This window comes from Phalacrocorax aristotelis, chromosome 2 (genome assembly GCF_949628215.1).
Source record: "Phalacrocorax aristotelis chromosome 2, bGulAri2.1, whole genome shotgun sequence".
Taxonomy (NCBI): Eukaryota; Metazoa; Chordata; class Aves; order Suliformes; family Phalacrocoracidae; genus Phalacrocorax; species Phalacrocorax aristotelis.
The window spans coordinates 133,894,017-134,038,195 of NC_134277.1; the positions used below are offsets into that span (position 1 = coordinate 133,894,017).

The 144,179-nt window shown below is 38.2% G+C and overlaps 1 protein-coding gene across 3 annotated transcripts; it reads left to right on the forward strand.

The window, feature by feature from the left end:
- The first annotated feature begins 3,624 nt into the window (after positions 1 to 3,624).
- On the forward strand, positions 3,625 to 67,572 carry HNF4G (hepatocyte nuclear factor 4 gamma). Of its 3 annotated transcripts, XM_075085275.1 has the most exons (11): positions 3,625 to 3,831; positions 30,780 to 30,885; positions 48,241 to 48,409; positions 50,007 to 50,101; positions 53,708 to 53,814; positions 57,836 to 57,991; positions 60,182 to 60,269; positions 62,926 to 63,078; positions 63,260 to 63,496; positions 63,965 to 64,087; positions 64,479 to 67,572. In XM_075085275.1, exons 3-11 carry the CDS (start codon positions 48,264 to 48,266, stop codon positions 64,595 to 64,597), a joined length of 1,224 nt encoding a protein of 407 aa, XP_074941376.1. In that variant the 5' UTR covers positions 3,625 to 3,831; positions 30,780 to 30,885; positions 48,241 to 48,263; the 3' UTR covers positions 64,598 to 67,572. The 3 variants fall into 3 exon arrangements, with proteins under 3 accessions (XP_074941376.1, XP_074941377.1, XP_074941375.1); XM_075085276.1 differs by lacking the exon at positions 30,780 to 30,885; XM_075085274.1 differs by lacking the exons at positions 3,625 to 3,831; positions 30,780 to 30,885 and adding an exon at positions 45,093 to 45,264.
- Positions 67,573 to 144,179: the final 76,607 nt, after the last annotated feature.

The window sequence follows — 144,179 nt, forward strand, 5'->3', positions numbered from 1 at the left end:
GCGTAATCTCGCGATTCAGAGTTTTAAGAGGTTTACAGCTTTTCTTTTTCTGTCGAACAATGCACTTTCTCTCTCACTCTGTTTTTCAAGGCAGGAAAACCCAGGAACATTAGTTAGTACCAGAATGCCAGGTGCTCTCTGATCAGGAGGAGGGGGAAAGGGCTCTGCAGAAGCCAGCCTGAACGCTCGACACCAGAACCTGTAAAATCAGACCGCGCTTCCCATTTATGGTTTCAGGTAACCACATAACACTAGCTGCTTCTTTAAACCGGTTTGGTCCTGATCGTTTCCTGTGCTGCGCTTTTAAAGCCAGGAGCACCCCGTGACCCTAAGTGACTGTAGTTCCCGGCAGCCGTTTGCATGGTTTTCGAAGGCACGTTGGGGTCCTTTATCAACTCTTCGTGCTAACAAAGAAAAGGCGCTTGCCTGAAGATGGGAAAGTTTTTCAAGGGAAGCTCCTGCGAGGAGAGAAGTGCCCAGTTTCCCATAAATGATTTACAAGGGACGGATCAGTGACAGGGAAAAAGCAGCCTAGGGGCGGGAGAGAGGGCACGCAAACAGTCGCTTCACCCGCAGGTTAATGATACCGGAACGAAGCGAGCGGGGAGCGGGCGGGTGGCCGCGACGGGCGGCCGCCCCCTCCCCCCCGCCCCCCGCCCCGAGCCTGCCCCCAGCCCCAGCCCTTGCCCCCCGCCCGCAGAGGCAGCTCCGGCAGCTCCCTTTTCTCCCCAGATAAACTGCCTGGTGAGGGGTAGCCAAACGCTGCTCCGAAGGAGACGCTGGCAAAGGTGGCCGGCAGCGTCCTGCGGGATCGCGCCGGGGCGCGGGTCCCTCGCCCGGCGGGGACGACGGAGCTGAGCCGGCGGCCGCAACCCGGCCAGCAGCCGCCCGGCAGGTGTCTTAGAGGGGCTTCTGTAAATTGGCACGGAAACTCTACTGTCTGGGACTTCCCCCGCGAGGTCAACGCCTAGAAATATTCGTTGTCTCCGCTGCAAAGGGCTACCTGGATTTCCTCCCCTCCCTCACCCTCAGTACCGTCTCCCAGCCCTGCCTCCCGGGATGTAGTTAGGGGGTAGAGGTGGTGAGCAAAGGGGCATCTCCTGCCCGCGATGGCCCAGCTGGTGCTTTCAGGGGTCCCGGGCACAGGGTCCCCGCCGCTGCCCTAGTGCTCAATCCTCAACGGGGTGGGGGTCGGGGGAGGGCAGGACTGGAGGTGGCGGGAGCCCCCAGCCTTGGGGGAAGCGGGAAGGGCTCCCGGCCAGGGGCGCCGGGGCAATTCACAGCTATTGCGGCTCTTTGGGCGGTCGCATGATTTCATCGTGGAGGTGACACGTGAAAATGCTGCTTCAGAGGTAGCACTGGCGGCGAGGTGACCGTCAAGGGACTCTATGCTGCCCCCCACCCTGCCTCAAAAACGTTGTTGATAACTAAAAGAGGCAACCACTTCATAAAAACCCTTTAAGGAAAAGCTGAACTCGAAATGAAAACCACTAGTTACATTAAGGTTAAATCAAACGTGGCCTTATGTGATGAGAAATAGGCGCGAATATTCCCCGCACAGGAAAGAAATTCCATTTGCTATTCTGCAAGCTATTTGCTTTTGGCACGAAGCCGTACCTTTCCTGCAGAAAGAATAATAATAACGTTTGTACAGGCTGAAGTGACTGGAATCAAAACGTCCTGAGCCCACTCTCGCCATCAAATCCGCCCGCATCTGTGTTTACGATCCAGATGCAAGTGTGGCAATATAGTCGCTACAGATGCCCACATGGCTTTAGTATGTTAACTTTACTGTAATTAAGACAGCGGAGAAAGGACGACCAATCCTCTTTATTCCTATAAGGAAACTGGTTATTAGCCCAGGACATATGGCTGAGATTCTCAGGAGAAACGTGAAAAACAACCCTCATGTAAGTGACAGTCACTTTTCAAACCGGCTATTTGCGCCTGCGGACTGCTCCGAGGCGCGCTGCAGCCGGCAGCAGTAACGTTTATTTCATTGTCAGTGCTGCCCTTGCCTGCAGTATTTTATCTGCGGCAGGAGATGGGCAAGAACTCCTCAGGAACAAGTCTTCCTCGGCGACTTTTATTGGCCTTTTAAAAACCACCTTTGAAATAACACCGGAGGACTTGGGATGTATTTACACCTTCCTTGTGGCTATCTGGGCAATTATTTCCAGTGATTATTAATGTTTCGTAATGGGGGGGAATTGTCAAGCTAAATTCCTTTTGTTCCCTCCAAGGGACAATCGAAAGCCCCTAGAAATTGGATCCAGAGTTTCCACGGGCAGACTCTGGAAATGAGGAATTGGCCATCTTAACGAGATACAGCAGCATGGCAAGGTACCACCGGTAAGAAAGTAGAGGAAACTCGCTGATCTCCTCGCTGGGGAAACCAATCAATCACCGGCCGCTTTCAGAGGCTGGAGGAAGAGAACATTTTTCATATTTTTTTTCCCCCAGTCTCCTTCCTGTGCAGAGCCCGCGCAGCCCCTCTCCTGCGCGAGTGTCGTTAAATCACTGACACGGGTGTGCAGTTATGGGAGTCAGGCGTGTTCACGCATCCACGGCAAGGCGACCCCTTTCCTGCGGGGTCTTTCTTCTGTCTTGCACGGGAACTTCTGCCAAATATCCTCCTGTCTCGCCGCCAGGGAGGCCCCCTCCGACGGTATTTAGAGTGACAAGACACCACCTTCCCTGCCTTGAATTATTTCCTTTCTTCCTGATGCCTCTGAGGGTGTGAGCTGGTGGTATCATAGGCAAGGCGTTAATTATTGTTTCGTGCCTGTGAACGTTCAATGTCGGCGGGCAATGACAATTATTATTTTATAAATAGTTCCTTGTGTCACGTCCTTCCCGACGGTAAGAGGCCGACGAGGGGTCTCTAGTGCAGGGAACCCACAGTTTGCAGCGGATCCCCGTATTTCGTCCCGTTTCTTTATATAACCAGGCGCCTAACTAAAAAGAGGGGGAGCTTCCTCGCCCCCCACCCCCTTCGTGACAGCTTCAGTGGAGCAAAGGGAGAGACACCCGCTGGGGAACCCTTGAGGTCTGGGCTCTCGCAAATCTGTGGCTACCAAAGACGGCGGAGAGCTGAGGACTGCGGGCCGGGGGAGCGGCGGGAGCAGCCCAGCGGCCGGGGGTCACCGGTCGCTCGGGCCCTGCGGAGGGGCTGGGCTGGCCGCCGGGGGCAGAGCGGGGTTATTCCGCCCCTCCCCGCCCCGCGGCAGGGGAGCAGCCCGGCGTGGGGCGGCGGCGCGGTGCAGCCGAGGAAGCGGGGGACCGGCCGCTGCCTGGCCCGGCGGCCGGGGGCGCTGCCGCGGAGCCAGCAGGGGGGCACCGCCGTGCAAAGCCCCGCCGCCACACCGCGGCTGCCGCCCGCCGCGGCCCAGCGGGGCCGGGCCCAGGCGAGCCGGGCCGGGGCGGGAGCACCGGGCCCGCCCGGCGGCGGGGCGCGGGCGGCGCGCAGGGCCAGCCGCGCTCGGCGGCTGCAGCAGCTTTCAGTTTTCATTGAGGCTGCTGGTTACTGTTTAACATCCCCACCCACGTTTCAGTTTGTTTAGTAAATCGATCTGATGCTTGGGCTGAGGCTGCTGCCCTGTCGCCATTGCGCAAAGTTAATCCCCCCTCTCCCGCTCCACACACTCTCCTCCTCCTCCTCCCGCCGCCACAGCATATGGTAACGGCGGTGCCAGCCACACCAAACAAGTCACGCAGCCGGGACGCCCGCGGGGAGCCGGGGTGTGCGGGGGAGGCCGGCGGCCCGGGGGATGCCGCCGCCCTGAGCCGCGACCGCGCCGCCGGAGGCCGAGGGACGGGGCGGCCCCGCCGGTAAGTTCCCGGGGGGTGGCGGCGCCGGCGGCCGCCCTGTGACAGAGCCCCGCTCACCCCGCCGTGACGGCCTCGACGTGCACCGCGGGGGAAGCTGACCCGGCTCCCGGCAAAACGGGCGGCAGCCGGTCTGGGGCGGGGGGCGAGGGGGTGTATTTCAGTTTATACATTTTTTTGGGGGGGGTGGAGGGGGATACGCCTGGTCACGTGCCCCTGCTGTCGGCCCCCGGGGCGCTGCGGAGGAATGCGCGGCGCAGGGCGCAACCCCGGGCCCCCGGGCAGGGAGGGGGGGTGGTACGGGGGTGCCTTGGCCGCACGACGGGGCAGCGGGAGCCCGGGGCAGCCCAGCCCCGCCCTGCGCCCTCCTGAGCCCCCGCCGGACGGTCGCGCAGCTGCCTGGGGCTGTGCCGGCATGTGTGAGTCCTTAGCAGTCGAAGTCCCGGCTTTGCGTCCGGTTTAGGAAGATTTTCTACAGGCTTTTGGTTTTGCCTCCCTTATTTATTTCTCCGCCCCCGCCCTCATGATCACCTGTACAGCAGGTGGATTTGTTGTTGTAGGGCTGCTCCTAGCAATAGCACTTGGCCATTGCTTGGATGCCTTGGTGGAGAATCCCAAAATACCCCCTTTAGGGGAAAAATAAAAGAGGAAACTTCAAAATTCGTGTTTGCACAGGCAAAGCAAGCTAAGGAGGAGTTTTGCAAGCAGTTCCAGCAGTGTTTCCAGTGCTTTTACAGTGTTGCACGTGCACTGTTTACAGGGTACCTTTGATGAAAGCCAACTTTCAGATGTCACACCTGTGAGTTGAACATCTGTTCCTGTACACTGAAATGGGAGAAATAGTCAAGCATTTTGCAAAATAGACAGTAGGCTGCAATAGCAGTATTTTAAAGCGTCTTTTCACATTTGCCATAGTGAACACTATGCCACAGTAAGCTATGGTTATGTTAAATTGGACCTTCCTTTGTGTAGGCCTGTTCTGTACAGTGCTGCACATACTTTGATTTAATGTGATTTCTCATCCATATTACAAAGACAGTAGAGTAGTTTAAGGTGACATCTCCTTTGTTACAGGTGCTGAGTTTGTTAAAACTGAGTTAGTGAATAAGGCTGATTATGCTACACAGTTTTCAAAGGCCCTGAGTCTCTTATGTGCTGAGAAAATTACAAAGTGCTATGTAATTCCCCATATCCCTTAACAACAGAAGTTCTTACAACGTATATAAGAGGTATATGAAACATTTATATACATGCAGGTGATTTTCAAATATTATGAACGCTATTTTGGTAATTTCTTTCTTTTCCCTTTTCCTTTTTCTAGTAATATAAGGGGGAAAGGAACAAAATTCTTAAAATGCTCTGTTGTAACTCAGTTCACACTTCTCATTATCCTTCAGTCTCTGAAGTGTTGAGAGGAAATAATAATTTTAAAAGTGGTATTTCCATTGCCCTGTACTCAGCTCCCTGTCCCTATCTCTCTTACTGAAGTGCACCAGGCTGCCTAAGGCTCACGTCATACATGTATTTTAAAAAATAAAGAATCAGGTGTAGGGTACGACCAGGATGCTGTTATCTTGTTCATGACATTATCTTTGATTTTAGCAGCTCACGCATTTGGAGCCATTTCCCAGAACACAAAGTTTTGTGTTTCCTTAACACAAAGCATAACTTTCTCTGCACCTTATCTCACATAACTAGAGGAATGTCTCTATTCCAAAATTTTGTACTCAGTAACAGTAGTGTAAAACCAGAGCAATGCAGAGGTCCAGTTTGCATTTCCAAGATGGTTATTGTAAGTATCCTTCGGCAGCGTATTGGGAAAAGCTTCAGGTGTCACTGAGCTACCACTTCCCTCTGTCCTGCCTCCCACCAGGGAAGAACATGGCAGGTACAGGCAAGGAAAATGGGATTCCTGTGGCCTGGCTGTAATAGCCAGTTCTTTGGATGGCCAAGTGATGTTTACTGCTAATTTGTGCACATCATTAAATCATCACTGGGCCAATTTTCTGCCCTGGTTTTAGCTGGGGTAGAGTTAATTTTCTTTCTAGTAGCTGATACAGTGCTGCGTTTTGCATTTAGGATGAGAATAATGCTGATCACACACTGATGTTTTAGTCACTGCTGAGCAGTGCTCACACAGAGTCAAGGCCTTTTCTGCATCTACCCCAGCCCACCAGCGAGGAGGCTGGGGGTGCACAAGAGATTGGGAGGGGACTGACCGAAGGGATATTCCACACCATACGACATCATGCTCAGTAGCTAGCCGGGGGTCTGCTGCTCAGGAACTGGCTGAGCATCGATCAGTGATGAGGAATTGCATTGTGCGTCACTTCTTTTGTATATTCTTTTATCATTATTATTGTTATTATTCTTTTCCCTTTCTTCTCAGTCCTATTAAATTGTCTTTATCTCATCCCATGAGTTTTACCTTTTTTTTACCTCCCACTGAGGGGGAGTGAGCAAATGGCTGTGTGGTGTTCAGCTGCCTGCTGGGTTAAACCACAACACTCCCTAACAAAAGTGTTCTAGTATAAACACATTTCTGCTACTCCTGTTCCTCAAGATATGGCCTAGTATTGCTTTGCCAAATTTGAATCTCTGAATCAAATCCTATTTAATTCCTCTGAGTTTACCAAACAACCACAGTAGTGCAAGAACAGAACTTGGTTGTTATGCTTGACATGGCTCCTGATTCAAACTTTGTGGCAGAATTTATATAATGTGCATATGGACTCAATACTATGAGAGGTTGGTCCCTGTTGTCTCTTCAAGCTCTTTATGGCTGGGGTGGAAAAATAGGCTCCATCACATGTCATCAGTGTTACCTGCAAATCTGTATCATGTACATAAATGCCCACTGGCTACAAGAAACAAAATATCACTTTAAACCACACTAATTCTTCTTAGCAGGTCATTAATTGAAAGAGGCCTCCTGAAAAAAATTCCAAACTAGTAATATGGTAACCCCGATGATGGAAAAAAACATCAAGTTTTTGTTTGTTTTTGTTTATTTGGGAATTGAGTCTATTATAACAAAATAATAATTTACAAGTGATTTCAGACTGCATCGTTGGTATAATGTGGTTCTGAGCTGAGGAGGTTGTGCTTTTACATCTGTCAAGTAGCAGGGGCAATGTACTCCATTTATTAATTGATAAACGGACTCTTTCAATGCGGGGATCTCTCTGCCTCACTTCTCAACGATTTCAAAGTTCTGTCTCTTGCTTGTGAGCTTTGAAATATACTCTGATTTATTTATTTTCATTTTTTATTTAACAAAGTGGTTCAGCTTTTTGGAAGCCTTTCTTTTGCTCTCTTTCTGCACTTAAAAATGGATGAAACAATCTACACTGTTTAATATCAAGCCTGAAAATTAGTTTGATTTGCCTATGTTGTGTCATGTCATGAGAGATGAAATATTAGATAATTGCATTATTCTGGTAATACAGACTGGTTTAAAATATAAAGAAAGGCTTTATTTCTGTGGCGAATACTTACCTCTTGCGTATGTTAATATGTTCTGTGGTAGAATTTAAATTCTCTGCGAAATTATTGCTGCAACATAAAATAACATAAGGTTGCAGGAAGGCGTGGCTCTTAGGTTTTAACATGTTTTAATGAATGATGCATTATATAACACACCGTGATGAGAAAATACGGAAAAATGCCTTTCTAATGGATTAAGACGTTTTAATGTCTTGCAACAGCTTTGATTGAATCAAATATTTTTCTTTTCAAATTTTCAATTTTAAAACAGCACACCCTAAAAATCAGGTCAGAATGCTGTGTGTAATGCCAGAGCTGAGATCTATCAAACTGAAAGGCTCCAACAACATTTTCAAACCTTTCTCAATTGTCAATTTAAGTTAATTGAAATTGAAAGGTCTCGCTTTCAGGATTGGGCCATTTAAATAGAAGCCTGCTGCTTTCATTTTGTAGAAAGGCAATCTCCCTCCACATACGTGTTTTTAAAAGGTTCATTCATAATTCTCCCTTCACACTTCTATTGGAAATGACAGAATTCATTATTTTGAGTTCTTGGACTATTTTTCTGCAACTTGGGTGATGAATTGTATGAGATCTAGCTCGTAACGTGGCATGGCAACCCACAAGATTTAACATTCTCAACACTCGATCTGTCTCTTTCTGGCATTTGGCTGGCACAGGTGCAGGAAGCCTCCATGTGCATCTTCTGCCTCTTACGGAGGAGTAGGTTGGGATTTTTTTTATTTAATACTGAGTAGGAAAAAGACTTGCACCCTTGCTCAGTAATTCACTAGAGGTATCCAGGCAACAAGGACATACATTACAGTCAGCAGTATACAAAGTGCTGTGTGAATTTTCCTTGCCTCCTGTTTATCTAGGAATCCAACTGCAATAGACCTATACAAATAGCGCACTGCTTCCGCTATCTATTCCCAGCATGGTAAAGTTTGTGCCTAGGCTTCTTTTTTTTTTTTAACTTGAATTTAGTTCTCTGATGGAAGAGGATTTCTTGGTGTGTGTGTATGACAGTACCTGCCCAAACCTGGTGATTAGGCTCAGGTGGGAGTGAGGGATCGAGCCTCCATGAAATGGCAAATGCGGTTCAGCTTGCAATTGACAGTGCATCTATGGCAATGGTGCAACGAGAATCCCCTTTTTGAGAATCATTTTTGTATGGGGTTGCTAGGCTACACCAGCCTGGTTTGTACTTGTCTTAGACAATAGCAATGTCCATCAGTAACCAGCTACTTGCTAACCAAAATAGGCCTCCCTGGCAGAAAGTTATGCAGATTGAATTTCCCTTTTTCTTTGTTAAACAAGATGTTTTTTCATTAACTGCTGACATGTGAAGTATCAACACTGGGCACTTGGCGGGACCAGTTTGTATGCTCAGAGCTGGTCCAGATGCTTGATGATTGCTCACCACACTGATCGTGTTGCCTCATGTCTCTCAGGCACTGTTTGTGTCTCCCACAGCTGCGCAGTTTCTTTTTTTTTTTTTTATAATTTATAACCGCAGTGAGAAAGATGGTTCATTTCGAAACCACTTGTTTCAGAATCACACCTCAAACTGTCTTGCAGACAGTGTCTTTTGCTATATCCTTGAAGATAATAATATTTATTCCTTTTGCGTGGAAATGTCAGACATTAGTGGACGAAATTCCCTCAGTAGAGGTCTGGACACTACTCAGAGAAGTGAGATAGTGACCACGCTGTGATTGCGTATTAATACACACTCACTGTCCGCTCTCTGCACCTGATAGGTATAGTGAGGTGTTGGCTTGTACGTGCTGTTATAGTTCCAAGGTAAAATTATGATTTTGGAAATGCGTAGGATTTTGTTCACCAAACTGCTAAATACTTCACCTATTTGCTACTCCCCTGCTCCCAACTGCTCAACAAGTCGAGAACAGTCTTTTCTGCTGGACCGTGTGGTAGCCACGCACTGACCCTGTTAGGCAGGATAGCGATCCCGTACGTTGTTGGCTGCGTGTGTAGTTTTATATGGTTTCTGGGTGGTTACCCTTCAATCCATATTTCTTCTTTTGTCCTCACAAAAATGGAAGTAGGCTTTTTACTTACGAACAATGAAAACAATGCATAGCTTTTGCTGCTAGTTCTGATTTGGGTTGTAGACGCTGTCTACATAATAGGTATGTATTGTTCTTATTTAATACCCTTCTTGCCTTTTGGGAGAACAGTGATATCCCTGGCTTTAATGTCCAAATCCAAAACATTTCAAAAAGATTTACATTTTTAAAGAGCCTTTAATGTCTTCCGAGCCTCTTGTCTCAGTTCACGTTTTACAGTGTCTTACCCGATATTATTGCTTTTACCTTTCTTTTTTTTTTCCTTTTATCTGACTCTCTGAGCGTCAGTGACTTTTTATATTAATATTAAACAAGTAATTTTAACGAGCGGTGTAGGGAGACTTAGAGACAATGCTTTTTAATTTATTTCAGTTTTGAAGTGCCAGAACTTGGTCTGACATAAGATTAAGGCAGAAATTTAGATTTGATCATAGCAATATGAATAACTTTGGCCATGATAGTAAGAGGGAAAAAAATACAAAGAAAGGCATTCAGTTTTAATATTAAATTTATCTTTCTGTGTTTCATTTCAGAATCTTCTAGATAAATTACAGGAATACAAACTAGTCCATTTACGAGTTTGGTGTTGACACTGAAGCTTCCATGGAAAACTGCATCATTGTATCAAAGACAAAACACTATCTGCAAAAATAGGAAAAAAAAAATAAAAGGAAGCCTTACTGGAATTTCCCGAAAGAGCAAAAAGTAGCCTTTGGATTAGGGGGAAGAAGTTTTACTTGTAAAAATGTAAAATGCATTAAGCTAATTGCAGGTGTGTTAGGTTAACTTTGTGAGTGGTTTTTGTTTGTTTGTTGGTTATGGCTTTTTTTTTTGTTTAAAGCGAGTCAAGATGAAAAGAACTTATCTCAGATAAAAAGTACTTTATAGGGTCTGTATCTCCTTAACTACTGTTATAAAGCATTGAGAGTAAAACACAAATGGGATGAACCAGAGCCCCAGCTCCCACGAACTGAAAATCTATACTACATTTAAAAATGTAGGTGCATTCTATACTTCACAGAACAGAAGTCTGGTCTGAGCTTTTGGGTTGATCTGGGATCCATCTCCTCAGCCAAATTTTTCAGGCTTCATTCAGATGCCCCTGTTTGCAGATAAGTAAGAGCAGAGAAGAAACAGTACAAGTTCCCTGAAGCAGGCTGGTGCATTTCACTTCCATTTTCTGGCTCAGCCAAAACAACTGAGGCAGCTTAAAGCACTGGCACCGCTTGCTTGTCCACTTCAACTCCCACCTCTCCTGAAGGTCATTGTCCCCATAACAAGGGTGCCAGGATAAATACATATCCTTGTCCGCAGTTGAGATAGTTGCTTAAATTGCTGGGTACAGGGATGTTTGCATTGGCCTAGTGGATGTTGAACTTCCATGGCTGAGATCCAGGCGCATACCTACCTCTGCTGTCCCCATTGAAAGGAATGGTCAGCTCTGAAGAGAGCCACTGAGGCTGAAGTTTTAGAATATTGCAGCCAGACCTCAACAAATTGTTCTGTCAACAAAATCAGTCATTTTATTTCTTGCCAGAAAGAGTAAGCTGACTGCTGGGTATATAATGGTAGGGGTATTTGCCTGCTCGAAAATTGACAGAGGGCAACTCATTTCTCATTTTTAACATCATGTTGATGAGTGGTAAAAAGGAGAGCAAGCAACTCCACTATAGTAATCTTTCCAATAGCAAGTCTATAAAGACCTTTTTATAATGGAGCAAGACCAGGAAACTTTAAATGAATAGGCTTACATTTCAAGTGCAAGGAAATGTTTAGCAGTTTGCAGGCTCTGCCTGAGAAAGGGATTAAAATTTTAACAGAAATTTTACCATTAATTTTGTTAGTAAAAAACTTAATAGTGAAGTTTTTATCTTATTTTAGTCCAATAGGCCAAGTAATTTATTTCCCAAGACGTATTTGAAGCTGAAAGAGGGCAGAAAATGAAAAACACTCCCAATGATCATTCCCAAGTTTCTGTGGTACCAGAGAGCATAAATGAGCATTCTGAAATTAAGATACATGTATGAATTGCAAAAACCTTGGCAGGTAGAAAATGAGCACAGCTTTGAATGGCCTGAAGAAATATCTGTGAGATTGCAACAAACTTCTTAACCCTTTATGATCTCCTTTTGCATCTGTCAGCCTTGAATTTGTAAGGCTGGTCTCTTGCTTTCCATAAGAAGATGAAAAGCAGCATTGTAGAGCAGTTAAAGCCAACAAGATGCTTGTTAAACCTCAGCTGTATAAGGAAGGTCGCAAAGGAAAAACTCTCCTGGTGCAGAAGTATTTCATTAGTTGGGCAAGGTAACATAGTTAAATAGTTGTAGGGAACCTGCTGTTTAAAACTAAACACATTATCAAACCCAGAAAGACAATAGGAAGTCACTATGAAAACAGCTTCTTTGTCTGCCTTGTCTGGTATGTTTAGGTGGTCAGAGTAATAAATTTCTATTTTTCAGCTTAAGAGCTCTATTCTACCTCACATCAGTACAACTGGAAGTAGAAACTTTGAGGAGCCCTGGCATCAACCCACTAATAGTTTAGAAATTGTAAAACAGATTGTGTCGTGCAATTGTCTGCAAAGGATCCATCTGCCCACCACAAGTGCAGCTTGTGATCCCGGAAAATTGAAGATGATCCTTTGCTCTTAGCTAAATTTAGAATTCAACATGTCCTGTAATCCTTGATAAGTCCAGATATATTTTTTCAGATATCAAGAAAAATCTGTGGCTTGCTAGTGGCTGCTGTTTGCAGGAACCCCTTTCTTTTGGCTGAGGTGCTTTCCATACACAGTTTGGATTAGGTGTGCCATAGAACACAAAGATCCTCATCTTTGCCCTTCTGCATCCCAATCCTAATGCCACTGAATTCAAAATTCTAACTCATTTTGGGTCAGACCCAATGTTGGTTATCTGAGATGACCCTGACCATAGAGTTGGTATAGTTATATTAGAATTGCAAGAAGAGCTTGTGTACGTACAAGGGTATCTTCCAGCTGGGAACACTGGGAACTACTTATTATATCTATATCTATATCTATATCTATATCTATATCTATATCTATATCTATATCTATATCTATATCTATATCTATATCTATATCTATATCTATATCTATATCTATATCTATATCTATATATCTATATCTCAAGGTTTAGATACAACATTTGGATGAATGTGTATTTTCTATGGCTGGGGAGTAAATCCATGAATCATGTGAGTCTGCATCTTGCTTACCTTCTTGCCCTGATACAAAACATTTAATGCTGTTGTTAGTATGTGACATAGTTAGATTCCTGTTGAAAATCAATAACCTTCCCATAAAGCAAGCTTTACATCCTTCCCTAAATTAATTTAAAATCATTTTGTATGCCTCATTAGCCTTGTAATTTAAGAAAGAATAAAAGAAAAAGAAAACAAACCAGCCACCTATTATTAAACAGTGTGTAATTTAATTTTTCCAACCAAAGGGTATGTTTATGACACTAAATATATCTGATAGTCTATAAATACCTGTGTTTATAGTTGAACAAAGCAATGACTCTCAAACTGTGGCCTGTCAAACACTTAGTGATGATACACAGTGTGCTGAAGGTAGTATGATGCCACTGCTACCTTTCTTCCCTCTTTCATTTGCTACATTGCTTTCATGGGAACGAAATGTACCACATTAAATGCATTCCTAAAGATTCTGTGCAACTGCCCATTAGAAGTCAGATGGTCACTGTGAATAGATACAGACATTGTGTTATGTACAGGACCTATACTTAAGCACAGTCAACACTTAAAGCAAAAGATATTGAGTTCCTGAGAGGAAAGACACTATATGACATAGAAGAATGTTGTTGACTTTAATATAATACTTCCAGTGAGTGTTTTGGAAGTTCTTTGAGCAGATTACAGTGTGAGAAAGGGTCACTTACTTTTATGCATAGTTGGCAACCTTATATGATACTGAATCTCTAAAATTCCTTGCAGTAACCCTGTGGGAATTACGCCAAATGAACTAAATGGGATGGGGTTGATGATGACCTACAGAAAAAACTGAAGATAGGCATTATTTGAGTTAGAACGATATTGAATGTCATATGTAATGAATGTGTGAAGAAATTATTTGCTATGCTTATAAGAACAGTGACACCTACTCTTTCGTGTAGTAAAATGTGCAGCAATACCAAAGCAGATGCAGATATACTAGACTTAGTTGTAAGAAAAAGCAAAGCCTTTAATAGCTGCTTTATTAAACAGTTCTTACTTTTTATAATTATTTTTCACTACCTTTATATTTATTTCCAACATACAGTCAATGTTTAGGAATTTTAAATTAAGCAAACTCATTGCTTATTTAAATTTATTTTTTAAGAATAATCTCCACCAAAACAATGCTAAAAGCAATAAATATTTCAGTGGTTTTTTAAATAGATCCATAAAATAATATTTAAAATGAAAACATACAATATAAAATAAAATTGAAATAACTGATTGAGTAGTCTAGGTCTTGGCCAACATATTTTTCAGTTTCTAGGAATGTCAGTTAGAACACCCTAGAATGATGTCCCACATGTAAGGACTTTTCTGTAGACTGGTCTTTAAATAAAAAATTAAGATTTAGTAAGCTATGTTAAGAAATTACTTTGGTTGCAATGAAGGAAAGAATCCCAAACATTTTAAATTCCTTAAGCAATTTAAGCAATTTCTTGATGCCCATTGTCCAAGCAGCTCATTTCAAACTTTCTTCATGTGTCTCTAAAGAGGAACAACTGTGCACATTTTTATTAAAGCAAAATTGCAAATTGTTTAACCCATATGAAGGTAAAACTTGTCTTTTCCTGTTTTCTCTCAGTTTTAGTACATATCTCTGGCTCTGACAGAATTGCCTTTCCCTAGCTGAATGAACATGAGTGCGTGCAAGTTATTTATAGACTTGAGTACTCATAAACAAGAATAGTGTGCAAAGATAATTTTTTCTGTACAAATGCTGATCAAATATGCCTGGGGTTTTTTGTGTATGTGCATTTGGGAGTCTGTGTGGCTTTTTTGTTTGTTTGCTTTCTTTTGGTTTTGTTTACTTTTGAGTACTCCAAGTTTTGCTAAAGACACAAGAAGAACAGCCAGCTGTATATTAGATGTAGCTGGTTGGTGGGCAGCTGCAGCATGATAAAATGTGGCATACCACGTTCTTGTTTCATCACTGTAAATTTCTTCCAATCAAATACTTTGGAGAGGGAGGGGGTTATTCTTGGAGGAAATTTATTCTTTTTTTATAACTTACTCTTGGGCGAGGAGCAGGAGCATCATTCTGTGTGTGAGAGGATGGATTACAGTCTGTACATCTGTAGGGCTGGAGAGCTTGGCTTTAGGGCAGAAGGAGATGTAGCTGAATTGAAAACAGATGAAAGTCAAGATGAGGAATTTGGTGAAGATGTGTGTAGGGCATATATCCAAAGGCTCTGCTCTCCCACCTAGTGTTTAGAAGGGATGAAATGAAGTGACTGGCCTCCAGCACCTGGAATCAGAATGGCCAGGAAGATCACAATTCAGACACCATTTGTAGTAACTACTGAACAGGGTTGGATTTCTAGGTGGAGGTATCTTGAAAAGGGACAAAGTCTGCAAAACATTCCATTTCTAGGTCTGGAATTTTGACCAAACTGTTGCCCTCACTCTTTTTTTGCAGGAAAAAAGCACACTCCGGCTGTGTGCCAAGGAAATTTTTATATAGAGTGTTTCAGGAATCAGCAGGCAGTTTGTGAGCAGATGAGATGCAGGAGGAGGAGAACCAGATTGATGCTGAAATTATTAAATATGGAAGCCGTTGAGAAGGAGCAGGGGGAAGGAGTAAATAATGAAAGAGATGCTTTGTTTGGGCTTTGGTGGTGTAAGCCTAGAACTTACTTGAACAGCAGGGACAAAGGAGAAGGAGATATGTTAACAGGCATTAAAGTGTCTACAGATAAGCATCACTGAAGCTGGTGTGGTGGTTAAGATTATAGGTGACTGATGACCTCAGGTTCGATGCTTAGGAAGTAGTAAGGTGATGACCTGGGAGGGAGCAGAAAAGAGGGCTCAGAACTGAGCCTGCAGGAGTCCACACAGGAAAGATTCTTTGCTTAGAAGAAAAAAAAAAAAGGTTGAGACATGAAAAATGAACATTTTCCAGATAAAGTAGCAGCAATAGATTGATGTTACAAAACAGTAACGGGAAGTTGAAAGAATTAGAGAAATGTGTATGTATTACAAGGTGTGTATACATACGCACATTAGAGGCTTACTTTAATATATTGCAGCTTGTCGAGTCCATTAATGTCTCAGTCTATACCATATGCACACTTATAGAATCACACCAGGCTAGACCTGATAAGAAATAGGAACTACCCTGAAAAGTCACGGAGAAACGGTAGCAATTTTTCACTGCAACCTAACTTTTTAAAAGTGCAGCTGAAGAAGTAAAACATAACTTTATTAATAACATTTCCTATTTGCAGCTGAATAAAGAATTCTAAGTACAGCTTTTCAGCAAAATGAAACTGTTCTAATAGTCACGGACATTCAAGGAATATCAGCATCAATGTGCTATTATTAGTATGTCACTGCTATCATGTGGCATGTGGGAATATTCACACCAGTTCTGCACACTCTCTCTGATTCCTCCGCTGACCAAACTTCACTTAATTGACTTACACCAGTTTAAAAACACTGTGATAGCAGCAGAAGTTAGTGTCATCATTTTCATTAAAATGCACTATCACTGTGTGAAACTAATTTTTTAATTCACTGCTAACTTCCTTTTCATGTACTTCCGCTAAAGCAATTGTATGGGCTTGCCTGGCTTGTACCTCAGCAATGGCGCAATATGGATACAGACAATTACTAATTCTTGTTTGCAAGATTACTTACAGCCATCATTATATAACAAAATATTTTCTAACTGTAAAAAACCTTAATAGATTCTTTGCTCAGTCCTTTTAACTCTCAGGTTCACATTCCACCATTTATAAGTGTTTGCTATGTAAATGCTTTAGTTTTGGTGTTTTCCAGACTTTAATTTGAAGGAAAAGCTTCATAACCCAGTGCTATGAGTTACAGCTATTTGTGCTTTCTTGGAGAGGCTTTAGCAGGTGGGGTTCTGTACAAGTTATTAATATAGCTATTCATATAGGGAAAAAAAATGCATGCAGAGGGTTGTAGACAGTAATTACAAAACTTTGAAAAGGCGGTATAAGAAAGTGCAATAAATATCCTAAATTTTGAAACAAAAAGAAATTTGTCCCTATCTAAAAGTTCTGTAAACTGTGAGATTCTCTGCAGCTCAGTGCTTTGCGCAGAGGTACAGATGGCATGAATGTAAAGGTTTTTCTTGTCTTCCTGGTTATTAGGGCTGTTGCATATCTTAGAGAAGACTCAGTTGAGCACAAAGGATTTCTAGGTGTTACCATTACAGTAAATAATTACTGTTTATAACAATCATAGTTTAGCAGCAGTAATTCCACCAGATGCGTGACAGTCTGCATCCCCATTTATTTAAACAATAACATTTCAGCTGTTTGTATTTCATGTGGAAATCACTTTTAAGATCAAGAAGTGTATTTCAGCCAAATCAGGGATTAACATTGACACTTCAATGTCCCTGGAAGGAGGTCTTGTTTTTATTAACACTTTCTCATTCAGCAACGAGAGAGGTGATAGCAGCTTCCCATAGTTCAGGTGTACTTGATGAAGCAAAATAACTTGCAGACCTTGTGAGAATGGGACCCATAGGATTGGTTGTGGTCCACTTTCTCATTTGTGATTTTCTCTTTTTCATTTTGTTTGAGATTGAATTTGAGAGAGAGCTTTGTTCCGGACAGTAGTTTATGGCAGTGGACTGAAGAGATGAGATTTCACTGAATCATAGAACTAATACACAAAGAGAAAATATGTGAAAATTGAAATGACAAGGTAGAGTAGCTTGGTTGTTGAAGTAGATAAAATAACTAGGTTCTCAGGGAAATGAGGTTGGGATTTTCTTCCTGAACTAGATTTAGTTTGAATGAGAACAGTGGAGATGGAAAACCTAGACACGATAAAAACCTGATAAAAACAGAAAAAAATATTTGTCCCACTTTTTCTTGTAACTTTGTGTTGAAGGGTCTGTAATGGTATGATCCCACAGCCCAAAGAAAGCAAACCAGGGCCCATCTTTGTCAATGTAACACAGCTAAAGGAATCATAAATAGATTTGATTAGAGTGGATTTCTTTTTACTTTCTTTACTATGCAGCATTGCTGTCAGAGCACCTTGAGATATTGGAATGCACAGGAAAATCAGTAACACTCAAATCTGTGTGTTCTGCCAGTTGGTTGTGTTTTTTTTTTTTAATCTAGAATTATAGTATATTTATTTTTCTTCCTTTTTCCTTTAGAATAACTGGGGCAAGTTGTGACTGATCTAAGACATGTGAAGTACCCCTTTGTGAACAGAAGAATAAATTCAGCTTGATGCAATCGTGCTGCAGCACTGACAGAGATGGACTGTTTTGAGCTAAAAAAGCCAGGAGTGCTGCCAGGGCTCTCCAATTTCCAAATAATTGTCCTTTCTTCTCTCATGTGTCTGGAGGAGAGAGGATTATTTTGCTTTTGATTAATAAGGAGTTAATTTCAGTAAAGCTTCCTTTAACTCTTTTACAAACGCTCAGGGAGAAAGCAGAGCGCAGAAGCCTTGGTGGCACACAAGGGAGTGTGCGGCGCCCTAGGGAACGCGGAGCTTTGTAGCAAGTGGAACAAGCTTGGGCTGAGCCAGGCAGAACAGTACTTCCAGCTTTTTTACCTGCTTGCTTTTAGTACCTGGAAAAAAGGTCCATTACAGTCAAATCTCATTGACTTTGAACTTACGAGGACTGTAACAAATTTGTCAGGTTTTGTCAGTATGCTAAGGTTTTCTGCAGAAGTGTGCTTTTTCATATCTGTTTGTTTGCTTTTAAATGTCTCTGTTACTTCCACTAGATTCCCATGCAGTACTGTTTACTACTACCCTAGGTAATTTTTTTCACTCTCCAAAATTATCAATCTGGCACAAAATAACTGCATTCTCGTCTTGGGACTTTCAGCTACCAATTACTTCACCAGTGAGGAACACTTGACCTAATGTGGTCTCTTACTTCCTCCCATAAGCAAGTGGTGACAACTTACACTATAGTATCACTCTTCTTTTTTGCTGCTGAAGTCTTATGTTGACAGCTATCTTAATTTAGAAGTATCTATGGAACTATACAAAAATATATGATGGGAAAGTTCAAAAGCCAGTAATTTAATGTGCTGACTTCTAACTTACCTTACATCCGAGGTTCAGAGAAGACCCTAAACTGGTCTGAACCATTTCTATGTTTTTCATATATTACAGTGATGCTTGTTGGCCTCATGAGGCTGAATGCTGTTTGCTGCCATAATAAAAAGGTAGCCTTTGCTCTAGGATCTTTAGTGCTTGCTAAAGTATTATCAGTAAAGTTAATATTTCTACTGCAGACCTGACTTTCACAGCCCCTTCCTTTCTTTATTTGCCAAAATAAATCAAATTAGCCTCATTTTCCATCTGCGGAGTTTTCTAGCAAAACTGGGTTAGATTTTGAAAAACAGAGTTTACTCAATCTGCGTGTTTGCCAGGGTGACAATTTGCAAAAGAGGGACAACTTTTACCTTTTTGAAAGTATTGTAATTTATTATTGTTTGCAACATACCACAGTCTTTTTCTTGTGTGTGTGTGTATGTGTGTGTAAAATTAATTAGCTTGTCCTCTTTTGAAAGCACCAGTGCCTCTGTTTTGGGAGAGCTGATGGCTGGATGTTTGGAGGTGTTAAGCAAATGTACTACAGGAGGCTAATGCATAAATTTGATGACCCATATGATATAATCAAGACCTTCCATGTCCACTGTAACCATCACAGTCTCTACAATAAATTGACTGAACATTGCAAAATGATGTAGAAGTCATATTTTTTTATTTGCTGATGACATTTTTCAATCCTGCCCCCCTACGCTTCTTGCTGCCACCTGCTGAGGTAGATTTTGTTTGATGTTTATACCTGGCCCAAAGAAACTTTGCTGGGAGCGACTCCTTTGAGTCCTCTGGGGACAGCTGGTTATTTGTTAAACAACTGAGCGGGACTGCCAGGTTCCTTCCTTAAAAACCATGAAGTTAATTAGTCACCACAGTTAGAGCAAGAGGGTGATGAGGCATATTTAATATGAGTGAGAAGAATGATTGTGATAAGAGATAGGTAAGTTGACTAGGGTAGTATCTTCATTAAGTTCACTCTCTCATTCTTTTGCAGTACAAACATCACAGATACAAACAGCTCTGGTAACTCCTCTGTCTTCCTGCCTTTATGAGAACACTGCTGTAGTTCAGGTTGCACTGCAGAGGCTAGAAGTATCTCTCTCAAGTACCTTGAGAGACAGACCATATATGATCACTGGGAGGTACTGATGAAGAAGCATGACACTCCTGGCAAAGCTGCTCTTGTTTTTGCCCCAGATAGTAGGTAATAAACCAGACCAGAATGGTATTTTGAGGCCTCATCCACTCCAGTTTCATATCAACTACTTTTTATTAAGTACCTTTTGTTGTGTTTGACAATTAAACCTTTTGAAAGTAGATTTTTACTCCTTGGTTCAATAAGATGTCTCTCCAATATTTTAACTTAATTTTATATGTATATATACACACATACAAGTATACCTATGCGTAGACCTGTATTTCATGTATGCATGGATGTAAATTTTACTTATATATATACACATTTCAGTAGGATTGAAAATGCAGTGGACATTGTCCAGTAATGGAGAAGGACACAGCCCTTGCCCACAAAACACTTGGTGAATGTTTTCAACTGACTTTAAGAAATGAAGTTGTTTTCTACAGTTAGCTTGTCTTTATTCTTATCAAAACTGTGGGGCTTTCCAATGTCAGGACACTTGGTGGGTGGATACTTCTCAGAAGAATAGAGGACTTATCAGTGTTTGCTTTGGATCTATTGCATTCTCAGCCATAAAAGTAGCTATGCTGTCTATAGCTCTCATAAATCTTCACCTAGTCAAGGCTACTGTCTCTACATGCAAGTTTGCATTTAAAAAAATGAGCATAAACCAATTGCATGAAGTAATTATAATCTCAAAACGCCTAACTTCTTCATTGCTGATTCTGAAAAGTGGTACCATAATTCAGTTTGCAAAATTGTCCAAATTATCTATCATCCCTGCCACAAAAATCTCTCTTTACCCTTATAATGAAAGCGTATTGCTTGGGCACATACTCACCAGAGGGCACTGTTACACATATTCTTGCAGATAATTTTTCTTTTGGTGAAAATAATGTCTGGCCTTGGAAGAAATGGTGTGTTGGTGTTAGATTTTGATGCACACTTTTCTTAGGGGATTTGTTGTTAATAAGATAGTTTGAAATGTTTTATTCTCTTTATCTAGATAAAGTGTTGAGGAGTGGCCCGTGCTACCAAAGCTGACATTTCAGTAGAGGGCCCATCTTTATGCATGTAATTTAAGTAACTTATGTCAAACTCCATGCAATTTATAAAAAGTGAGTCTAAAAAGTCCTGAATCTTTAGTTTTCCACTGAAACAGTAGCAGAAGGGCAAAGACATTTCTGTTGTTCCTATTTATTTTTGTTGAAGAGAATGGACACTTAATATCAAGTAAAACCAGTAATTCAGCTTTATAGAATTGTCTGCTGTTTATCAATTAAAAGCATATACTTCAGCAATATGATTACACAAGAGGTCTCTGCGTCTACAAAGTTACACAGATTTCTATTATTAAGTGAATCAAGAGAGTTGAGCAAACTAAATAACGGTAACATTTATGCTTTAGGCTATATTTCATTTTGGAAATAAGCCAGTTTTGCCAGATATCTTAAGCCAAAACTTACTCCAGTGTCTTTTCTGCCTGATTATGTGTTTCCTGAATTTTTATTTATATTTTTTTCATAACAGAAGGTGTTTCAGGTTCTCTGGTATCTGTTTGGGCTTTTGCATGTGTGTTTTTACTTCACTTTGGTTTAGTATTTCCCAAGCATCCCCAAACCACAAAAATGAAATAACATGCACCATATAAAAAATGGACCTTCAACCACAAATGAATGCAGACATTTGTTAATGATCAGACGTGTTTCTACTGTCTGTGCTCCAGCATCTACTATTTATGGACTCCTATGGCTTTTCGATCACAGAGTGGGTTTTTTGCTTTTAGGTGAGTCCATTATCAGTGGTCTGTTTGGCAGTGGCTGCAGTGAAAGAGCTGCCATCTAGGGCCCAAGGAGGGTGGGCTGCATTGGGGTGACCAGCAGCGAGGTGATGGTTTCATGTGGCGGTGTGGAAACCATCTGCAGCGTGGCAGGAGACAATGAATCAGGATTCTTCTTGATCTACCTTTAATGGTTTCTGTCTCACGTGTTCAACTTTTCCATATGAGGTTCTTGCACATAGTACTGGTAAAACAGGCATTACTTTCACACTGTTCACAAGTGGAAAGGTATTTGAAAGTATTATTGCTTCAACTATCTTGTTACAGAACAATTCATATTTACTAATTTGTCTCACTAGTTTGTGTCTGTTATGTCACCCTATACCCCTGTACCAAAAGACCAGAATGTCATGGAAAAAGGTAAATGCCATGCAATGTTTTTTTAAAGCGCTGCAGATGAAATCTAAGGAAGTACAGTGTAGGCTCAATGCACAAAAAAATTAAATCTCTAATACAAAGAAGTTTTGCAGCAGGAGTGAACACTGCATAGGCTTGCAGTTCTTTCAAGGAATCACTAGGTATGGGGAAAAGTATATGTACTGACTTAGGTGTGCTTGAGTGGAGCTCCTGGTGTTGTGTTCTCTCTGTGTCCTGCCTGGTCCCTGATTGTCCTGCCCTGAGAGAGCAAGAAAATGCCATAGTTCCTCTCCTGCTGATGAGGCCAGTGAGAGTGAAGCAAGGGAGCTGGTGCCCTTCCAGACCTCATCCCAATTCAATATGTAGAAAAGCTGGGGTATGTCATGCTTAGGAGCTTTGAAGTGCATTCTGGCTATGTTTTCAGATGTTGCCACAGTATAGTTAATTTTCCAAAAAACCTTTGGCAAATTTCTTTGAAAAGGTACTTAAAGAAACAAAACTATCATGGGTTAAGATGGAAGGATTTTTCCTGGATTAATGATTGTTTAATAGATAGAAAACAAAGGGTAGGGCTAGGATTAGGTTTAAGGTTAGCTTTCGTAATGAAAGGAAATTGCTAACGAAGTCACACATAGACCTGTCCAGATAAACAGTTATTCCTGGACTTCTGTTGTTCAATGTTTTCATCAGGGCTTCTTGAAAAGAGTTGCTTCATGAGGTTGCAAAGTTTGTTGATGCTGCAGAACTACAGCCACAGGGTACATCTAGTGTGCATGCATATCTTGAATATTGGATGTGGACGTGGTAACCCACTTAGGAAGATGAAAGAGAGTTTGCAAAGATACCCTTTACATGTTTTAGTGTCAGTCAAGATAGCAGCCATCAAAGTGATAGTGGACAGGTTTTTGTAACTATTCCAACAGTTTTCGGTAAGCGGTAGGGTACTAGTGAGCATTGACATTTTAATTCTTTTCTCTACCAAATCTGCTCTGGAAATCCTAGTAAAACAGATGTGCTAAAACAGTTGAACAGCACTGAGTTCATGGGAGTTCTAACCATGTCACTTTATTAAGTGTTTTGTAATTTCTGCTGATTTTTCTGCAAGCCCATTTGATTATACTTAGGCAAGCCTTGATGCAACGTGCTTGAATTGCTGTATTGGTGAGATTTGCTAAAATAAGTCACACATGAATTGTAGGCCATTATCTATCATTAAGTCATCTAGAATTTCATGAAGAACTAAGTGCTATGCGTAATGTGTTTCTCAATTGCTACTGGCTGTGTTGTCTTAGCATAGAATGTGGCTGATAGTACAGTCCCATGCAGTTCAGATACATGGAAACAAATTTTTGGGGAAAATGGGTTTTGTTAATATTTGAAATTATTTTAAATTATTTCAGTTATTTCAATTAATTTAAAGGCATTGAAATTTATTTTGTATTTATTTTGTATTTATTTTAGACTTGTTGCATACACTGCCAATGAAATAATCTGCATCCATGCAGAATAAAAAAAAAACAAAACCAAAACCAAATGGGCTCTTTTTCCAGGATAAGTCTACTACAAAAAAAGACATTTTCAAGTTAATCGGTTGATGTTTATAATCTCCAAGACTTTGTTTCATAAAACAGATTTCATGTTCACCTGGAACTGAACTCTAAGAATTGGCTGCTAGCGTTTATGATCACCTTAATCATTTACAGTTAATTGACAACTGATGAGCTCAACACAAAAAAAGGTCTAGCAAATACAAACTCTTATCATCACACTTCTCTACGGAATACTTAGGACTCGGGTTACATTTTCAAAGGGTTTCATGCATCAAAAGATGCAAGTAGACATCTAGTAAAATACAGCCTACCTATCCTATGCATTGTCTGTAAACTCATTATCTTGTCTGCCACCAAAAAGGAAGAGGGCAATCAAAACCATCAGGAATAGCTGCAGTTGCTGGTTCTCTTTCTTGTTGAGAATGGTGGTACAGTGAATACTGTGGCTGTGCATGTTTGTGTGTGAGAGAAGGGAATCCTCGTTGGTTTGGACAAGTCTCTGTACAAGGTACCTGCTCTTACTCAGCCTATTCTGGATGCCAGTGATCCTGTCCTTCCCTCTTTTACTCTTTCAGTGGAGAATCTTGCTTTTCAGCATGCTGGTTCCCAACAGGATGAAGCCAGCCATTACCAAAAGCCGTGGGTTCTCTTACAGTGTGTATTTGCCTCTTAAGGTGCCTGAATACTTCTGAAAAATCTCTGCAGTTCGTTTTTGTGGGGGGACTTGATCTTCTGCTGGTCTGTCGTTTGTGTGTGCTTCTCATTTCAGTTTGTCCACTGATGTTTTGTTGAGGAGCTGTAAGCAGGTCTAAGATCTCTCTGCTTACTGCCTTCTTCAGTGTTCATAACCGGTGGGGACAGAACATTCTTTATCAAAAGAACATCAGTAGGCTGGTATATCTTGCTGTTACTTCTTATTTCTTTTTGTTTTATCTCATCTCATCTCATCTCATAGTTTTATTTTATTTCCTGGAGACTACCTACTGCTTTGCACAATGTTTTCTATACCATGTGTTCCAATAATTAATGGAATGCTTCAACCAAAATCAATGGCAGCCCATAAATGCATTAGTAAATATTTTTATGGCATAGAACAATTGCAGAGTTTCCCTTTTATGGCATAAAACAAGTGTAAAATTTATTTTCTTCATCTGACTAAAATTTGATAATCTTTTATCAGACTTGCCATCAAGCCATCGTCTGATTCTATTTCTAGATTTACTACTATTTCTAGCCTCAAATATCTCTTCCAGTTCTACATATTACTAAAAGTTTTAGATAGCTTTCCTCACAGGCTTGTTTGGAGGAAATAACCTGAATAATATACCTTTTTTTAAGACAAATTGATTGTGTCCTTTGTCCCCTAGTGCCCTCTAGGAGAAAGTGCATGTTGCTATTGTTTCAGATGTAGTGCTGCTTTGTAATAATTTGCACATTTTGTGTGTGAATTTGGTTACTAAGTGGTATACTTTATGACTACATTCAGTTAAATATTGGGAGTTTATTGTGTGTTAATATTTGTTTAGCTTAATGCAGATATGTTGAAAAATCAAGAGGAGTGGCTTGATAAAGGAACAATCTACTAACACTTCTGGTACAATTAATGTAATTTGCCTCCAATGAGCAATGGTTTCACTGATGAACTTGTGAGACTGAGTGGTAAAAGTCTATGTTCATTAACATAGGAAAATAAAAGGCTAATAAGACTGAAGAGGGTAGGGAACAAGAGGACTGATATGAAAGGGTAACAGAATGAAAAATTTCAGGGCTATCAATGACTTGTAAGGTGAGACATGACTAATCTCATCCAGAGGCTGTAAAAAAGCTGGTTGATCATTCTACTCCTCACTGGTCATAAGTTCCCAAAGAGAAAAAAATTAATCTTGTTGGATAGCTGGGCAGGTGGACTGCACTGTGCTGCAACTCTGGGCCTAATATTTTATTTTGTAAAGAGGTAAAGAATTGACAGAAAGGGATATAAACACGAACCTGTGTTTAGTGTTGCATCTAACTGTTGTTAGAGCTAGGTAGAAAATTTTTTAATTTGCAAAAGTTTTAAAGGACTTTTTAAAACTCCAATTAAGAATTTTTCATATTTGGATTAAACAACATTTTGTTGAATTTGAAAACCAGCTTGCTCCTTCTTTTTTTCATTTTTCAGTGCCATTATTTTGTGGATGATTTTTCAGAAAAAAATGTGTATATTAACCAAATTTTTGTCTTAGCCTAGTAGTTATCATTCCTGTCAGGCATCTTTGATGATGTGACTCTAATGACCAAAGAATTAGTATGGTCAATGTCTATGGAATTCTGGAAGTTTTATTCTTAGAGAAACCAGACTTAAAACTGTTATATTTATATAAACGCATATTTCTCAACTCATTTACTGTTTATTGTTTAACTTATCAGCGCATTTCCTTAAAGATAATCATATTGCATTTAAACATGACTCTGTCATAAAATTGTGCCCAAGCCGAACAGCATAGCCTTCCCTTTCTATCTATTTATATATACAAACCCACACTATATATGTGTGATGGAAATATAATTTTAATATAAATCTGTAGACATTATTTTTTCCATATATTTTGTAAATTTATTTACAGTCTCCAGGTAAATTGGCATTGACTTTCATTCTGGAAACTAAAATTGTAACTATTAATGTGAATATATTTGCTTATCCAAGACTTCAGTGCCAGCTTTTGCTATTAAGATTAGGTAAAGTACATGTTGGCCACATTTTAACTATGAGTTCTTACAATAGCTTAAACATGTAAGTAAACAAGCCACAGTATATATAGGGGGTGTGATATTTTAAAAAGGTCATGTGTGTAAGTTAGCTACAGATCACTTCATTTCATTGCCAGTCAAGTCTTTTTGCCACTATTTGTTATGAAATTTCTATTTAAATTTATTAAAAATGTTTTCAGGTTTTTTATTGCTGGATAATTCAGACCCCATTATTGACAATGTTTCCTGATTTACTTTTAGTTTCCTTATTCAGAAAAGTCTTCTAAATTTAGGGAGGCATAAAGTTGACAAAAAGCTGCATATGTTTCTCCAACCCTCTTTCAATTGCCCGACACTCTGTCAAGAGGGTAAAATTATGTAGCAGAGAGTAAAATATGGATTAAACAAAATTCAGTCATCCTGAAAGGGGCACTGTTTTGTTTTGGTTTTCTCCCATGATTTTCTTCATAGTTTTTTTTTCCTCTATCTGTCCATGTTTTGTTCTCCCCTGCTTTTAAGCAAAATGATGTGATTTATACACAGTGCTTTACTTTGGATCCTGGCTCAATGAAATAATTCAACACATAGCTCTTTTTTATTGTGTTTTTATTTCAGAAAGCCATTCTTTGCACAATACCATACTGTTTGGACACTAGAAAATTCAAATTAAAAGGGGATTTTTTCCTCAGTGTAGTTTTTGACCAACTTTTTCACTTACAGCATGCTATTTGAAGAATGTTGCCAAGCTATATGTTTTCTATATATCGTGTGCACTTGCTTGTGCAAACACAACCTGTTGTATGTTTTGCTTACAATATTAATGCAACATATGACAAGTTATCTGGGCCACGTAATTTATTTGTTCTGAGTAGTTGCTAGTTTATGGCTGGGCTTCCACATTTGTGCAGCTCACCCCAATTTGAAGGAGGATGGGTTCCCAGGGCTTACAGAACAGGAACAAACTACTGCTGAAATCTGTAGTAAAAATAATCTCTCTGACAAAAGGCTAAGTAAGAAAGGGAATATCTCTGGAAAAGTCTAGAGAAGATGGAGCAAGCAAGAGAAGAACAAGCAATGCAACAGGTGTATCATACAGCAGGGGAAATGCAGTTTAACGCCCTCCTCCCCACACACCAATTAAGAGAAAACTCCAGATCTTTCTATCAGACTAAAAGGGAAGGGAGTCAAAGACCAATTCTTTTCAAGTTACCACAGAAATGCGTAACAGCACTCACAGACATTTTATAAACGTATCTTACGAAGGTTTTAAAGGAGAAAAAGTAAAATCTGCTGACATTTTAGTACAATGTAATTGTAATACGAAATCCAACAGCAGCTTCTTCCAGGGTCAGAAATGTTATGATTTTTTGATCTGAAAAATGGTTCCATGAAACAATTTGTGTAATTTCAATATTAGTCTAAAGACCCACTTGCTTAACAATATATATTTTTTTATTATGTAGAAGTTATTTTTATACATAGGAATCTAATAAAACAAAATGGCAAAATCAAAAAGAGGAGACTGACTGAAAAGGAGCCAGTGGGACAGGAAAAAAAGAAAGAGAGAAATGTTGGGAAGGAAAGACTGGAACATACACAGCACAGGGGTGAGGTGAAAGTAAAGTGACTCTGCAGACATTTTACATGACATAAAGAGACAACCCTAAAAAACCAATATTTATTAATTTTCACAAATAGGAAAAATCAGCCAGCCAACCAGGGATGTTTGAAAGGTGAACCTAGAAATACTCAAACTGAAAGTAAGTTACTGTGTTTTGGCTCTGACCTGTGTTTTGGTCTGTGACTGTGACCAATCACTGGGCTGTGACTGGTCCCTAGATTTTTTCAGTAGATTGTTATTGGTAATTTTTAAATCAGAATGGGTTCTTCTGAAGGACAGGCATGCGTTCTTGGGCCCCATTAGGAATAACTGGATCAAAATGCACTTTTCCGTGTTATTCAGAAGTCAGCGTAGGTTATCGGGGTGTCCCTGTATGGGAATTATGTTTCTTAAATCTTCTTAGAGGATAATATAAATGGTGAAGTAAAGATAGAGGAAACTCAAATAGTTAATAGATAACTATAGCTCTTTAAATTGAAGAGATATGGTATTTTAAAGGAACAGAGTTTAGATCGACATAGAAGTGATTGTAAAAATAATCACAATATGCTATAGTTAGTACAGCTTAATGTTGACTGCTTGTAAAGTATTTAGAGGAAAGTCTGATTTGCCATCAGATTCACAAGTACATAGTTAGATTTTAAATGCCTTTCTAACCACTAAGGATATGCCTACAGTCTAATATTAAACAACAGCCATGAAGCACTGTTTGGTGTTTCATCTGTTTTATGTACCTGATTTAGACAGTGCACTCAAAGGCTAAGGCACACATTAACAGGTTTGAGCACAACCTCAGCCATGCAAATTTTGCATTGCATCTAATTCACATCCAGCTGGGTCAGAGTATGGGCAGCAGAAGTGCAGCCTGTACCCATGTGATAAGGCAGACCTGATGTCCACTTCTTCCACCTTTCTGTCTCCCCTCGCTCAACTCTTTTGGTATTGCTCTAAAAGAAAATGGATTTGGGCTGTATTTGTAAAGATTTTTGTTTTAATAAAACTAATCTTTATTTCTATGAGGGTTTTTTTTTTTTTTTTGCACAGTTTGTGTGAAGGGGGCTTTAAAACATTAGGCATAAGTCTGAGAGTAATGATAACCAGGGATTTGAGACAGAGGAGAATTAGTAGCAGCTCCACATATCACTGGGTACGAAGGTCTCTGCCATTAAGGACCTCGACTAAATAAACATGCTGGGATATGATTGCTTTATTGCTCTTTGCTCATTTTATGTCATTTTATTGCCTTACTAACGGCTATAGGATTAGGTGTGTAAGGGAGTTCTGAAAATGTAGAACTGAAAGAGGTATGTAAAAAAGTGTGTGCTTCCCATAGAGAGTCCAACTTTTCCTCATCATGGATGATGGAGAGACTAATTTACCTTGCATAGATAAACGAAGGTAGGGAGAGAGGCACAGAGGGACGTAAGGAACAGATCCATTTCGAGGCTTCATCCTCACTTTAGTACAGCTGATGATTTTTATGTGCCTTTATAGTGGCCCCAGTGGGAAAGGCTGTGTCATTACAAGCAGTGCTTTTTTCCTCCACAATTAGCCAAAAGTTATGTTTCTGATCCAGGGTCTACATGTGAAAAGATGCAGATAAAAAATTAATTTTATAGATGTTTAACTATTAAATAGAACACTTCCATTTCTGATATTGCCAGAATCAATCTGGTATACTGGTGTAGCAGTATCACTTCTGAGGACAGAAAGTACTGATGGGCTAATAATTTTACTGCTTTCTATTTTGCATGCACTGCAGTTTACAAGATCAATAAAGAATGTAGTGCCTCAGCAGACCTACAATTTAGACTATAAGAATCTCTGTTCTTGACTAAAGTCCTGTTGTATCTAAATAAGGGGAGCTAGTTTCATCCCTGGTGTCTAGAAGTGATTTTCTGTGTTGTCAGTTTCTTCCAAGGGAAAGAATGATGTATGACCCATAAGGTTTCTAGTAAAGTAAAAAGCAGAGCAAAGAATTCTGTCTTAGCTGAAGCCAGTATTTTGTTTTTTTTTTTAAATAGGAAAATCTAAAAATGACATGCTCATGTTTGGATCTTAATAGCAGGGAGTTAGATTTGGGATGCAGGAGAAAAATTGTCTTTCAGAACTTTATGAGTGGCTAGTGTATATTTTGTCTGTGCTTACAAATGTACAGACTACACATGTATAAGAATGTATAGAATTAATAGGTAGCATTGACTTAAATATGCACAAACAAAAAAAAGATAGTGACTGCCCAGCAAAAGCTTAGCATTTAAATGTGCAGTTGACCCAAGAAAAGTCAGTGAGGCTGACTGCAAGAGTTGTAAAGTAGTTCTCAAGGTTACTACAAAATGTCCCTTTGTTTCCTTCATGCCTTTATCCTCTTGAAACCCTCTTCACACACTCAAATTAAACTTATTTTTCTTTCAGGCTTTTCTACTACAAATCCTGTTTTATTATGTAGTTTACCCAGTACCTAAACATTAGAGTCATCCAAAGAGCAGGGAATCTTTTATTCATATGCTTCTATGTCAACAGTTCCACAGTCTTAAAAACCATTTTGTCTCTTATTCCCTCTATGTAATCCTTCCAGATAGTATTTCAAGGCATTGTATAAATTCTATGCTTTTTTATTCTACAAGTGGAAGAAAATCTGGCATCAACATTGTCTGACGACTTAAGCATTTTCTTGAAGTTTCTTTAATCTTCAGAAATGCCTTTGTACCTTGAATGAAAGCACTGTATTCTCAACCTTTATAATCCAAATAAGAATTTTCTTTAGGAGCATAGTTGGTTTGCATTGCAGGTAGCTTAGCATTTATTTTACTCTTATTGGCTGCAGGTATTACCTAGAGGTGAGGATGGAAATTCAGCCTAGGAAATCATCCTTCCTTCATCTGTATTCGGAGATCTGAGGCTTCTATACTCTGCTGGTTTCTTTTTTGAATGTAAGTAAAGTTTTGCTGCATGCTTCAATAACCTCCCTCCTTGCTAGAGACTATGTCATTAGCTGTCCTATTTCAACACACTGCTCTCAGAAAATGATGACCTTTTGGAGACGCATCTGTTGGAAAGGTCCAGCATTTCATGTGCTCCTGAAAGCCACATAAATACCTATGAAATTGGAGAAATTGCTGGTAGGTTGGTGGAAGGTGTGAGCACCCTAAAGATTTTTGCCAAACGGTATCATTATGTTGTTCACCCAAGGCCATGTGTGCTCCTTATAAGGCAACTGCTCCCTTATCATATCTTATTACTTTCTCCAGTTGTCCAAATTTTCCAGTAACTTTCTGGGAAAGACGAACAGAGCACCTGTGAACCACTAGTTTCTTCTTCCTTTTTCTGATTGGTGTGTGTTAATCAGCTCAGCTAATTAAGGACTTTGCAACTCCAACATATATTGACCTTGAAGACCCAGTCCTTGAAATGTGATGATTTTTTCTACTGATTTCATTAGGCTTTGAATGATCAGATATTCTTCAGTTCTGGCCTTTAAATATACCACACTCCAAAAAATATTATTCCCCTTTCCACTTTTTGAAGTGAATTCTACTGTGAACGTTTCCTTCTGTCTCCAGTGAACTCCATGATTCCTGTTTCTTCCCACTCAGCAGCAACTCACGTGTTTTGAATTCAGTCCCACTTGGTTCATCAAGATGATTTTTTGCACATTTTCCCTGTTTAATTATATAAGCCACTTTGGCTCAATTTGTGTAAACATCCTTTGGACTTGTTACAATTTGATTTTCTGTCAAAGGTAGTTCCAAAGAAAAGAAAATGATGGGCAGAGGAAATGATGCTGGTGTACATCTTATTTGCAATTCTAATAACAGCTTTGTGAATTTGAACACGTTAGTAAAGAGCACTTCATTGAAGTGCACATTACCGCAGAACTTGGTAAACATGCTGAAGAATAATGTTACTCCAATCTGTGCAAATTAGATGGATAACATCATTTGCAGCAGTTGTTAATTATGTATCAGCTGCAGTCACAGCAAAATTCTGTTAATTGCTTATCACACTAAGGTTAACTTTCTGTCATTTATATTTGTTTAATTCATAATTAGAATAACACACTTGATATTGTTCATTGACCACTTAAAAAAATATTCATGTTGCAAATGTTCAGCAGCATAAGACTAGAAGAGATCTCCTGAGTCATCAACTTGGCTGATATCACAAACTCATATAATACCTTTCATAAATTTCTCTCCATGTCTTAAAACCAGTTATGTTCCTTGCCTCTGCTACCTATATGGTGGTTTGTTACAGTGCCCTAACCCTGCCATGTTTAGAAGCTTTCTATTTGCCAGCTTCAAATTTATGCCATTGTTCTTATGGGAGCACTGTTTTAGTGTCTAAAAAATTTTCCCCCTACGATGTTTACGGTGCATGATTTATTTCAGAGGGATTAGTAGTCCCGCTCACTTTTCACTTCCCTGAGATGGGCAAACCCAACTCCTTTTAGTCTCCTTCTGTAAGATGTACATTCTCATGCCCTGAACACGGCTGGCAGGCCATTAGTGCTCCTTAATTCCAGCTGTAATGGCAGCTTTTAACCCCCTCCTGGTGCAGATAGAAGCAGAAATGCCATTGACTGTCAGATGAAAGACAGATAGCAGGAGGTATAGATGAGTTCTGCAAAGTGTGTCCAGAAGTACTGGTGGAAGTGACTCGCTGACTTCTTATTCTGGCTAAGTGAACAGATATGGGAGCATTTTAATTAAAACTACTTGACACAGCTAAGTCAATCTTTTCAAAACAATTCCATCATGGTAACTTAATTTATGTATACATCTAAAAAATAGAGAATGCTCTAGTAATTTAGCCAGGGGAGGCTACAAAGGTGGTGTGATTCTTAGAGAATAAAAATTCAATTGAGAATTGAGAAACTGGGGGACACTTGGGTAACAACCCTGTGGTGGGGGGAGAATTAGTGGACTGGCTGGAGAGAAGCTCTGCTGAGAAGAACCAAGGGGTCTTGGTAGACAGTGAGAGATCATGAGCCAGCAGTGTGTCCCCGGAGCAGAGGACCAACAGCATCCTGGGCTGTATTAGCAGGATGGAGGGAACGGATTATCTCCCTTTACTCAGCAGTTGTTAGAAAGCATCTAAACTAGTGCATCCAGTTTTGCCTCCTCCCTTCTCCACCACCCCACCCCTTTTTTCCTTCCATGAAAGACATGGATAAACTGGAGGAAGATTGGTGGAGGACCACCAAGGTGGTCAGGGGCTGGAACACCTGCCTGGCTGAGGAGAAGCTGAGAGATCAGAGTTGTTTCAGCCTGGAAATGAGATAGCTTTGGGGGAGGGGACCTCAGAACAGCCTCTGGTACCTCAAGGCAGTTTGTGAGAAGACAGAGCCAAGCTTTTCACTGTGGTGCAGGTTGGAGGAGAGGAGACTATGGATGTAAATTGAAACATCAGACTGGATGTAAGGAGAAAAATCCCCCTGTTGAGAGTCGGGGTGGCCAGGTCCAGCAGAGGAACAGGTGCCCAGAGAGGTCAGGCAGTCTCCATCCATCAAAGTATTTCAAGATATAACTGGATAAAGACCTTAGCAACCTGGTCTGACCTGCATTGAGAGGAAAGTTGAACTAGATGATCTCCTGAGGTCCTTGAAATTAAGGATTAAGAATGTATTCAGGATTCCTCATGTCCACAGTGGTATTTCATATAGTTCCTCCTTTTTGGCTCATACAACTCATTATCAGGTGTTATACAAATGCCCAGCCTTTTAGTTCACTTCTGTACCTCTTCTTTCTTGAATGAATTTTATATTCAGGTCCCCTTCAGGAAATAACATCAAGACAGCATTTTTTAAAAATTACTTTTATTTTTATTATTTTTATTTATATTCCATCTTCTCTTCAAAACAACATAGCACAGCAATCTGCTACAGTACTACTTTAGTCATTTTAATTCTCTTCAGTCTCAGAAATTAGCAAAGAACCCTGTTTCCTGCTTCAGGTCTGAGTCTTCTCTCCTAACAAATGAAACATGTTACTGCTTATATCAAACATGAAACTGCTTATATCAAACATGAAACATGAAACTGCTTTTATCAAAGACTGTGTCATCATTTCTTTTTAAGATTCTATAATTCTGAAGACTTTAGGGTCCCAAAGTATTCATTTCTGCCACACTTCCTAGGAATGGTTGGATTTCAGATTTTTTTTTTAACTGTTCCTTCCAACACAACCGTAGAAAACAGTGCTGTAGTTTTCTTTCTTTTTTTTTTTTCCCCAAGAATGCTATGCAGATCAGATGAAATATCAGATCAACCTTCAGTTAGAAAGTATTTATCATGTTTCCTATCCCTAACATTTATTATATGTCAGAAAAAAAAAAAGTGTAACAAAGAAGCTTCAGTGTTTTAGTCATGCTTATTCAAATGCCCAGGCAAGGCTAAGTTTTAGAAAGAAGTTGAATTTTTGTTAGACCAAGCAGGACACCCGCTTCAAACAGCCAACTTTGATACTCTCTTTAGTGCAGCGATTGTGTTGTCGCTGTAGGTGTAACAGTCAGCCTACAACAACAGCACCTCCAACCCTTGACGTTACATCACCGAAAAAAGAAAATCCTGTTACCCCTATTTTTTACACTATGAAAGTTTGAAAATTACTATTTTGATGTATCTGTAATAAATCCTTAACATAAATGGTTAGGATACACCCACCAGTGACATTTTCATCACCTAAGTGAAGTCATCTTTGTTTCCTTGCACACCACCACTACTGACTCAGTCTTCCTGATTCCTTGACAAATTTGTTCTGCAGTTCTTTCTGATTAGGACATTCTTTTCTACCATGATTTTGTTTCTTTTTGGAAGGTGAAAGGCTAACTTCTCACAAGAAGTTACTTTTGCCATTCTCACAAATCTTCTAAGGGTATTCAAATACTAATGTGTTTTAAATGCTGATTTATTTACAGAACTTACTGATCAAAAGTGGGCTGTCACCTTAGATATTTTCTCACATGTCTAATTAAAGCAATGTTATCTGGAAGACGAATCAGTTTTAGGTGTTTTCAGGGCATTTAATCAGTAGAGAGTACAGTTTACAACTGCTTTTTCTCCTTAATCAGATGAAAAAGTGTATATCTTCACTGCATTGTTTTGAAAAATCACCAAAACCTTGGAGTGCAACAACTTTTGTGTGTCCTCTGAGATAAATTTAGCAGATTAGTCCTGATTTCTCCTTTTGCCCCACATAGAGTGTAGCTTTGATAAGGCAGTCTAACTTCAAGTGGAAAGCTGTTCATGTGGCTCTATCTACACTGTGGGATAAGTGCATCACAGTCTTGGCCCCAGGGTATGCACTTGAATAGCGTCTCAGCAGGGTGGGGAAGTGGCCTGTGTCCACCAAGTGCCTTGTATTTCTGATTCCCCAGGCAACAGGGGGTATCAGCTAGGCTCTAAGCCTGTGTGCGTGCTTGGTGTACCTTCCAGAAGAAATTGTAGAGGCCTGTCCTCCAGGGATTTTGGATACATAGTCACAAACTGGGACTGCAGGCAAGACTATGCAGGACAGCTGTCCTATGTTTAGATACGATAACTTAATATTTGCTTTGTCACTTTCTGTTATGAGGAATGTTCTTCACCTAGCTTATTTTTCAATTGTATTACATTTTCAATTATAATACATTTTTATCAAATGCAGAGATACTTCATTAACAGAATCAGATCCTTACTTGGTATAGTGTCCATCATTTTATGATTGCACACATATTAGGTTGGCTGACTCTTCTTCTGAAGCTCAGGCCCTCTGAAATGTGTCTTAAGCTGGAGCAAACATCCATTATGTGAACTAGGAGTATAACAATATTTTGAATTTGTTTTAAAGTGTGATAAAGGATGGTTGTTTTTTCTGAAATTCATAATCTGTAACAGGTGGGCTGTATGATATACTTTCAGTTTGGAGAAAGTGCTCAGGTGGATAGTGCAGGAAGGTCATCTCCATCTAGGGTCTCCACTTTGAGCTCTCATCTCTGATTTTGGGGAGTCATTTCCACAGATTCACTCCGCCTAATTCTAGGGGTCTGTTGTGTTTATGTGAGCACTTTGGTTAGACAACCAGTGGGACGAAATGAGTGTTTAGAGAGGTGATTCAGTTCAACATACTATCAAAGGTAGGTTTGATGAATCTGTTTAGAAATGCCTGTTTCTAATCATGGCATACAAAGGGAGTCAGGCATCTAGTTTGCATGCAGATGACTATATTGTAGACATGTGGACTCATGTGTCATAAACACTATCTTTAGTTGTCCTTTGCCTCAGTTCTCTGTTCATAAAAAGAGAAATATAGTTTGGCCCTCTCTTACAAGTATGGAGATAATGTTACTAACTGCAAGGTTCTCAGATAAAATGATGGAGCCTACCTACATGAATACATTAAAAACAAGGAATATAGTCACATGAATAGTGCTGATGTTCAGAAAACCCACCCAGACACAGCTGTTATGTATAATATTTAAGGTAGAACTGATCATGTAACCTACATTATTGCAGCTACACATAACTTTTCCGATTGGATCTTGATGATTTGCATTGTGTTTTTTACTCATATCTGCACATATGACCATTTCCCAAAGTTTCTTCTTACTGCCTCTTAAAACAGAGACTAAGTACATCTTTTGCAGGACTGCTTCTCTCATAGTTTCCATGCCAGTGATTTTTTTTTCCTGCTTAGCGTGATCGGTGTTTTCTTGATCATCTTGATCAGCTTTATTAATCAGAGAGATGCAGCCCACTTTATTTTTTCTAGTATTTATCATCAACTTTTAAAAGGGACTTTTACTGATTTTGAGCTTATTAAAATCACCGTTGAAAATCCGTTGGGAGCAGATATATCTTTATTTCTTGGAAGTTGCAGTAGTTAATGTTTTATTCCTGAGAACACACCTAGCATGTGTTAAAATTCAGAGATAACCACTGGCCAATAGCAGAGCAGATCTGTATGTGTACAGCAAAGAATAGACTTAAGCTTCTTCTCCAGAAGATTCTGATTTATATGCACTGAGATCTGAATTGACTGCACTTACAATGCAGATGCCTCTGCCCATAAAGATATCAGGTGTCAGGACCTCCGCAGTTCTTAGGACAGCCCTGTTGTTTGCATTTTCAAGAAGATGCTGTTGTCATTTCATGTTTGCTGAAACCAAGAATGACTTTGTTCTCTTAATGAAAATAATGTGAGAATTTTAACGTGAAATTTCTTGGTTTATGACCTAGTATAATGGTTTCCTTGGCCCAATTTAGTATTTTTAGAAGCTTTGGCTTGTTGGTTTTGATACGCTTTACAAGCTAGATTTTCATCAGTACTCAGTCCCATCATATATTATTGTTCTCAGAGGGAAAAGTTTCCCTTTGAAAACCACGGTATTTTACATGCATGCTTCCCCAGGAGATGAGTTGTTCTAAAAATCTGCACATTTATTTGATGCATAAAATTGAGTTATTTTGATACCTTAAAGAGCTGATCCAAAATACCATTGAAAGAGAATATATGGCTTTATGCTTTCATATTGTTCCTTTATTTGGGTGGTAGTTTGAATTTTCTGTCCCTTTGCCATCTTTTTACTTTAAAGTCATAGTCTTTAACATGCTCCAAAATTCTCATTGATTTTTATAACGATAAAAATGAGAGAAGTTGTCAAGCTAAGCATAACCATGCCAGTGTCTTGGAAGAGTTAAGCCAAGTGTGTTGACACAACGTTCTTTCTGCAGGAATGTGATGAGTCAGTTCACACTGTAGTTAAAAATTTTAATTTTAGACAGACTAACTGAAAGTAATGGGACTTGTCTGACAATTCAGTTATTTAATTAGCCTTTTACGTAGGACCAAGAGTTATATAGTCACTAGCATGGGCGGAAGTGTACTGAGTTTGTTTTGAAACATTATGTAGAATATATAACTCATTTAGCAAGGGATAGAATATAGAAAGTAGAAGCCTTGCTGCAATTAATTAATCATGCAGAAAAGATTCTAGGCAAGCTGAAAAAAAATCCCAAACAAACCTTGCCTTGGTACTGGTTAACCTTTTTTTGAACTCTTTTATGGTGTGTGACAAAGGCAAGGGTGTTTATCTGTGAAAAAAAAAAAACCCAAACCAAACCTCATTATATGGTATTTCTCAAGATAAATGTGGATAAAATGTAAGTAAAATTTATCTAACTGGCTATATAAAACATTGTTTATGAGCAAGTTTGCATAAAAACCTGCCAAGGAGGCTTATTAAGAAATACTAATCACCTGGGCATGACTGAACAAGAGTGTTTAGCTTTGCTTATCAATATCGCGATGACTTGGTTTTATCTTACACCTGAACTTTTTCCTCTTTTCTTCTCATTTCATTCTGCTCTCCAGGACAAGTCTCTGATTAATTTTCCTGTGTGTATCAGAAAATAATAAGTTAACCAATTTAAGCAAATAATTAACAAGTGACTCCAGTCATTTAACTGTAACTCAGCAAATCTCGCCACAAAACTCCACGCTACAGAAATCCTTTAAGCCCTCTAAACTGGCAACACTTCACTGCTATTGTGAGTTTTCAAGAATAAAATGAACTGAAGAATATTAAGTTAAAATATAAATATTAAATACTGAAGTCTACCTAATAATAATTCTCATACCTAACAGTAAACCTTATCTGTTGCTATGTAAAAAGCAAAAGTATCCTATTTTTATCCTTCCTCCCCATGAAAATACACAATTTTCTAATAGTGCCTGCTAACCCCTGATAGGGTTGGCAAATTTACTGTTAATCTGGATACAAAGCAAGCACAGGAATGTATTGAAGTGGCAAAACACAGATTTACTACTAGCTCATGGAGACAATCTGCACATGGACAATACAACATCAAGAATTACTCGGATCCAGTACGTTGGAGGGAGAGCTTCCCCCTGTCAAATCCCTTTTTGTAATGGTAATTCAGGAGGCAAATCCAGCTGTCACAAAAACACTGAAAATAAATTCCTACATGTACATATATACACATATACATACGTATGTATATATAAGCCAGATCTTAAATCTGTGTAACATTTGATATCTACATATGTTTCAGTCTGCTGTGAACAGCCTCCTGGAAGAGCTCAATAAAGGAATGTAACTATTCTGTGTCCTCAGTCTTTACCTCCTAACCCCTGTACCTGGCATACTGTGTTCTGACTGTCATCAGGCTTTCACGTCACCATTAGAAATGTGCTGCTTCAACAGACATCATCATGGCCTTGACTCTTCCATCACCCAGACACGCTGCTCTCCATCAGAGCGGTTGCACAGCTACTAGTTGACATTTCATGGTGGCCTATATGCAGTGGTCCCTATGTGAGCTCTTGGCCATGAGGTGGCTTTTCCTGGACTATTTCCTACTCTTCAGCAGTGCTATTATTTTGTGAAAGGCTGTCCAAAACCCCTATGCTAAGTTGAAGGCTGAGAAATCTCAGAAGAAAGTTTTTAAGTATTAGCTGCTGACATACAACTATTATAGGTGTAATCCAGCTCTCCTCAGTTAAGAAATTCACTGCAACGTGAGAATAATAAAGAAGCAAAATAATAACAATAGCAAAAATCTTTCTGATTTTTCTTCTCCTGGAAGATCACCTTCTGATCTAGGTGATCAAGGGCTGGAGAGTGCAGCTGCAGGACCACCACACACAGATGCACCTCTGGTTTCACAGAACCGTTGACAGAAAGTAGCACAGCACATCTGGAAAATTGAGAAGATACTACCTTAATAATTTTGATCTGTGTGGGTGAATGCAATATGAGAATCACCCTCAAAACACACCTTTCTGTTAAAGAGAGAGAGGAACTAAGTGTTTGTGAACTAGAATGTGTCTTGGACTTTGTGAGATGCTGCCCAAGGCACTCACTGATGTATGTGCGCATGCGTAAGTGATAAATAAAATCAGACAAATCAGATAGCTTTGTTTACCTTGACCTTAAGTAGTGGATGTAGCATCTTCCATTTGCATACGGCACCATTATATTACTGTTGCTATGCTAATAGCATATCCCCTTAATGACTGTGTGGTATATACAATGAATAAATCATTTATCCATTTAGAATAAGCTGCATGGAATGATATTTGGAATAAGGAGGGAGGATCTGAAAGTGGGCTATATCCTCAGCCATTGTAAATTATTTTCAAAATTGTCCTGCAGCAACTATTCTTCAGGTTCAAAATATTTTAGAGCTTTCATATTCTTCTCAAGTACAGACAGGGCAAAGACCCTAGTGGATATGAGATTAAAATTGTAAATTGCGCTTCATAGAATTTGGAGTGTTAAATCTCCTACTCATCTTTGAAACTCTGATGTAGACTAGACATTGACATCCTCATAACTATTTTGGCAATATTTACAGCTTGCAGAACATGCTAAATAGGGTGGGTCCATAGAGTTTGACAAGTCAGAAGCCAGGCGTGTTCTTTATTTTCTGTGTTTATTCATATTCATGGCTGTTGAAGTTGTAGCCTGATGTTTCACAAAGCAGATACTTTCTGAAGCCAAAAGCATAAATTCAAAGACAATTCAGAGCTCACAGTAATGGTCTGTTCCCTGTTACACCAAAATGGAAAAAAAAAAAAAAAAAAAACCAACCCTCATCATAACTTATTAAAGAAAGCTATGTATTTTTGCCGTATGATACAGTGGAGCTCAACATAATGAATCACCAATTCAAATGAAAAAAGAGGCAGATTCAATATGTGCAAGGATCTAGTTTTTATAGAATGCCTGGGGTGGTCTAAGTGCCTAAAAATGTGTGTAATGGAAACAGGCTTAGCCTAGATTTCCCACAAAGATTTGTACATATGTTTCACCTGGCATGATTTGTTGCAGCTAATCTTACCACCTTGCCTAATAAGTGTGCCGTGAAAACCGGTTATTTAGTTCTGGTACTGGCTTTGCTTTTCTAGTGTTTTATTTAACCACTATATTTTTAGGACAAAGTCAAAAGGAAGATGCCAAATGAAAAGGCACAGAAGTATCTAAGTGCCATAAATTTACTTGGTAAAGCTGAGAGTTGATGCTGGATTTGAGAAGTGTGTGTGAGATGGTGCCTTTGATCATCTTACTGGAAGCAGTTGTGCTGTGCGTTTACTCTCATGATTCACAAATTGTTCTGAAAAATCCTTTAACATTAACCAGCTCAAAGGCAACTTTGTCCTTGTTTGGCTCTGAACTGGTTTGTTTTTTTTTTTCCTGGGGAGGGAGGCATGACAATGTTAAGAGCCTTGCTGTAATGTTTTAGAGTTGTAAAGGACTGTAGCTATATTTCCATCATGGTATTTAGGTGTTAAGCACAAAAGGCTATTTATTTTCTAAGAAGTCTAATAAGTTTGGTAATACACATTTCAACCAACCTTAACATTTTTATGTAAAAAATAAAAAGCCAGCAACCTCTATCAAATAAAGTAATACTATCGTGCTAGAAATCTTTTTGGTTCAAACACGTCATAATTTTATAAGTTTTAGAATACAAGCAAAGGTTTCTCAGTTGTTACTCATGGACCATTTATGAAATACTTGGAGGTGGGTGGCAGTGTTCTTCCTGGCGCTGCGGATGTGTTACAGGAGAGGGGCACTCAGTCTCTGGTATTACATGGGCGTGTGTCTTTGTAAGCCAGAGATGAAATTCCCTGCTGGCATGCGGAAATTTGCACACCACTTCCTGGGTAGCAAGCTTTTGACAAGTAAACTCTCTAACTTGGAGAACTTTGGCTGAATTTACTGTAGTAAGGTGACTTTATGGCTCAGCTCATATGGCTGCATTAGGCTTGGTTAGTACAGGCTCCCTGCATACCCTGTCTCACAAGTGTGCCAGCAAATGGGAGGAGAGACATATCAAAATGTGTGTTTTATCAACATACTGCATAAATATGCCAGCTTATTGACAAAAATAGGATGCCTTCCAAGTGTGTCCACCACAATTCACTGTACTTGCAAAACAAGAAATACCATGAAGATATACTCCTTACATAGAACACATGGGAAACACACACACACACAAAAAAAACCAAAACCAAAACCCAAAACCTTTTAATAAAGACTTTCTTATACGGACCTACATTTCTTACTAAGCTGGAATAATAAAAGAACATGCTGCTACGTATGAAAAAAAAAAACAACAACAACCCCAAACCAGAAAAACCCAACAACAACAACAAAACCCCAAACAAAACTGTTTTCAGTAGTGATAGTTGTTTAAGATTTGTTTTTATTTTCAGGAAGACTTTTATGGAAAGAACCTTGATTTTATTAGCTTGTGTTCTATTTTATACCACACTAAGAAAGAATGATTACATTTAATATGGAGAGCTGAGCAATTAACAGAGTTGATAGTCTTAAAGATAAGATAGGAATGTTTTCTATATGTGATTGTGAGACCATCAGATTTAAAGAAAAAAACTTAACTAAACCACATGAACAAAACCATTATTGTGTAGCCTTCCCTTCACAATTACTGCAAAATTTATTTTGAAAAATCAAATTTACAGTATCACTTGTCTGAAAGGAGTGTTTTGCTGTTTGACTAATTATACAATTTTAAAACTTCTGCTTACCTAAGGCTAATATTTCTTGGCTGTCAGTAGTGGATGACTTGACTTAGAATTTGAATGAACATCTCATACTACAAGCTGCAAGGTCATTTAGAATTTGAAAAACAGTGCAGGTATCCAATATGAAGAGAAATCTGCTGTGTGTGGGTCTGAATACTAGTGAACATTTTAAAGCTTGGGCTGACAAAGGACCAAAAGCTGTTCATCATTACCTTCTTTTCTCAGCTGCTCTACTTTCAGGACTGCATTCTGATCTACCTAAGGCAGAAAGAAAACATATTAATATTTTACAGTAGTTATTTAGTGTACATCAATTGTTCATCATTTACTTCAAGATGCCAAAAATTCCCCAGAAAGCAAATTTTTATGAATGCATGCTTTGACTGTAAGAAGTTTCCTTAGCAAAACATGAAAAAATAGTATAAAAAATGGCTTTCCTATAGTACATTTTTCCATATTTAAAAATCAATTGAAATGAGTTTTCATATGACAGAAGTATGAAGGGTCAATTCATTCCCTCTCTTTAGTAGTCACTGAGGGGCCTGTTTTGGCAGCACTGAAGAAGTTCTGTTAACAGCAGTGGGAATAGCAGGATTTGATCTTGTCATACATGATATCTTCTATCTTACTTTCATTCCCTTATTTTAAAGTTGCTCATATGCCAGAGTGTTTTGGGGACAGGATTTTTGAAATAAAACTCAGCTAGTCTTAGATATGTTTGTATTTGTGCAGCATACTATTTTGGTACGAAAAAGACAGAGATTATTTATAGAAAATCTTACCAAAATTTATGGACTAAGGAACAAAAGATAGATCTAGTTAATATGTAAACCATTGTATATTATTTTAAATAGCATATTTAATGCAATGAGTCATTTGTCATGTAACTAGTAACTAGTTTTGTAGCACACACTATACAAATACAACAAATTGTTGTAGCAAATACAACAAATTCTGCTACTGAAGAAACTTTTCAAAATGAACCATCAGAGAGTATAAAATGATTCCATCTTGTGATGAAACTACTATGTTTTCCTAAACAAATACAGGCTTTCAACAAATAGCTTTTCATGAGTCTTAATTTGCAAAGATACTTAGTGCGCTTCTTCAAGAAAAAGAAAAAAATATTAGCTATGGTGAAAGACAATGAAGCTTTGTACTCTTCCAGCACTGTGTAATGATACTTTGAGTAGAATTTCTTCCATTATTACATGCATGAAATATTCTGACATTTCAGTCATAATTAGGCTGTTGGACTTCACTGGGGCCAGGAGAACTGGCCTGAGACTGCATCCATGTGTCCACAAGGAGACTGGATGATTTGTGCATCTCAGGTAGTCCTGGGGACTTGGAAATTAGAAGGATGAATTCTGAAATGTTTTTTTTTCTACGTTTTTTCCTGTAAATTTTCCTTTTTCATCAGTAGCTTGTCTGTCACCAATTGCTTTTCTTTTTCTTTTTTTTTTATCAAGGAGTTTTTTATGGTGCCATTTTGCACCTACTTTTACTGAACGGCAACTGCAGGCACTCTTTCCATTCAAATAAGCATTTCAGTGGTATATATACAGTTATTGGCTCTTGTTAATTAATTGTAAATTGGACAGTTTTCCTATACATATATAATCTTTAATGTAACTGTTGGTCAGCTGTGTGAAGAGTAGTCTTCTGTAAAGAATTTTTTGAGAAGTAATAACATTTGAAATTCTGCTATCCAGCATTTAAAAACACCTGATTAGCAAGTGAAAATCAGCTATCTTTTGCACAGATTCAAGTAGCTTTACAGGAAGGTTTTTAATGGAGTTTGTACAAGCCATGTGTACCAACCGATGAGCAGTGGACCTACCCAGAGATTCTTGTTTTCAGAAAGGGTGAATTATTATTTTTCCCCGTGCATTTGAATGGTGATTGAAAACAACATGCTGCCGTCACATCTTGTGTGAAGAGTTGGAGGAGGAAGCCATCTTCTGAGAGTGTGCAAGGTCTACTGCCTGGAGCCATCATAGCAACACAGTATGTGATGGAGGAGATCTATAAATTGGCCTTTCCTGCTGCAGAGCTTGTGTTGCTTGAGGCCTTGGTTAAGCACACCTACGCAGCCAGCTCATTGCCGCTGTTAAAGAACACTAACAGTTGTAAAAATGGGAGGTTTTTCAGCTGTCTTTTAAAATATGTTGATGGATGTTTTGGGTATGAGGATAGTCCATAATCGTATCACACTTCCTTATAGTTCTGAAGAGAGAGCAAAATGGCATATGAACCTACAGTCTCTTTACACAGAACAACCAGAGTGGTTTGTTTAGGACAGTTTATACTATACATTGAGAACAAAATGCATGGCAGGGCATAGGAGATAGGAAGCTTCCTGCATGTCCTTGGGTTCACTCAAGAACTGGAACCAGTATAACTCCTGATAAGGTTATTCCATAAAGCATTCCAAGATTATCGGAAGGGTTGCACTGTATCATAAAAGAAAAAAAAAAAAAGACCAGGTAGAATATAGCATGCAGAAGCAGTTTTCCAGCTCCTCCCATTGCATCACGTAAGTGACACAGTTATAGTTAACTTTGGATTATCAATCACTGTGAAACAGAATGAGGAGGTTGTGCATTTGAGCAGCTTTTTCACTGGTTTTGAATTCAATGATGAGGCTCTCGGAACCAATATTAGACATGGAAATGGCAAACTACAGTGAAGTTTTAGATCCGATGTATACAGCGCTGGAGTTTGAAACTATGCAGATTCTATATAATGGCAATGGTGAGTTCTGTTCTGTGGTGCAAAATCAAGTCAGTTAACAGAAAAAGTGAAGTTTAGTAATGCTATAAGGTGTTAGCTAAATGTTTTATAAATGGAGCATTTGGGGGTTGTTTTCAAACTACAAATCTGCTCTTTTACACTTCATCACTAACTCTAAGTTAATAACATTATAATTCTTTAACATTAAGGAAAATAAAAGAGAGGTTATATGTAATAAAGTAACTGAACTGTACTGTCATCAGTCAGTTAATCAAAGGAAGAAAATGGTGTATTCAGCAGTTGTTTTATTTACTGTAACACAAATGAATAACTAGTATTGACAGTTTGGACATGAAAGTATATTTTGTATATAACATTCAGAAAGACAGGACAAAATTATCCAGAGGCTTGTGAAAAAAATTAGCTACTGTCTCTTGATGCCAAGTTTCTAATTGTTGGACTAATATTTCATTTATTTAAATGTTAATCTAGTCTTTCTAGGTATTTGTATACATGAACTAGAGTGATTTTTCTTAAAAATCACATTGGCTTTCTAGAAGCTAATATTTAGGTGAGGAAAAACTATTTGCACTTGGCTAATGTAACACACTAACTTTAGGTGGAAATTCTAATGCAATAAATTTTTGAGAAATTGGAACAATAAATTATACTTGAAATGAGAAGCACACAGTTTCATTCTACCACCATTGACTACTGACCAAAAAAAAAAAAGGAAATGTCAGTCTATTAAAGTGAAGAAAAGAATCAGGCAAATTAAACTACTCTAAAATGGCTTTCCAAATCTTCTAATATACTTAGAATTTGTTTTACTCTATCTTAAAGTATAATTCATAGATCTATTGTAGTATGTACTTTTAAAAGGCAGAACAAATATTTAGTGATTTGCAGGAAAAATACTTAGCACCTGCATTTCCACATATTCCTGCCGTATAGAAACTAAGTTAGTTTTTATTGTTGGGCTGGAAGTTTTATCTGAATTTCTGATGTTACTTTACAGCAAGCTTAGTAAACAGAAAGGTAAATCTCGTTATTGATTTAGGAAGAAAAAACAGACCTTTATGCCCTAAGTGATTTTGAAGCTATCAACAATGATTAGGTAACTTTTAGATGATTTCTCTGCTTTTTGTTCTGATATGGGTGATTTCATTGGTCATTCATTTGTTTTTTGCTGAATAGCACCTTTGAAGATCTGTTAATGTTACATAAAATGGGAAAGCAGAATAAGGTTATGCTGCATTGCATTATGTGTTGGTGATAGAGCTTGTTATATAATTCCCTGAAAGTTATTAGTTCACTAATTATTTGTTATTAGATGTAACCTTTTTCTGTTTAGCGTTTGCTTTGAGTTTAGGCTAAGTATTTTTTTATAGAATTTATAAAAACATTTTCTTGTAGCTACAGTACTAGTCTGGAACTGAAAGCTGCCTCATATGAAACTTCCTATGTGTCTTTTCTAGCTGTCTGAATTAATTAGAAACATTCAGAGAAGTTTAACAAGCCATATTCAGGCAGATTGTGCAGTTCTGTTGAAATCAAAGAATTTTGCAAAATCAGGTCAATTTCTCAGACATTTTGTTTCAGAAAAATACCAAGAGAAATATATTCTTACACACATACACAACTTATATTGCTGTGAAATAGTTGACCATTAAATTTAAATATTGTATTTTTAACTATTTTGCCATATCATTATGATGCAAAATTACAAAACTCCAAAAGAAAGGTTTTATATTTTTCTAGCTAAAGTAATTCTGCAACTTTAAAAAAATATTTTTCCAGGCATGGCAAACTTAGCTTTAAAATAAATTCTTTACAAAACTGAATTCTTTACTACCTTTAAGATTTCATTTTTATTTAATTGATTTTAAATATAACTCCTATCAATTATGTCTCTACAAAACAGAAAAAAAAATGCTGCTTCTTCTCTATTTGTCTGAAGAACTCTGTTTAAGCTGTAAGCTCTTTGGGACACAATGAAAATTTTGTAAGATATTTGTGTAATACATTTCAGTTGGATCTACTACAATATGTGTTGTACATACAGGTGAACAGTACAAATAATATGAATCAATATTAACAGTTTTACTTTTTGATGGGTCCACTGTTCATGAACTCACGCACTTGACTTCTGAATGCATGTTTGAATACCTAATTAATGTGACACACTTTCCTCTCCCTGACTGAACAACTGCGGATGTTTAGGGCGTATTGCAAACAGTTTTCCTTTTGTAAAACCAGAAGCATAACAGAAAAAGCTTTTTGCTTATTTCATTTAACATGGCTGTTAAACACTGTGACTCAAAGAAGAATAAATATGTCTGTTTTGATTTCACGTGAATTTCCTCAGTATTGTTTACCATACTCAGTGACTAACTGTTAATCACATAGCTAGTATTCTCTTGTGCAAGTGAAGTCTGTACCAATGTTCCTTTGGAAAAATGAGTTCAAGGAAATAACACTTAGACAGTCTTCTTAGCATGCACTTTTTTTTCCATTAAGTATTATGCAAAAACGGTCTTTTTTTTTTTTTTTTTAATGTCACATATGCAGTTGTATCTTTGTATGATAGTTGCCAGTTATTGCCAGCTCCTATGAGAACTGGCATACAAAATCTTTGTCAGCTAACTAGGCAGCACTGCTTTGTGCCAAAGTTCTTCTTCATGTTAGTAAGGCTGTATATGTAATTATGCATGCAGAGTTACACATTAGTTTTTAACCCCTTTCAGCCAGAAAGAGTTTAGAATAAACCTATTTGTTGTTGCAAGCTTCATAAATTCTGTTAACATCTCTATAACTTTGAAAACGCTCATCTGAGTAAGAACCAGACGTAAACAGATACTCTGTCCTATATAAATAGTAAGTGGCAATTAAAAGAGAAAAGGCCAGAAAAAGCCTCCATTTAAGTACAAATTGTTTGTGAGGTGGTTCTTGGAAGACTTGTCCATAACTATGTATGTTGTTCTTGTCTCTCCTCAGACAGTTCAGGAGAAGCTGTCAACATGAATGCTGCTGACAACGGGGTCAGTAGTCTCTGTGCAATATGTGGAGACCGAGCGACTGGAAAACATTATGGCGCTTCCAGCTGTGATGGATGCAAGGGATTCTTTAGACGCAGTATACGGAAAAATCATGTCTATACCTGCAGGTATTTCAAAAGTTTGTCTAGAGGGACTAAATTAATGAATTTAAGAAAAAATACATACAGACCTTTTGAGACTTTTCAGGTATTTTCAGCTATTTCTTAAGGAATCCTAACCAGCATTTTTGATGAACATGTGGTTCATTGCATATTATGATTGGAAAAAATGTCTTTTGTTCAAGACTACTTGATATTACAAATGCAGATGCCACATTCCAGATGTCTGTTGATACTGTTGATATCATCACATCATTTAAGAGCTGTTTCACTTTTTTATTTATGATTACAAAGGTCATCTCCTGAAAAAAATAAAATAAAAGAAAAATTATCATATTTTCACTGGCAATGTGAAAAGTGTAATTCTTAACTTTTTTCTAAAAATTCTTTTCAATTTTTTTTCTTATGAAGGCAGTTTCTGAATAAAAAGTCCAAGATTTACGAGTCTTGTTTTAAGGGCTGTACAAGCACGTTTGCACATCTTCCCACTTTGTGTGACACATTGCTCTTTTGAGTGACCATTTCCCCTCCGTCAGTCTGAATGGCAATCTGCTAATTTCCAGACGTCTGGCTGCCCAAATTATCACACTGCAGGTCTGTGCACCATGTCTGACGAATTGCTCTGTGCATGCACGAGTCCATAAAATGTCAGTTTCAAGCCGTGCACAGAATATATGGAAACCTCTGTGAGTTTAGACAAATCACTAATGGAAAAAACTTTTTATAAGAATGGCTTGTTGCTGGGAATGTTGTTTGCTTTTCTCTTCCTTGGTTCCTTAATGCTCTTATATGGAAATCGGTCCCTTATAGACATACCACAGTGGTATAGCATAGACATATCCCTAAAGTGGTGTAACAAGAGCTGATATAAGTTATTTCAAGAAGAGCTCTGCAAAGCATAGATCTATTTATCTAACAAATACATGCACAGCAAAAAGGCAGAAGCACACAGTGAGAGGAGGGAATGGCTCATACACATTCCTCTTAGGCACATCTGTAGAAGTGCATGGGAGCTTGAGTAAGTCTTCTTGGAGTGTCATGATCTGTGTGTTTCCTTATGTCTTTATTTCATTATATTAGAAAATTTTGCTCCCCTTTCCTGTTTAGGTTGTCATCTGTAATGATACAACATATAGCTTGTTCATTGATATCTCCCAGGAGTAAACTTTGCCAGCCAGGGGTACTGGTTTTGCAGCTAAGGGCTCCTCCATGCCAGTGACACTTGGCATTTTCCTTGATTGTCCTTTCCTTTTTCTGTTTGTGGCTTTTTTGCTTTTTTTCCCACACCACCATTTGATGCAGCCAGTTACTGACATCTCACAAATAAACTGAGGTATAAATGATGCATATAACTCCAAAATTTTCTACACTTGCCCATTCCAATGCATATATGTGCCTGTAGACACACATGTATTCCTGGAAACCAAGCAGGTATGAAACACCTCTCGAGACTGATTAACAAAAAAGAAAAAAAAAATCCAACAGGAGAAAGTCTGTGGTTATAGGCATTGTTCTGACAGGCCAGATTAGCTGTGATTTTTGTCTTCATAATCAGGGTACCACTTTATTAATGCTTTATACATTTACCTTTTCTTGTCTCTGATAGATTCAACCGGCAATGTATTGTTGACAAGGACAAAAGAAATCAATGCAGATATTGTCGTTTAAAAAAGTGTTTTCGAGCAGGAATGAAAAAAGAAGGTGAGACAATCATTTATTATTTGATATACAAAGATAAAGAATCTGAATTAGATTTAAAATGTAATAAAAATTCTAAAAAAGCCCAGCAGAATAATTTAATGGGAAAGATGCTATAATGCCTTCATGATAGAGAAATGCTTTTATACTGAGGTGAAATATGCATCATCTAATTTTCAGGTGGGTAAGCGGTTCTAACTCTTTGAGCATTAGGAAATCTATGGGCTCCAGGTGAATTTACAGCTGTTTAATCCATGAATCCTGACACCAAAATTCATTGCTTTTTAAGTGTTGAGCCATATCCTGGAAAAGTTCAGTGTGAGATTTTAATTTCAATTTTTACCAAATTTGAGTGATAAAATCTCTATCTGGGATTTTGTTTCTACTCTACCCAAGTAATGGCAGTGCCAATTTACTGGTTCTTCCCTTAAATGTTTGAAGGATTTAAGCCAGAGGACGGAGTGTGAAGATAACCAAAAAAGTAGTGGCGAGAACAGTAGTGGTAGCTGTCAGCGGAGTGTCCACCTTAATTGAAAAAAATTCTAATTTCATTAGGGCTTAATATGGAAAGATTGTTACTTATGCATCTCACTGACAGATATGAAGAAACATGGGTGTCACAGTGATCCTCCTGTCAAGGTGGAAGGACTGGACGATCACAAGAGCAGAGCAATAGCAAAAGAAAGGCAGTGGGGATATAAGAGGTTTTTTGTATCGGGTTGTTGGGACTGTTGCTTCACTGGAAATTATGATGTAGAGGCAAAAGGCGTCCTGATCTGGTTCAAATAGGCACTTAAAAAATGTTCTTTCATCACAAACTTTGCCACCTGTTTTGTTGGGAGCATGGTGTATCTGCCTGAAGGCCAGTCTGCAATGTGAGGTGCTCAGTTCTCCTGTATGGTAACCAGTGTATAATATTTTTAGTCTACACATAGCTTTCCTAAGATAAAGGAAGCTGTTTCTTTATGCTCTTATATATCTGTACTATAGTACTGCTTCGCTAGTGATCAAGTTTTGGTAAGAGGTAAAATGAATTTTCTCCCTGAAGCTGGATAGGGATATTCTAAACAGCATTATCACTGTGTATGTATAAAATAGGTTTGCTAGTCCTCATGGATCTCCTTGAACACAGTTTAGTGTTTTGGAATTTGAGCCATTAAAATCAGTAACTTACTGTATATATATTATCAATCTGACATGAATAAAAGTGAAGACCTGTGTGTCAACAGCAGCCCTAAAAGTATTGCAAAAAACAGAGCCTCACAGACTTTCAAAACCTGGAATTAAAGAACAGTTTAGCTCAGAAGGACATCTGGAAGTCATCTAGTCCAGGCCCCCATTTAGAGCAAGGCTAACTTCTAGGTTCAGTCAGGTTGGTTGGGACCCCGTCCAGCCAGGTTTATACAGTCCCTGAAAGGGGAGATTCCACAACCTCTCTCAGCAACTTCTTCCAGTACTTGACCACCCTCATTGTGAAGGGTTCTTTCCTCATATCTAATTGGAATGTGTCTTAACTGCAGTTAGGGTAGTAACCTTGTCCTACCCCTGTGCAACTGAAGAATTTGGCTCTGTTTTCTGTAAACTACAGAAAGTAAGATCCCCACCTCTGCTTTTTTGTCTCTTTTCCACATAAACAAACGTGCCTCTCTCTGTTTTACCTTGTGTATCTTGTTGGTTACATCTCCACAGCCCTCCGCTGGACGCTGCCCAGTTTTCCAGCATCTTTCATGTACTGGGGAGCCTAAACCAGAAATAATCACTTCCATCAATGTGCTGATGCAGCCAAGTGCATGACTAGCTGACATGGCCACAAGTTACACTGCTGACTCATGTTTATGAAGTGAAGATATATCCTGCACAAAACTTTTAATCTAATTTACACTACTCTGCCTGCTCTGGTCCCACTACCTATAAAATTTCCATTTTTCATTGCGTCCAAGCCATGTTTATTCAAGGCTTCCCAGTGCTAAAATAATTCAAAACACTGAACTGTAAATTTCACTGTTTGTGTGTTGTTATATACCTCTCTACACTGTCAGGGGATGTCTCATAGTGTAAGTGCAGCATGGTCCACGTGATAGTTTCTCAGCTTGTTTCTAGCAAATCGCTTTCTTGAAGTCGAAGGTGAGAAGAGCTTTAGCTGGTACAAGCTGTACAAGCCCTCTTTGAGCAAATATTACCCCTTCCTCATGGAGTCTCTTTTTAAGGCAATTTTAGTCTGAACTGACAAAAAGGCTTTAGCGAGACAGACAAGCCAGTCTAATAATCCAAAATTATGCATATGCAGGAGAAAATTGAAGCATTTTCCTGTGATACTCAAAGCGCTCCACCAGAGACTTTCACTAGTGATTGTCTGAATAGCTTACTATTTTTCTAATACTAATCAGTGCTGACCTTATTTTAATTATCTATGTAGCACTTAAGCTTCTGAGATTCAGTGAATGTTTTTTTCTCCATTCTTTTAAAAAAGCTCATATTTTTTCTTCTGTCTACATGAACATTTAGCACTTTGTGTTTATCACTGCACAACATTTCTTACTGTGACCTTAATAAAAGGCCCATCAGTAAGTGTCCTTGGCAAAAAGTTAGTACACCTCTGGAATAAACTATGTGCATTGTTCAGATAAACCCTGAAAACTATTCAGTGTATAGAATATTTTTTTTTTTATTGAAGCCTTTGGTACTACTCCTAAATTCTGTAATGCAGATTGTTTCCCACAAAATAGCAAACATATCTTTGGAAATAAAGCTGCTGCTCTTAAAAGATGATGAGATTCCTTGTGCAATAAAAAGATTTTGATCAGCACAATTCCTTTTTTTTTTTTTTTTCTCCTTGGCCTAACCTTGGACATGGTCTAGGTTTTAGAAAAGTCTGATTGATAGTTTTATTTTTTCTTCTTCTTTCAATTCAAAAATACATCTTGTTGCTTCATAAGCTTTACATGTCTGAATAAGGACTCCTTATCCAAAGCCCATTCAACTGCCTTTTTTTGGACCCCGTGAGACAAAACTTACTGGGCTGAAACTTTTTTGGTGCTTTTTTTTTACTCAATGTTCTGTAAACTGGCTAGGAATGCAGTGTCACTGAGGAGGAGCATGAGATTTAAGTTACAAAATTGTCTTGCTAGTGATTTAGGTTAATGATTCATTCCTGTCTCAGGGTTTCTCACAAGAGAGGAGGAGTAGGGCTTTCACACTTCCTCTGCCTGAGAAATTTTGTCAGTGGTGGTCCTTTACCTCTTCACCTGCTCAGTCCATTTCTACCATTATCATAATGCCTCACTTATTAAATTGGTTAAAATAACAAAACTACAGCATTCGTTCAAGTTCAAATGAAGAAAGATGTTTTACTGTAATAAAGCCCGTCACAAAAGTGCTGATAATTCAGTATCTATCCACAAGTAGTTATACATAGTTTTTACAGGCAAACAGTACACAGATAAGGACCATAAACATGTGTTGTCATTCTTCCTCATTACTCAGAGCTAAAAGCACAAGGTCTTTTTTGAATGTCATACCTTTTGATTCTTACAGGTATCAAGTACTTCTGAAATTATATTGTGTGGCAATGTCTACAAGTCAATAAATGAGACGATTATTCTTTTCCAGCTGTACAAAATGAACGGGACAGGATAAGTACGAGAAGAAACACTTTTGATGGCTGCAACATTCCCTCTATTAGCACATTGTCACAAGCTGAGACACTCTCCCGTCAGGTACTGAGATCTACCACAAAATTATTTGATGACTTGAAGACATTTTTTCTAAAGTTAAATACTTTTCAGTTTCTCATTGTATTAAATTATTGAGATTACTTCTTCCTGCTTCCAAAATGCCTCCAGCGTCCTCTTCCCAACCAAAGAATGAGTAATAGAATACATTCTTAAAGCAAAGTCAATAAAAAAAATTCTACTTTGTCCAGGACAATAAGTCCTAGGCACCTTTCTTAATAAAGCTTTATGGTTCTTACTGCTTTTAAATCAGTTGCTGTCTCAGGCAGCTTGTGGCATCTATCTATCCTTGAGGCTGGCTTTCCCATGAAACATTAGGGAAAAAATTGTCCAAAGACATTGCATTCAAAGGGGTGTGGACAGTCATTTCCTTACATTCTTTTGAAAATGCCATTTTTAATATCCTTAGACATTATAAATAAGGCAAACAGAAGTGTTCCAACTGCAGAGTCTATTCACATCTCGCTTTTAAATTTTCTTTGTCTCATCTGAACTTCATTTTCTTTTTTTTTCCCTCCTATCCAATCAATTGCTGAATGGAACAGTCTCCGGTCCTTTTCTGCACCTCAGATAAATCACGGTCATTGATTCTGCATTCTTGCACCTCTTACTAACTTACTTAGAATTTAACTGCCACCTTTATGATTTCATGCTGACTGATTTATACATCCCCAAATGTTTTGTAATCTCATCCTTTATCAGCATCTCTCTTAGTGTAGAACTGTCTGTAAAGAATTGATGTAGGAATTACTGGGTGATAGTCTTTGGCACATATTGCATGTCTGGGCAGACTAGATGAACATAATGGACCTTCTTAACTTTCATACCTATACAGTATGAAAAATATACCTATTTTTACCTTCTTAGTAATTCTTTGAACTTGCTTATTGTGCTTTTTTGTGTTACTCCCTTAATCATTTCCAACTGGTACATGCAATTCAGAAATAAGAGCTGTCTTAAACAGAATCACATCCTCAGACTTTTCTGCCACAAAGTTCTTTTCAGCTGGTAGATTCCTGGCCTAAAACATCACCTTGTGTGTACACACAGATTTATTCTACTTATTTTTTGGTATATTGTAGTAGGAGAGAATTGCTCCCACTATGTCAAGCATACGTGAAGATACACTCTTGGCCTTAAAGACCGAGAGGTCACATTAACATGATGGAAAAGTAGCCTTAGAAGTCCTTGTTTTTATCTTAAATAAATGGGTCTCTAGGAAGGGTTCAGTCCTGAGGAGAGACTTGAAGGAGATGTCAGTGTCACAAATCATTGGCCAAGTCCTTCAGCTTCGAAATGAGAGAGAAGGTGGCATTCATTCCATTTAAAATTTTCATATTAAAATAGGAAAATGAATTATTTTGTCCCTGAAGAGCCCTCACAGGGGAAAATTGTCCAAGTATAATGTTTCTCCTACAGACCCAGAGAGGCTTCCTGGATTGTGTAAATATGAAAGGGGCATAGTGGACTCTCACAGAAGTAAAGGCATGTGTCTCTGACGGTTCTCAGGATCATAGGGATATAGACTCATGTTCATCAAGTCATTAATGGGTACAAGTTTCATTTTGATATAAGAAAGACATTTTTTACAGTGAGAACAGTCACTGGAACAACCTTCCCAGGGACAGGGTGGAGGTTTTCAAGATGCTATTGGACAGGGTGCTAGATAATCTCATCTAGGCTCCCTTTCCCACAAAGTGTTGGATGATACGATCTTTTGAGGCCCCTTCCAACATGGTCTGGTCTATGATTCTATGAAGTCAGTGACTGAGGTGTTACACCCCAGAAATGAGAGGTGGGTTAAAGCAATAGAGAAACAGAAAGAGGAAAGTTCACAGCTTCATATCTTTGTGAAGAGATGCAACCCTAGAGGTTCATAATAAACTCCATGGGAGTCATCCCATGAATCCCCAGCCGAAACTCACCAAGCGGTTTCAGCACAGAGCCTATAGTTTGTCATATAAAATGTAATTTATAAAGATGCATAGCTTTGATTAAAATATATTAAAGGAAGGATTAAGCATTAAGTTCACAAGTCAGTACGTCTAATGGTTAAACAATCTGCCTGTTCTCTGCCATCTTGTATTAACTTCTATTAGTGGTATCTCTTTCTGGTAGGTCAGAGTGCCTCCTGCTATCAGAACTCTCTTTGTGTAGGCACTTGTGAATCATGATCAAAGCTCCTCTTCTGGAAATATGAAATAAATTTAATTTCTTTGCTCTCTCTCTATACTGAAGGTTTTCTAGACTGAATCATTCTGGTAGCTTTCGCTGGATGATATTCAGTATTTTCAACTTAGATTTTGTAGAATAGATGCCAGAAATGGACTCATGATTACATCTGTAGACAGATCACAAATACTCTGTCTGCAAAGAGGCAATATGTCTAACCTTTTTCCTACCTAATAGCCTTTGACTTATGTGTCTCAGGATTTTTTTCACCTGACTAGCTGTTGTATTTCCCCAAAAGCTAATGTTCAGCTGGTTAACTGCCATAAATATCTGATCTGTTTTCAGTGTTTTAGGCTACTGCATTATGTAGGAAGCACTGAGCTTCAATTCAGAACTGCAGCTCCTTTTGATGACCCAAGGATAATAGGGTTTCACCACAGATCTCACTGGGGGATTTAACGTGCTACAATGTCAACCTAAATAGCACCCACCATCCTGAAATTTGTAGGTACACAGTATTGGAATAACAAATAATTTTATTTTTGGGTGGGGAAAATAATAAAACTACATAATTTCCTGAGTATGCTTTCTGTGATAAAACATAAGGTGAAAGTCAGTTTCCACCTCAATATGAGAGAAAAACTTCTTTCCTGTGAGGGTGACAGAGCAGTGGCACAGGCTGCCCAGAGAGGCAGAGAGTCTTCTTCCCTGGAGACATTCAAAACCCACCTGGATGCATTCCTGTGCCCCCTGCTCTGGGTGTGCCTGCTCAAGCAGGGGGGTTGGACAAGATGATCTCCAGAGGTCCCTTCCAATACCTGACATTCTGGGATTCTGGGATTCTGTGATTCATAGGCCTTGTACAGCGGTGGGATTTTGTTGTTGTTGTGGGGGCCTCTTTCCCCTCCTTTTTTTATTTTTCCTTTTCCTTTTTCTGTTCCTTTTCCTTTTTTTTTCCTTTTTCTTCTTTTCTTTTTCTTTTTTTTCTTCTTTTTCTTCTTTTTCTTTTTTTTTTATTTTTCTTTTTTTTTTCTTTCTCTGGTATGATAGCAGCCATAAACTGACCCTGTCTTCTCAGGCTTGGTTTTATCTTAAGTTGTCTTTCCTGCCTGGCTTAAGAGCAAGCCTGGTTTTGTTCCTCTCCTTGGAAAGTCATTAAGAATTTCAGGATTTGGCTCAGTGATTATGTGAAAAGTGCCCCAGGTCCAGGCCCAGAAGGATATTGCTCTCTTCTTATTTCACAGAACACTGTTCACTGCAGGTGGTCTAATGCACACTCATATCCTTTACATTTGCTCTGAAACATCTCAGGCCTCCACCTAAACTGCTGCTTCATCATTACAAACCATTCTCCTCCAGGCACTAAAAAACCCCTGTTTTACCTTCTAAAGTTAATGATACTTATCTTTTCACTAGAAGAACATGCTAGCCCTTTATCTCTCTCTTTCTTTGCCCTTAATGTTACTGCATGCCCCTATGAGCTCTTTTTTCTTCTGAAATGAAGTAAATGTCAACCATTTTAAAGGAATAAAAAAACCCACCTCCTCCCTACAAATGATAGCGGCTCTGGTGTATTTAAATGTAGTATTTTGGAATGAGGAGATATCGTATCATAATATGAATAGTGTAATTTTTAACATACTGTAATACACGCTGGTAATAATGAGAAATACAGTTTTATAATTTATATGCAGACTAATGGTCCGTATGGTCAAGGAATTTCTCAAGAGTATGCATGATTACTGCTGCGATTTTTTCTTAAATATTCTGTTACCAGTGCAAATGCAATTATATGAAATTTAACATTGTTAATTTTTTCTCTCATTATGGCCAGATCTCAGTCTCCAGTCCTGGTGCTAGCACTGACATAAACGTTAAGAAAATTGCTGGTATTAGTGATGTCTGTGAATCTATGAAGCAACAACTCTTGGTCCTGGTGGAATGGGCTAAATATATTCCAGGCTTCTGTGAATTACCACTGGATGACCAGGTATAAGAGGAGACCAAAGAGACAACTTTAATTACTGTCCTGTTATTTCTGTGATACTTAAATGTTATGATTAAACACTAATTTTTTGTCTGATCAAATAGAGCTGGTTGCTAGACTCACCATCTTAAAATTTTGTAAAGATTTGAAATGGCACCACCACAAAAATACCCAAAGGAAATTGATAAGGCTCTAGCATGTTAACAAAAAGAAGCAGCAAACCAGTATGTCTTTCAGTGTTTTGTGCTTTCTGTAGTCTTTTGGAAGCAGAGACGCCAAACTGCATGAAAAATGAAAACAATATTGTAAAAAATGTCATGCTTTTTTTCTGACCTTGGAGAGTATTTATTTCATGTTCACCTTTCATTATAATACGTTTTAAGACACCATGGTATTTAATTTGAAGCAGGTGTTCTCTATTTGCAAAAAATAAAAGCCATTAGAATCTCAAACAAATGCCAAACATACTGATATCAATCCACAGTAAATAATCTTTCATATAATACAATGTACTAAAATTATATTTTATATAATAAGTGTGGAGGAAGAAGGCATCAAACCTTGAAAATTCTTAAGGGTTTTTATGACAGAGGTCTGGTCTATCGTCACATCTGTAATATATCCTAATATATCACTAGGTTTCAGAGTAAGTTGTGCTGGCACACTCAGAACCAGTGTCTCCATGTTGCGGTAAGCAGTTTTCTCACTGGCCGCCTGGGCAGGAGGTTAATTCACGGCTCAGGATCTCTTGATTCCAGTCCACCAAAATCTGATTCAGCTTGAAAATGAATCTGTGCAGTGGAATTGAGTAATTCCTCCTTTTTACCTTTTCAATCTTTGTTTTTAACAAAATCCTGCAAGGAGGGTTTAGATCAACCTTGGGTTTGAGATTCAAACTGAGCTCATTTCCTCTATTACTTTTCCTCAGGAATATGGAGGTGTTTCGGGCCACAGGACACCCCCCAAAATAGGAGCTTAATGATGTCTTTGCAGACCCACAGAATATGTGTGCACAGACACAATATACTGTAATAAGTTAAAAGTCTGTTCATGTGAAAGAATTTTAAATGCATTTGTTACACAAGGGCAACAAAAGCAAACAAAAATATTGCTGTTGTTATTGTTAAGGTGGCATGAAGGAAAAGACAAGAGATCAGACCCCATTAAAGAGTTCCTGTCTGTATTTAAAAACAAAAAATCAGCTCAGAAAGATAGGCTGAAAACACCTCTGCAGTGCTTGAAGAGACTAAGGAACCTTAAGTGTATTAGAAAAGTAGGGACAAAGGTATTGGGAGTTAAACAAATGACATTTGCATTTGTGATAGCCTCTTTCCAAGGGCCATTGTGCATTTAGTTATAAAACAGACCATCTGTTTTTGAACAAATGTTTCTTGATCTGGGAATCAGCCTGATTTACAGACCATGGAGCAGGCCAGAGCAGATAAGTTAACTCTACTGAGAACCTGAGAAGTCTTAATATATTAAATATTCCTATGTGCTCTGTATCTTTACATCATTCATAAAACGTTGGCTTGGATTCTTAAGAAAATAATTACTTGCTAAGAGAGGAGTTCCTTGAGGAAATAGAGGCCAGCGCTGAAATTTCAAGCAGACATTAAAAACAAAGGAAAGTAAATAAGTAACAAAGAGCAAACTAACGACCACGTCTTTAAGTGCCTTCCTTGTATGAATCAGGTTTCCTCTTTGTTGACAGTAGTAGATATTTTAGCATATTTGGCTTTGTTGGGGAAAAAGCTTTTTTAAGTGTCACATAAATTTTTGGTTCAAGGTGAGAAAAATGAAACACTGATAGTGCCAAATTTACTGTAACAGTTCATTCCAGCCCGCTGGAGTCTTTATTGTCAACTTAAAATTCCAGAGACAACTCTGTTAGGGAATAGGTACTAGGACATAAATGCAAGTATTGTATATTTTGAGAAGTATTTTGCATAGTCGTATGTTTAAAATCTAGATCACATGCCAGAAGTGATAGAGGATGACAATTTCATTATAGTGTGCCATTAGTACAGTGTTAAGGTTTTTACATTCACTTTACATCTTAAATTAGAATCTTAAGTGTCTTAAACATACTTTTAGTTGAATACACTCATGGTAATATGCATCCTCATTTCTTTTGCCCTTATTGGAACTTACTGCTTTATTTTCTAATGAATCTCCTGTTTTTTTCCTGAGGTTGCCTTGCTAAGAGCACATGCTGGGGAACACCTGTTGCTTGGAGCAGCAAAACGGTCCATGGCGTATAAGGACATTTTACTTTTAGGTAAATATTGGTTTTGTTTTAATTAATAATTATGATATTATAGTACATTAGCAACCATGTAATCACTTAAGAGGGACAACTGTTCTGGCACAGTCAAAGCAATGCTTTCTGTGAATGCTAAATAGCTATTAATGACATAAAGTCATGTGCCCTGTTCCAGCAAAAGGTGGACAGTTTCCTACGAGTTAATAAAGCTAAAGATTTATTGGATACCAGAAATCACAAAGGGAGTTCCTGGCATTTTTGTCTCCTTACATTCTCATCCTTTCTGCACCTTTGTCCCATAAAACCACAAAACAACAACAACAAAAAACCATAAAAAACCTTCACTTAAGAGAGGAGCAGCCAACATGTGGCCTATGGACTAATTTCAGTCTTCATGAAAATAATTTATCTGGAGCTTTCCCAAGAGCCCTTTAGACGTAGTCAGAGAAAACCCTACAGGCTAGAAAATTGGATAAACTGTTCCCTGTAACTCATTTTCCCAAGAACCCTCTCACAGCTGCCTTGACAGTTGCCATGTGGCCATCATGCAAACAGCATGCCTGTTGTCCCCTGCCATGTGAAAGATGGGTGCATCCATGACACAGAGAGGAGTCATGCCTGTGTAAGCATATTCTTGATCACTTGAAATGACTCCTTCACTAGGTTATATGAAGAAAGCATGGCTGTTAGGGAAGGGGATATCATCACATGGTGGAAGCGTGCCTTCCCTTCATTCACACAACAGAGAGGCACAATAATACAATGAGATGCGTGTCTGTGTGTATAGTGATGTGATGAGGCATTTGTTTGACACAGTACTCTGTCAGTCTGTCATGGTTTAACCCCAGTTGGCACAGCTGCTCGCTCACTCCCCTCCAGCGGGTGGGGGAGAGAATTGGAAGAGTAAAAATGAAAAAAAAATAATAAATTGTGGGTTGAGATAAAGACAGTTTAATAGGGAAAGCAAAAGCTGCATATGCAAGCAAAACAAAACAAGGAGTTTGTTCATACTTCCCATGGGCAGGCAGGTGTTCAGCCATCTCCAGGAAAGAAGGGCTCCATCTCGTGTAGTGGTGACTTGGGAAGACAAAATGCCATAACTGCAAACATCCCCCACTTCCCTCTTTCCCTGGCTTTATGTGCTGAGCATGATGTCATATGGTGTGGAATATTGCTTTGGTCAGTTGGGGTCACTGTCCCAGCTGTGTCCCCTCCCAGCTCTTGTGCACCCCCAGCCCGCTTCCTGGTGGGGTGGGATGAGAAGCAGAAAAGGCCTTGGCTGTGTAAGCACTGCTCAGCAGTAATGAAAACATCCCTGTATTATCAGCACTGTTTCCAGCACAAATCCAAAACACAGCCCCATACTAGCTACTATGAAGAAAATTAGCTCTATCCCAGCCAAAACCAGCACACAGTCTGAAGCGCATCCTGCCAAAAATGGTCTCATTAAACACGTGCAGCACTTGGGCCGTTTTGTGAGAAAATGTGTAAGTCTACTTGGACAGGACTTTTGATGTGAGGCAAGACTATGTGGAGTATGGACTCAAACTAGTTTCTTCTAGTACATCTAGTACCACTGGTGATGTGGTACAAGGGGGTTTTCTGCTACTTGTTCTTCCTCTTTGGGCCTGCCTTTTCATAGCTCTTATTCAGCTCATAACATTAAAGGGACAGGAAGGGCTTGCTCTGGAGATACTACTCTAACTAGCAATCCTTTCAAATTGAAAACTATACAAATTACCTTCTTAACCTATTTCTTTCTCTAGATGAAGTTCTACTGACAAAATTAACAGAAATAAAAAGGAAATATTTGCAGTTTTTATTGGAATTAGTAGTTAATAAGGACAAATAATAAAATAATAAGCAGAAAATTATAGTCATCATCACCAACATCAGCATATATACTGAATGAATAAACAATTTCAGGCTCTGGTATTTGGTGGTAGATATCTGTATGTCTTATGAGTTATTTTGTCATGGATCTCTTGTGATATAATCATCAACTTTTATTTCAAAAACTTCTTGGTGGCTTCTGGAAGCTCTGTGGCTTTCCCACTGCTCTCATCACTTATGTTAGATGATTTCTGGACAGAAGGTGAATTAAGATGCCAGGATGGAGACTTCCCCAAAATGAAAATTTGAAATGAAAAGAGCAGGGAAAAGGCACTCTTTATGGAAAATTTTAAGATGCTTCTAAATTTTATTAGGAGTAGCAGGAGCATCTGTTAGAAACATTCCTGATGCCTCCTCTGGAAGAAGGCTTCTTTGATGGACAAATCCTGATCATTCAGCTCGGGATGTATTGTTTTAAGGGGTGAGGATGAAATTTTAAGATCAGTACCATTATATTTATCTATTATGTAAAGATAAAGGCATACTTGCTCCATGTTTGGGTGTTCAAATATGGACCTCAGTCTTGTGGACTGATCAGTAACTGTACATGTTGGCATATTTACATGCACAGATTATTGACAGGGTGACAGCTGTATTTTGCACATATACTCTTCTTGCAAAGAACAGTTTTGTATGATACAAAGGAGAGTTATTGATTAAAAAAAATTAAACAGTTTGATTAAGCAAAATGAAGGGTGCTTTTGAAAATGGGCTTCATCTGCTATGTTACATCAAAGTCTTTATATCAATCCATATGTTGGTATTCTTTCTCTCCAAGGCAACAATTACATAATCCATCGCAACAGTACTGAAGTAGAGATCAGCCGAGTGGCAAATCGGATTCTAGATGAACTTGTTCGACCCTTCCAGGAAATTCAAATAGATGACAATGAGTATGCTTGCTTGAAAGCGATTGTGTTTTTTGATCCAGGTACTTTGTCAAAAATACGTCTCAGAATTATTGTGCATGTGATTATATTGAAAGTAATTCTTGTTGATGTAGCATCTGCTCATGTTATTTAGTTGAATGGAAGAGAATCAAGTGAAAAAAAGTAAGATGTTCCTCCCAAATAGTGATCCGCCTTGACTTGAAGTTTTTGTCATTTTTTAAGATGCAAAGGGCCTGAGTAATCCAATGAAGATTAAGAACATGCGGTTCCAAGTCCAAATCAGTCTAGAGGATTATATTAATGACCGTCAGTATGACTCCCGAGGAAGATTTGGAGAACTTTTGCTTCTACTGCCTACACTCCAGAGCATCACTTGGCAAATGATTGAGCAAATACAATTGGTTAAACTATTTGGAATTGTTAAAATTGACAGTTTGCTTCAGGAAATGTTATTGGGAGGTAAGCTAACAAATTTTTAAATTTACCATGTTGTATTATGTTGAATTTAGCGTACTGTTGAAGGAATCATGAAGTAAGCAAGCACTTTGACCACTGCCTTGCTGTCTGAGCTTTGAGTCATGTGATTGTTAGCTAAAGCCTTCTTGTCTTGGCTGCTCACCTTGTTACAGTCCTACAACCTCAGATTGTGCTGTGTACTTCTCAGTCATTGCTGGGTATATAGACATAAAACTCCCTAGGCAGATGGAAGAAACCTTACAAATATTTCATGAAATCCACAGTTAATGCAGTCAAAACAGTGAAAAAGAACACAGTGCTTAATATGGTTGAAGTCTGGTTGTTTAATGAATATCCAGAGGCAATTATTCAAATTGCCAATCAAAATATTTGCTCTATGGAAATTGCAGTATAAGTCTCCAGCAACAACATGCTCTTTTGAATTGATTTGTGTTCATGTTATTTTTGCAGGTACTTCTAATGATGCCAGTCATCTGCATCATCCAGTACATCCTCACTTAGCCCAAGATCCATTAACTGGCCAAACTATCCTCATAAGTTCAATGTCTGGTCCTGTACATACAGAACAGATTTGTAAGTAATTGCAGGTTAGCGTTCCGTCATAGCATTTCACCATTACAGTTAAAAATATTAATTAGAATGGTGGCCTGTCAGTGCTCATAGAGTTATTGCATCATCATTCTCAAATTAAAATAATTGTGCATTAAAAACGTATGTATATAAACAGTGTTAAGTGAGAGAGTTTGACCTGAATTTAATCTAATTTTAAAAATTCAGCACTATTCTGATGTATCATTTGTTTCACATGCACAATTTTTAATAAACTAAAAATTCTGATAAATAAAATATACTATTTACCTAGCATGCCAAATGTAATAGAACTTCTTTTGGGGGCAGTGGTAGGTATATGTGCATGCAGAGTAGGCCAGAATATAAAAATAGATAATTCTGTATTCTTTTTCAGCAACTCCAGAAACTCCGTTACCTTCCCCTCCTCAAGGATCTGGGCAAGAATACAAAATGTCTACAAATCAGGCTTCAGTCATTGCACAGCAATCTATTTTGAAACAAAAATCATTGTGATAATGTTTCTCTGTCTGTCTTGCTCTTCCTTCCTTCCTTCCTTCCTTCCTTCCTTCCTTCCTTCCTTCCTTCCTTCCTTCCTTCCTTCCTTCCTTCCTTCCTTCCTTCCTTCCTTCCTTCCTTCCTTCCTTCCTTCCTTCCTTCCTTCCTTCCTTCCTTCCTCCCTCCCTTCCCTCCTTCCCTCCTCCCTTCCTCCCTTCCCCCCTTCCTTCCTCCCTTCCCTCCTTCCTCCCTCCTTCCTTTTTATGCACTAGATAAATTGGTGGGACACTTGCACATTTAAAATCTCAGGATGATAAAGGAAATTGTTTCCTCAGCAGCCACTACTGTGGGTGTTTCTTAAAACGCCTAATGATTTGGAAAGTAACACTATTCTGACTGCCATGTACAACTGTAACTGTGGACACTGCAGTCTCACAAGTATGTGTAAAGGTTGATATTATTTTTAGATCTTTTAACTGCACAGATTAATTTTTTATTTCCTGTTTTAGTTGTCTTAATATTATTGTTTTAGGTGTGTACATAATTTTTTCATTGTGATGGAACTGGTTAGTGCTTGTTTAGGCTTGTTTAGCTGTGAATTGTAGACATGCAAAAGCAGGTTAATCAAACAGATGCCAAGATTCCTTGAATAATAAAACAGTAGGATACCAAAGAAAGCACATGTATTAAATAAAAAGGAGAAAATAATGAGCAGAAATATCCAGTTAATTAAAAAACCATCCTGATTTGAAAGAACCATCTCTTTCCAGTAAAAATTCAACAGAAGAGTTGAATCCTCCCTGCTTACCTATTTGTATGAATCAGAGGGTGTGCCACGTGCAAATATGTTTGAGGACTTTTAAAATCTGCATACGCAGTGATGTCTGTATCAGTCAATTGGACGGTGTCGAGGCATGGGTGCAGGCATTTATACTGCTGAATTGTTAGAACAGCGACTGGTATGCTTTTTGGTAAGGACTAACCAGTACTCTTCTGACAATTTCTGGCCTCATCTTGGGAATTAAGCCAGTCTAGGACACTCTTCACTAGGTGCTTTGGATCCTGCCACTTTGCTTTAGGGGCACCAAGAGTATAACTAGAATATGGCCAGACCATGCCACTTGACCTCAGGTTTGGAATATAGACTTTGTACTGTTTGATTTGCTAGTGTACATGTAGCCAGTGTGTTTATTTGCCTAACTGCTGATGAATGCATGTTTCAGCAATCGCTCTAAACTTCACCTACAGAGTAGCGGTAGTTATGTAGTAGCTCTGTTTCTGGAGAGGTATGGCTTACTAACTCAAGCAGCAGATGTGCTTTAGTCCAGCTCCAGATCTTCCTGGTTTTAGCCATGGTATTTCAAGCCGGAAGATAGCCAGTGCACCAAATACTCATTCTCCAGATTTTTAAGAGTTTTCAGAAGCTTGGGATGAATTACTGTGACGAGCTCCCTTCTGCTCTTCTTCCTCTTCCCCTTCCAGTCTGGGGGGATGCAACATTGACTAAGCTTTTTGTCTGGAGTCTATAATAACCCATCTGGATTTGGACCCTCTGCGGATTTCCACAAAGGGGACCTTATGACACATGCTGACTTGGGCATATACTCACTCAGTTACAATTTGTGAAAATGATCTATAATGATATATGAAGTGATATGTTGTTCATACAATACTGACGTCATAAGAAAATCACCACTTTGCACATTTTATTTATTCCAGACAGCAATGATTTTCCTTTAGTACTTTAAAGCAGACTTTCTTCCCAGAAGTTACGTGAGAGAGAAACAGAGGAAAAAGAGAGAATAAAATACTGCAGTTTGCTGAACTATTGTAAGGAGAAAACATAGTGGAGTCCGAAATTCTGCAAGGTGAGATGTTGATCATCCTCAACCAGACACCTACGTTAATCACAACATCAGAAGATGGTGTAGTTAAACCACTGGCTTTTAAAAGTTGCTCAAACAAACTGAGATGATTCTTCAGATACATTTTTGCAGGCAGGAAATGTAACACAGTAAATGCTGAGCTGACCTGAACATTCAAAAGGCTTTAATGAGAATACACTTACCACCAAGTAGATGCTGTGTTTCTTTATGTTATTTTAAAGTAGTTGGTTTTGTAAAGTCTGCATACACTAGCTCTTAATGTTTACCTTTTTCCTTTTCGAGTGTTTTTCTTTTTGCTGGTTACTGTTTATTTCTTATCAATGCATTGCTCTTTTTACAAGTCCCTTTTAATATGAGTTTTTATGACAGAATAAAGTACTGAAGTTTTGCCATTAAATTTAGGGGGATGCAGACTGTGTTATTTTTACAAGTCGGCCACACAAAGGTAAAGCATGCGTGAGAGATACTGAGCAGCCCATAAGTTGAATGATGGGGGTCACTTTTATGTACTTGTCATAGAAAGAGTGTTTTGCTCAAGTTGGATCTGCATGACTTTACTGGGTCAGATTAATTAAGTCAGTTGCATAAGCATGGCAGTATTGGTCTGACTAAAAACATTTAACTGGAAATAAAAAGTAGTCCCCAAGTTGGCCACGCTTGCCTTATATAAGCAATGTTCATAACAGCTTAATGGGCTTAGTTTTCACACTGTACTTTAGATATCAAGCGTACAATAAAATGTTTTCACACACTGCCAAAATGTAATGGATGAAAAATATACTTTAGTATTTTATCTGACAAAAAGTTGTTATCTATTTTGTATGATATATTACATTTTTTGAATAAGAAGAGCACCACTGTAATTTATTGGGAAAAGCTGATTTATTTTATAAATGTAACATTATTTTTGTAAACTTAATTATGAAAAATCAGAAATGATTAGCTTTGTTAAATATTAAATTATAATGAGATGTAACTTTATATGTTTGAACTCTGGTACCAAGTTTTTGTGTTGAGCATTTGGAATTGAAATGGTTGCTGGAAATATTTCAAATGGACTGTTTTTCATCAAAGCTCAATAAAGGAAAGTGAATGATCCAAATGACACACTTGCCTTTTGGTAATTTTGTGACTATTTACATAAACAATGACAATGCTTTATATTGCTTATGTTATGAATAAGTATAAAACTGAAACATGCTTTCATCTCTACAGTATTCACAGCATCACAGAGTGGCTGAGGTTGGAAGGGACCTCTGGAGGTCATCTTGTCCAACCCCCCTGCTTAAGCAGGATATTGAAATCATATGAAAGAATATGATGGCAACATTTTAGTTGATTCTACTGTAACATGGCAAAGTATTTCATAGCTATGGTTTTCAATTTTTAGTTCTGACTCAGAAAAGTATTGAAGCACATGCTTAATTCCATCTGTGTTTAAAATGAAGCATATGTTCAACAGCCCCCTTTTTTTTTTTTTTCCTGGACAGGGATAACTTAACAAATCACTCCCTTTCATTGCTTAGCGCAGTGCTATTTAAGTTAATTTAGTTGCAGCTAAACATTTATTTTGTAGATAAAGGCTTTTAAAACTTCAGAAATATTCTTTAAGATACATTTTTTTAGCTAACCAGTATCTCCTCAGTCTTGGAATGTATGTTCAGTTGCATGTCTTCTTTGAGTAGATTTTGAATAGATGTGCCATTTTGTTTTTGATTGGGGGGGTGGTAATAACACAATGAATTGGGCTGTTTGCTCTTGCTCACATGTGCTCTACTCTGGAGTGCAGAGCTGCAGGGCACAGCTGCCATGGGAGGAAGAAGAGGCTTCACTTCTGAATGCTGGAGATCAGGTGCCTTTGAGAAACTTGGGACTGTGGCTGATTACTCTAGGTGAAGGATTTCTCTGCCCTTTACTTGTAAATGCTGACTTGGATGAAGGAAGTTAATGATTTTAGGAAACAGAAGAGATTTTTTTGTCAGCGACAGTGAAGAAAACATGGAAAACCCCCTCCATCTTCAATGCCATGAAGTGCTGACAGACTCTTCTTTAAGGATTTCCATGAATCAACTTTACAAACAGCTCCAATAGGTGAATCAGGAGTGTGTATTTTACAGAGAGAGATGGATACATTAGCTTTCATTTCTAATCATTGTACAAAACTCCTCCCAACTAAGGAATTCTGAATGTGGGTGAGGGTATTTATTGAGTTCCAGGAACCTTCTGCAACATAAAATTTAATGTTCTCAGAATATAAGCAGAAAATCTGTTATAGCTCTCGGTTAATATTTGTATACTTGGCAGTTCTGTTTTCACCTGAAGGATGTCTGTCAGTCTGTGACTGACTAAAATTGTTTATGTTTTTCCAACAGACTATTTCTTGTTGTGCACCTCCAATATTTGTGTTACGTATGTGAAAATATAAAGAAAGAAAATATTTAACCCCACATTTTCCAGTAAGTCATAAATCTTCTGTATTGTTTTGCAAATTTCTATATTTTTCATGTTGTCCCTGGTGTAGAGCCACTAGCTTCCTTCTTGCCCTTTATTCTCCCTAGGAACAAAAAAAACCCCAAACCACCACCAACAAAAAACCACCCAAAATTTAAAGTCGTTAAGTCATTGCATTAACAGGTTTCTTCTTTTTCTGTCGGTTTTGTATTAGAAAAAGAAAGGGAACATAGTTGCAATCAAGGCTGGCATTGATCACTTCTTCCTTCTGGTTCCTTATTGTCTTGTGGCAAATCCAAATATTTTCATTAATTGGAAAGTTTATTTGTAAATAAAAAGCCATTTATGAAATAAAAAATATAAATTTGATTCTAGAGAAGAGTAAAAGTGCTGAACTGCAGGAAATATATTTTCAAAAATCTCTTCAATAAAAATTAAATGCATGCCTGATTTCTAATCAGAATGATAAATATTACTATGAAAGGGTAAAAAACTTAAAGATAGAAATGAAATGTAAAAACATATATAGTGAAAGAGAACTTCCATCTTCTATCACAAGACAGAAAGAGGCAACTCATTCATATTGAATGCCAGAATACCTAAAGATCCTTTAAACAAGATGGGAAAAATCTCATCAAGATAGGGGAGCGAGCATCTTACACCTAAAAAATGTTCTTGTGACAATGACTTCTATTCCTTAATGTTGTGGTGGAGCTACGATTGCTACTAACATTATCTGGTAGTTCATGTGAGTTAAGTGTCAGTCAAAGGTGCCATACCAACACTTGACTTACTGGTGGGGCTGAGAGGGTTGTCACCTCCTCACTAACAGTGCCTGATGTGACAGCTGCTCCAGGTCACACAATGGTGGTACAGCTTTGCCCCAGAACAGAGCTATTAATTGCAACTGCTGCTGAGTCTGGGCCTGACACCACTTTTCCCTTTTGCAAGGGTGAATGCCACTGATGTCTAATGTGATGAGGTGTGCTTCATGGGGTGAACAGCAGCAAGCGTTGAAGATTTTCCTTTAGCCAATCTGATCAAGAGGTGGTTTCATCTGAAGCTTAGACACTGTGCTCTGAGATTAGAGAAGAAAGCCTAGAAAGCCACCTGTTTAAAATTTCTTTGACATGGTTCTAAAGAGCACTGGCTGGTCTCTTTGGCTTTTACTGTAGCAAGAGGGCACTTTGAATGGCTGAGAACCTCGTGTCTGATTAGGCTCAGGGGTTTTGTAGGGTTTGGCCTCCAATGTAACCTCTTCTCCCATTTTGTTAGTAAGTTCACCAAACAGAGCAGTTGCCGTTTCATTTTTAGAATCCTGAATGTCTTCAAGGAAATATAGCAACAAAGATTGCCCTGGGAGTTAAATTACCTTAAGAAGTTAAAGGAGATAGCGTTAGGAGATAGGTTAGAGAAAAATATTTTAATAGCAGATATGACAAGGTGTACTGCAGTCTTCCAAGGGAGTTTAGTGAACGGAGGAAGGAAAGAAGGCCTGCACAAATGTGATAACAGTATATCACTTGTACATTGCAAACATCAGATTAAGTTGGAACAGCTGATTCATTTACAGTTTTTCTTGAGCAGTTCATTAAATGTATCCAAGCAGCTTAGCATGCCCTCAGGTACCCACAGACAGTTTGTTGGCTCTCCACAGGGCTGCAGTGCAGGGAGACCTGGGCATAATCTGCATCACTGTTCAAAGTCCCTTCCTTTAAGTGTTATTCAAACATACCCCTTAACAATGGGCAGTAATGCCATGGGACTGAAACGGGACCCATGTCGGCCATGGTAGTGCTTACTGTCACCAGTCCCCTTTTATCATCACATCTTGTTGCATGTGGCACAGCTGAACCTGCTGGTGGCATCACCTGCACTACCTGTGCACATGCAACTTTTCTTGGACCCCCATTCTGGGAACACTGTAAGACAGCAAGCACCCAGTTGATGCTATGATGCCACCAGTCAGAGTCAGCTTGCAAAGTAATCCTGGTAGCAGCTGATCCATTATGATAAGTCATACTTTATTTCATACTTCTCACAGGCCGGCTGAGATGAGATAAAAACTTGGTCAAGTTTTTAGTTGTGTACAGAGGCAAAGTTTCAATTTGATACAACTTAGGAGAAAAGAACAGCTTTGGAGCTGGTGATGTTCTCATCTGTCACCTTCACAAGTACCATCAGCCAGAGTGCTTGTGTCACCTATTAGAATGGTCCCTATTTCCTGTCTTTTTGAAATAAAACAACTAAATAGATTGAGTTACAACTTCTACCTAGCTAAAAGTATGCCAAATTCATAGAAACACAGTTCTGAGATTATATAAAACTTCCTTTCTTTTCTACTCTATGTATTTTGCTGCTTAAATAAAATGGTGCCGCTTATATTACATTTTGATCAGCAAGCAGTTTTTTCCCCTGTGTTTTTGACCCCCCTCACAATTGAATGAATTTTCATGAATATGACTGCCCAACAAAGCATCCCGTTTTTCAGATGCCTGCCTTTTGTAATTTAAATAATGCAAGCATATGAACATAGAGATTTTGCATTAAGAGGCAGAAGGCAATCTCACCAAAAGAGTTTATTCAATATATTTCCAACATCATCTATTCCAAGATATAATTAAGATTATCATGGCCCAAGACTAATTTACTGTGGTTTCCAAAAAGTGGAGCAGATAGCAATTGTAATAGAGGACAAGAATTTTCCATATAAAATTTTTCATTGTCATATTAGATTTTTTAATGAGCATTAGTCTTGATCAGAAATGTAATAAAATGGAACAATACTCTAAAATATGCAGACAGATGTATTAGAAAATAACCAACTTTATATATTTAATTTATGTACTGTGAAGTACACTTTTCTTTTGCAACATGAACATTAATATCCATTTTTTATCTCAACAGCAAAATCACAATTTAACTGTAGCATGATCTGTCCTCTATTTTAATGCGGGTTTTTTTGCAGGTTGATTAAAATTGCATCGTGTGATTAAATACATAGAGGCAGATACTCCCTCCCTGTGACACTGTGCCTGTTCAGAGATTGACAGCCTGAGGTGCTGCTCATTAACCAACAAATAATTTGAAAATGAAAATAGGGATGGAGTCCTTCTGGAGGGCAGGAGAGGAATCCACACCTCCCTGATCATGAGGAAGCCACTGTTGGATCTTTCAGCTTTTGACTTACAGAAGGAAACACCTGCTTAAGGAGAATTTTGTACTTTGAAGATAATGGGAAAATAATGGGAAAAAAAATCCCTTAAAAAAGTAAAGTGTTGTTAGTCTCAAGGGTATCCAGTCAGAGAGGATAGATTCAAGGAGGCTCGATGAGCACAGAAGAGCAGTCAGCCAAGGAGCTAACACAGCAGTATTGCCTTTTGCACAGCACTATTGCCTTTTGCAATGTCTCAGCAATGGAAGTATATGAGTATGTGAAATGGAATTTTTTTTTGTCATGGTCAGAGCAAGCTTCAAGGCATCATGGTTAACATCATGGTTAACAGAGAACCTCCTAAACAATGAAATTTATATGCAGAAAAATCAGAAGGATTATTATTTTGGTTTGGAAATAATTCAGCTTATTGATTTTTTTTTATACAAGTCAATCTTTCTGGTATTTTGAGTGCTTTTTTCAGATTTTAAATGCTTGGAATTGACCATGCTATCTCTGATATCGTCTTCATGTGCTGTCTGATGAGGGGGAGTTGGGGCAGTGGATGAAGATATTAAAAGGCCAAAAAAAGGCCAAAGCAGTGGAACTCTCAGACCCAAAGAATACACCTCCATCAGCACACTAAATAGACTCATGGGACCTACTTCAACTAAAGCATGTGAATAAAACTATTTGCTCAAATTACTGTCTTCAACCCTAATAATATCATTTGCTGGTGATAAAGGTTCTTTAGTGTAATAACCATTAATTGCATTGCTCTATCCTCTCTCACACCTGAATCTTATCTTTCCCAGAGTAAGAGTCCTTATTTATTTACAGCTTAATTTATATTGAATCCTGTGCCTAAGAATCCTTGAACCCATCAAGCTTACAGCACTTGTGTTGTCACACTGCTAGCCCCGCTTCAAGTGAGCTCAGGCTAAGATTTCTGGGGCAAAAAAAAAAAAAAAAAAATGCACCCACTAGAAAAACTAGAAAGGGCAAAAGAAAACAGCAGCAGATTTAGAAGGATGCAGAGTATCCTGTCATTTCTGTTACTCACTGCTGCTGAACTCAGTACCTACTGTTTATGACCTCTGAACGTGTTAGCGACTGCACGGTAGTTCCTCATGCCACAGGGAGACATATGGTGACACAAAGGTCTGTATGCTGCCCCTCATTTTCTCTGTGCAATCTACGTCTGCATTGCTTTGGGGAGTGTTTGGAAGGATGTAAGCAGCACAGTTATTTCATCCCATCTTTTTTGTTTAAAAAACATAAATGCATGAGTCATCCTTTGCCTATTTGCACTTTATTTCATTCATAAATGCTGATTCTGAAGTATTAGTAAAAAAGTGATATTTGGACCAGACCTAGGCTGATGCATTTCACTTTCTCTACCACTCACCTTACTAAAATCAGTTTTCAGCAGTGTTAATTTTCTAATACCACTCAATTTTATTGCAAGTTGTTTAAGATTTTAATCTAAGTTTATGACATGTGACTATGGGGCGGTAATGAGGAATACCAGTATTTCTGTAAATGAGGTATCATTGCAGTCAGAGTGTGTGCTACAATGCTTTAAAGCTGCTCTTCTCTGAAGTTCTGTAATTTGGGTGCAATGTGTGTTACAGGTTAATCCCCAGTACACACAAGCCAATTCACCAATTTAAACCTCATTATTTCCTGTCACTTTGCTTTAAACTACAACCAGCACAGGAGACAAAGGTGTGCCCATTGTCCACTGTCATTTGCTTTATATATGGAGACACTGAGAGTTATTTGTTGACCTTTGAAGTAGTGTGTCAAGCTCCTTTAATATTCTTTCATTTCAGATGATGAGGAATACAACGGAGAGTGCTCGGTCAGTCCCACGTGACTCATGTCCTCGGTGGTAATGAGGCTAAGTGCTGAAGATGACCCCTAATGTAAGAGGGGAGCAGCGGAATGCCTGCTCTGGCATGTCTGTAGGGCTACATCACCCTGTCACTGGAAGGGAGTTACTTTCAGCTTCTTTTTCTATGGAATAAAGACAGTTCAGCCTCCACCGAAGCTGCTACTCCATTGCAATGATTCTTATTCATGCATTGGGCATTTTGCTTCTTTATATGAAAAAATATTACAGTGCAATATTATGACACAATACAAAACATTATTATTGGAAGAAAAACTTTGCATAGCAAGCATACCTAGGAGTTTGATCAAACTCCGTTGTATAAGTAAACAAACCTGAGGAAAGATAGCAGGGGTCCTATTACCTCTGTTTATACAGAAATTAGGAGTATCTGGATATCATCCACTGATGTAGTCTAATGTACATGAGTAAACCGCTGCCCCCAGGTCATGAGGTAGAGCTCTTCCAGCTGCTAAGACATTTGAGATACAATCTGAAAAAATGCGTAGCACTCTGACATGATCCAACAGAGCACTTAAACAACGCTTAACTTCAGAGTCATGGCTGACTTCATTGGAGCTGTTTATAGGCTTAAAGGCGAGCGCAGCCTGGCATGCTGTGCTGTGCAGGGACAGGCGGCATGCCACTGCATGCCACCTTGCGAAATGGAAAACAGTGCAGTGCTGCAGCCCGTCATACAAATTATTGCTGCTTCAGCCACAGTGTTATAAAAAACACAACCACTTTCAGCAGAACAGCTGCGTTCTCCTATCCAAAGGAAACAATATAAGAAGGCAAGATGCAGACTGAGCTAAGTGTCCTGTATAAATGGCAAAGGCTCCTCCACCTCCTCATAATTTTGAATTAAAAATTTATCACAGAAGGAAAATTCTGATTTTTATCCCTGGACATTGGTGAGAGTTCTGAATGGAATGACTAGTTCTCTCCAGCTGCGTATAAAGTGCAGGTGGAACTGAGTGCTCAGCTGTCAGCTGGGTAGAAACTTTTGTACTATTACAAATCTATGCGTGCAAGCAGAGTTACACTCACATCTGTACAGCAAGGTCCATGACTGAATGGACTATGATGGTCTGCACTATGTTCCTTTGGACACAGTGCCTCTCAAAATGAATCTAGTATTGGGAACTTTGCACTGTAGCTAATACATGAATCTAAACTTTGGCACCCACCTTCAAAGATATTTTGGCACCTAACTACTACTGAAATCAATGGAAGTTGGGTACCTAAATAGTAATTAAGTGACCATGTATCTCTGAGGATCTGTGCCTTTGATCTCAAAATCTGTCAGTCCAGCTCATTACAAGCTCTACATTTACTTCAAAAAATATATGAGGTATGAATTAAGGATAAGATTAATTAATAGTGGCATTAACTGTAGCAAAGCAAAGAGATAGATTGCACTGACAGAGAAACTAGAAAGGATAATGGATTTAATGGCATGTGTTCTAATGGAAAAAAATAACCTACTGCATGAGACTGTCATATCTGAAAAAAATGTGGCTACCATTTACAGTTCATATAGGGACAAAAAGGTTTATACACTAGCAGTATATAAATCACTGAAAAGAGTAAGCTGAGATCTTTATAGTAGCAGTGATGTATTTTCCCTTGTGGAAGCTGTAGCCCAGTTTTGTATCTACAGAATCTCTCACTGGCTCAAGGTACTGACCTGTCTCAAACGCCCAGCGCTGGGGAGGGATGCATCCTGAGTGGAGACACTCAAATCTCTCTGAGCAAACACCCGTTGAGGAACAAGCATGAAACCTCTTGTCTTCATTTACTACTGTATAACACAGGGAACTAATCATTTAGCCTACTAGCTGCCATGGTTATAATTTAAAGTATGTCCCCAAGCAGGATAAGGGCAGAGCCCCTAAATCAAGACTGAGAATTTGAACAGTGGGCGGTGAGCCAGAAAGTTAAAGATTCCTAGTCCATATATCTCTGCATGGGAATTTGCATGTGTGCTAACCACTGAGCTAGCTACTAAAAAGCAGAGCAGGACGTTGCCTCCTTCTTCATCCCTTTTCTTGACCAGGCTGTGGATCTCCGTAAGGAAACTTGATCGGGTTCAGAGCTATTGAGGCTAAGATGCTTCTGGCTGTGTATGCAAGTAAAAAATTAGGAGCCGTTTTACAGGACCTTTGTGTTAGGCAGAGAAGAATTTTGAGGGTGGCAGCTGGGACCTCAGCCCTTCCTTGGTCCTATGCGTCAATGATGCAGGATGATACTGCGACCTCCGAGCCACCTCTGGGCTCTGACTGGCATCCCAGCTGTCATACTGCAAGCATTATACCTGTGTCAGTACAACATTAAGCTCAAAGATATAATGCACTGAACTGCCTTCAGATCCAGGCTAGCATTTCTAGGGATGTCTGTGCTAACTTGGTATTCTTCACCTATCCTGCACTGTGCAGGGCAGGCATGTATTTCTGTTGGATCCCTTTGTAGACCTAGTTTTCAATGCTTTCGTCAGAGGGTTCTTTGCCACTTCTCTGAGTCTGACTTCTTAATTGATACAGATAATTACATCTACAGATGCAGACATGGTGGAGGAAGTAAGTAAATTTAAAAATTAAATATAAGTTAATATGGATAACTGTTATACTGGTTTATAGTCAAGCTGATATAGAATGCAATACATGATGGCAGCAATAATTGTACCTGGAAATGATGTGAAATCTGTGAGACTTAAGGGGGGATGGGGTTTCATCTTAAGTGCTTAGAAGTAGGAAGTAGGTGCTTAAGTCTGATGGCTCCAATTGGCCCCAGTTTGCTCTTAACATCCCAAATGCACTTGTTCTTCCACTTCAAAAGTTGTGAGGGAAATAAAAGATAAATAAAAAGAAAGCCTTTGGAATGATATTAAAATGAATGGTTTTAGTTTCCTGTTCCCATGGCATTCGATTTAAGCAGCTGGATAGTGAAGAAGTGGCTAAGGAGCAGAGTGCTGATACATGGGCCGGATCTCCAGGTATGATGGCCAAGTGCACAGTCCAATTTGGGGAGGGAGGGAGGGAATCCACAGGAAGAGGAACTCTTACCGAAGCCCTCCTCTTGTCCTGGGGCTGCTGTGCACAGGGCCAGCCCTCAGGCACAGGTTAGAGCCACCCTGAGGCTACCTTGCTAAGTAGACAGATCCCTTTGCAAGCACAAGATTACTCCCATAACAAAGTTATCGACATTGTTCAGTGTTCAAACATCGAATGCGTTCAATCTAGTTTTAAATGATTCATGTACTAATTGGGTTTCTACTACTTACCAGCTGAAATATCATTTGACTTCCCCGTTAGGGAATACAGACTTGTTCCAGTGTCCTGACAATTGCCATTGTGTAACTGACCACCACCACCGAAAAATAAACAAGTGGCTGCAGAATGAATTCTGCTGATTGAATTTGATGTGTGAGAGTGATCAGGTAAATATAGTGCTGCAGCTGATTTTTTCAAGCAACAAAACTATGAAATGCTTCAGGGCACCAATGTAAATAGGCAGAAACCTGAACCTAGGAAAAACTGGTAACAACAGTCCCCAGTGAATTACTTGTTCAAACGCCCTAGCTCATGCTAGTAATAGAAAAAAATAGCGGACAACAGTATATGATCATCTTCATAATTATTTATTAAATCCCAGAAATCTTGAAAGATGAGGTTACAAAGGAAAAATAAAGTGATTGAAAGGGTTCCTGCTAGAATGACTCCGACTGGTGGGCCTGTCATTCCAGTAAGTATATATTGACTGAAAGAATTCCTTCCTTCCTTCTTTCCGTTTGTTTTTTTTTTGGTAATAGTTAATGCATCTTAAAACACTTCTTTTATTTGGGCACTACATCTTTACAAGCATTCATCTGTGCCACAAAATATTTGGACAGATCCTTTTCTTTCCAGTAGTTATTTATCTTTTCCTACAGTATAGGTTTGCATTGGTGCCCTAAATGGTGAGAAAGTATGGTACAACTAAACTAGCCTTCTGTAAAACATCAGATTCCAGGGAGGTAGCCACAGTGGCACCCAGTAAGTGTCCAGAAGAACTAAGGGGATGCTTGTTGATGTAACTAGACAGAAGGCCTCAAGGGACTAACTAGAAACACATTTCTGTAATAGCCTGGCATCCTCCCCTGCTCTCTCTTCAGAAAGGAATGTCAATTTTTATCCTTGAAGAAAGGACTGACTGGATATGTGAAACCCTATTCAAGACCTGACCTGAAGCTTCATGAACACCGAGAAATTCCAGACTTAGCTTTGAGATGGATGAGGGTTTGTTTTGGTTTTTTAACTCCTTTACAATGCAAAGAGTAGTCAGGGTAGCTGGTATGACTTATATGGGCCAAAAATTGTCCATGAAAACTCTGAAAAAGCAAGTGCCCAGTGAAAGTAGAGCATCGTTGTGACTCTGTCACTTCTGTCCATATAGATGCATCCATATAGATGCATGAGGAGAGCCAGTTTATCTCCAGGGCTGGTACACTGCAAACCAGTACCACCTTAGTAGGAATAACTGGTTTACTCTAATCTCCTAAGCCTTACAGGTTTGGCCAGATTCTCTATTCCTGGGAAACATTTTTATTTCCAGCCAGTCCTTCAAGGACCAGTGCAATAGAGCTAGATATGTGTGATACTGTATTTGGCTTCATGTATTCTCCCAGCTTCAATGCGAGCTTCAGCGTGAGCCTCTGGGTTTCAGTGTGGGACTGCGTACCAGATCTTGGCCTCTCTTTCCCAATGGAAGAGTCCATCTGACCTTCCAGGGCTCACAGGAGCTGGACATGCCATGGGGAACAGCATAGGCCACAGGTCGCTCATGAATCCTCTAGAGGATAGAGACCTGGAGATCATCTGGCCATAAATGCTAAAAACTGCACAACTCTAGTCTGTATGTATTGTTCAGAGAGGTGATCAAGGCAAAATGTGGGTTATACAAACTGAAAGATAGACACATTGAGGTCAATCAGCTTTACTGACATGCAGATACTTGACCTATAATGAAGAGAACCTGTTGTTCTTTGTATTACATCTTACACAACCAACAGAGACAATATAGGTCTTTCTCCTGAATAAACTGTATAAAATTATATTGAGACTTACAGGTATATTAATCTTATCAGGTACAGTGAAGAAAAAAAAATCACAGAAATTCAATGCACAATTTTGAACCAGTTCAATGGTCCCTTCATTTTATTATAACCCACATCACTTTCATAAAAGAAAATCACATCTTGAAAAACTGACTCAGTAGAACACCCACCTAATTGTGTGTTTCAAAAAGATTTAAACCTGAGATTAAGTGATCTGATGAATCAGAGCTTTATATACCAGAGTTCTCCCGAGCATACTAACAAAATAGTAGAAAAGGAAAGTAGAAATATATTTGGTCTTCAAAAAAAACTTTTTAGTGTATTAAGTAACTTAAAAGTTATAAGGGTGAAGGTAACAAACAGTCTTTCTCTCAGTAAGAGAAAAAAAAGAGAAAAAGCAATGAACAAATAAATTTCAGCACAGTGGAAAGGAGAAGTAAGAAAACACTGCTCATGTTTCTGGGTGATGTGAGAACAGGAGCAGAGGAGAGGAAGAAAACTGTCATTATTATCTTTGGAACCTACGGCAGTAAAACTAAAAAAAGTTTTCCTTGAGGAAGAAGAGGAACTGTCCATGACAGCAGGATATTTTTTCTGTAAAAGTATTTGCCTCCCATGTCACCTCCATGTGATGGCCACTTTTCATCTCTAGGCCTCAGTATGCTCCTTAGTTGCCAGCCTTGCTGGCCAGCAGCTATGGGGGTCCCACAGCTAGGAGGGGGCAGTGCTCTTGCAGTGCAGTGGCCAAGGAGTGTCAGACCATGCTGGAGCCCAGCACGCAGAGGAGCCCTAATGTAAGGCAGAGTCTTCCATACTTGAAACTTTGTTCAATATATTCCTAAAAATTGCATGCAATTGAAATAATTAGGGAAGTCCAAGTCCTGCAGGATGCAGAGCCCCTGTCTGTATTCCTCCAGCATTCTGTCTCTGACTTCGCTCATTAGGTCAGTGTCACCTTTGACAGACCCTATCTTTTTTTCATAGTATCTTTCTGACCAAAGATAAAATGGAGATTTTTAAATTTGCTGCTTTTGATCTTTGACTTATTCATGAAAAGTTGTCAGAAGGATATTAATAACCTAGGTTTTTAGGTTACAAACCAACTGTTTCATAAGAACTCCACAGGCCAAAGATTTGTATGGGAGATGAATAAGAAATCGAGATGCCATATTTCTAGCATAGTCCTCAGCACACGAAATAACCCACAGCTCCAATTCATTTTAGTGAGACAAAAGCAATCTAAAAGAAAAATAAAAAACCCTTCAAGGGTTGAACTCTGATGTGTATTGTTGTTCAGAACCTTCAGATTTATATTTTTTGATAGAATGAGTTCTATTGCAATATTTTTAGACATTATTTTAAATATGTATATTTGTGAGTTTATTTAAATAAATTATATGTATTATGGTTCATATATATATATGAATTATATTTGTATATATTTTTATATTACATTGAACAACTGTCATATTCACATAAAGACTGGAACTATGTTTTAGAAATTCTTAGCAGATTCAACTTCTTGGTTCTCTGTCAGTTATACAAGAAACATTGAAATTTTACAACTGCTTCAGCATCTTTAGGAAGAAACTGGTCCTTGCATGGATCACTATTATTTTACATCCTGTGTATAAATTTAGATTAGATATTTGGAAGAAGTTCTTTACTGTGAGGCTGGTGAGGCACTGGAACAGGCTGCCTAGAGAAGTAGTGGATGCCCCATCCCTGGAAGTGTTCAAGGCCAGGTTGGATGGGGCTTTGAGCAACCTGGTCTAGTGGAAGGTGTCCCTGACCATGGCAGGGCGGTTGGACTAGATGACCTTTAAGGTCCCTTCTGACACAAACCATTCTATGATTGTATGATTCCATGATTTTGTGATTCTGTACCCAAACTTAGATATCCAGAGTAAGATAAATGTGTCTTCTTTCTTCCATGGAATCTCCAGCTTACCACCTAAAGACACTGGGGTTTTTTTCCCTCATAATCATAAAAGTTAACACATTATATCACAATAATTTACACACTGAACTAGACTTAAATTTGTAAGGATGATCCTAAAGTTACTCAGGAGGCAATACACAGAAAGTTATTTCTGACCTAGTCATTTTGCAATAAGAGATCTTCCCTTTCTATAACACTGTTCAGTGTAGACACAGTGAAGACACATTGTACATTCTTGGTATTCGGGGGGGTATATTAAAATACAAAAAGTCCTCTATTGCTTATTAGATCTTTCACGCTATAATACAATAGGCACAGTATCTCTAAAGATCTAAGTGACCATATTACACCTGTGAACCTGAATAAAAAATATATATAAAGAGTATTAAAATGGTAGGCACAAAGCTCATTGAGAATTGTTTTATTGTATCATTGAGCTTCATGGGCAGTTTCCACACCTTAGGTTTTGGGGAGAAATCTGAACATTTAAGGCACAAAGAGAAAGGGTAAGATTTGATATCTCAAGGAAGAAAAAGCTGATACAGAGTACAAATATTGCAAGATTCAAAAATGACCTTCAGAAAAAGTGCTAAAAAATAAACTTAAGGATTATCAAAATATAAAATCCCAAAGGAAACCAGTTCCTATAGATTTGTGTCAGAACTGAATTCCTGGAGGTATTCTCAGGGTTGGGGGTTATTCTTCTTTGTTTCCGTATCTTCTGAGATACTGAGGTACTGGTACTTCTTGTGATAGTTTTGCCCATCCCAGTGAAAGCAGCAGGTACTCAGAAGGTCTGAAAAACAAAAGCCATCTGATTTCAAAAGGGAAACATACACATTGAAGCAAGTAGAACACGCCATGCCAGGAAATGGGTGATTTTACAATAAAATGAAATAGTAATACAATTATATAACACATCACATTCAAACACTGAAACAAATGATGCTTGAACAGTAAATTTATAAAAGTTTATACTTTAGGAAATCAATCTCAGTTCTATTATAAGCCAGTATTTATCATAATAGATATGGCACAGGTTTACATAGTCAAACAATTGCTGCTGATATAAACCAGGTCCAACATGCTTTACATGCTGTTCATTGTCTTGGCAGATATTGTAGACTCCACAATTCCCAGAATCTTTGATATGCATTCAGTACCACTATGTGAACCAAGTGCTATCCTCTTAAACTAGCAGAATCTAGTCTAAATGAAGAAGGTTTTAATGCAGTGTTTCTGCTTCTAATGTTGGAACTTAGCCCATGAACTACAATCAACTCATTCTTCTTCTGTATAAGTTATTTGAAAAATGGTGTTATTTTTCCATGAAAGCAGGGCATGTGCACAAGAGCACAGTATCCCGGATATAAGCCACAAGGAATCTCTTTAGACTGTTTCACCACTTACTTCTCTAAAGAAGCATGTAACACTTGCAGCTTGTCAGTGCTACTTCTGGACTAATAGGAAGGGATGAAGTTTTATTTCAGTGAGGCTCCAAGGACTGATCAGACAACAACCAAGCAGCCTCATGGCTATGCAGAGAACGGTTTGTTGCAGTGAGCCCACCTGTCAAGATAAAATTTCTCTGATTCTTGCATGCTCATTTTATATTCTCTTTTACTTTCCCCAATCCCAACATTATGAGGGGAAAAAGCAATTTAGGAATGGACAAGGAAGCGTGGACCTTTTCTTTTTTAAGTTTGAGATTGCCTCTGAAACTGGACTCCATTGTCATCAAACTTCATGAGGTCAAGATGCTGCTTTTTGTGTAATACATATATATTATCTCTGTGCAGTTCTTCTTCCAAAACTAGTATTTCTGACCTCTAAAATAATCTGCCCAACTCCTAAAACTCAGGTATTCACATTCGAAAGCCACTGATATACAACTGGCCTGAACTGGAATACTTTTGGGCAGGCTCAGTAAGAGACAAAAACTGAAAGGATGTCAGACTTATTTGCAAAAGCAGTCAGAGACATGCAGACAGGGCCATTGTATGGTCAAAATTTTATGCTTTACTTCTGTACATTAAAAAGGCTTCAATCTTTGGTACATTTCATGAAGAGTAGCTGGCTTTATTTTTTTTTTTTCTTTCTTCCTTTTTTTTTTTGGTATTATTTAAAGAAGAGCAGCAGAAGAAATGTTTTCTGCTGTCCTAGCTCTGGAGAACTTTTCTTATGGTTTGGATAAATATACTTACATTCAAGAGTGGTTAGTATTTTTCACAGAATCACAGAATCACAGGTTGGAAGGGACCTCAGGGATCATCTAGTCCAACCTTTCTAGGAAGAGCACAGTTCAGACAAGATGGCCCAGCACCCTGTCCAGCCAAATCTTAAAAGTGTCCAATGTGGCCGAGTCAACCACTTCCCTGGGGAGATTATTCCAAAGGTTGACTGTTGTCACTGTGAAAAATTTCCTTCTCATGTCCACTCAGAATCTCCCCAAGAGCAACTTGCGTCCGTTCCCCCTTGTCCTCTCCATGTGACTCCATGTAAAGTGAGTCTCCATCTTCATTTAGCTACCCCTGAAGTACTGAATTTAAACTTTCACTTGGGCTCTTCTGTCTGTACAATGTGATTAATTTAAATTAAAGAATGACCCAAACAGCACTTGAGACTAAACTGAACTATTTTATAGAATATGTATACTGATTTTAACCAAATGCAAGACTTTTAGATAAAAATACTCTTTGATCCATATTCAGTACACCAAAAACTAACCTTCCTGACTTTGATCATACAAAGACATAGAGAAGATCTTGACAAAGATGAAATACAGAAGTGAAAAGAGGTGAAAAATGAATTAAGTGACATAATACAGGTTGAGCTTTGTTGTCCTTGCTGTACTATACTAGAACAAGCACTTCTTGCTAATATGATGGAACAGCTCAACAATTTTCAGGCACAAAGACTACTTGAGGGAAAATTCAATAAGTAAGTTAAGAATACCAAACTGTAATCAGGCCTTGGGGAAGAAGCAGTATTGAAACACAACTTTTTTTGACAGTTTTGAGTGTTGCTCTGGTGGTCTGTTTCAAAAACTGTCAAAATGATGATAAGTGGTCTTAGGAGTCTAGTTTGACTCTTAAAACCAAATAATCTGGCTGCCTTCTTGGTATTAGTGCCGTTAGCAATTTAAAAAGTCTGCTTTTTGAAGGAGAAGAGATGTTAAAATAGAAAAATGACTACGCTGAATGTAGAGTAATTACTTTTCATGACATCCCCATCGAAATCAATACGATTGACTAATTAAGACATCTAAGCTGAAATCAATAGGATCTGACAGCTAACACCTCCCTGTAGCAATAAGACAGCATAAACAATTTTGCATCTATACTGATGTGAAAATTAGCCAAACCTATTCCTACTGCTATTCAGTAATTAACATTTTCCCTAACAACAAAGCCATTTTGTGCCTAGTATACTCCCCACATTCCAAAATAAAAGCTGATGAAACAGATATGCCTGATGTCTTGGAGTGCACATTTGCAGTTTGTTACAGAAGAGCTTTGATAGCCCTGATGTTTGGGTACTCTTTCCTAAGATGCCAGTGGACTACAACAGGCAATTAAAATGCTTGTCATGGCCAGGAGCATCAAATGCAGAGCCAGCAGCCCAGAATGGGCAAAAACCCTACAACCAATACCTGCTTTTTGTTTTATTCTTTCATTAATGAGGCTTTAATGGGAAAGCCTATGGGTGTACAGTTTCCTGCCAGTTCTTCCACTGAGTCTCTGCCTTCCTGCAAGTTTTCATTCTTCCCCCAGTGGATTTCTGCACATCTATGCAAAGTTCATGCTACATTACTCCTGAACCAATCCTCAGTGCACAGTAGAACAGGTACACAGAAATCATGCCACCTTGAGGCTTTCTTGAGTTGGAAAGGGGAGAGACACAAGGAAAGAATCAAAGTACAACTTGTGCTATCCAACAGACTTGCAGTCCGAGGTTTCTTTTTCTGCTGGTTAGATTCTGAATCTGATTGGAGTTTTTGTTCCGTCTGAATTTCTATGCAGAAGTAATAGCAACAACATTTTCTATCTTTAGTTTGCAGTGAGGCTGTAACTCTTCCTCAAACAATGCTGATGAGCATGATAGCCTTCATTAAACCAAGTGCGATCCTTTTGACACTACACATAAGTGACCTTGAAGACAGATCAGGAAATTCAAGAAGAGCAGAACTCATCAGAAATGTCTTCTGAATTATCCTGTTGTCCCTAGAATTCACATCTGTTCCTTTCCTGATACCTTTTTTCCCTTCCAATTGCTGTTGGGGTTTTGCACAATTTATTTTGCTATTTAATTCATGGCCAAATGAGTATTATTGGTTTTGATAGAGTTGTCAGTAGCAGACTAGAACCGTGTCTTTCAACAACTAAAGGTCACAGTAAACAGCCATTTGAGGACATGTTAACTGCTCGTGGTGGACCATATGTTTGTTTTCTCTTTCTCTCAGGTATAGGCACATTTATTTGGAGGTCGAGTATGAATTTAAGCATGCCTATGTGGGGACCACATACTTTGATTCATGAATTTTCAAGCTAAAACTCAGAAATTTTTAAGAATCCAAAGCTTATTCTGTCCCAGTTAGAAAATACAAATCAATACAAAATGTATTAGAAATCACAATCTCTTATACCAAATTCTTTCTGTAATTTCTAAGCCAAAGTGCTTCCATAATTTCCTGTCCCCCAAAGGATTTTGCAGGTGCCTGGATATGAACAAAAGTTTATATGATTAATATTGGAGAAGAACTGCAGTCTAGATGCCCTAAACGAGCAGTAAATCTTAATGTTGGACATATTCAAAATCTACTGTTGGCACAACTTTCCTTCCAAGAAATTTCTTTGTATCTGCATGCAGTATTTGATTTGAGAAGAATTGAGCATGAGTTTAAATTTGAGCATGTGTAGAACCATTTATCTTGAACTGGGTTGGCATGAAAATCCTTGACAGCAGGTGTTTTTCTTATTTATGTAATATCTGTCCCAGCTTTGTTCAAGTCAATGGAGTTTTTCTATTGGATCAGGCCCCAAAGAATTTAATCACCTCTGCTAATCTCACCTGCAGTAACATGGCTTAGAATGAGAGGGTGACATTCAAGTAGAAAGTTCCAGCTCACTTAGGAAACCACGCTGAACCTATTTCAATGGCCTCTGAACTGCCCTCTTTACAAGTACCACTGCTAAAACAACCACTTCACTATGTTGTTCAATTACAGCATTTTCTTCAAAACCGTATCTACGAAGGAGATCACATTACCTAGCAAATGTGAAAAGATGGTAGAACACCAAAGTTCTGAAGCGGCATGAGACAAATTGCACTGTGACCAATCAGAGGACATACCATAACATGCTCTCCCTTTTCCCATTTTGGTAAGAGAAGGCCTATACATAGGCTATGGACTTATGGGTTCAGTTTCTCTATTTTTCTCTTGTCTGTTCTTGGCAAATCTCTGGGCTCAGGTACGTCTTAGCTTCCTCAAAATAGGCTTTAAATAGTTCTTGAGCACTATCCCCAGTATCACTGTCTAAGGTTGCATAGGAGAATATGGACAGAGCTGCATAAGAACCAACACTTCCCCCAAACAGACACATTTCTTAGAATGAGAGCTAATGAAGCACGCATCTGAAAAAGGTATTCCTTGAACAGTATTTTAAACTTATGTGTCCAAAATAAGAGTGAGCAATTGCTAAGATCTCTTCCCTTGGGAGTGGAGAAAAATGGATTCAGATCCTTGTTCTGCTTTCTTCTTGGCAGTGAGCTAACACAAGACCTTCCATGTGATAGATGAAAACTTCTGGATTAAGGAGACACTCCCTTTTTCCTTGCTAAATCCAATAAGATAAATTTACACTTCACTAGACAACCAAGTATTTTATGATTACAGTACTCACATGGAAACTGGCAGGGCTATGCTGAAAATTCTTGGTCTAGCTCCAGCAGAAGCAGAACTTAAAGGCAGGTCTCCTAACTCTGTGTGAGTGCTTTAGGCTTCAGCTTACTCTGTGCTCTTTCTGTCATTTTCTTCACAAAAGGGAGGATACCATTAGGTGATGGCTTAAATTTTGCAGTATAGCATCTTGTTACTTTTAAGAGGCCAATACTTTAAGTTTCTCCCTGTCTCTTTTTCCTTGTCCATGAAAATGGAATATTGGTGCTTCTCACGTCATACAAGTGTAATTATAAAATTGTAAGCACAAGGTTAATGGGACCATGTAAGTTCTGCGCATGGATATCTAATAACAAAATAGTGCATGAAGCTGGTGAGCCGGTGATTCACAAAGGCTGAAATGAGAAACTAATTAAGAAGTAACACCTCTGGGTTACAGACTCTGCTAGGTATTTCTTTTCTAGAGGTTCCAGGTGTTCAGCATAAGATGAACCGTAACAGAGGAACTACAGGAAAGTAATTTCCATGCCTGAAGAGGGAAAGGTTTTTTTGTAACAATTAAGCCTATACATGTGAGTTTTGTAATGATAAGGCTACTGCTAATCTCTTCTTCCATCTGTGTGATATCAAGGAAGGAGCTTCATACTTTAAATATAGTATAAATACTATAAATAAGGTAAAAAATATTTTTACATCAGCATTCCCATGAAGTATTTTCATCAATTCAGTCAAATAAGAGTATATAAGCAAAGCATTACATAGATTAAAGACCAAGGTGCAGGTGCCCTGGTTTAAGCCTGCAGAGCTCTGTGATACTTCTCAGGAGAATACCTTCCATTTTAACTGTATTATATTCATTATTCCTTTCCTCCCCGTCCTTTCGTCTTACATTTTAATTCATTTTGGAGCTTCCTCTTCATCACATGGGCTTTTATTTTCAAAATAAGCCATTTGTGCAGTATCTTTTCAAATGCCTTTGGAAAATTTAAATATATAATGCAGCTACATTCCCTTTATCTGTCATGCTAGCAATATCTTCAAAAAGTCTAGTGTATTTGTAAAGCAAGAGCAGCTCTCCTAGCATTCTTACTGCATCTTGTTAACTAATCCCCTCGTCACCACCTCACTTTCACTTTCTTCTGTCACAAATTAATCCATCAACAATCTTGTAATTCGAATGATCTGGTTTCCTTCTTTTTCCGTGAAGTGACATTAACTCGTATTTGAGTTGTAAGAAGGCTGCATAGTTCTCACTGAACAACATATAATCAAATCTTACTTCTTTTAAATGCTATTCAAGGGCTTTGCTAGTTACCATGCAATGCTGTCAAGGATATTTAATAACCTAGGCAGAGGTAAAATGCAGATTTGTTAAGATGTGGGATCGAGACCCTGCTGGAGCCAGTGTAAAGCTTCTCATTGACTTTACTGCCATAGCACTAACACATCCTCCTTTGCTGGGAGCAAGAAACTTGATTTTCCCATATCCTGGGGAGGCGAAAGTAGAGCTCCTTGACCACCCTGTTAAACTGAGGGGAGAGAACCAAGGCTGATATTATCCCATAACAACTCATCAGAAATAAAACCTCCCCAGTGCAACAGAATTGAGCATGTATTGGTAATGAAAATAAGACATATGGGATTGTGGAGTCACCTGTAATTAGGCTTTTAGGTTTTCTGGACTGCTACAAACTGGAATGTGCTACTAGCGGGCAGAACCAGTTTAAGTACAAATTAAAGCCATAGGCAGATGCTACTGACTTGTTTCAAATAGGAAACAAAGGAGTGTGGAAGCAATAATGCAAGAAAGTATAGTTTTAACAGGCAATCCCATTTTCTGGCTGACTAGAGCCACTTGACCTTTGCCCTTGCTTTTTACTCTGTGTCCAAAATAAACAGAAGTTCCGTGCAATGCACACCTTGCCAGGGGCTTTTGCAGACAGAGATAGGGGACTGGTTCCCTATTGTATTGAACTTCATTTAGCTGTTTATACCAGTGCAAAATAATTGTAAATATTTTCCAACTCAACAGCACTTTATGTCCCTCTTGCTTTTTATGATGAAGCACATTTGACAATAAGAGGTAAAAAACAATTGAGAACAAAGCCGTAGGAATTAGCCCCAAACAGCAGTTTAATACCTTTTCCCTGACTGCCCTACACAAAACTTCCAAACAGCCTTTAAGATGTTTAATTTCTTTAATGTCTTTCACCTCTTCAAGACTTTTGAAGTTAGTAACTCCAAAGTCACTAGTTTCACATACAAATTACATCTTAAAACTTTGTGGAAGGCCTAAACTACATCTTTTGGAAAGGAGATTTATATTAAGGAAAAAATTACTATCATGATCTCACATGAGACCTGTGAATCTCATTAAGTATAGCATCCTTTGTCGTCTTCTGTAAGGTAAAATGGAAGATTCATTAGTGTGAACGTTTTATGCATTATAGGCTTTTTTAAAATGCAACACGCCACACCACCCCAGTATGACCAATATATAATTTTAAAAGGCTAACAAATTTTTTTTAAAAAATGTGCAGTTTGGGGAATAATATATATGCTGTTCCTTACTTATGCCAAAATTCAGCTTTTATTGAGAACTAACTTGTTTCCAAACCTCTTCAACATTTAGATTTACAGGACTTTTTTCCCTGTTTATGTGTCTTTCTGCTAACACTTGGCAATAGCTGGAAAACTTCTACAGCCTAAATAATTTCATTTTAGGAAGAACCTACACTCAGGTAATTTCAGCCGACAAAACAGGTACGTCAGGAAGTTATGAAGATCTGAATTTGATATGATGAACACGAAAAGGGTTGTAACTGATGCTGTATTGTAATGGAGTCTGTACCAACAGTCTCCCATGCTGAGAAGGAAGACTCATGTTTTATACATCTGATTCATATGATGGCAGGAAAGACACCCTCTTGAAGACAGAGATGTGTTACAGTCATGTAGCTGAGTGTGGGGGATGCATAGGAATTTCTCTAGGAGTAAAGAACAGTATCTGGAGCTAGGAGTTAAAAGATATAGAAATAAGTCTTGTTTCTAGTCAGCACTCCCACGTTTTCACTGCTTTGGCTGTAGAGTCCATGTTATGTGAAAGCCCATATTATATGACACAGCTAACGGTGGGGTCAAACGGCAGGGAAGGGTGAGGACACTCAGCTGTAGATAGGGATTGTGCAAAACCTCACAGTTTGCAAGGGGCAGCCCTTCGCCCACCAGAGCCAAGGGGCACTGTGCCTCCTTGCCTGGAAAGTGCTGCGGCGTGATTCTTCCTGCTTTATGGCAGAAAACCCTCCTATGAACTTCACATTTGGTGATAGGGACTTGGTTGGTCACTAGAGAGAGGGCTTGAAGATAGCCCACTATTAAAAAGGCTCCCGCAGCAGCTTTTCCTTCCTGCCACTGGGTCCCCGTGGGCCCATATGCAAATTCTGCCTTCTGTAGGCCTCGGTTTCCCCATTTGCAAACCAAGAACACCTCATCCATGCCATTTCCAAGGCCCTTGGAGATCCCTGAATATAAGCAACAGTTGAGTGCAGACGTCTACTAAATATTACTGCTGTTAGAAGCAGGTTATAAAAACTATGTGGACCAGCTCCATAAATGTATGTGGGCACAGGCAGAGATTTGCAGAGGCAGAACAGGCACAGAGAAAGCAGTCACACACAGTGGGACCCAACTGTTCATTATTATTTTTCATGTTATTTTTCTGCTTTTATAGCTTTGTTTTTTATTTTGAGCACTAGCCATTGGATGCAAAGGCAATTATTGCCCCTGCATGAAAGTTGTGCTTTTTCATTTCCATCTCTTTTATTATGGCAATTGAATTCTCATCACTGACCCATATTCCTCCTTATCCCTATAGGATATAGACTTTTTCAGTTCTTCTCTCCATTGCTCCACCGTATTGATCAAGCAATTTGCAACCTGTCCTTCCTTTAATGTCATTTCCAAACTTTCATCTATCTAGCCTCCTATCTCTCCCAGGCAAATATTTGGTGGATGCAATCTTCTCCAATATAGCGTGGCATTATTTCTGTATTTAAATGCCACATTATATACATAAATGGATGCATGGTATGCAGAAATTCATGAAGAATCTCCCTGTAGGTGTCAAGTAAACCCTATTGTTATTATGAAGGCGAGTGAGATTGAACGATGGCTTAAAAATAGACAAATAAACAAATAAAAATGATAAACAGAGAGATTTATAGAGGACAGTCCTAGTAATTGTCTCCTTCAGCAGTCAGAACAACAACAAAAAAGCCCAAGGAAAGAAATAATCTGCCCCTCTGTAGGAGGACACACATTTATTCCATTTCTGAAAAAGCTTGAATGGCCAAATTTGGATCAGTTTTGTACTGATGTAACACAAGCAGTTTCAGCAGGGTTATTTTCAGCCTGTGTCAGTGATATAAAACCAGATCCATAGAGAAATACAGGTGCTTTCACTTTCATTTTAATGCAACTGTTCTTTAAGACATTTTCTCCATCATGTACAAGCTGGGTCTTAAAACCTAAGCCTTCTGATAATGGCCTGGTTTTATATAGAAAGAATTTTTATGTCACAGGAAGACAATTTCCAATTTTGTTGCAAAGTAAGAATTTTGGTTTGCAATGTAGAGTGGATCGGACTCTCAAAGAAGAATGCCTGCTTAGTCCTTTAAAAAGGAAATAAGGTTTTGAGAAGACCTTCCTAATGAAAGGAAATAAATGAAGGCTTTTAAAAGCTTTATCACATTTTCTGTTGTCTAGAATATATATGAATTTATAAGTACTTATATATATATAAAAGTACTTAATTTTTTTTAATGCAGAACTCCCGCTTTAGAAACCAAATCAGTGTTTGAACTGTTCTTGCTGTGCTGTTCATCTTTCCATAGGTCTCTGCATTCCTGAAGTTGGCATGGACTGCAAAGGGCCCCTCACAGAGGCTTAACTGCAGGATTGGGACCTTGATGTGTATAGTACATGAGAGCTCTTGTAAGAGAGCTTCGCAACCCTCTAGTGTGTTTCCTAGCATTGAATTTAAAGATTCTGCATGAAGCGTTGAAATAAAATCCGTTCCTAGCCTTTGATAGCAAGCCTTTTCACACAAATTTGCACTCAGTATCTCCCTAAGTTTGCATAGGAGCCAGAGTGTTGAAAGCAGATGAAGAGTAGCTCTGTGCTCCCATCTGATGTTGGTTCAGATCACTGGAAGGATGTTCTTATAAATAAAGAGCTGCAGGCCATGTCAGAGCCTCTTTCCTCCTCCTAATCCACAGCTCAGTTAAGAAATAACACATTTTTCTTCATTCAGGCCTCCTTTTATCTTTTCTCCTTCTCATGTGTCTGTGGGGTGTTTTTTTCTCCTCTTTGCTATCGCACCACTGCTGAATGTTGATGAGAGACTGCTTAGGCCAATCTTAGAGTGATTTTGTGTTATTGGGGTTTTTTTCTGCAGGTCTGGCAATACCTGATCCCTGCATTTAAGAATACCAGGTGGCTTAGATTGCCTGAATACTGGATGTTGTCCTACAATGACACCTTTCCTCACCTCTCCTGAAGAAAGGAGATGCATTAGAAGACAAGGCAGAAATGTTTCTCTCAGTGAATCCCGCAAAAGAACAAAACTACTTTGTTTTCTGTGCTGTGTGAGCAAAAATCACAGGATGGAGCTGTATTGGACAAGAGAGAAAACAAAGGTTCAGCGCTGGTGTTCTGGGTCAGTAGGTTCCAAATGTACACTTACTTTTACATCTGTTGCACTGATTTATATACAAGGTGGAGGTTAACTGTTTTCTGTTTTCCTTTTGCTACGACTTCCTCTGAGCTTAGACCATATGCTTTCTTGATACTATTCCAAAAGAACCTTTTTTGGCAAGTGGGGTTATTTGACTAGACCTGCTGAAGGGTTCCATTTTAAAATTGTACTCTCTATGCTTGTTAAAAATGTACAGCAATCATTTCCACTTTGCTCTGTTTGCTAGGATCTAGCTGTATTTTTAGCAGCAGTGGTTAGTAGAAAAATACATGCCCCAAACTCTTTCTTCCCGATGTTGCTGTGACTGCTGGGGGGGTGCTTGATGGTTGATAGTTTTCTGTGCTGGTTTGTGCTGGAGAGGTGAAAATATTAAAGCCAGCTCTGTCAAATGGAAAGCAAACGATGTATAGCTTGACAAAAAACAGTCAAGAGCAAATTTGCCTAGACCGAAGGAACTACAGGGAGTCTCCTACCAGGTAGGGTGAGATTTGGCTAACATAGGTGCTTGTATAAGCCCCTGCTCTGTCTCACATTGATGCATTTCTGCCAAAGGTAGGGAAGGCATAGGAGAAATAGTTGCCTTTCCTTGTATCAGCTGAACCGTCCTGATAGGATTAAACCAAACAGAAACCTTTCCATAATTCTGCTGAAGAAAATGGTACATGGGAGTGAGACTCTCCCAACGCTGCAAGGGACTGTGCTGGTGCCAGTCAGTGGGGCAAAATGTTTGCCCAAGGGTTTTGTAGTACGGCAGATACCCTAATGTAGCTTTATTAGTAGAACAAAAAGTCTATTGTGGACCACTTATCTGCACCCTTAATAGGAAGTATGCAAATCCATCGGCCTCAATGGCACTATTCATGTCTGTAAAGTTGGGCACGTGCTTTAGGTCTCTCTTACTTCCACCCAAGCCATTCTGTTGTTAGTTCAACAAAAAGCAAAGCAGTCCCTCCAGCTTTTACCTTGGTAACACTTGTGAAAGTCCTGGTAGGAAAAACCTACAACGAAAGAATGATACTGAATGTTTGTAATGAAAAGGGTTCCAGTTTTGTCATCAAAAATGTTAATAGAAAACAATAATTTATGTGGAATTATTTTTTGGTGACCTTTTAAGAAGCCCAAAGCTTAAAAGCCTGCAGTAACCGTGAACAGCAAAAGCCTGCTTCAATCCCAGATTTGCATGGTCTTTACAAAACAAGCCACGCTCAAAATCAGGAGGACTGCTTATAGGTTGCAAAGACTTTTGACTGAGTTCAGTCCTCTGAGGTGACGTATTGCAAAAATCATGCCTTGTTCGAGCAATGGTGGCTCGGAGAATATGGTTCACACACAGCAAAATATTGGAACCATCTGTATTACAAAGTAGGCAGCAACAAAGATTTCTCAGTAGAAGTGTGCAAAAATCCAATGATCTGTTTTGCAATGGAAATCTCTATATGCGGTAATTCTACCATCTTGCAATCGCATGCCTAAAGATGTTAACTGCATAAAGTGTATTTTAAAAGTGAGTGGTAAACCTAATAATTTCTTACATCTCTATGTATTTGCCATTTACCATGAAATACTTAACTGTTTTTTGCATTGTTTCAAAAAAGCCTGTCCATATTTAAATAAAGACCTCCTTTCACTGCCCATGCTACATATTTCATTTTATCTGTATGAGAAATGTGAAACTAGGGAATTAATAATTATTTCACTTGGAAAGGTATGAAGCAAATTCCATTGCCTTTGTCTGATTAGAATCTTCCCTGCTGGTTTAATTAAAAATGGCCATGTGACAAGCAGAGAAAGCATCTCTCCTTTGGGGTGGAGGGGGTAGGAGGGAATGGCATTGTATTTTCCGGTAAACAGTGAATCCTGAAGCTCCAGAGCTGTAAAATTTAAATGCTTAATGCAAATGAAAAATGCAGACTCAGGTCAGCTATAGACAAATGTCACTAGACTGGATGCAAAATGCACTGCAGGCAGAAAAGATGACATTTATCAGTCATCCATACATCAGTAACTAAAACAATTTTAGGGTTGTCTAGACAGGCATCTATTATTCCTTAAATTTAAAAGCTTTAGTAGAAAGACAACAGCAAATGCTCTATTTATATTTAGGGCTTTTTTTTACAGAAGAGACAAGATAGGGCGAGGAAAAATGATAGTTTTCAAAATGAAAAGTACAAATTTGCTTTTCTTTCTTTCTGTCTTTTTTTTTAATCTTTTTTGCTGTCTGGGTAAAGGAGATTTTCTTGGCATGTTCTGAAGGCAATTTAAGTGAATTATCAGAGTGTGCATGCAATGCTGGCTGTAATTATTACAGTACAGCCCTGTAATATTGAGCTTAATTACTGTGTACAGTGTTTGGCCTTTATGTTTTCTGCCTAATTTACCCTGTATAGTTAACGTGAATTTAGTGAAATCATTATGCACCTTTCAGGTTTCTTCTTTGGGAAAAAAATATTTATATTCTCAGGAGAAACAAACTAGAATAGATACAAATATTGAAGTAAATAATTCTGGTGATGGATCCCTTCCCTCTGTTGCTTATGTGGAGTCAGTTCTACAAATATATATTCATGTACTGAATTAAAGTCTGTGAACTGTCCCATTAGCTGAAATACTTGAAAGCTTTAATTTCAACATCTGACTAAATATTTTCCCTATTTAAACCACATGCAGTAAGGGTTTTTTTTTTTCTTTTCATTTTTATGCCATAGAGTACCGAGCATTTTTGTAAGACCATGCACAGAAGTGCAATTATTCTCTTTACTCTACAGAACACATACTACATGTTTTGGAATGAACAAAATTATTTGTATGATGAAATTATTTATACTGCTGCTTTAAATTCAGGTTAATCTACGGATATGCTATACTTAAGCAGAAGCAGTATAGCCCTATGTATGTGCAATCTGTTGTCTACTAATATCGCTTCTGTTCGCAGGTCTCTCTTATATCGCCTCCTCTAGCAAGAGGGAACAGTGTCAGATTGCCCCTCTGGCAGCAGGGCTGGAGTGTTGGCTATTCAAGCCCTGGTCCTTAGTGCCAGCAGTTTAGAGCCCTGCAAAATCTAAGGTCAGTTCTGGCTGTCACATGCAGAGCACAGAAACTGAGTAGTGGAGCAACTTGGTAAAAATACAGAAGCAAAAGACGTTGCTTACGCAGTAGGCCTTAACAGGGTGCTCTGACTTTTAAGAAGATGGATCCTTTTATATGAGCCTCATTGAAACGGAGACTGCTTGTGAAAGAAACAGTAAGAAAATGTTGGAAAAGTGAATAATAAAAACAAAATAAATCAAGGGTTTCAGCTGAGAACACTCCACTGCAGTCAATGCTTTTCAAGAAAGAAAACTGCTATGGAGCGTAGCACCTATGCGCATTGAAAGGATTTGGGGGGCTTGTTTGGTTCTGTTTTTTTCCTGCCTATAGTTTTTGCCTTCAGCATCTGCCGTGAAGAGGTGATGCAGTTGTGTGACATCATGATTCTTGTATTTTGTCAACTTGGAAATGTCAGGCAAAGCTAAAAACTGAGGCACAGAGAGCTTTCAGTAACCACCCCCTGGATTTGCCCACGTCTAGCTACATGTACAATACTGTCACATTAATATTTGGAAAGAACTTTGAAGCAATTAAATGTATTAGAGAAGCACAGGTTAATGCGGCAGCAAAATGTGTACAGAGTAAATCCCCTTACCTTTAGTTTAGCAGAGGTCATAGGAAAACTCTGAATGTATATGAAAATTCAGAATCCTTTTGATGAAAATCATATATAATTTTGGCAGCTTTATCTTTTGTTTTGATGGATGACCCTGCCGGTATTAAAGGGTGCTGGTTTCTGACAAAGCTGCCTCACCTGAGTAATAAGAAAAACAAATAACCTCTCCTCTTTGATCTCTAAAACAGAGCGTTTTGCATGGTTGAAAAAGACGGGTCGGCCACGCGGCGGGACGGGGGGGGCTGGTGCGGGGCGGGGGGGTGGTGAGGAGCGGGGGGGGGGGGGGCGGGGGGGGGCTGCAGCTCCGCCGGCGCGGGGGGTCCGCCCCGCTCCCCCCCCCCCCCGCCGGGCACTGCCCCCCGAGGGGTCGCGGCCCCCCGGGACTGTGCTTCGTCGCTGTGTTTTTCCCCATTTTCCACTAGGTGGAGCTGCAACAATATTTTTCCCGTCTTTATGCTAAGGAGGAAATAGTTATGAACCTATTTGAAAGGCAATGTTCGTCTTAACAATTCAAATGTATTCCTGTTAATTTGTATTTGATAAAGGTTCAGAAGTCTTTTGTTGTCTGTCTAGTTAGCCTGCATGTTACATTTAGAGCATTTGCAAGTTTTCTGTTTGATTGTGAACCTTACTGTGAATTTTTATGTGGCTGTATAACTGCGCTTATTTGTTTATATGTGTGCTTGTGTGTGTACTTCTGCGTTTGTAGCCGTGTGTATATAAAAGGCAGGAAGAAAAGGCTATGTCTTCACAGTTGTTGTTCTCATGAATGAAGTGGTAAAGCGGCGCGATGACGCGTAGTATGTACACAATGCCAATGCGTTATTCGGAGACAGGTGGAAATTAAGGATTTCATTGTCTTCTGTGTAAAGCTTAGCGGGTCCAGTGTGCAGTACCCAAATCTGAGAAGCAGGACAGTGCTTAGCTTTCAGAAAGCTCCTTCTCTGTTTGTTTTCCTCTTGGACAGCTATTGAAGTGGGAGCTCAACACCCTCGTACCAGACTTTAGCATCTAGTTATCATGTCCTCTTTTTAAAGGGTCAAGACCCCCGATGGTGGATGCCACTAAACACTGAAAGATAGAGGGAAAAGAAAAAGTCAGGTGTGGCAGATGTGCAAGTGGGCTCGCCCTTAGGGTTCACTCTCTGCACGTTCAGGGCTACCATTGTTTGGATGGAAGTGCCTGTGTTTTGTTACTTAGAGTCACAGCCATGGGTGTCCTTTTAGACTTGTTTGTTTGTGGAGGGCAGGATACTTGAACTGGCCAAGCATGTCCTTTCCCTTCCCTGTCAGGCACAGCTGTGGCAAAATCTTCCTTCAGATGCAAGATCTCTTGGCACTATCTAAACTTTTGCTACCTCTGCTTTGCTTGGCTGCAATGATTCCCTAAGGGTGTCTCAGGGTTCAGCAAGTAGTAATGTACCTGGAAAGTGGGAGCAGCGCTGATATCTGTTCCCCAGAGGTTGCACTGGCTTCCCATTTGTTTCTTGATTAAATGTGAGATGTGCTTCTGACTAATAAAGTTTTCTGTAGTTTAGACCCTGGGTAAATCAGATTATTCCTTTTTTGATGCTGGATCCATCATGAGACTGGTAATCTGACATTCCCAAGAGAGTCTGGGTGTTTTTTGACACATAATTGGAAAAAATATTTAAATCTTGTGACTTGTTTTAAGAATCCTACTCAGCTATCAAAGGTTCTTCTATACTGGGGATTGCCTCTTCTTTGCACTTTAGCATCGAGATCCGAGGGGTTGATGAACCAGCAGCACCTTATAGGTAATACTAATGATAGTGTGCATATGTGGTGACGGGTTATTGGCAGGTGTCTCCAGTCTGCAATACAGCATGGTGTCAATCTGAGGTATTTAAGTGCTGATATTCATTGCACAAGCCAAAGTTTTGGTTACCTTAGACTCTGTTATGTCTTAGGAATGCAGAGAGATGGGAGGGAGACTGGGGAAAAATGATGTTTGGCTGATGAAACGGCTGTCACCTTTTTACACAGGTGGATTTTATGATGAAATAAATACACTTCTTAATCAGATGTCTTCCTGCCTACTTGTGATTGGTAAAACCTATGAGATTATTTGGAAACAGCTGTCTAATATATGTCCATCTGATGCATGTATCAAATTGTGGTGTGTCGTCCCCCGCCCCCAGCATTGCTTGATATTGCTAGAGCGGGCAAGAAATTCTTTGTAAGTTCTTGCCCAAGTAGCAAGGCTTGAACATTTATTTCTTAATTAATAGATCAGAATATAAATACACCTGAGCACCTTCAGTCTAGAAATCGTAGAGGGTTATGTTTCTATTCAGACGTTTCTCTTCTGAAGTTACTGTGACTGCATCTCTCTATGTATGAGAAAAATAAAAGAGCTGGAATTTACCACCAATTTTTATACTGGCCTGCTCTAATAATGCAGAATGATCCTTTTCAACCTCCATGTTTCTTTCCAGACTTTTTTCTAAACTTCAGGCAAAGTTGCTGAACTGCTGTAGGTCAGACTAAAGTAGGAAGCAGAGAAGGACTTCTCAAATGACATTTTATCAACAAGGAGAGTGCCTGTCTCTGTCCTTTTCTTCTTTTACTTTAAACTGTCCTGTAAGCTTAAGGAAAGGAAAAAGGGTTTTAGAGCCTTTTGCCTGCAGGATAATGGATGAAAGAACTGCAGAAAATGGGAGAAAAATTTTGGAAAAGCTACCTGTGCTCCCACAAAAATGACCAGTCACAAAGAAATCTGTGAAATTGAGACTGTCATGGTGTGACTAAGTAAACTGCTAACAAGACTAGGGTAGGCCATGTGTGTGGTTTAAGATGTGGCCGTCCCTGGTACTGTGCACTCATTCCACAGTGCATGTTGACTTTGGTTATTTATTTTAGATAAAGAAGCACACCTATTTTGTATGCAAACATAATAAAAGGTGAAAAGTTATTCATGAGGTGTACCTTATGGTGGGGCGATATAGTAGGAATGACAAGATGTTCCTACTGTGTGTAACGGTGATGAGCACAGTAGGAAGAGATCAGCTGAAACAACCAACCTCCCTCCCTCCCTCCCTCCCTCCCTCCCTTCCTTCCTTCCTTCCTTCCTTCCTTCCTTCCTTCCTTCCTTCCTTCCTTCCTTCCTTCCTTCCTTCCTTCCTTCCTTCCTTCCTTCCTTCCTTCCTTCCTTCCTTCCTTCCTTCCTTCCTTCCTTCCTTCCTTCCTTCCTTCCTTCCTTCCTTCCTTCCTTTCTTTTTCCAGGCTGCCATTCATGCTACAGAGCCCTTGGAATAGCGTCTGTCGAAATAATGGCCGTTAGAAGGTTTACATTACCAGATGTAATTAATATTGAACAATCTTTTAAGGCGTCTTTCTTAAAACATGAGCATCAGAGTAGTAACCCCTTGTGAGGGTGGGAAGCCGCTCTTCCACCAGGAGTGCATGCTGGTCAGCAGCGGGAGGCTCCGCGCAGCAGTCAGCCATCATTATAGCTGTGCTTCTGGAATGGATTCGGGAAATCTCCTGCCAGGAAAAAGGTGTGTCTGGGAAAGAGTAAGCTACATATTATTTCACTTTAGGTCCTGTAAAAGTTAACTTGCAACTCTTTGAAGACTAGTAACTGTATTTATGTAAGTGGTGTGATACAGGGAGACCTGTAGGCAATTAGCTTACATTCGTTGAATAATCAAAGCTGTTGCAGGTTTGCGAACTAGTAAAAACATTTGTGAGGAAAGCAAGTATCTAAACTTTTTTGAGCCATTTGATCTAATTTTGACTGAACGTGGTAACCTAACTCAACCAATGGACACTGCTTCTGCAGCAGTTATGGTTGTAAAGGCCAAAAAAAAAAAGAGATTCTTTCTTCTGTACTGATTATTCAAGTTCAGTAATCAAACCAGAGGTTTTTAATTGGAATATCAGTTTGGAAAATCATGTCAAGTAGTTTCTGATGTTTCTGCTCAGAAACAGTGCTAGGAGCAGCTTTCAGATGTTTGGTCTCAGAGAATTCTCAACATATATTAGCTGATGTGGGTGGAAAATACCAGAAGATAATACATTCTGGTATCTCTGAGGCCACCACAATTCATGATGGCTGAGATTCAGAGCTCTTCCATAATTATCTGTACTTGCAGAAGATGCAACAGACTGTTGATACAAGAAATACGTGTGAGTCAAATATGCAGGACAATGTGAAGTCGAAACAGTGGTATTTTCACACGTTGTTTTCCCAGCCAGGAGCAGCCCTCTCAGTGCAAGGTGTTATTCTGCGTACTATGATTATTCACTGCATCCATACAGTGAGTAAACATATACCCTTTATTTTTGGTATCAGAAGAAACAGTAAGCTTCCTAATACATGTGAATGTATGCAGCCATATAGTCTATTTAAAAATAGCCAGAAGATCACCTAGAAGGGAAATACATATGTATTTCATTCCTCTTCAGCTTGACAGAGGGTGAGACTATTGTGATAAATTAAGTTCCACCCATGGTATAAAACTGGGGCAGATAAGAAGAGGTTCAGGCCAAATATGCTGGCATAGTTTAACATAGTGTCAATCTAGAAGGGAAGCTGTTGATCCTCTGATCATTGCTAGAATATAGTGTAATGGTTCCTTTGACAACTTTGTCTTTTATTTCATCAGTATGTAGTACATGACATTTTGTACTTGTGAAAGGTGCTGAACTGACAGGCCTTGAGACTGAAGTCTTCTCTTTGTACACATATCAGATGATACATAGACAAACACAGCATCCCCTCTCTGCCTCTTTCTCCGTCTTTCCTACACTTCAGCTGCTTTCTTGCTGCAGCTTTCTCGTATGACCACCATTTGAATTGAAAAGATAGTCCGATCTCTACTACAGTTCAGCAGTTACTGTTTGCTGTGAATGTTACCAGGAAAGTTGCTTGTCTTGTGTGATTTTTTTGTGAGTTTTTTTATGATACAGAAATGTGTTTCCGTGAATTTAAATAATTCCAGCTCATTTCATGTGGGTCACAAACCGGCCATTAGGCTGTAATATCTTTAGGTTACCAGTGACCTGAATCAGACTTGATCTGGTAACCTATAGCAGAGGTGAAATGCTCCATATCTTATTTCCATTCCTGCTCATATATGAATTTGTTCAGTATAAGGTTAATCATGCATACAATATATTTTTTTTCTCTGAAGTGCACTGTAGATCTGTGGTTTTGTCCTTTCTGTCTGTTTGGAGCAGACAAATGGGATTATGACTGGGTAAAGTAGAAATTATAGTGTTAACAGTACCAGTGAATCCATAGTAAAATTATGTTTCATAATATTAGTGAAATTTGTCTCTTTATTCACATAACACAGAATTCCCATTGGGAATATTGGATCCACCATGCAGATCAGAGGGAACAATTTTGCCCGTCATATGGACTTCTAATGGTTTTACCATTCTTGCGCTTGGAGGGGAGAGGGGTGTGGGTGGAGGAGTTATTGTCTCCTCTCAGTTTTGAATAATGTGACCACTTAGAGAAAAAGAAAATATGAAACAATCCACATTCTGGACCATCAGCTTGTAAAATTTAGCTTTAAAATGTATAGCTATTTTCTGTGCTTGGCACCTTCCCAAAGTATTCAACAGTTATTTTATGTTTGTCTGTCATCTACTTAAAAACAAAACAGTGTTAGGAGGTTAAAAAAAAAAAAAAGCAGTCATCCTCAACTTAATAAATAAATCTGTAACAAATCTATAGCTTTCAGGCTGTTTGCACTGAGCAGGAGAGTAACTTGGGGTGGGACCGTGGGGGTGCAGGGACAAAGTGAAAAATTCCTGGAAAGGGAATTTTCTCAACAAAATTTTGGGCAAGGTCTCTACTCTTTATAACGTATTTAGTAAAATATAGACCCAATATATAATTGAATTTATATGCTGCTGTAATACACAGCTTGATAAGCTATTTTTTTTTACAACACATTGAATCTTTTTATCTTCCTAAGGTGTTTCTTGGTGTGCAGAAATAATTATATTTTCTGCTCTTCTTAAAAGCTTAAAAGGTTTGCTATGTAATTAAGTCTTTGGTTATCTTTTACCAGATATTGCAATTTATTCTTTTTTTTTTTTTCAAAGACTGTGTCAAAAGGATACCCTGTTGTAGAGTTTGTTAACACTCTGGTAGATTATAGAACAAAATCAGTAATATAAAAGTAAAAAGTATAAATGTTTGTTTGGAAGAGACAAAAGAGTAGTTCTTTAAAATAATTTCTGTCTCTACAACTACAGAGGATGAGGTTAATATTTTTAGTAGTAGCATCATAATCCTATTCCATTTACTCATACAAGATATTGTATGAACATAGACTTAAATTATTTTTGTCAGGACTGGGTTTGCATTAAGGATCTGTTTAGTGATTAAGGGCAAAAACTGCCCCCTATCATTTTTCACACTTGCATTTGCTCATACATTCAGACTTGTCTCAGCTAGATCAACTAAATTTTCCTTGAAAGATTGAGAACATATCTGGCCTCACTCAGTCACAGTCCAGAAGGAATTCCGTTATTTCAAGAAGTCTCATTACACAAGATCCTTCTATTGCCTCTTGTTATTTATCTTTCAGTACTATCACCTTTTACTACCCTTTCTTCTTTCTTAATTCAAATTAATAAAGTCCTGCAGTGAATCATTCTTCAGTTCCTTTGAAATTTCTTTTGAAAGAGTGAGAAGTCCTCAAAAATCACAATACTCATAAAATGGTTGAGGGGGAAAAAAACCCTTTATTCTTTCCTCTAGACTTCAGTGACACTATGAAGTTTCACATAATTTGCAGACTGCATCTCATAAAATACTGGCAAAATTTATTCAATTCAAATTAAATAGATGTAGCACAGAGTAATCTTTCTCTATTAAATATGTCACTTTTTGCAATTGTTTCTTAATATCCCTCACAGCTTCCATCTAAGATTAGCACTTTCTTTGCTGCCACAGTTTCACTAACCTACTGAATTATTCACTGAAGCATAACCTTCAGATATCAGGTTAGAAAGACCTTGATTATGGCAGGAAGTGAACTGTATAAACCATTTTTCTTTAAAAGAAAATTTCTCAGTATAGAAAAGTCTGAAATGAGATAAGTATTAAATGTGTGTAAAAATTAAGTTCATAATTGATAGGAATTTAGTCAACTGTGACATTCCTGTATCTTGTTTATAATAATGTACAATAACAGTCTAGATACCATTTAATAGTGCAAAAATATGTGCATTTTCATGGTGCTTATTTAAACTTAAAGTACAAGCCAGGATATCCATAGAATCACAAAATGGTTTGGATTGGAAGGGACCCTAAAGATCATCTAGTTCCAACCCCCCTGCCATGGTCAGGGACACCTTCCAATAGACCAGGTTTCTCAAAGCCCCATCCAACCTGGCCTTGAACACTTCCAGGGAGGAGGCATCCACTACTTCTCTGAGAAACCTGTTTCAGTGCTTCAACACCCTCATAGTGAGGATTTTCTTCCTGATTTCTAATCTAAATCTATCCTCTTTCAGTTTAAATCCCTTACCTTTTGTCCTATCACTACATGCCCTTCACAGAATAGGTACTCCAGCTGTCTTATCATCACAACCCTCTTCTGGACTTGTTCCACAGGCCCACGTCCTTCTTATGTTGGGGGTCCCAGAGCTGAACGTGACAGGTGGGGTCTCACCAGAGCAGAGGGGCAGATTCACCTCCCGCAAATGACAGGTCACACTTCTTTTGATGCAGTCCACGATATGGTTGGTTTTCTGGGCTGCAAGCGCACATTCTCAAGTCATGGTGAGCTTCTCATTAACCAACCCAAGTCCTCCTCAGGGCTGCTCTCAATACATTCTTCACCCAGCCTGTATTTTTGCTTGGGATTGCCCTGACCTATGTGCAAGACCTCGCACTTGGCCTTGTTGAACTTGAAGTTCGCATGGGCTCGTATCTCAAGCCTGTCAAGGTCCCTCTGGGTGACATCCCTTCCCTCCAGTGTGTCTCAGCTGAAAGTAGACTTGTGGAATCTCTCTCACAGATTTAACATACTGGACAGAGAATATTTACATCTAATTCCTGATTCTGTCCCATTTGCTGAAAATTACTTTTAAGGGGCTCTCAGCTCTGGAAACCATGGTGACAGAGTGGAAGGCTTCCCTACAGCAAACTGTTGTTATTGACCATTACTTTGTCCCAATCCACTGTTGAAAGGTCATTTGAACACGTACCAAGGAGACAACAGCTTCGGGAACACTTCCTTTGCAAGTGTTGAAATACAAACTCACCACTCACCTGTCTGCTTCCCATGACCTGGCTGGTGGCACCCAGGAGCTGAAATGTAATTGTGAAGTTTAACAGGCTGATACACCCTTGCTTTTAGAGGTACCATGATAGCAAAATGTCAGGGCAAACAACATTCTACAAATTATTCTGCTAGTCATGCGTACAAATTTTCATAATGACTTGACCTAGAATAGGAACAAAATGTGTTTTCCTAACGTGGGTGATAACTGCATAATTATGCAACTGATTCTGCTAACATTATCAGCCTTATGTTACTTCCCCAGATGTCAGAGAAATGGCACAGAAGGAGAAAACAGGTGGTAAGATTGTGGGATATTGCATATTAGTACAGTTCATAACAGAATTTTCTATGTAGGTTTGTTGACCGTAGTTTGAAGAGCTATAATATAAACCATGCTGCACAAGGATTTAATGTTTTGGGTTAGGAGGGGCTTCAGCAAATTTTCTGCTGTGCAACAAAATGTTCACTTCCTAAGACATGTTTAAACCCCTTGCTTCCTCTTCTCTGTCTCTCTTTCTCCAAGTGATGTTGTGGTTTGTAGGGTTTTATGAACACGTAAGGGTGTCACTTATGGACAATTTGCATTAAATGGGTATGAGAATTCACAAGTCAGATATAATTTTAAAAGAAATACAAGTAATGTAAAGGAAACTGTTGGTTTAATGAATTTTTAAAAGGGTGTATATATATTGCTCCTCAAGGGTCCTTAGACAACAAGAAGCATTTGAAAGCAGTGTGGGACGTCATAAAAATTGGATTCATCTTGTGGGTGTACAGGTGATTTTTTTCCTCATGTTTTAATAAACATTATATGTACATACAGCTGAAGGATACATGCAGTCACGTATCCCTGTATACATTTATTTGGTAATTCAACTCTGTATTTATTCTGTGTTTACTAAAGAAGTATGCCTTTGACAAAAAAAGTCTGCAGCTGTGGCATTTGAATTGCAGACCAAAAATACATGTGAAAGAATTAAACTTCCTATATGGGAAAGAGGCTAAAATATGTACTTAGGGAAATTGATCATTTTGTACTTAGAAATATATGTTGGAAGTCACTGTGGACAAGACGTAGTGCACACTGTTCGTTTCAGTCTAACTGTATCCACTGAAGCTGCCTGGGAATTGCATCGAGAGCGCTCACAATTCTTTAGTTCCTGTATTTTTGCCTTTTGGTAGTGTTTGCTAGAAATCTTGTCAGGCTTAAAATAATTGGAAGCAAACTACAATATCAGCACTGAAAATGGAAGTTGTTAAAGACAGAAAAGATTGTGGTAGTGGTTCTTCCAATAAAATAGACAAAATTAATGTCTCATTACGTGCCTGGAGATGGTATGATAATCTGAAACCCTGATTAAAAGGAATGCTATTAAACTGATTTTTTTTCCCAATGAATTGATCTGTCATCAGGCTAGAAGAAAAGTTGTGTAATCTGAGGCAAGCTAAATTTATTTCATTTTTACCTTCCCTATTTTATGTGAAAGTTTTGAAGAATCTGTTTATTAACGTGTGGAAAATTTGCCTTTAATGGAGTGATAGGAGAACTCAAAATAAGGCAAGAAACTTAAATATTCTTGCTCAGTTGTTTCTGAAATAGCTTTTTTTAAATTATTATTTCTGGTTCTGCATATATACTTTTACAGAATCCATTAGAATTGGGATCAATAGAAAAAAATTATCTGGTGAAAAATGGAAAAGTAACAGATCAAAACCTGCTTTTCATGTTAGGACTTTGGGTAGTTGATGGACAAGCGTGGACTTTGAATGATACACTTTCTTCAGATTTGTAGGCATTTGGAAGGTTAATAGTAGACATATGTTACAGTGGTTGCCAATAGCAACCCCTGTGATTCGGGTTGGGTTCAAACAGCCATTCAACCCCACTTGTCCCCACTTATTAATTCCAAAAGCTAGCCATGCAGATTGTTTGGGGGATGACATTTTACATGGTGTCTAGCAGTCTCTTCTGTATGTATTTATCTAAACATTTGTATCTCTTCCATCACCACATTACACAAGTGTGAATGAATCTTGGCTGACAACATAGCTGTGAGGAATGAAGAGGGAGTATTATCTTCCCCATTTAACAGAAGGAGAGAACGAAGATTTTAAGACTTCCTGAAAGTTTCAAAGAAAATAGGTATCACTGCTGGATACTGCTGCTGAAGTGTCTGAGCCTTTATCTGCTTTTCCCTTTTTTTCTTGTGTCTGTGCAGAAACATGCCTGAGTCTTCTGTGCCAGCAACTCCTTTGCATTGGTACCAGGGATGATAGGTTGGCTCTTGGAAAGGGTTTTGGGATTCCTAGCTCTATTGTGAGAGATTTCTGCACAGTGTAATTCAGATTTTTAGGCATATATGTGATATGTGTGTGTCTGTGTGTGCATATTTTTTATTCTTGCAATCATTAAATATTCATTGTCATCAGGTATGCATATACAAACATTTTTGTGATAAATTGCCTGTACTATTTGATGGTAGTCAAGCTACTTGGGGATCTACTTGTAGTTACAATGGGGAAGCTGTTCCAACAAACGTCTGGGTTTTTCTCCTTAAACAGCTAATAGATACATCCTCTGGTTCCAACAGGATTGGGAAGGAGCTTGTGAAGCCATGCCCTAAGGCAGGTGAACTGTACCTAGAGAAATCTAAAATATTATGCAGATAACATAAAATAGAAATGATCTTTCAGGAACTGATAAGCACCTTGGAGAAAAAAGAAACCTCTGAGCCATTCTTTGAGTCCACCCTTACCAGTCCACTCTTGGACTTAGTATCACTAGTTACCCCATTCCCTCACGCCCACCCTGCTTCTCCAAAGCTTGACTCTTTTGCTACATTGTGCAATAGAGGGGAAGAAAAAATTTTGAGACTGCATGCAACTCTGTTGATGGTAGTTTTCAGAACTTCTGTCATGTTTTGCAAGGGACCATGCACAGTCATTGCTAGACTATTTGAAATGGGTAGTGTTGTTCTGACTGATGTATTTATCTAGTGCACCTTTGTACATTTCTTTTTGTGTCTTATACTTTCTGAGGCATATTCCTGTAAGTCTGTTGGATATTCACATGCAAAAGTGATTCTTAACAGTAATGAGAAATATAGAAAGAGTTACAAATACAACTTGTTATTGCGTGGCAAGATTCTCTCTCCTTAGTCCCCTGAGGTCTGCTTAGCATAAGGAGGATAAAAGAGCTGAACAGATATATAGTCTAGCTATGCACTTAAGGGTCTGGTGTGTACCTGTTCTGGCAAAGGGGCTTCTGGTAAGCATCTCTCTGTTGTGAACTTGTTCAGCTCCAGTTTAGTAGTAGATTGCAAGTATGGTGGGGCTTTTGTGCAGATGAGTGTGGGTGTTTCTAACATAAATGGATGCATTATTACTCTGAACACACCTTGAGGGGGTCAATAAGGAGTTTTGCCAGCAGCAGGCTTGATAGTCATATATGTACCCAAATGGCACCCATTAGGAAAGGTAGTCTCTACCTTCTCCTAAATAGGGTGAGGTGTAAAGTGAACCCTTTGTTCTCAGGCATGAGCTGCTCCCTCCCACCCCATACTATCATGAGTAATATGCCTGCATTACAGTTAAGTGCTCCTGTTAACAATCTAAGAGGACAAAACTTCAGATCAGAGAGCTACTGTACACATATTTTGTTGAGTTGTGCTGAAAGAAAATTGGTGAAAGTCTGTCTCAGATACATGAAATGGAAACAATCATGAAAGAATGGGGAAAGAAAAAGGTCACAAGGAAGGCTGAGGAGAGCTTAAAAAAAAAGAGAAAGAGTTGGAATAAGAAAGGAGAGAATGTATTTAAAGATTACAAAAAAAAGGGAGGCATTCGGTATTTACAAATGAAAAAATTAATTTGGAAGGAAAACACACCAAAGGGGCCATGAAGAGGAAACTAGTAGGGAAGGAGGAAGGAGGGGGAGAACAAGAGAAGTACTGAGGGAAGAACAAAAGAAAGAACAAAGAGCAAAACCCGTCTCACTTTGCAATTATTGTATTTTGGCCATAAATATTTGCAGGTGGTTACAGTAGTAATTTCCTCCCCTTTTCCCTTTTAGAACCAGCTCACAAATCAGTAGAATTTCCAAAACAGATGAAACTCTTAAAAAGTGAATTCTGTATCTAAACCCACCACAGTTGCTCCACAACATCCACATCACTATAAAGATGTTTTCCTCTTTTTCAGAGTGCTGCAAGGCACACAGAACTGGCCCATCATTGTATTATGCTGAACTTGAAGAAGCCTCTCTCTTTAACAAAGAAACAAAATGAATATAACTTTTCCTTTGAGCTTCGTCAACTGATCCTGTGTTTGTTGCTCTTTGTGTGTTAACATTTTCAGTCCCACTTGGTATTTTCTTAGCACGTTTGGGCTTTTACTATTTCTGTGCATATTAATAGTAATTTACAAGTGTGAAATGTTTCTGGAAACTTGCCCCATTTCAGTCATGCGGGCACGACTCTCTGTGCCCACAGGAGGGTCCAGCTTCCCTCCTCCTGTGGCTGCTTGGGTCACTGCGGCTGTGAATCGCTCTTTTGCTGTGGAGCTTCTGAAGAAAATCAGAAAAGGTTTGCAAGTGCGTCTCTTGCATGTTTCTATCATTTCTCTGATAATCTTTGCTCATGGTTGCGCTGTGCTCTGTGTGCAGCAGTGGCAGTTTCACCTGCCCACTTTTACGTGTCATTAGTTGTCACTGTGCTCCAGTGTCTGGGTAGACACATCTACACTGGGAACAGCTTCGGCATCGTGTCTGGGCCTTGTAAATCCTGGCAGCAGCGCTACACACGCAGCAAAGGCTTTGTGACAAAACAGAAGAACGACAATTAATGATGGCTGCATTGGGGAGAAGGAGGAGAAACATGCTTGGGTCGTGTGGAAAGATGCTTTTTGAGGCTTTCAAGCATGAGGCAACATTTTACAATTCAGGCTACTGTTTTAAAACCCAATAGAGAAACCCCTTCGTCCGGCAGAGCTCAAAGCCCGTGTTAATATCTGCCATTTGCAGAGGCTCTCGACTTCAGCGGGGGCTAGTTTTCATCTGGTGGGAACGTCACTGGGTGATTGAGGCATTATCGCTTTGAAAAGGACCTTAATCGCATGATCAGTCTATAAATTAGATTTTACTCAGTGCGAGCTGGGGTGGCAGGACTGGCCCCCTCGACTTCAGGGGGACCACTTGCTTCAATAAGGTTTTATGTAGTCAGGACTTTAGGTTTAAGAATAAATACTTTATTTTCACCAAATATTCAATAAAAGTTAATCTTACCAAATTATTCTGAGCTCTGAAAATGCTAAAAATATATGTTCATTTAATATGCAGGATTTTTGTTTACGACGGGCATTAAACAGAGGGAATGTCAGTGTAAGAAGAAGTGGACTTAATGGGTTAAAAACTGTGTAAATGTTACTCTAGTTAAATTACAGCTTGTTGTTCAGATGAATACTCTCCACTTCTCATATAGCTTTAAATTATGGACAAATGCTTGCAATTGTGAACTACCTACATTGTGGCTGCCTGTTCCCAGGCTTCATCAACCCTAGCTGTCCAATGGGATTACTGTAAGCTTTCACGGCAGTCTGCCAGCCACTGATCAGAAATTCATATCCCTGGATGTTAGATTGCTCTCTTTATTCCATCCTTGTGATGGCTGTGATTGCTGTCATGGTGTTAGGTTAGAAATTAGCATTTTGTGGCCCAAATTTTGCCATCCAGAACATAATCAGAAAAAAAAAAGGGGGGGGGGGGAGGGGGGAAATCAAAGAATAGTAATTTCATCTGTCAAAGAAGGGAAATGCAGTGTTACCATGATACAGATGTCTACGAAACTTAGGTCAGGAAATGTTGTGGTATTTATGGTCCTATTTGGCGAATGCTTAGGCAGGTGGTGCTTTTCTGTTACTGCAGACCTCTGCTCATAGATTAATGCTTTTCCTCTGATAAAAAAAAGTAAATAAATAAAAATCCATCAGTGAAACTATAGGTGGGCTTCAGAAACTCTTAAATTAAAAAAACAAGGATCTCTAGCAGATACTTTCAAGGACATGCTGAATTAATCACAAGAGGCTGGTTAGCAGGAGGTCAGAGAGAGACTTCTTAGCATCATTTTGGGTCATATGTCTAGAGGCGATGGCAGTATGTATGTGCTGTATTGTAATATCCCATTTCTAGTTTTCTTGTCTTGGTCAGAAAAGGATGAACACATATTGCATAGGGCTCTTGAAAGGAAAGAGATACCAGTAAAATCAGCAGTTTGGAGGTTTTTTCCTATTCTTTAAAACTGAGTCATATCTGACTGGCTAATAAAAATATGTCACTGTTTTTCATCAGACTTGTACTATATTCAGCAGTCCTTGTATTCCTTGTATTTTATTTTCTAAATGTCTTATATCTGGTGATACAAAGGTGGTGATTAAACAGCACAGTAGTAGTCACTGATAGATTTAATGAACATTTATTATTGCTCTAAACAAAGATTTTTCTCTTAATCTGTTTCAAACAATTCATCAGGGCTTATTACAGAAAATTATGGAAAACAACTGTATGAAATTTAGCATAGAGATATGGTTAGGTCCTTAAAGGTAGCTTGTTATTCTTTTTAGGCAACTCACAGACATGCTAATTTTTCCTGTCATTAGCACTGAACAAGCTGGAAGGATTCTGACATGCGAGGTGCACAGATTCTGTTAGGAGCCTTGATTTTTATCCACCCAAGCTTATCCGTCATCTTTAATCATGCAAAAAGCAGGATTACTTAATCATTTCATTTTATTGAAAAGAAAAAGAAAGATTTACATTAAAATGATGACATGCAAGAAAAAAATAAATTGAAAATGATTATGAAGAAAATGTAATGTAGAGACTAAAGCTCCATTGGTTTTGTGATGCTCATTTAAAGCAATGATCTAGCAAAGCCAAGATATAAAAGTAATGATGATGTTAGCTGTTGAAGTATAACCATCTCTGCGTTTTAACATACTTTCTAACATGAGGTGTGTGGCTGGTTACAGAAGATAACTAAGGAAGATACTGTTTTTCACCTATGCTGTATTTAATCCTTGCATAAAGTTGTACCTTTGTCTGAACGAAGTGTATTTTAGCACTCAAATGTTAGCAGGCAAGGCATACTAGCATTTTCACAAGCACTTCAGTATGCATGTGCCTATCTGTTAGTCTCCCTGTATAGGAGAGGTCAAAATTATAGTGATTTTTAGACTATCTACAGAAAGCAAGTGAGAATTATATTTTGGAAATAAAATTAACAAATTTTTAATGAGTAGCTTTTGTATCTTTTGGATTTTAGACACTGCATTTTATTCCCTACTGGTTCGAGGTTTCATACACTTGATTTAATATATTCCTTTTTGTTTGTTTGTTTGTTCTCTTTATGCAATTTGAATATTCTTTTAAGTTAATACATCTCTTATATAACCTTTGTGTCTAGGTGTGTCAGAAATTAGGCAGTAAAAGAAGTGTGGAAAATATACCTGCAACCTTTTGATGTCACAAAACATTTTTTAGGAAAGATATTTTCCAAAAGAAAGTTTGTTAAAGGAAAAAATGAGGAGTTATTTTCTTATGTGAGTAGATACAACAAGTGGTGTATTTCATTGATGGAAATTTATTAAAAGTACCAGACTTTTAGGTCTTGGTCTGATATTTACATAAAATGGTGCATTAAACAAGTAATTACATTACAAATCAATGTTTACCAATTAGGTCATTAATAATTCATTCTTCTGTACTAAGTTGAGTGAATTTAAGGTTGAATACTCTGGTGCCAAATTGTTTTAGGTACATTAACATTTAATGAAATCTGAAAAATATCCAACTTTTTCCTTTAATACATAACATTTCTAGGTGTTGAATATTCATTTTATTTGAAGAGCTGAAAAAAAGAGAAAACAAAGTTCAGGGGGTTTTCAGCTTTACATCAGTGCAAGAGCCCTGTATTGCTCTTGGGGCTGAGGCCATAGAAATAAGAAATAAACCAGAAAAGATAAAAATAGGTGTGCAGCTATTTATTTGAATTCAGTCATTCACTTTCTGACATTAGGTCTGTACGCTGCTTGGCTGTGATAGCTGACTGTTTTGAGAGGTAACCTTCTAGTAGCAGGGAAATGGTTAAAAATGTCATAGGGTAAAACTGTACGAGTGGCGAAAAAGATTGGGAGTCCCTAACTGCGAGAACACTTCTTGTTTATATGTTGTTTCTGAGTTCTGTTTTAGAAAGGATGTAGTTATTATTACAGAAAAAATATTAAATAGATAAGAAATTTAGGCTTCTTACAGATTCCTTAAGTTACTATAAAAAAACCCTTAAGCGCTCTCTGCTACCATGGACATTTTAAATACTTTGAGAGTTATAATACTGCATTTAGTTTAAAAAAAAAAAAAAAAAGCCAAAAAGGCACTTTTATTTTTTGAAATGTTTTCTATTTTTTCCTCTTCTTGAATGCATCCATCTATCTCATAATTTCACAAATCGTAGATGCAAATGGACTTAGAGTGAGATACTTTAGTATAGGGTGAATGACAACATTCTACAGAGAGACTGTGAACATTTTGAGGTACAGGAACAAGGGATTTGTAGTTCTTCTAATAATACAAGAGAATATAAGGGTTTTTATATAACATACAGCTACTTCCCTGTAGTGAAGAAGTAAAGTAAACTTATTTTACAGGCGCAGACCAACTAATACACTGAGGATAAAAAGAGGCCTTTCAACAATGAATTTCCTTCCAAATGAAATAATCTTTCTACATTGCTGTAAATGATCCTAGACAGTACTTGTATTCTATAAGTTTATATAACTGGTGTTATTTTATATTAAAGCCGTTATCTTCCTGATTGATTCATATGATTTTCCTTGCTTAATATGGTCAAGTATCTGTTTCTCTCTTTGTCTTTTGAAGAAGTGAAAATAATTTTCTTTCTATTCTTTTATTTCTCTTTTTTATTTTATTTTTTTCTTTTTCAGGCTCACTATGGTTGTTCTGATGGTATGATTCTTCTTCGGATGTGGAATTAGTATTCTTTTGATGGTTGTCCAGAAACAGAACTATCTCCTGAAAAGAATTAGGTCTGATGTTATACTGACTTATTTCCATGCTTATATATATCTCTCCCTAAAAGAACTGCAGATGTAGGTTTATAATTTGAGTATTTGGCTAGCTACTTGCAAAATGCTAGCAAGAATCATGTTATTTTGGATGAAATGAGATGCTTTATATCTAACCAATAACTTGAATTTTGCAATATATATGTCATGTTATAGCCTGAAGAATCTTCTTTTGTTCCTTTTCTGGAAGGATTTTATATTCCAAATGCAATTTTTTATCATATTCTAGAAATTTACTTTCATAGATATTGAAATGTACTTGTGTTGTTTCTGTTATTCCTGATAAATTGTAGCCATAGTACTGAAGACAGACACTTACTATTTGTTAAGTATCCTTGAACATGAAAATCTCATTTGATTATTAGAAATAATGAAAGCGTAGTAGTCAAAACAGCAGACGAGTGACAAAAAACTGCAACAGATTTTAGTAACTATAATGTTTAAGCAATAGGTGGCAGTGTTACCTAAATACTCTTTGCTCTGAATTGGAAAAGGATGGGAGTACTTAAGAGGAACAGGACATTTGTTTTACTTGTACATAATTGCAGATTTGTACAAACAAATTTTACATCGTTAAGGACATTTTTGAAACGTTTTCCTAAAAACCTTTTAATTCAGTATCCATTATCACTTCGATTACCTATATTTTTGTGTTATGTGATTTATTAGTTAAAGCATTATACTGGAATTTAAAAATTCAACTTGTATCTGAAAAATAAGAACATTTCCCTGTCACCTAATGTATTTGAAAATGTCATCCATTTTAACTTCATTACATATTTATAGTAATAAACACCAAGCATAGTTTCAGATAATATATTGCATAAATTACTTTTCTGCTTTATTACAAATTTATAAATTTAGGACCAAGTTAATAAAGCTTATAGCACATAGTGCTTCTGAAGAGATTACAGGATAAACTTTATGAATTCTTTTAGCACGTACAGCACAGTATCACAGGCTATACCTGCACTAATCTCCAAACGCTGTTTCTCTCTTTATGTACAAGTAGACACTCCTTTCCACACCTTCTGAAAAGCATGCATTAATGAAAAAGGGTGGCATTGCTTAGCAAAACTTATGCTTTAATACACATTTCTAAACTGAAAAAGCCAATACGCACATTCACTTAAACATAAAATGCTTCACAAAATGCAACAATGTACATTAAAAAACAATTAGTTTAAGTCATTTTGGTCCTTTGAGTGTTACTTATGTATATTTCATCGTATAATAATTAAAATACCATACTGACCAACACAGCAGCCATATTCCTTACCATGTGTTCTACCTCTAGGATACAGCTTTCATACAGTAGCACTTCCAAGAGATGTGTTCATCAGTGTGTGATAGAAACACTATGCTGTACTTTTTTGCAGTTTGAAGTGGAGGGGTGGGGGGGTGGGGGGGTCAGAAAAAGACTTGCTATAGTATGTAGTCTTAGTTTGATAATCACACCTTAACTGTTTACTATGTTATATCTATTGGCTTTTAATCTAAAATTGGGATATTGCTTGTAAAAAGGAGAAAGGTGAATGATAATCATGCTAGCGAAAGAAGATAGTGATGGATAGAAGCAATGATGAAATGTGTCTGATAGGGTAGTTTACTTCTGTACCACCATTTCGTTGCTGCTCTGGGATTACAGCAAAATGGTGGCTACTTATATTTTATGGAAAATGTAAATTTTATGGTAACCTTCCTATAGGCTCCAAATTGCTTCTCCCCTCCATCCCTATTATATTGCTTTGTTAGAACGAGCGTGCGGTTTGCCTTCTGAATCTTATAGTACTACGGAAAAGGTAAAAGCTCAGTTGCAAAATTCTGCATTGACTTTAGATACATATAGACTTTACTTACATACATCTGATTAAAACAAAACATAATCAAATGGGAAAAACGTGTTGTCTTCTGTCTGCATCTCTAGCTGCAGATAAGGTACTAAATAGTCATAGGTAAATAGACAAAATTTGGAGTGTTTTCTTGTTTTGCACAGCACAGGCTGCTGTAGCTGAGTGCAAGCATTTGAGACACCGCCTTTTTATTTTTTTGGATAAAACTTAGTCTTTGTTATCGAACAATTCTAATAAGTAGTAGATCTCAAGAAGGAGAAAAGAGATAAAGTCCTAACACACTGCTTTCTAGCCTTACTGTTTCTCTGTTCCCAATAGTTGACGTGGCATGGAGTGACAACGCTGTCTTGTAAAAGATCCCCTTATCTACCTTCTTGGGTAGGGGTAAGACACTGAAACAGTACCTTACGGAAACAGCTTTTTGTTTTTGTCACGGCTTACAGAAGGATGTTACTTGTGATAATATGCTTTTTCCCAAGTACCTAATTTTTAGAAGTTAGAAGAATGAGAATATGTGGCTTATAAATCTGATTTTTATTAACCACATCTGTTAAAAGAGAGAGAATGCAGGAAAGCAAACAGCAAAGGGAAGTGAACAGAAACAAAATAATAAAATAATAAAACGAACTCAAAGAAAGTTAGAGAAATAGTACAACACTGTCTTTTCCTTACATTCTGAAGGGAAGATCCTTTGTAAAATGCTTTGTTTCTGCAATTGCTCCATTATAGTTACATTTTATTATTAGAATATAGGGCATTTTTAAAATGCAGTTTTATCTCTCTCAAGATGGATATTTAAAATTAAAGGTATATAATATTATCTAAAATTTCTTTGCCTAATTTTATGATGTGCTTTTTATAAGTTACCTCAGTTTTGAAGATGTCACATTTTAAATAGTAGAAAAAAAAAAACTTTAAAAAATCCGTTTCCAGAGTCACGCTGCACTCTTTGTTTATCGGGTGGATATAAGTGAGGTGATAAAGAATTGCATTTAAAGCATGTCATAATGGAGTACCAGCACTGATGATACTTATTTTTAAGGAAGCAGGTTCTTCAGGGAGTAAATTCTTTCTTTGGATGTTTGTATATCTTATTGAATTTGGTGTTGTGGTGACTGTAATAATACAATCCATATAAGAGTATACTTCATCTCCAGAGCTACTGGTTACCTATAGGCAGAAGTGGTGAATGGATATTGAAATTTGTATGAACACGCACAAACATGCTATCCTCATTAGCATATCATGGCAGCTAGAGACAGAAGAGGTACTATGTTTCAAGCGTACCTTTAACTTCCACCTCACCCTCCACACTTTTTACACAAATGAATCTGTTGATATCGCTTAGAGTAAATGGTGAGTCACAGCATTATGTAAAAACAACATTGCTCTGAATCATTTCTGAGTGCATAAATTAAAACCTCAATATTATTTTTTGGAGTTATTTTGTTCTGAAATGCTGAAACATATTTGAACAGAGATTTTGGTTAATGACGTAAATATTTTTATGATGTAAACATAAGCTTCTAGTCGCAATATGACCATTTGTTTTGTTGCTCTAGTTTCTTATTTATAGCCTGAAAGTTGGCAACATTGTTAGGGAGGACCCAATTAGGAAACCGTGATATTTCATACCTAACAAAAAACACACTTACCTCAAACTTCATGACTTTATTTACAGTTGGATTGATTTTTTTTTCCTTTGTAACTTGTTTATTTTAGCTGTATATTTACATGCAAAGCTTAGAGTACTTTGAAGTTCTATACTAAATGAAATAACACCCAGGAAAATCTAAAAATCTGTTTCCTAATTTTCATGTTTAAAGATAACTAATGTGCACCATACTTTTATTTTAATGAAAAAGCATAATCCTAACCCCCCCATATCAACATATTAATCTTTTAGCAATATTAATCACACTATAAAATATAACTTTACATTGTAAAATATGTTATTTAAAACTGCTAAATAATATAATCAATATTTGTGTAACATAATATAAGTATTTCTGGTTTATAGAGGAGTTCTGTAATCATTTCTTTTTAAAGTTCTCTGCTGTATATAGAAATGCAGCTTTTGATTCTTAAAAACTGAGGGCATATCACTGCAAATACATGATGAACACAAGTTTTAGTATAAGCACTTGATCTTACATAGCAAGAGTAAGAAAAACGTATTCAAACCCCTCCAAACTTGTAAATGTGCTCATGCCAAGCCAAAACAACGTGAAAAGTAAAATGAAACATGTTTAATCCTACAAAATTACAGCTGTGCAGGTTAACGTTGGCTTTGTCCGAGTCTGTCAGAGTTGCCGTTGTGATCCCTGTTTTCACTGTAGATCAGATTGAAATCAACTATGTGTCAGCAGATGCAGTTAAAAAATAACGAGATGTAAGGATTTATGATGTTGATATAAATTTGTGTGTTAAGATAAGGCTTAATATTTAAAGAAAAAAAAGATATATTTTAAATCCTGAATGAGGTATAAACTATTTAAATATTATAGCAATGTTTTAAAAAATCGTTGCAATGCTTTCACATGTAATGATACTAAAAAAAATCTGCTGATTATTTTATTCCTTTTTCTCAAAATATGTGATAGTCATAATATATACAGAAACTATTCAGAGGATTTTTATTTTGTATTTTCATTCATACATTCAATTAAATTTTTATGCGGACTACTAAATAAGTTACCTGCTGTATCAATGCAGTCATTGAAGACCTCAAAAGTTTTGTGCTATCCAAAAAGACCCAACACAAAAGAACAATCTAATCCTTTTTATCAAGCAGGTGCTGTTGTCTAACGGGTATGGTATAGCTTGCTTCTTGTCTGCAAACTTGCTCTTAGCTTGAAAAGTGAGTGTGTGTTTTTCAGTATGTTTAAAAAAACCACCACAAATATATTAGTGTTGCCTCAAATAACCTCTGTTGAATAAACGTGATAGTTTATGTAGTGTCCTGCAAAACAGAGATTTCAGGATGTTAGTTTTGATTCTGATTTTTCAGAAATTGTTGTGTTTTGATATGACTGTGAGGTCTCTATAGAAGAGTATTTTAGCTTTTCTGTTTTATTTTACATTTAAATATGTTTGATTAAAAAATAATGGTTTAAGTTGTTGTTAAGCAGCATTTCATTTTAATGGAAATTATTTCTGTTGTATTAATGTCAGCCAAGGAACAAATTATTATTAGATAACTCAAATATAACTAATCACTCTGACCAAAAAAATGAATGTCAATTTAAAAAAAAAACAAACCCAACACTCACTTCTCTTTCCTTTTATTTCCCCCCCCCCTTCTCCTGATGCTGGAAAAGATAAAAGCTGCGCAATTACATCTCGGCAGCCAGGATTCTGAATTTCACTAGATTTGTCAATCAGAAAGCTCAATTTACTTGTTCGCTTTCATAAAATTTGGAACTTGAGGACAGAAGAGTAACCTAGTCTTCTGTCTGTACCTGTGTAGAATTGTTTCTAGCCTGTATATTTATTTGGTAATGTTTTGGCCAGTTATTTTAAAATTGCCTAGCAGTGGGCCACCCTCTGCTCTCCGGGGAGATTTCTCTATTGGTGAACTCACAGTCAGGTTTTTCTTTTTCCCCTACTGATATATTCCCTTTATTAATTTCCTCCCATTACTCCTAGTTATACCTCCTTTTACTATGCTAAATAATTCCTTTTATGCTAAATAATTCCTTTTTTCCATTTTTGAGTTATCACTCTGTAACATTGCTGTTCTCCTTTTTATGGAAACTGTCTCAAATTGGCAAGATCTAAAATATGCTGAGTTAAATCTGCTATAAAAGGCTTTATTGACAATTACTATAACTTAAACACAGTCCTGCTTTAATAAGCTCAGCTAAAACTGAAGTTTGAATAATTTTTCTTAGCTGAACCAAGAAATCTATTAAAAGGAGCCCTCTATTTTGAACTGTTTTGTAGTGATGTAATGGGGCCAAATGATTAAGCATAGCTTAGATAGCCAAAATCCTCTGGGTCAAATTACCCTGTCTGCTGAGAATCACAGCAGGGTTGAAAGAAACACAGACGCCGGACAAATGTTTCTGCTAAGAGGAAGAAAAGTAGTACAAGACTCTCTCCTTTTTCCAGGGTGGAAGCTGATTTCCATAGGCTCTCCTTCCCTCTCTGCATTTTCCTGAAGGCTGGAGACTGCCTAGTGCTGAAACCTATAGATACCCTCTCCCAAAACACTGCTTCCTCTTACTGTCTGTAGGGATGGGGACTTGGTACTGCAAATCTGATCTTATTCTGCGCTGGTTTGTTAACTGCATGCGCACAGGACGCAGCACGTAGGTGCTGGTGCAGGGCCAGAATTGGTCCCTCTGCACCAACACCCCCATGTCCAGGGTCCTGTAAAGGTTGACTGAGGCATTGAGGAAGGAACGTGCTTCACAGTGACTCTTACCGGCAGCCAAAATTTCTGGCAGGCTTTGATCAAACTTTGTATCTGGGAGGGCCCAGCTAGGGACAGGGGTACCAATTCTGGGCTGGCCACCACCAAGGGGGGCACACTGCTGTCGACAAGGTGATGATAATTAAGGTGAATGCAAAAAAGCTCCTAGATTTTCAAAAGAGGAAAGAGGTTTCCCTCTAAATCTCATGGCAACTTGGGAAAATTTGGATGGCAAACGTAAGATAAACCATGTCTAGTTTTCTAAACTGCCTTCTATCTCAGCTTCCTTTCCCTGGAGAGACCCCTAAATTTAGTTAGAGAGACTTTCACACCAGCAGCCTGACAAGGATTGAAAACCACTGCGATAATGTTGCACTGATGCACGCTACCATCATGGTTACACCGAGAAGGTTTGCTGCTGTTTGACACTGTGCATATGACATTAGTAACTCTCCATTTGCATCAGGGCTGCTTTTGCAAAAGAGAAGGCAGACTCTACCCTGGCTGAAGTTAATGGAGACTGAGGGCTCATTCCCTTTGACAAGCCAGACATGTTTTAAGAGTACCCGTGTATGCTTAAATGGGGACTTGTTTTTTTTCCCTTCGGTTGCTTATTTTTCTAAAACTTTGTTTTCTGCATCTCACAGGATTGGGCTCTCCAAACTGTGTTTCTGTGTAGATAAACGTATTTTATTGCATTTAACTTTCTAAACTGATGTGAATTTGTACAGAGCTTTCAGTGTCATGGAGATGGTTGTCTTTATTACATTACTTTTGCTGATCAGCATATTGGTTCTGATAAAAATTAAGGCTGCTGAGACTCATCTTATTTTGCAGAGTTTAAAGCTGATTTTAGAATATTTTGTCTTGTCTTGCAATATGATCTCCTACTGAGGATATCTGAAAAGTGACAGATAAGGTAAGCAAAAATCCTACAAGCAGTGGTAAATGTTTTGTTTCACAACTACATTTAAAACCTGATTTATTTCTTTTTATTCTGATAGAATATATTTAAAACCACTCTGCCATCCCTTGGAGCATGCAAAAGGTGCTCCATGTAAACAGGTCCCTCTGCTCTTGTGCTTTAGACTGTAGTGAGACTGCTGAAAGATTTGAGTGATGGTGCAATGCTTTAAATTAAATATAGATTTGGGGTTCTGAGCCTGCTGAGTTGAGTGCTGTAAACATTGGAGGACCAATCAAAACAAACATAAGTGACACAAGTGATCTTCATTGAATCATTTGGTATTGCTCTTGACTTGTTTAGAGACAAATACTTTTGTTTCCTTTTGTGGAACATTGTTTCTAGATCTAGTCTGAATTTTCATTTATAGAGAGTATATTGCAAGATAAAGAGTATGCTTTTACCTTGAGCAGCTAGTTAAAAAAATGCAAAGCATAAAGCAAGGAAAGGAGCTGTGGCATTTGGAGACTCTTTTCCTGGTGTGATTAACTGTATTCCATTCCTGATCAACTGTGCTCTCTGTTTACGGTATCCTAACTCCATCATATGCCGTTTATGAGTAAAATTTCCAACGTGTAATTGCTGTGGCTAAGAAGGAGGAAGTATTACGCACACATGTGTTTGTGCATGTGTGTGCGTATTCATTAACATTTGGGGTAGCAGGTGTTGAGAGCTCTTTTTCATTGGTGTGAATATATTTTGCATTGGTGGAAGGCACTGAGAGACCTTATGCTGCAATCTTTTGCAAGTGGCAGCTTAACATTCTTTTTATTGCTTCACTAGAAGGGGACCATGCAAGCCAAGGCCCCTCCGCAGCGCTAACAGCTCTAGAATATTGCTCAGCTAAGTGATGAAGAGGGCTTATATGCTGAAAGGATTTCAGGAAGAGGGTTATCATAGAAAAACAGAAACAAAAAAGACCCCCAAACCTCAAAACATTTTAATTGGTTAGGAAACAGGGACAAGAGGGTCAAAGCTTTATCTTATGACTTTAATTTTTGACTGTAGAAGACTTGTTGGAAAGGTTGGACTTGAGTTGGGAGGCTAGGTGATTGTGTGCAAGTGTAAGGATATGTTTTTCTCTCTTCTGTAGTTAAAGAGCCGGGAGGCGTAGCACCACAGCCCATGGAAGCTATTTATTTATTGTTTTTTTCCTTCTTTATCCTAAAACAGCTTGACCTCTCTGCTAGATGAGTTGATCTGGTTGTCCTCTCTTTGGTCCTTCCAGAGCCTTTTTACATCCTCAGTCATGTCCACTATTAAAAATGCGCCTAACTATGGAGAATTTCCTTTTTTAATTGCAGCAGAAAAATATGCATCTTTGTTATAAAGGGAGACTGGTGGAGGTAAAACAATGATTAGGCCATTTCAACAACAATCATTTAGTTGTGTAGTACAGTTCAAAGCACAACACAGAGAAACAGGGAAATAATGAACAACCTGTGCAGAGGTGACTTTAGAAGAGAGTAGAACGAGATATTAAAAATAAACAAAACAAGTCATTGATGACAGCTATGCTTAATACAAAATGTATCTTTCCCTTTTGAAGGGCAACATCACACATCTAGAATGTCTCATACCAGCTGCGAAAAGAAAGACTAGTTAGTGGCCAAGAACACCCTGATGTTCTGTGCTACAAATTGAAAGTGAAGGTTACTTTCTTGTAGACTTTATCTTAAAGCAGTAAAACGGGTAGCTGCAGCTACAACTGAAAGTATTGATTTTGTAATTTCAGCAAATTAAGAACAAGACAGGAAACCTATTAAACCTTTCCACTGATTGCCAGGGCACTTTTTGGTGATGCTGGTGCTGACATTAAAATTACATGCGCCTGTCTCTTTAAAGCCAAACATATACATTTTACAAAAGATAGTGCCAGTTAACATGCTGAAAAAGGATCTTTATAAATCTGTGTAATTTCACATTTCAAATGTGAAACTTTTGAAGCCTGATGACATGAATGTCAAGCAGCACATCTAAAATTTTCATAAATTATGGTTCATGTTAGATGTGCTTTTATTACATTTTAATAAATTAAAATTTTCACAAAGCCAGAAGATTTTTATAATAATAGCAAAGATGGTAACGCTAGTAATAGCATTATCTGTCAGAACATTATGAGTAATGATTATGTAAAAATCTATGTAACAAAGGCTAACAGAAGAAATGATCAAATTATATTCTTCTGTATCTTGTATAAAACAAGTTATTTTATTACGGTAGCAAAAACCTAACTTCTCTTAAAGCAATATTTAAATTACTTTTAAAAATCAGTGTAATTAAATTCATGTGAATTACAATAGTTAAGATAACTATTTTTCATAAAGGATTGTTTTAAAACTTTGCTTTAATATTACTGAGTATAAATTAAAATGTTGCGTCTTTTACAAATGCAATTTTTCCAACAGTCCTTAACAAGAAAATTTTTCATTAAAAGTGGGGCAATGCAAGGGAAATTATACCTGGATCCACTCTGAACACCCTATAAAGATGTAAGTTTCCAGTTTATCCAATTCATAAATATTTTGTTTCATCTGAGCGGGTATTTGGCATCTTTCCAGCATGTAAACAAGCATGGGTTTTACACACACAAATCTAATTTACAGGCAAGTCATCATCTACATTTGCTGTAGTAGCCAGCAGTTTGTGATGTGTCTGTAACAGCGATAGAGGAGGCAGTGGGAATGTAAATTTAAAAAGAGAGATTGGATTTGTAACAACAAAGGTGATCTTAAAAAGTGTGAGGGAACACTGCTGAGAGACTGTGAGCCAAAAGCCTCCATCAGAGCGGACTTCAGGAACTTGTAGTAAGTGTTTACACCATCCCTAAACGTATGAATGAGAACGTGCAGCTTATGGTAGCAGTGAAGCAGCAGAATAGTGTATGAAAATGAGTACCAGGTGTGGAAATGTGTATCTAAAGATAAAGGTGTGGAATGGTGAAGTGGATTTAATAGTAGGAAGGATCTGGAATGAGGAGGACAGACTTAAGAGGAGTGCAGAGCTTCAGACAAATGAACAAACAAAATCTTTTTTCTCTGCTGAAGGAGTAATGCACTTGGGGAATGCTGGAGTTCTGTAGCCATGCATCCAAAACCAGCAGTTCAGGTGATAACAGTGACTCTTTGCAGCAAGTCTCTTCAATTTACCAGGAATACACATGCATGCCTGCTTATACAGACCTATACCTTTTCCCTTTGTTTTCACAGCAGATATGCCAGGCTATTTGATACCTGCCAAGTTGAATACACATCGCATATTACAAGTATATTCAGACAACACCTATAACTCCACAAAAGCATCGGCGCTTTGTTGTACTGCATGAGCAGAAAATTGCACACAAACATCCAGCTCCCACATACTTCAGGCTGGGGCTTCACTGAACCTGGAGCAATGAATATGAAGAGAAGAAAGATGCAATAACTGTTACTACAGGTGCAGCGTAAGTTATTCACAGTGGCCTAAATACTTACAGGTGGCCACCAGAATAACCACTGCCAGATGGTGGTGATTTGTAGGGAGAGGGGCAAAAGGTAGGTTTTAAGGAGGAATTTAAAGGGATAAAGATCGGTTGCTGCTTGAGAGATGACACTTTGGTTGGTGCAGGATGGCTTCAATAACCTGAGACGGAGCTTTAACTTACCTTGTTAGAGTTCCTTCTGGCCATTTGAAAATGCTGAGATTTCATTAAAACTACTGTGGGTTTGAGCCTTCTCCTGAATCTCTCTTTGAACTGCCTTTTCTTCCTATTAAATGTTGGTTTCCCTTTCCTCCATCACAGGTGGTCACTACCCGCCACTCTCCTTTAGAACTATAATTTTGCAAGAGTTGTGAGTGGTGGTGTTTCCACCTAAATTTTATCACAGAGTTTTTTGATGTGTTTGTAATTGCCTTTCAGATTCACCAGAACTTTTAACGTGTAACTTTTAGCTTTTTTAGCATTTGGGGTTTTTTATGAAATATTCCAGTTATGAACTGGAACATATGCATATATATGTTTTGCATGTTCATATTTATATATAAAAATATAAACATGTACCCAAATCACCCACCTATTGTTTTCAGGAAGGTGGAAGAACCAAGAATTTCTGGGTGGCAGAAGGTGCACCCTAAAATGTGCAAGTCCTTCCTTTACTTGATATAAAGTGACGATTAGAACATTGGTCTTCCACATCCAGGGAAAGACCTAAAAATTCAGACCGAAATAATGCATAATAACTTTTTTCTGCAATACAAGAGGTGGATAGAGACATAAACAAGAAGAACCAGTAGCCAAGTAAGGTGGTACAGTTGCTGGAATATTGTACGAAACCAGAACACAGTCTAGCGTATAGGTCTCCCACAGTCCTGGGCAGTGTCCTCATTAAAAGCTCTTTTATGGTATTCTGCAAAACTTGCTTTCCATATGAAACACTTGGAGAATCAGGGTTATGAACCAGGACAGAAAGGGGGGAAAAAATATTAAATCTCCCCAAACAGTGCAGTGTAGGAGAATCATGTCCCGCACACCTTCACTTTCCCTCTGAGAGTAATAGAAGGTTTTTTTGACCCATGTGAACCTGTGCTCAAGAATGCACACGTGCACACAGGAAAACACTGATCTTTATTAAAATTTGATTTTTGCCTTGAAGCATGTCCAGAAGCACAGAACGAGAACTGTCCAAAGGCCACTTGAAATTGAATCAACCGGTGATGAAAAGTTTTACAGAAACATGTTGATAGTGTGGAAGTCAATTTTGGATACCAATACCTCAATTTCTTAGTCAGTTGTAAATGGCAAGAGCTAAATTCATTTGCATAGTCAAGATAAGGTTATGTACCACTACCAGAATCATGAACTAGTTGGGAAATGTTTATACTGATGCTCTTGAGATATGAAAATGAAGCTCTCAGTGAAAATAACACTTATGTTTGAGGGGCAAGGAAGTTAATATTTGAGGCATAAAGAAGTTAATTAAGGTTAAGTTAATAATACTCTCTGATAACAGGAATGTGCTAAGTTAAATGGTAGCAAACATGGGATATGCTTTTAATAAATGGTGTTATTTCAAACTTTAAGTCCCAACAAAATGTCTGAATCTGAATTTCACAGAAATAGAGTAAAAATAACATAAGCAAAGTAAATTCCTACAAGTGTAAACTGAAAATGCAATAATCAAAGAAATTGCTGAAATAATTAAATCACCATTCTTGGATGATGCCACCAAACTAGATGAACACAGATCTATACAAAACCTAATATAAGTAATAGATTTTGTACTAGAAATAGTGGTCATTTTTGTAGGCATTGAAATAAAATGTAATTACAAATGGTGATGAGGGAAATAGGAAAAGAAAAATATATTTTTGGATGATTTGTTTTGTTCTGTATACAGCATATCCTATTCACGTACAGTAAATACAGAACACACATGTCTGTTGGAGTCTACACAAGGTTTTTTACTAAGTTCTGATTTTCCTTGGTTTCTTCTTTCACCTAGGTAAGCAGACTGATAGGAAGCAAACGTTCCTTTATGAAGAATTGACTTTTTCACTGAGAAATCATTGAGTGCTAAATATTCTTTGATGACCTGAAAAATGTTCCTAAGGATACAGAAAGGAGAAATCTTTTGATGTTAAAAGGCAATATTTTTTTCTTCCACTGCTTTCAAACAAAGAAGAAAAAAAAAAAAGAGCGAGCAAGAGAGAGGAGAGTGTAAAGAGAGAAATTATGTTTTCAGTTTATGGAATTCAGTGGTGTGTGAAATTCATATAGGAATTTTGTTTTTATTTTCTTTGTTCCCTCCAAGTTTTCCTTATTGTTTAGTCAATGTTTCTACTGGGTAAATACATGAAAGTAATGATTTTGTCTCATGGTTGTGACTAATAAAGATCTGGTTAAAGGCTGAAATAGTAAATTATTGTCTCAAATCAAACTTGGAAATAGTCAAGAAAATATCAGATGTTTTCCAGAAATAATTAAGTGAAAATCAATAGTTCTCTTTGTCTGTTCCTTGCTACTTGTTATCTTTTCTGTTTTCTCTAAGAAGGAGGAAATGGGTTGAATTTTGGTTTGGGTTGAATCTCAGAATGTTTGGATGTTTTTCTGAACTTACAGAAATCATTCCCTTTCTAGAGTCTCAGGCATTTTCCACTGTTGTTTCTTTATCCTTGAAATGCTTTTATTAGTGGTGGTGGTGGTGTTGCTGTTATTATTACTACTACTACTGCAGATAAAGCACTTTCTTAATCTGCTTTCCTTTGTTATTAATATAATTCAATTAACAGTTATGTGGAAAAAATGTCAAGAGTGGTATTTCTCAAATTTGTTGCCCACTGCTCTCCTGTATAGTACCATTTGCATCTCTTCACCTCCCAAGTGCTCTTCCAGGCACCATAAGCAGTATTATGTTCACTGTTCTTGGGCCTCTTTCTCTGGCTATGCCCCTCTTTTCTGCCTTGGAGAGTACTTCTCAGATTGGGAAATATTGAATCTATTCGTCACAGTGCAACTGGGTGTGTACGTTCAGTAGGCATAAACAGTTTTCCATCTTCTGTTAATTAAGACATTGTCCCTCCTAAGCCACCACTCTTTCAATTTGAATGCCTGCTAGCATCACTCCTGGATTCTCCACTGGTCCTCCACTCCAGTTCCAATTTTCCCAGTAAATGCCTCCCAAAGAGGAGGATCATCGTTCCCCACAGTCCCCACTTTTTCCGTACTGAGTGTGAAAGCTGAATACAGCTTCACCTGACTTTGATAAGTTCCCATGTTTCCCACTGAAAAGAAAATCCACCCACAACTCCTGTAAACCTGCAGGAACATTCTGTCTGCTGGTTCTGGCACTGTCGTAAACTTTGAAGTCTCAGCTTTTGCAGTGGTGAATGCCTAAATGTGGAGTTATGGAGTAAACTGTGCAAATGGAAATGTTTTATATTGTGATATTATGGGAAATGGAATTAGTTTTAGAATTCCTTTCTTCTTTTTTTCTTTTCAAGAAGATCAACGTTTGAGCAGTATTACATGGAAACAAATTGTTTGGTAACATTCCCTTGGAATCTGATGGAGAGGTGATATTCCTTCTATCTCTTCATAGCATTTGCAGCTCCAATGCACATTTATAATTTTTTGCCCTGTTTTGTTTAATCTGTTTAGGTTTTCTTGACTCCTTTGTTTTAGGAGTTGCCTAAATGTGCTAGATAACTCAAAGGACGAGTGTGGCTTAGGCTTATAATTTTTTAAGCTCAACAGCACGTGAGGAAGAGAATAAGCCATTATTGTATTGTGCTTCTTTTGATTTCTTTCACAGGATGACCAGATACTGGTTTAAAGCTGGGGCTGAAGAATTGCAGTCTCAGCATGTCTGGAGAAAAGCTTGAACGTACATCTATGATTTTGAGGTATGATACCTTAACTGCTTTTTCACATGCTAAATGGAGGATGATGAAACTAAGACAAAGCAAGATTAGAAGAATATTAAAGCAATCTTTTATAGTGAAGAATAGTTTCTAAAGGGGAACATTAGAAGCCTGCAGCCTCAGACATCTAAAATTGGTTTGTTCATAGCCCTAGGAAGCTTATTCTTGGTAGATACTGTGTACAGCTTAAACCTGGACTAGACGATAAAGCAAGTCTTGTATGCTTCCTTGAAACTTCATTTTTTTTTTTTCCAAAATCAGGAACAAAATCTTGCCTGTCTACTAAGGAAGATCATACAATGAGAGAAGGTGACCAATCTCTATATAGTCAGGTTAACTGGCGAGTGGTCCCAGACTGCCTGTTGAAGTGTGTTCCTTTGGGGAAGTCTCTCTGCAAGTGGCAAAACTTTGTTCTTATTGACAATATGGATGCAACTGGCTTCATCACCTAGCTGGGGGAACCTGAGCTCAGCTATGAGCACTGTTACCAAAGGCAAATATAGATATAGCTTAAGGTCTTCCATCATACTTATATTTCATGGCAAGAAAAAAGAAGCTTTGAAGAGATTTATTTTACATTCTCAGCCTTAAGCAAATGGGTACTGACACACACACAGACACACACACAGACAAAAGAAAGTTGAGGGACGGGTTTAAATATTGGATTTTTTAAAATTATACATTGCAAGTTCTTATTATGTGTCTTATCTTTTACACCGCTAAGATACATGGACTTTTAATTTGGAAACGTGCCTACAAATGTGACAGCAAGAAAATTGCTGTTTAAAATGAAACCTGAGTTTCATATGCAAGTGCATATTTACAGGAAGGAGATAGAGATTAGAAATGTTTTCTCAACTGTAAAGTCATCTATTTTTCAGGAAATTATTTTGGCACACTGAGAGGAGAAACTTTGAAGGATCTGTCAGTGAAAGAGGAAATATCTAAACAAGAAGTGTGTTTTATAAAGAACAGGCAATTTGATAAACTTTCTAATGAATGTAATAGCTAAGCATTAGGGTAGACCGCTGACGAAGATTGTGGAATCTCCATTGTTGTTTTTTTAAGAAAAGAATATTAGAAAAATATCCATCAGGACTGGTTCAAGTGAGGCCTTGCTGTATCCTAATCCAGCTAGGATTACTGATTTATGAGGTTTTTTTCTAGCTCAATTTCACCTCTTCTGAAAGAGCAGGTAGCTTTTTTAAGGGGTGGTTCTGCAAGGATGACAAACCCCCATGGACTCTTCTTAGTCAAGACTTATGATTTGGAACATTATCTTCTAGTAAGCACTGCCAAACAACAGAAGCAAGTCAATGTTGTTAGACATTTAAAACAAGCAATGAGATTAAAACTGGGAGTCATGGGTTGCAATCCCAGCAGTGTTCTATTGAAAGGGAGGTGGGAATGGTGTGACTGTGAGGCTGGAGAAAGATCAGCCTCAGAAGGGATCTTTCTTGCCGAGATGTCTGCAAAAACCCTTGTTTTACTGCTGGGTGGGTAGTAGGGAGAACGGAGAAAAAAGCTGCAGCTCTGCACAAACGTGAATGCACCTGTGGCCTTCTGGCTACTGCAGTGCTGTTGCCTGAGCTCTGTGCATCCGCTCTGATATAACTCCTCTTCACAGATCTCTTGAGCACAGCCCAGGATGTAGGCCACAGCGTTTCACAGTCCCCCAGAGGAGAAGAGCAACCATGTCTTCCTGGTGGTCACCAGAAGTGAGTCTTTCCCTCTCAATTAGGGAGCAGGACCCAATGGAGTCAAGATTTTGCCTAGCCTGGCTCTTCACTGCAGACGTGAAATGACCCTCCCCTTCCTCAGTGAAAACCATTCCTATGGTATATGGCAGAGACAGGGGTGCAAACTGTGAGCTGGTCTACTCACAAAGACTCTTGACAGGTATACTCAGTTTTTGTTTCAGTTGCTTTGAATTTAGAGGAATTTCACTTTTGACAAAACTTTTATTGCAGTGAACCTGCTGACTGGGTTTAGCAGAGGGAGGGCTTCTCTCACCCCCTTTGAATAGCTGAGCAAAGACTGTGTGTGGGGAGAAGACGAAAAGAGAGAGGACCATCAGACTGTCAGTCTGGAACACAGAGCTACTCAGCACACACATAACTGCTGTCTTGGAGGCGCCTTGTACTGCCTCTATCAAAATAGATGATAATCCAGGAATGGCTATCCACAACCTAAAATATTCCTGCTGAGATGGAAAGCAGTATCTACCCATTTCATATTTGTTATGGAGCAGACTTTGGATTTGTACTGGTTCAGAGCTGCAGCCCTTAAATGGACCACTTAAGGAGCATGAGGGTGAGTTGTTTCTGTTTGGCCTAATAAACTGTCCTTTCCTGAAAGGGTAATTGGGAGAGAAAATGGGGTAGTCCTTTGTATCTGAGTGCATTGTCTCCCATGGAATATAGGTCACAAGATAAAATACATTTGCAATATTGGAACTATCCTTCCTGAAACCACAGATGCAAATTTAGCACATTGGATTCACATTTTTGTTCCCTGCACAAACAAAGGTGATACTACTGGAATTCTGATTAAGTCTAATGAGGGAAAGTGTAATGTATTCATTCCTTCCACTCTGGCTTCTTGAACAGATTAGCTGCAAAATTTGCCCTTCTTCATGCTCACAAAACATAAACATAGTTAAAAGGAAATCATAATACTACTTGATGTAAACCCAGTGCTTAATTTTTCAGTCTTTAAAGAATAAAAGTTAATATGTCAATAGCAAATTAAGCAGATGACAACTTGGTCTATTTATATTAATGGTTAATAATCAGCAGATTAACACTCATTGACTCGTACCAAGAGCAGGTTTATGTCTGGACAGTAGGAGGTGATAACATCCTACTCAACCAAGCTGCGTTTCAGGCTACCACAGGATTATGTGACCAAGTCATATGATTCTTAAAGGAACTAGCAGACAGAAACCCTAGGTTAGTTAAAATTTTGTACAGAAATGTAATAAAGAGTAGAGAAAAAGAAGCATGGGGACATTTGCAGAGAATATTTTCATTTGTTATTATTTTTGTGCATATACATAGTATGTTTTTCATGTTTATGAATACAGACTTTGCATATACTACACCTATACTTGCATAAACACTCAGATAGGATGGAGATAGCTATTATCACTTGTTAGGATAACTTAATTAAACTTGCTTATTAAAACCCTTTAATTCGTTAGTGATAAAATCTTGATTAGTACATTTTCCTGCTAGGTGACCTTCTAATTTAATAGAAAACGAATTTTTAAATGGAGAAAAATGCCTGTGGCAGAGATTTTGTGCAAGTGAATAGAGTTTGTAATACACATAGGGATATAATCGAGCCTAATTAGTGAGGGTGCAAATGAATTTTTATTTCATACACCAGAAGTGTCATTGATGAACCATGGTTCAGAGTTTGAAATGCATTCAGGCTGGCAGTGTGGGACTGAAGTCTGTGGGAAAATCACAAGCTAATTCATTGATTGCCCCTTGGAAATTACTGCTGTTAATTGTTAGGTAATTAACATGGAGCTACAATTATACTGGCCTTAGGGGGTGATTAATGTTTCAACATGTCACATTAGCAGCGGCTGGATTTTAAAAGCTTTTCTTTTCACATGGTTTAGAGACAGATGGTATATTGTCTATGGAAAATTGTTTTCTTTTACTAAAGTTTATACCAAGACTAAGCGAATATTTTTTGTGCTACAGCTTATTTTTATATAGTTGAATTGTGAGCATCTTGGCCTGATGCATCTTAAGAAATAATATGTCTTTTTAAAAAGTCTGCATTATACCTGCTATGAGTGCATAAAATATGCATGTTGAAAGGAAATTATTTCTGTTCTTATTCTTCATGTAGAAAATCAAAAATAGATAACGTAGGATTGACCACTTCATGGTAGCTCTTACATTATTTAGTGATGATACAGGGAAAAGAATTGCACAATATGATACTTATTACAATCAATATAATTTAAGCAGAAACCAAATAAAACATGTTGAACAAATGCATTTAGTAACAGTAATAAAAAGTATATTAATATCTCCACACTTTGATATTATACTTTTTTTCTCTGTTAAGCTTTTTTTCTTTTCTCGCAGTTCTAAGAGTCAGAATAAGACTGGCATGGACTTTTTAGAATTGTACTCTGTTCTGCTTTAGCTGTTAATATGCAGAATTAAATCCTTAAAATTTTCCATCAAAGACAGCAGTGCCTGTGTTAGGAAGACTGTCAATGTGATCCTGGTATGACTACTAATGTTGCGTGTTTTTTTTTCTTTTGCTGCTACATAAGATAGACATTTTGCAATCTGGTGGGTTCTTGGTAATCACTGTATAAATATTTTATTGGTAATATTCCTAAGATATGTCCTATGTATGTTCCTGTTTGTGGTAGAAGACGGAAGTTTTGAAAATGTTTCAATTTTTTCTCATAATTGACTGTGGCACTAAGTCTTACGAAGGGTTATATTTAAACGTCACACTTGGAATGGTTTCTAGAAATTACTTAGGTTTGTAAGATTATTTTTTTTGTTTTCCACAGCGAATGGAGTCGCATAGTCCAAAAAATGTAATGGACTTCTGATAGTTGAAAGGACCAGTTTCTATGGCAGCATATATCCTTCTCTTTTTCTTGTTTCATTTTTTTGTTTCCTGTGATATTTCAAGTTGTAATCTTTCTTAGTAGCCTCATACTATGATCTTTGTTATGACTCCAGTCACTTGCATTTGTATTGATTGTTCCATTACCACAGGTGACAGAAATCTTTATTATTTCAGCCATGCTTGCTAATAACTTCTAATTTCTGTTAAAACATCTAAAGCTTGAAGACAGGTTTCTGCTTTAAAAATACATGTTATATTTTTAGAATAAAAAACACAGAAATGTAGCATGAAGAATAGATATCTAAATTTTGTAAATATTCTTTTGTCTTTGTGATTTTTCTTTCTACAGAATAGTATGAATTAAAACTTTAGTATGCCCTTAGGTTTCATTCAGCTGAATTTTCTCACTTCCTCAGAGGACCCTGGGTGTTACCTAAACATGCAGAGTGTCAGTGACTGAACTGGAAGAGGAGGGTTTTATGAAGAACTTAACGGATTGGAATGATTATACAGCAGGAGATCACCTGCATTTGGTTAGTCATACAGGCTTTCCTGTGCTTTCATTTGAGTGATCAGGAGCCAGAAAATCTCAGTACATGGGTAGGTTTAACCGGAGATTCTGACCACTGCTTTTAAAGAGCAGTAGTAGTAAGCTGATACAACGCTTGGTCAGCAGAACCCTTAAGCATATGGTTAACTTTAAGCACATGAGTAGTTCTGTTGACATTACAATTAAGTCTCTACTTACATGTTTTGTTAGATTAGGGTCATTGCCTTGGGAGACTCCATAGGGGAAGAACACTTTAATTGGCAGTCTTACGAAGTTACTCCTGGCCATGTGTCTGCGGAATAGTACATTCATCTGTTCAAACCCCTCAAATCAAAGGATCCGTGGTCATATATCCCAGGACAGATACCAATTTACACTAAGGCCATTTTGGACTTCCTTAGTACGTAAGAGATGCACAACTATTATTTATTCCTGCTTTAAGAACTGCCTGCATCGCCAGTGCATTAATAAGAATTAGCACCAGACTCTACACAATTATTTGATCACTAGTAAAAGTTTGAGGCCATAGCATTCCTCAAATATATGTTCTCGGCATTTATGTTAGCTTTGTGGATTCTTTGCCTTCTGAATCTCCTTTTGATTTCTATTTATGGGGGTATTTTTGTGCTAGTTTCTATATTTTATGAAAGCAGCGCCTGTGCTCCTAGCCTATTTTAAATTTAGACTTTTATGGTAGTTGGCTGTAACATGAGTGCTAAGTGTGTGGTAAAAAAATAGAAGGAAACTGCATAGATTGATTTCTTTTCTTCCTTTTCTAAAGTGACTGTAATCATCCTACTAATAAAATTTATTGGGAGGATATCTCGAGTCTCAGGATTTCCAAGTTTGACTCATAAATTCCAAAGGCTCTCTAGACCAGTGTGCTTCCGAGGACTCAATACAGAAGCTGTCTGTCCCTTGCTAAGAAACAGCAAGATCTGTGAAACAGGCATTGTAGTGTTCTACCACAGTTTGCATAAGAATCTAGAGTGAAAAGCTTGGTTACTGTACAGAAAGGATGCTTGAGGAGAAGGCTATCGGGAGTATGGAAAAGTAGCTGAGGAACGGGCTTGTTATAAGGAAAGGTAAGGAGGTGAAATAGAGGAATTTCCTCTTCCTTTGTGAAGATTTAAGGCATTTTGTCAGCTTTGCAACAAGTCGCCCCTCCCCAGTATTTTTTTTTTTCTAACAGTTTTGTTACACTTGATTGGAAAAAAGAATTGGAGGTGGATTTGTATGGGTAAAAAAATGCCATGAACATTGCACCTCTCAGTAGATAAATGTAAATATGCATCTGGAACAGGATATAATGTTCCAGAAGAACGTAGCTCCTGACAGGAGCCTTCTGAAATACTTCTGACTCTTTGAATGAAGTTTTTGGGTGCCTTTGGCTCTCCTGTCATTGACAAGGCTCTATACACGGCCACTTACATGAACAGACCGACTTTCAGCCATTTGTCCCCTTCCTCCTCCCCACCTCACCACTCAGTGAGCTTATTTGTCTACCAGCTATGTAGGCATATTTGTCTCTCTCCAAGCAACATCAATCAGATTTGTGGGCAGTATGTATTCATTTACATTTAAAACATTAATAATGATTGGAAAATTACTCTAAATCTCTAATTTTAAAAAATGGAACAAACCTCCCCATTATACTTTTACTCATGATTTTATATTTGTGTAAGACACACCTGTCTTAAAGAAAACTATCCTTGGCAGATATGACTAGAAGATACAGATCTCAACAAGACCATATTCAAATATGTCTTATTTAAAGAAAAAATAAAAAAGGAAAAAAATGAGGAAATATAGAAAAAGTGTACGTATGGGAAGTTAAAAAACTGAAAGCTGCTCTTTTTTTGAAATTTCACACCAATCAAATGCTTAGTTTGTAGGGGGAAAATGGGAATATATGCTTATTTTAAACCCATCTGAGAGCACAAGCCACTGGTAGAGCCACTACTGAGCACTTCCGTATCTGTATGTGCCTGTGCTTGTATGCATAAGAATCAAATTTCCATCCAGTTCCTTCTGGGGAAAAAATGTGAGGGATTATCAAACTAAAATGAAAGTACTGTCAAAGCTGGTCAATTTTTAGGAAAAGTAACTTTTAAGAAAGTCCTTTAAAATCCCTTATTTGACCTCTTTGCATGTTTTCCACTGATTTATTTGAAGTCTTCTCTCCTAAATAAGTCTTTACTCTTCTGGACAGCCATTCAGAAATGAAATACTCCTCCTTGCTCTCACTTTATTTCTTCTGATCCTCCATTTCCTGCTTGTGCAGTCGGCAATATACCTGTATTTCTTACTGTTGTGTCTCGTTGTCTATTCTGGGATCCTCCTCTTTGAAATAAATCCTCTGACCTTCTCTTTCTAATGTCTAATGACCACAATGGGCTCCTCACCAGCTTTGCTCATAATCTTATCTTTTCTGTCATTGACTTATAAATCTGTTTCTGTCACAGTCCTGACTTCAGTCCTGTTCTTGGAAGACTTCCTCAAAGCTTTCTGGCTTTGCATCATGCTGTGGAGTTCCAGTGTAAAATTGTCTACTATATTCATTCCCTTCCTCACAGTTCAAACTTCATGTTACCTTGCCGTTTTGAGAGAGCAAAATAGTTTTTCTCTCCACTTTTGCAAGTGTACCAATTTTAGATGAATTTCTTTTTTTGTTAGTTTGGTTTTTTTCCCATTGTGCTGATGATTCCCAATATTACTTCATGGAGGTGGCTATGCATATAACTTAATCAAGTTATCCGAATGCTTAGAGATGAGCTGAAATGGTGGTTCTTGGCTGAAACCAGAATCCAAGAGGCTAATTTTCTAGGGGGCTACTGCTGAACTCTAGGTATTGCATTCCCTCTTGCTATGTATCTCTGTTTTCTGTATATGCATCTGTTGTCCTCCATGACCTTTGTATTGTCCTAAATATTATCATTGTCACTGCAAGTAACTTGAGCTTACCAAGTGTAATTTACATGTTTAAAGCCATTTGTCCAGACAGACTGCCCCTAAGAACTTCATGGAGGGACTGAATGCCTCAGATCAGCTGCTCTGCAGCTCTCTGTCTAGGCAGAGTGTTTCTTCCTATAATTCACATGACTGTTCCAGTAAGGTTGTGCTAGCCAAACTAGACAAGACTCACGTAACCCTTTTCTGTGGCAAGCTTGATATCCAGCATGTGCATAATGACCTAGTTTAAAGTGCTGGATGTTAAATGTATTTTTAGGGACACATACAGTATTCTCTGCTAACATCTGCTGCACACTGACTACTCTTCATCAAGCTTTTATCTGACATATGATTTGATTCTCTTTCACCAGTAGTGAGCTTGCATATTCAAATTTGTTTGAGACCCAAGGCTTCTCACTTTCTTAGATTTCCTGACATTTACTTCTGCCAATTGAGCAGTGCCACTGAAAAACCTTGCCAGTCCCTCTTCATAATGTCAAACAATAGAAAAAGCCCATAATTATTTCCAGGAAGTCCTACAACTTTATGATAGCAGAATGGTGACGTAATAATGCCAAATTTCTGTACATGTTGAGACAAGATGATACTATATATATTGTATATATTGTTCAGTACAGTGAAAAAATAATCTTTACTATATATATATAAATCTTCTTCATCCTTCAAAGATTTTAATTTCAGTCCTTCCAGCTAATGCATTAGGCCACAGCTGTTTTTTAAATGTGCCTTTCTGCATTAAGTGTAACATCTGGCATTCCCAAAATCTTTTTCACAATTTCATGTACATTTAAAATGTTATTTTCTAATATTTTTTTTAAAAAAAGGAATTTAATATGGTCTAGTTCTAAAAAAATTAAGAATAAATCAAAATATGTAGTAGGGATTAATACAAATGTGTATTAGAAGAGCAAAGAAATCACTGAGACAAGACTAATCATCATTTAGATTATCAGTAGAAGATGATTAAAAAACAAAGGATTGTATGACAAGTTATGTTGATGCCATGTTTGTGTAGCCAAATGTTTCTGCTTTATAAATGAAAAAGCCTAAGCAGCTTACCGTGAGACAAAGTAATCATTCAAATTACAAACTTAATAATTTGAAATTACATACTTCATCAAGTTGAGTCTACTGTAACTTAAAACATATAAGGAATGACTCATTTCAGTTGAAAACCAGCCTGCATTATTTCAGCCATTATGGAATTGCTCCTTGGTTTTACAAAAGTGTTAATGCCATTGAACCATCTCTTTTTAGCATGAATAGTCAGGACTAGTACTGTTTATAATCCAACAGCTAGTAAGAACATTTTCTTATATGTAAATGGTGATTGATTTGGGTTTTTTTGTTTGTTTATATAACAGTAAATAGAGTTGATCTCTCTGCTTGTGATCTTGCTCTAATAATTAAATGTTTTTGATCAAGAGCTCAATGCTCCAAATCTTTAGCAGAAAGGAAAGTGTTTGCTGTTCTTATTGCTCTCATTGTCAATGGGATTTTTTCCACTATAAAGGCTAAGCTGAACAGTAAGTTTTGGTAGGCTGTATGTATACCATTAGAACTTGTTTTTCTAGAAGGTTATTACAAAAAATAAAGGGCTACAGATTCCACCTCTGTCATAATTGTCTCATCAAAGAACAGGGCTTAGGCTGATCATCACAATTCCTTTTCCATGCTTTCTCTTTAGGAACTTTCACTGAAGCAATTTCAGGTGAATGTGATAGGGAATTTATTCTTACAGAAGGATTCCTTCACATCTCTCACTCATAGTCAACTTCTTTATCAGTGGTATTGATGAGAGCACTAATTTGTTCTTAATTTTGGTGGACATTTCTGTTTCTGTCTCTTGACTGCTTCCTCCAATTGCTTTACTAACTGCACTATATCTCACCCAAAAAGGTTATTTTTATAGTAAATCTGAGTGTTTTTTTCTAGAATATTAGCAAAACCCAACACGAATATTTTAACAGAGCCTTTTTTCACCTCTCTGATTTAGTTTTTCAGAGAGGACACTATATGTGGCACATGTGTGTCTGAAGTGCTTGTATCTGTAACCTGATTCTGTGCTTTGTCTAGCAGTAATTCACAGTATTGGTGTTGGTGCGATACCCTGAATGCCTTAACAGTTTCTGTTCTTAAAGTACCACAACAGTTTCAATTAGTTTTTATACAAGTGCTTTCTGGCACACACTATAACCCTAACCCAGCAGAGATGGTTTTGAATTAAGTTTGTCAGATATGTTAAGGTTATGTGACATACCCTTGGACCATAAACTTTTCCTTCAGACGGATATGTTCATCTACTTTCTTCATGGGTGTTTGGTCCTACAAATAGTCTGAATTTAAAAAAAAAAACCCAAAACAAAATGAACAAACAAAAACCCCCAAACCCCCACTAGTTTTCTTTTGTCTGGTAAGTAAGTTTTCTTTGTGTGGTAAGCTTATTAATATATTTGCTTGTCTAATACACGTTGATATAAAATACATAACATTAGGTGTTATCAGTCTAGTTCCCAGCCATTCTTATCTATCCTAGTTTAATTGTAATAGCACAAACTTTGTTAATTTCAGTACTAATTTAAATTAATGATATAGAATTTTATTTTCCTCTTGTGCTCTTGTGGTCTGCTGTGAATGAAGAAGCATTGAGAAAAATATGGGGGCGTTTTGTTTTGGGGTTTTTTTTTTTTTTTTTCATTTTCTTTTTTGGAACCAGACAAGAATATTTTAATAGAAATTGATTCTATTATTTTTTTCCCAAAAATTCTACTAAAATAAAATCTGTATGTCATTTCCAATAAAATAAAATACAGAACTATAAGAAATAATAGTAATAAAAACTGAAACAGAAATATCTATCCTTGAAGCTCTGTGTCTGTCCCAGCAGTAAGCAAATTAAAAATTCAACCCAAAGTCTGACTCACTTAGAAAATCTTAGTCTCCTGCTGCTACTCCGGATGTCCCAGGTGGTCAGTTGAGGCAAAATTTATAGATGTAGATTTTCAGCTGAGAACTAATTTTGAATAAAAATACTAGAACCACAGTCTGATGAAGGTGCAAATTTGAACTGACGCAAGAGGAAGAAAATACTATTCCCTATTTTAGAAGCAAAGTTATCAGGAAATATGGGGTCTGCTTGGCATCTTGCGCAGACTTCTGTTAAATAACTTCCATCAGAGGTAGGCCGGTATGTTTCCTATCATCTGGAATTTGTTTGCTCCTTGAGAGCACTCAGCTACATCTGTGTACCTTGGATAAAACAGGGATCCTCAGGACCAACCTTTCTGCTTGCTTAATACCTTCCATGCCCACTGGTATGCCAAATCCCACGACCATCAGGGACTTAAAATTCAGGCAAAAGCATCTCTAAGCAATATCACAAGCAAGGCTCTGAGCCTTATTCTACCTATCATACAGGCAAATACGTTAGCAGTCTATGACTTCATTTTATGATAAAAATTTCCACTTTAAATGTAAAGACCATTCGTGAACTAGATCCTGGAAGTGCTTTCTGTTGGAATGACTGATATCAAACAACACTGCTATTATGTGACTTAGCTGCCTGTAATAGCTGGAAGAACATAAGAGTTGATAACCAGAGAGTCTCTTTCAAGGACATAGAGTCTGGTGTTACATATTTCAGCTAAAGTACAGTGTTACATATCACTCTAGTTTTGCATACGGAACAGTACTCCTGTTAGGGGACTTGTCAAGTGCACTGTATCAGTTAGCTCTCTTGGCTTCCCAGTAGATCAGCACCTCTTTCAGTTCTACCTTCTCACCTCTTTCCTTTCTTAGGTAGGTACAAGCAGAAGTCTGCTGCATCAGATATGATACAAATATGGTTTTCTGCCATAGATTTTATGGTCTCTTTTTTTCCTGTTACTGCAGAGAAGACTGCCTTTAAGTTTGAAAACATAGTCTAGTTAAAGATTAAAGAAAAAAACACTTGCTCAGATATTGCCTTTGTCATAATGCTGAAGCAAAGCAATGTCACATTAACAATAAAGACCTCATTTATTATTAAAGAGTTGTTTTACTTGTATTTAATTAATCAGATTTAATTAATTTTAATTTAAGAAGCTGTAACTTTGTGTAATGAAAGTGTATGCACTAACCTGATATTTGATCATTAGTATGATAACCAAAGCCTGCATTCTCATTGGGTTTTTTTCTTTTTTTCTCCAAATCAACATCTGCAAGGAGACCCTTTTGTAGCTATTTTATCATTAATTAATTGTATGTTTAAAAAAATTTAACAGGAATGATTAGCCAGAAGACTGATTTTTGTTTAAATATTTCTTACGTTATACATGAGGTTGTTGACAACATAACTTATTTTATTTGGGATATCTTTGCAGATGCATCCATCAAGGAATAAAAAGTTTAAAAAAAGAGTTTTACATAATGCCTAAGACGTCCTCTGTCATCCAATCTATTCTTCTACTACATGCAACAAGTATTAAACTGTTGGTATAAATGCATCAAATTTGCTCTTGACCCAATATTGACCCAATATTCCCTTTTCCTTCTTTAATATTTACCCTCCTGGTATATTTATAGATTTATATTTGACTGTCACAATAATTTTGCTTGACTAAAAAAGCCAAGATCTTTTAATCTGATAAACATTCTAACTATTCTTCTCTGCTTCCATTCCTGTTCTGGGAATTTGTCTTTTCTCTGAATATATCTTACTGAGGACTGACAGGATACTCATTTTAGGACAGGACAGTCTAAGGACAATGTTGCACCAACGGTACCAGGCCTCGTCCATTTAGAATAAGCTAAACTTTTACTACAAAGCATTGCCTTATGGAGTGTGTATGTACGTACCCATTCTTATCTGTCATCAGGTAACAAAATGTTTCCTTTCACTTGTCTTCAGCTGATTTCTCCTTAATAGTCAGTAAGCACATCAGCATGAGTTCTCATGTACCATTAGAATTCAGTCTGAGTCCTCCTGCCTGTCCCACTCTTCCTCAATGATCTCCTGTTTGCTGTTGATGAGGACTTTCTGCCTTTTGTTGTTAGTACGCCCCCAGTTTTGCATGAAACTATTATCAAAACATTACCAAAGATCTTTCCCAACACCTCCAAGGCTTTTGATACAGTCCCCCACAGCCTCCTCCTGGAGAAATTAATGCGTTATGGCCTAGACAAGTGGTCTGTGCAGTGGGTGGGGAATTGGCTGAGAGGCCGCACACAAAGGGTGGTGATCAATAGCTCCTTTTCCAAGTGGCAACCTGTCACTAGTGGAGTCCCCCAGGGATTGATATTGGGCCCAATATTATTCAATATCTTTATAAGTGATCTGGATAACGGCATCAAGTGTAGCCTGATGAAGTTTGCTGATGACACCAAGTTGGCAGGGAAGTAGACACTCCAGAAGGGCGAGCTGCTCTGCAGGGAGATCTGGATAGGCTGGAAGAGTGGGCCGACAAGAACCTTATGAAGTTCAACAAGGAGAAGTGTAAGGTCATGCACCTGGGAAAACATAATCCAGGAGAGCAGCACAGACTGGGATCCACCTGGCTGGAGAGCAGCTCTGTGGAAAGGGACCTGGGGGTCCTGGTGGACAGGAAGCTCAACATGAGCGAACAGTGTGCTGCTGCAGCCAAGAAGGCCAACAGGACGCTGGGTTGCATCAAAAAGGGCATCACCAGCAGAGAGAAAGAAGTCATTATCCCACTCTACTCAGCCGTTGTCAGGCCACACCTGGAGGACTGTGTACAATTCTGGTCCCCGCTATACAAAAAGGATGTGGACAGGCTGGAAGGGGTCCAGAGAAGGTCCACCAAGATGATCAAAGGACTGGGAAGCCTGCCATATGAGGATAGGCTGGGAGAACCAGGTTTGTTCAGCCTTGAGAAAAGGAGGCTCAGAGGGGATCTCATCACCGTGTACCAGTACTTCAGGGGTAGCTACAAAGAAGATGGAGATTCCTTTTTTATACGGAGTCACATGGAGAGGACAAGGGGGAACGGACACAAGTTGCTCTTGGGGAGATTCCGACTGGACATGAGAGGGAAATTTTTCTGTGAGAAGAGTCAATTCCCTGGGAATAATCTCCCCAGGGAAGTGGTTGACTCGTCCCCACTGGACAGTTTTAAGAGTCGTCTGGACAGGGTTCTGGGCCATCTTGTCTAGACTGTGCTCTTCCTGGAAAGGTTGGACCTGATGATCCTTGAGGTCCCTTCCAACCTGTGATTCTGTGATTAATAACATCAAAATTATCCTGTCAAAATGTTATACCTGGTTTGGAGAGTTTCTTACCTACTGAAGATTTCTTCTACATCGTATCTTTTTTGGTTTAACTTGTAGTTCTTGTGTTGCACCGTGTAAAGTATTTTGCTGAAGTCTAGGTAGATTACATTTACCACAATTTCCAAGAGTTAATTTATCAAAGAAAATAATTCAGTTAATGTGATGTGATTTACCTTAGGTGCACCACTGTTGCATTTAATCTCATTTACCTTTACCTGTATGATTCTAATTCTTTTCCTCCACATGTGTTCCCTGTCTGTATGTACAGTTCAAGTTGTATTCCAGGTTTTATAGCTCCAAGATGCCTGTGCTTCTTCATCATAATAAACATCCCATTTCCTCTTTCTGGTCACAGGTACTGAATGTGATAGATTTATTAAGCATCCTTGCTTCTGAAGTTGCAATTTCATGTGCTAACTCCTTCAGTATTCTTGGGTGTGTATGTCAAGATTTTCCTAGTCAGATGGAAGGAGATATTAATTTATCTGCATCTTTTCTTATTCTTTATGCCCACCTGTTCTACATCATCACCCAGACTGGAAACAGAACAAAGTATTCATTTAGTTGAAGACTGTACCCAGATTATCATTAATGCCTATCCCTTTCTCCTTGAAGAGCAATCCCATTGTTTCTTTCATTCTCTTTTTGTTAATATGGCCACAAAACTTTTTACTATCTGTTTTAATATCATTTGGAAGGTTTAACTCATAATTTGGCAGTTCTCACTTGTTGTCTGTAATTTCTGAATTCCAAAAAGTATCTGTTCTTGCTGGCCAGTCTCTTTTTCCTGTTCTCATATCTTTTTAATTTTACCAAACACAAACTGAAGAAGAAGGAAATCGTATGTCAAGGATTTTTTTTCTCACAACTTCCCCAGTAAATCTTATCCAAAGTATTTGGGTGGTTTTTATTATATTTGCAATATGTGTAAACATGCACATACATACAAATAACTATATTTCTTACCAACAATTTTAATAACTATTTCTGTTAGTGCAAATGAAACAATCTGTCATAGTACATGAAATGCAGTACACATATATACGTATAACAAATATCAGGACGTTAGAAACAATCATCTAACAGATAAAAAGCTAGTGAACCAAAGCAATTGAGCAAAAAGGACAAGCATATGATAAGAATACCTAACATGGAAAGTAAGGAACCGCCTCACTGCATAAAAAGGTTGTATGGCTTCTTGTAACACTAAATAAAGAAGTCTGGGTGTGTCTCAGGTTGCAAAATGTCTTTGAATCATTATGCAAACTCAGGTAACACAGTGGTGTTAGAACAAGCACTTCTACCTTTTTATTATCCCAGACGCACCATTGCAGATCATCTGTCTTGGTCTTGTTAAACAAAGTTTCTCTGTGAA

What these genes read in the sequence shown, in the direction of transcription:
- HNF4G (XM_075085274.1), top strand. Translation starts at nt 45,147, where the DNA reads ATGATGAGGCTCTCGGAACCAATATTAGACATGGAAATGGCAAACTAC. An exon ending in AATCATGTCTATACCTGCAG is followed by an intron (nt 48,410 to 50,006) that starts GTATTTCAAAAG and finishes TGTCTCTGATAG; the next exon opens with ATTCAACCGGCAATGTATTG. An exon ending in TGTACATACAGAACAGATTT is followed by an intron (nt 64,088 to 64,478) that starts GTAAGTAATTGC and finishes ATTCTTTTTCAG; the next exon opens with CAACTCCAGAAACTCCGTTA.